This window comes from Neovison vison, chromosome X (genome assembly GCF_020171115.1).
Source record: "Neovison vison isolate M4711 chromosome X, ASM_NN_V1, whole genome shotgun sequence".
NCBI classification, from domain to species: Eukaryota; Metazoa; Chordata; class Mammalia; order Carnivora; family Mustelidae; genus Neogale; species Neogale vison.
In genome coordinates, this window is record NC_058105.1 from 82,110,030 (window position 1) to 82,233,961 (window position 123,932).

The following is a 123,932-nucleotide window of genomic DNA, read 5'->3' on the forward strand; positions in this document are numbered from 1 at the left end:
GGTCCTGATCTCAGGATCCTGGGATTGAGCCCCATGTTGGGCTCCATGCTCAGCGTGGAGTCTGCTTAAAGTTCTCTCTCTCCCTCTCCCCCTCCTGCTCGTGTCGTCTCTTTCTGTCTCTAAAATAAATAAATAAAATCTTTAAAATTTGTTAAAAAATAAAATCTGAAGTAAATATGCCAAAACATGAAGATATGATGAAACTGGGGATGTTTTATATTAACACCTGCCTTTCTGCACACTTGAAAAGAAGATAACAAAATAAATAAGTATCCAATATAAACATTTTAAAGCAAAATAAATAAAGCTGCCTGGCTGGCTCAGTTGGAAGTCTGCAACTCTTGATCTTGGGGTTGTGATTTCGAGCCACATGTTGGGTGTAGAGATTACTTAACAATAAAATCTTCAAAAAACTAAATAAAGAGAAATAAGTAAAAAGGGATTTTTATCATCTTGCCCTAGGTTCATTTTATTGTCCACTTTAGCATAGTGGCAGGAAAAGATAAATCTTGGAATTGACAGCCGCTTCAAATCCTTTACATAAGATAGAAATGTATAAATCAGTAACCCAATAAACTTAGGAAAATGTGTCTGTTTCCTCTACCTGATTTTGGGGACATCAGTGAGGACACTGTTTACATGCACTGTACCACATAACGAATGCTCAATTCTGTTGGGGAAAAAAAAAAAAGGAATAGGAAAGAGAGACCCAGAAAGAGCCTGAAAGGGGAGAGGGAAGGGGATGCAGGATGGGGCAAGAGAGGGGTTCAATCACCTGAATGAAGTCTTGCTAAAGTATCAGTGAGTACCCAGATCTATCACACTCTCCGTTGTTCAGTCCTCACTGCTGTTTCTCCATGGAGGGGTTGAACATGCCCATTGGACTATTGCTATCGACCCTGCAATAAGATAACATACATTCATTGTTCATGGCACTGTTTTGTTTTTTTGCTTTTTTAAGACAGCTGCTTAGATGCTTCAGCTTTTTCAATAACCTTACAGCTGGTCTGCTACCCTGGCAGCTACTATCTCAGTACCTGGCACTCAAGCCACAGCTTGCCAGTCTAGCACCTTCATTCTGTTTAGACAAAGGCGCCCTTCTGCGTAGACTGCCCCTCCTGCTGACAGTGTGGCCAGCTTGTGGTTATTAGAAAAAGGCACCCCTCTCTCCTGGCCGATGCAGCCCCGCACAGATGGGTGACCTGAGAAAAAGGTTCACTTTTAGATCCCTGTCCTCATTCCCTCAGCACAAGGTGTCCTGTACAGTAAATATTTGTGTGACCTCACTGGGTGGCCCTGGTGGCACATAAATACTAGTGACTTGGCCCCCAACTGTCTGTACCCAAGACCTCAGACTTCAACTGTCCAACTCTCCCAAGCCCTGCCCTGATTTGTTGCGTTCACTGTGTGTTACCTGTGCCCCAGGTCGTTTCACTTGATCTTCCCCCCAGGTTGCTTTCCTTCACAGACCTTTGCATATCTGGGTTCTCAGTTCACCATTATAGTAAATTCCTTCTCCAGGTCTCCCAGGTCTTCAATATCATCACTATCTGGAAGTCTTCTGTGCATGTATCAGTTCCATCTCCCTTGAGAACTGCAGAATCTCTCTGCACAAACCCTCCATTCAAACACTCCCCCTCCCCCAACCCCATACCAAAGGATTTGACCAAACTTTGGCTTGGCTTCTAGCAGCCTAAGGCTGCAAGCTGAGCTGGCCCAGCCCTCTTTTGAGTTCCTGTCTGAAAAAGCTTGGAACTGTCAAAAGAATTTACCATTTGTTCTAGCCAGAGCCTGATGGTGAGCCCGCGACCCCCCCTTCCTTAGAGCATTTGCTAAAAAGGGCTTTCAACTGTGAATTCTTCCTATTCCTTTGAGATGTATATGTATCTCCTACAACTCAGAAAGTGATTTCTTAAGGACCTGAGAGCCATTCCTTTGAAATGTAATCATAAGAACAGCTAGGGCCTCTATCTCCCAGTCTCTGTGGGAGGATAGCTCCTAACTTCACAGCAGGCCTAACTACGCAGCAGGCCTAACTGCTTTTCCAGTGACTAAACTTCTTACCGGCTTTTTGTCATTTTTTACCTCCTCCCTGACTCTACTTGAGCCCCTGCTCCCTCCTCTCTCATCCTCCCTTTAAAATACCCAGTCATGGGGCACTTGGGTGGCATAGTCAGTTGAGCGTCCAACTCTAGGTTTTGGCTCAGGCCATGATCTCGGGGTCCTGAGACAGAGCCCTGTGTAGGGCTCCCCGCTCAGCGGGGAGTCTGCTTTCCTTCTCCCTCTGTCCGTCCACCCCATCGCTCCCGCTCCGGCTCTGTCTTTGAAATAAATACATAAATCTTTAAAAAATGAAATAAAATACCCGGTCACTTCCACACAAATCGGAACGAAGCTCAGCTCTTTCCCCTACTAACAGTAATAACTGAATAAAATCTATCTATACTGCTTAAATATGCCCAATTTTGTTTACCTTCGACACCCTCCACCTTCAACCTCCCTCAGAGACTGGAGGACAGGGACCATGTCCGTTTTGGTCACTGCTGAATCCTCAGTGCCTGCAAGAACACCTGGCATGACAAACATTGGCTGAATGAACAAATAAATGTTTGTTAAAATGCATGTAGTAAAAATGCCCCAAGACAGAGAGATAGGAAAACTAGATTTTAGCCTCATCATTTGTCTTGGTTAACTCATTTGTTACCTGAGTCAAGTTGCTTCCTCAGCTTGATTCAACTACTATCTAGGTGACCTGGGCAGGATACAGAACCTCTCTGTCTCAGTTCCCTCCACTTCCTTCCTTCCAGAGTTGTTGGAAAGATTGAAATAACGTGGGAGAAACACAATAGTATGAAAACAGGTGCTCAGAAAATGAGTTCCAATCTTCACCTTCTATTGGGTTTCTCTTATGTGATCTCTTACCCAGAGCCATATAAGCTTGTGCTCCTAGGAGTGCAGACTCTGGAACCAGATTGCCTGACTGTGAGATCCTGCTTTGCACTTTACTAGCCACGTGACTTTGCAAAATGGCTTAACTTTCCAGGACTTAACTTTCTTCATCTGTAGACTGGGGATGATTGTAACGCCTACCTCATAGGGCTATTGTGAGGATTAACAGAGTAAATACACTCACAACAGAGCCTGACCCAGCATATACAAGTGTTAGATGGTATGATTGGGCCTCGGGATTTTCATTCATAAAAAACGTTAGGTTTTCAGGCCCCTGAAGCTTCTGTCACTTTGCACCTGCGGGTGGAGAAGCCAATGGCTCTTTTTTTCCCTTTTCCTACAAGTGTCTGGCATCACAGTAATTAATTTAGTCTCACACTGGGCTTCTGCGCACCTCCTTCAGGCTTCAGGCTTCACTTCCTGATTAGTGGTCTAAAGTCCCTCTTTAGACCAGGCTTCACTTCCTGATTAGTGGTCTAAAGTCCCTCTTTAGACCAGGCTTCACTTCCTGATTAGTGGTCTAAAGTCCCTCCTGGGCCCTTGCCAGGCCGGTCTGGCGTCTTCCTCAGGTCCAGTGGCAGATGAGGAAGCAGCGGTTCTTCCCAGGCCACAGAGGCGGCTCCATCGCGGGTCTTTCAACCCTGCCTCGCCCTCACGGAAGCCCCTTTTTGACTTAAGAGTCCGCCAGAATGTTGGGAGAAGACTGGGGGCGGGTGTAGAGCAGTTACTGTCCAAATTTATATTTTCTGTCGTGGGGGGAGGGGGGAATGACCTGGGGGCGATAAGACTTGATTGAGTCCCTTCTAGGGCCTGGAGGTGTAAGAACAGGAACGAGGGGGTTTCCTCCAGGCTTAACACACCCGCTCTCTTCAGTCCTCTGGTTTCCGGCCACCTCCAGGGGACTGCAAATTGCAATCCAGCGAAAAGAGCTCCCCCAGCCGCCCTTCTACCTCTGAGGACTCAGTGCCCTCCTAAACCGCCCTTGGCGGCCTCTCTTAGACTCTTCCACCGTCTGTGACTTGTAGCTGTCACACACCGCTTCGTCCAAATTCCCTAACAGCCGCCCCTATGGGCGGGGCTACTGTCCTACTCAATCGCCCCTACGGCTCCACAGGGGCCTCCCCCAACGCCACTGAGAACTTGACGAGAGCGGGATACACATGCGCGGACAGCACCCCTACCGAGTACAGCCCGACCCCTCCCAAGGCCCCGGCGGAAAGCTCATGCGCGAATGCCGGGCATCCCTCCAGCAGGCAAGGCACTTCGAGAGGGTGGCAGAACCGGTGCCTCTCCAAGCTCCCTGCCGCTCTCCTTCATCTCCCTGGGTCTTGTCTTCCCACACTAATTCAGGTCTATAGGATGGCCCTGTATTAGAGTCTTGGTGTGAATCCTTCCGTTTAGCTAGCAGTCCCTCTAATAAAATGAGTGACAAGGATAGTCAATCTAAGGTGACTTTGCTTAGAGAGGGTGCAGCCTATAGGTCCAATCTTTGGTCCCAGAGCGGGTGTCTTCCCCACCTGGAAGTTGCAGAAGTAAAAAAGGAATTTGCTGCCTGTCCAAGCCCCTTCACCGGAACTTTCAGTTTCTCTCAGGCCTTTTGAGGCCCTGAGCCACCTTTGGGCTTCCTGTGATGGCGGATCAGGGTTTCCCCACCGTGACCCACACTCACACCACTGGGACAGTCTCACATGGCACAAGTGGACTAAGAAGGCACAGCACTAAGGATAATCGTTACTACTCACTGACCGCATTTTATGGCACAGTATGCTCAGAGAAAGCGAATGAGTATTCCTATTCCCATTTCACAGAAGAGGAAAATGAGGCTGAGAGACAAAGATGACCAGTGCCCCACGTGTGCCCCCTTCAGTGGGTGCATGGGCAAGACATATTACAGACATTTCCTCTAAAGCCTCCCACCATGAATGGGCACCTCCACACAATGGGCCCCCCACTTCTGGGTGCTGCTGCACCCTCCATCTCCCCCACAGTTGTTTATTCTGTTCCAAGTCTTCATTAAACCCCACCCAGCGTGGAGGGGAGGAGATTATCAGAATCTTTCCCTAATCCACCAGATTTGGGGGCTGGGGGAATTGGAGAAACTAGTCAAACTGATGTAGGAAAGACGTTAGAGTTCGAAGCCTATAGCCAAGAAAGAATTCTTGAGACGTTTTTGATGCAAAAAGGTGGTTTTATTAAAGCATGGGGGAAAGGTCTCATGGGCAAAAATAGCTGCACTGGCATCATGAAGAGTGGCCCATTATATACTTTCAAGTTGGCAGGGGGTTTGGGATCATGTAAGTCTCTAAGGAATTTTGGCAGCAAGGTTTCCAGGATCTTGAAGGGTGGTAGCTATTGTTGGGAAATGGTCATTTATTACCGTCTAATAAAACCTTAATCATGGGGGCGCCTGGGTGGCTCAGTGGGTTAAGCCGCTGCCTTCGGCTCAGGTCATGATCTTGGGGTCTTGGGATCGAGTCCCGCATCGGGATCTCTGCTCTGCAGGGAGCCTGCTTCCTCCTCTCTCTCTGCCTACTTGTGATCTCTCTCTGTCAAAAAAAAAAAAAAAACAAAAACAAAAACAAAAAAAAAAAAACCTTAATCATGAAACCATTCAGATGTATATCAGTGGGCCATGTGCTTAGGGGATGATTGCCAACATGTATCTTGGCCAGGGACAGGTGTTAGAGATAAAAGAAGTTTCCAAAAGAATTTTTATTTATTAAAGCAGGCTTACAGGATCCTGGAGTGGGGGGAGGTCGTCTGGCTAGGATTGCCTCTTGCCCTTAGCAAAGAGTCAACATTGAGGCAGTTGAGTCCCTAGAAGAATGTCACTCTACCTGTTTCAGTGGGATGTAGGTAGTAAGGAAATTTTTTTTAAGATTTTATTTATTTATTTGACAGACAGAGATTATAAGTAAAGAGAGGGGGGGGGAAGCAGGCTCACTGCTGAGCAGAGAGCCCGATGCGGCACTCAATCCCAGGATCCTGAGATCATGACCCGAGCCGTAGGCAGAGGCTTTAACCCACTGAGCCACCCAGGCGCCCCGGTAGTAAGGAAATTTAATAATTTTTCTTCTGCTTTTGTTTCCCACATCAGAACTCCCAGCCTGGAGAGAGAGGTGGCCCAGAGAGGGCCAAGCCCTGCATGTGTGCCTCTGACCATGAAGAGGGTGGGGGGCTTTTGCGCTGCCTCCATTAGGAGGAGAGATATTGTGTCCTCCCTTGGAGGAGAAGAATGGTCCCATTCACAACTTCAGAGCTTCCATTCTCTGGCTCCCGCTCCCTGCCTCCTGGCTTTACTCTTTCTCTGGTGCCAGCTGACTCCTTGCTTCTAGCCTTCATTCTTACCTGCTTTCTTTTCTGCCTTTCCTTCAAGCTGTCCACATCCTCTTTGCTTCTTCCCTCACTTCCTCCCTTGCTCTTATCCTCTTTGCCTTCCTAGCACAGTATAGTCAGAATAGGAGTCTTCCTCCCACTCCTTTTCTCCCTCCAAAAGAACCCTATAATGGCTATAATGACTTCTCTAAGCCCACGGATGACTTCTGGGAGATAATGCTTCCAAAGCTGTGAAGGGAAGGTGGATATGAGTGGAACTGATACTCTGTACTGATTCTGTAAAAAATAATAAAAGGAAACCCCATTTAGAATGGAATTCATAAGCTGGCAGGGGGAACTCTCACCCCAGCACTAGTTATCAATTGCAGAACCAAAAGGAGGAAATATTTCACAAGTCCATCCTACTCTACTAACCCAGCAGAAGGAACAAAGCTTGCTTTCTACTGTACCAACAGCCCAGCCAATGAGAGACAGTGACAGCTCAGCAAATGAGAAGCCACTGTACTTCTCTCAGTTTACTCTAATAGGCTCTTAATTTATAACAGCTTCTCCCAACACTCTCCCCCAACCCAACTTTCCTCTATAAAAGAGAGTTCCTTTCTCATTTACTGGACTTACTTATGGTTTTGTCTTAGCTTGATTGTTTTAGATTGTAATTCTTGGCTATTCTTTAAGAAATCCATTTTTGCTGGTAAAATAACTGAGAGTTTTATTTGTTTAAAGATTTTATTTATTCTTATTTTAGAGAAAGAGAACAAGGAATGGGAGGGCCCCCAACAATTCCAAGGCTGGTGAGCAAATTGTTATCTATATGCACAGAGCCCATTGGGCTCACTGCTTTCTTGCAGATCCAGAGGTTTTGAAAGTAAGTTTTCTCCTGGTTTTCTAGCTGGATGCTTTGTGTCTGAGCTCTCCAGAATGTATTCAGGATCCATTTAAGGCCTTGTTGTTTGTTGTTTTTTAAAATCTCTACCAGTACTTGTTTGGCCTGGTGGAACTGTGCTGACCTTTAGTTTCAGTTCTGTTTTGAACCAGACTGCTGTTACTGTTGGAACTGGTGCCAGTATAAAATGTGTAGGACTTTGAACCAACTGTATTTTGGGATGGCACTGTTCTGGTTGTAACTGTGCTGGCCTTTGGTCCCATTCCTCTGGAACTGGGCCTTTCCTACTGGAATTGTGGTAACCTTTGGTCTGATCCTTCAGGAACCAGGCTGTACCTCTCAAAAGCATGCTGTTGAGGAATTGTCTCTTTGCTCTAGGGAAAAAACCTCTAAGTGATGGGATTTCAGTTATCAAAATACTTTGAGAGCACTCCTCCCTACTGGGACTCTGGCCAGTTTTATGTTTAAAAACTATGGGTCCTCCACATGCACATTCATGTCAGTGGACTGACTTAACCAAAGAAATTTAAAGCGTTAATGAACATAATCTTGAGCTTTTGATCTCCCCAAACTTGCTTACTCAATTAAATTGGAAAGCTGCAGTACCTAAAAAAAAATAACTTTTTTTAAAGGGCAAAAAGGAAAAGAAGCAGCTGAATGCCTATTTTAAGTGGTACCTGAGGCTTCCAGATGTTTTCAGGGTTCTAAGTTTGTCTCTGCAAAAGACTATTTCTAAATTAACTGAGGAAAACTATTGAAAGAAGCCAAAATGGCTTGCAAGGTCTCTTTTCCCCCTCCTCCGTTTTCTTTGATAGCTGTAGATACATGGTGGCCACCTTATGCTCAGGCCCTGCATCTGGCTCCATTTTCCTCTATTCTGTCTGCTGAACTTTCCTTTTCCTCTGAATCTTCCCCCTCTTCCCTCTTGTTCCTCTTTTGAGCCTACTGAAACCTGCCTTTTCAAGGTTAAGTCCTCTGAGGATCTAATCTACGTTGCCTGGATTAAGGCCAAATTGTGAGCCATAATTAAAGAGTTTCCTAAAGTGACTGAGGAAGAATTTAACATAGTTATTCAAACTTATCAACCTGGTTTGTCAGATTCCTATCAATAGTTCACATGTTTGTTGGTGAGGACCAAGCCAAACATTGGATGAAACTAGCCACAATGGATCATCTTGAAGGGGATTTAGAGAAACAAATACCGAACTTTTTTAAAAAAGATTTTTATTAATTTCTTTGACGGAGAGAGACACAGCGAGAGAGGGAATACAAGCAAGGGGAGTGGGAGAGGGAGAAGCAGGCTCCCCGGTGAGCAGGGAGCACAATGCAGGGCTCGATGCGGGGCTCAATCCCAGGACCCTGGGAGATACTTGACAACTGAGCCACCCAGGCGCCCCACAAACACCTAACTTTTGTCAAGATGCTAGAACACTCTTTGGAAATCTCCACCGGGAAATTTACACAGAGCAATTACAGTAACTTTTCCCAAGCCTGCTGATTGATTGGAACAAAATTCAGGCTTGTACGCAAAAGGTTGATGAAACTGTTCATGACTATTATAATCAACACCAAATTGTCTTTTAAGAATATTCTGGTCTGGGGACACCTGGGTGGCTCAGTTGGTTGAGCTGCTGCCTTTGGCTCAGGACATGATCCCAGGGTCCTGGGATCCAGTCCCACATTGGGCTCCTTGCTCAGCAGGGAGCCTGTTTCTCTCTCTGCCTCTGCCTGCTGCTCTGCCTGCTTGTGTTCTCCCTCTCTCTCTCTCTGACAAATAAATAAATAAAATCTTAAAAAAAAAAAAAGAGAATATTCTGGTCTGGGCATGTGGGAGGCTTAGTCAGTTAAGTGTCTGCCTTTGGCTCAGATCATGATCCCAGGGGCCTGGGATCAAATCCAGAGTCCAGCTCCCTGCTCCACCAGGAGTCTGCTTCTCCCTCTGCTCCTCCCCGTACTTGTTCTCTCTCTCACTCACTCTCTCAAATAAATAATTTTTTAAAAGAATATTCTGGTCTTCCTTTAGATGCTGAATTCATTGAGTGGCATTTAACTCTATGTTTATTAACAGGCTGAACTGGGATATTTCTCTTTTAGTTAAAAGGACCAGGACAGGGGCGCCTGGGTGGCTCAGTGGGTTGAGCCTCTGCCTTCCGCCCAGGTCATGATCTCAGGGCCCTGGATCCAGCCCCACATTGGGCTTTCTGCTCACCAGGGACCCTGTTTCTCGCTCTCTCTCTTTCTCTCTCTCTCTCTGCTTGCCTCTCTGACTACTTATGATCTCTGTCAAATAAATAAATAAAATCATTAAAAAAATAAAAGGACCAGGACAGAATGAGAAGCTGCCTCCTCCAGATTTAGTTAATATGGGAAACCAGCTTGCTTGCATCCTAGGTGAGTTACCTAAAAGAAAGACTGCTATGATTCTCAGTTTTCAACTCTGGCAAATGAGGGCCCCTAAACAAAACCAAAACCCTTCAAGTTTCTGCTATTATTGCAAAGATCTAAAACTTCAAGATAATGTTCTTATTAAAAAGAAAGATTGTTGCAACTTTAAGCGCTCCAGGCACCTTCTGTCCTCTAGTCAGTTTTTCCAATATCTTCCTAATCCCAGTGACTGGGGCTCTGAGGAACTACAAAGGCTCATCTCAATCTTCCCTCTTAATTGGCCTAGAGAAACCATTCTCCAGATTGGGACAGAATCTTTGTCCTTATTGACACCAGAGCTATACCCTCGGTGATTAATCCCACTGTTATAAAAGCAGCCTCTGTCTTGGAGTCCTAAAACAGTTCAAATAGTGGATATAGCTAATAAACTTTAACAAGTTCCTGTCTCTGAACCTATTCCCTTTTGTCTAGGCCCTTTGAGAGCTACTCATCTTTCCCCCCCTTCGTTACTCTGCCCCTATTCGTTTATTGGGCTGATATTTATTTTTATTTTATTTTATTTTGTTTTTTCAATGTTCCAAGATTCATTGTTTATGCACCGCACCCAGTGCTCCATGCAATATGTGCCCTCCTTAATACCCACCACCAGGCTCACCCATGCCCCCACCCCCTCCCTTCCAAAACCCTCAGTTTGTTTCTCAGAGTCCACAGTCTCTCATGGTTCGTCTCCCCCTCTGATTTCCTCCAACTCACTTCTCCTCTCCTTCTCCCAATGTCCTCCGTGTTATTCCTTAAGCTCCACAAGTAAGTGAAACCATATGCTAATTGACTTATTTCACTCAGCATAATGTCCTCCAGTCCTGTCCATGTTGATACAAAAGTTGGGAATTCCTTTTTTCTGATGGATAATATTCCATTGTATATATGGACCATAGCTTCTTTATCCATTCGTCTGTTGAAAGGCATCTTGGCTCTTTCCACATTTTGGCAACTGTGGCCATTGCTGTTGTGAACATTGGGGTACAAATGGCCCTTCTTTTCATTACAGCTGTATCTTTGGGGTAAATACCCAGTAGTGCAATTGCAGGGTCATAGGGAAGCTCTATTTTTAATTTCTTAAGGAATCTCCACACTGATTTCAAAAGTGGCTGCACCAACTTGCATTCCCTCTGACAGTGTAAGAGGGTTCCCCTATCTCCTCATCCTCTCCAACACTCATTGTTTACTGTCTTGTTAATTTTGGCCATTCTGACTGGTGTAAGGTGGTATCTCGATGTGGTTTTGATTTGAATCTCCCTGATGGCTAATGATGATGAACATTTTTTTATGTGTCTCTTAGCCATTTGTATGTCTTCTTTGGAGAACTATCTGTTCATGTCTTCGTGGGCTGATATTTCTTAGAAAAGTATCACACCAGAATTTCTCCCAAATGGGGGGAAATAATTCTAGAATTTGACAGTAGTAATCAAAATAGCCAACTTGTGGAATTAAATGATTGTTTGACATCTTTTATTTGTTCTATCTCTGATGCCACTATAGCTGAGCCCAGGGACATGGATCATTTGTTCCTATTGGATCACCCATCCATTTATGGGTGAAATTCTCAACTGATGTTGGCAGAATCCACACTGCATCTCCCATCAAGATTCAAATAAATCCCTCAAAACCTCATCCCATAATTTATGCCCTATAAATAAAGAAGCCCTTCAGAGCATCAAGCTCATAATAGAAGATTATAACTTTCAGGGTCTCATTATCCCCTGCGTAAAACCCAATGGCCAAGTATAGAAGTTTGTTCAGAAATTCTGAACAATAAATAATACTGTTGCCCCTCAGCACCTTGTTGTTCCTAACCCCCATATGCTGCTAACACCCATTCCCACTGAAAGCAAATTTTTCACTGTAAATGATCTACGTAGTGCATTTTTAGTATTCCAGATGAAAAGGATAGCCAATATCTTTTTGCTTTCACGCAGGAGGAATGGCAATACACCCTGACAGGTGTACAGCTCTCCCAGAATTTTACTTTTCACAAACCTTAAAAGCTCATTTGGATGATATAAAGTTTTCTGCAAGGTGTACCTTGTTATAATACATAGATGATTTGCCTCTCTGCTCCTTTAGTCAAATTTTTTAAAAAGATTTTATTTATTTATTTGGCAGAGAGAGACACAGCAAGAGAGGGAACACAAGCAGGGTGAGTGGGAAGGAAGAAGCAGGCTTCCTATTGAGCAAGGAGCCTGACGTGGGGCTCGATCCCAGGATCCTGGGATGATGACCCCAGGATCCTGGGATCATGACCAGAGCCAAAGGCAGATGCTTAATGACTAAGCCACCCAGGCACCCCACTCAAACCTCTTCACAGGAAATAGCATCCACCTTGGGCCCCACCAGAGCCACCACTGCTAGCAACATGTTTAAGGCCATTCAGGTCTGTGGGGCCAGCCAGTCTGAGTCTGCTCAACTTGAGTCTATGCATCATCTAAAAAAGACTCACCTCACACAACCACCATGAAGGTTAATGAGCTTTTGCTCTACTCCATTCCTGAAGGTCAAACTAAATATATGGGGGAGCCAAGGGCCCAATTTGATGAAAGCATCTCACATCTCCAAAATTATTGTGAGCCAAATGCAAGTTGGTGTCAGGAAATGTACTCACAAACTAAGCCCAAGATGCTGAGCTTGGTTCAATAGGGGTTAGACAGCTATGAATATCTCCAAAATGTACCTCCAGGACTTTTCCCTTCAAAACTTGGTGTTTTTGGGGCGCCTGGGTGGCTCAGTGGGTTGAGCCGCTGCCTTCGGCTCAGGTCATGATCTCAGGGTCCTGGGATCGAGTCCCGCATCGGGCTCTCTGCTCAGCGGGGAGCCTGCTTCCCTCTCTCTCTCTCTGCCTGTCTCTCCATCTACTTGTGATTTCTCTCTGTCAAATAAATAAATAAAATCTTAAAAAAAAAACTTGGTGTTTTGCTGGTTTTGCTGGCATTGTTGGACTTCTTTTGGCTAGAGGTTCAAAAATAAGGAAGCTGGTGTATCCACCTGGGTTCATGGGAGTAACTGCTTCTGTTTATTATCCACAACAAGCCATCATTTTGTCCAGGTCAGTAGCACGAGATTATATGCCTGGGGTTTACGAGGATACATAGTCGTACAAGATTTGTGGAAGGAGAACTTTCAAAAGCCAAGAAATGTGAAGAGTTCACCTGGAAATTAGTAGAATGCTCCATGCTCTGCCTATTTTTTTTTTACAGTAGGCTCCATGCCCAGCGTGGAGCTGAATGCAGGGCCTGAACTCACAACCCTGAGATCAAGATCTGAGCTGAAATCAAGAGTCAAATGCCTAACTGACAGACACCCAGGCGTCCCTGCTCTGCCCATTTTAATCAGTTAAAGGTAAATACTGGAAACTACATGCAGTAAACCAATATTTCTTTAGAAAAATGGCAGAGAAGTCAGAACTGAATATAGTAAATTGGCTTTCTTCTTCAGGAAAAACTATACGAGGCCTCTTTGTTATCTTGGGTGATGTCACACTACAGGTGGACTAATCAGTAATCCTTTCACCTACAGATAATGCCTTAGAACCCTGCCTTCTCCTGTTGCTATTTATGTACATAATTAAAATTCCAGGGTAAAAAAAAAAAAACAACTTTTGGCCTTAAAGGGACATAAAGTTGCCAAAGAAAAATCAGTTTGTTCAAGCTCAGGTTAAATAGGGCATCTGATCTCAGAATTACGGCTACATTTGGAACCAAGTGAAACCCCTCATGACTGCTTGACATGAACAGATTACCTTTTGACTCTCCATGACACTGCAGGAAACTTGTGACCAATACAGATTTTTCATGTTTTACTGATGCTTCTTACTTAAAAGATAAAAATTGTAAATATTGTGCTAGGTATGCTATTGCATATTTCATTTTCAAAGCCACTGAAATAGCACCTTTAACCTTTTGTTTACTTAAGCCCAATAGGCTGAATTATACGCCATCGCATGAGTTTGTTCCTTAGCCAAAGGTAAAACTGCAAACATTTATACAGGTATGCCTTTGGGGTAGCTCGTGACTATGGAATGTTATGGAAACAATGAGACTGCCTTGCCTCCAATGGGGGTAAACTTAAAAATGACTTCTATGCCCCAAATTTATTGTATTGCCATACTTTTTCTGGCAGCTTTAGCTCTGGCTAAGGTTTCTGGGCATTCCAGACTTGACTCTCTGGAAGCCAAAGTAAACCATTTCACTGACATTTCCTCCAAAATTGCTACTCTTGAGGAAACCAATAACCAAACCTCTGGTCTAAGGGGATCTTCTGCCATGTGATTTGGAAAAATTAACTAAGAGATAGCCAAGAATTTACCTCAGAGAGGAAAAAACAACATTAGATGTCTAATAATTGTTGGCTTGATAAAAAAGAGAGAGCTCTGGTTTGGGTCAAATAACAATACAGCCCTCCCAGAAATTCTAAAATTTCCACTGCATATGCATCAAACCATTGGTCTATTGAGGAAATGATGGCATTCATGAATCAGTTTTGGTGGGAAAGGTGAATAAGTCTGCAAAACTGCCTCTTTCACTTATCCCACCTGTCCAAAGTATAATTCAGGAAAAGTTGAGTCCTTTCCCTCAACTCCACATGCAAGATTGTATCCAGGAGGTGAAGGGGACATGTTGGTTGGTGACCTCCGGGAGAGGTGAATTCCTAGCGAGGAATGGTAGCACCTGCACAGTCTGTGGCTTGACGCCCAGCCCCTGTCGGTCCCCCATGGCCCCATGGAGCCCAGAGGCGGTGCTTAGTCTCTACCGGGCCCTGCTGCACCTGGTCCAGAGCTTTGCTACACTGATAAGACTCCTACCTGGTCTCCCTCCACCGTGAGCAACGGCAAGCTCTGGTGAGCGCAAAGGCAAGAAGGATGACAATAGCATCGGCACAGCCATTGATTTTGTGCTCTCCAATGCCTCGTTCGTGCTGAGGGTGGGTAGAGCAGCCATGTTGGGCATTAAGCGGATGTATGATAAGGCAATTAGTGCCCGTACCAGCCCCATCCAACCGCCTGAGCCATTCAGAGATAAGGAGCTGGGAAGAACGGAACTGTTTGGGCTCCTTCCCCCCACCAATTTGCTAAATAAGGACATGAAGACAGGCCTGAGCCTGTCCCTGCAGACCCTTCCCACAGACTCCTTGGCCTTTGACACGGATACATTCTGCCCACCCTGACCCAAGCCATTGGCCAGGAAGGGCCAGGAAGACTTGAAGAAGTCACTACTCCTCACGTCCCGGCAGGAGAAACTTCTTACTTACTACTGGAACTGGGCAGCTATCCCTGCTGGTGAGCAGGCTCAGGCCAAGCAAGCTTCTGTGGACTTATGTGCTGAGCTCTGGAGCTTCCTTTGGGCCATGATGCCTGACATGCCACTTCGGGACATGTACCTGAGTGGCAGCCTCTAGAGGATGACCTGCAGGGGTGACAGCTGACAACATCCAAATCATTGTGCCCCTCGTGCTGGAGTAGAACCCATGGTCATGTATTCCTGGTGAGGACACCATCATGAATGTCCCTGTCTTCTACCTGGTTCATCATGAGAACCCAGAGTATTTTCCTCATGGTAGCAGTTACTGGGACTGTGGTGTATTGGGGGCTACCTCTCCCCAAAGACAGTGGCAGACACATTTGAGAAGGTAGTGGCTGGCTCCATCAACTGGCCAGCCATAGGGTCCCTCTTGGATTGTGATCCGACCAGCACCACCCCCAGAAACCCTGACTTTGGAAGTGCAGTATGAACGCAACAAGCATCTTGTCATTGATTTCCTGCCATCAGGGACACTTGGCAACACCGTCTTCATAGCCAGACCACACCGGCTGGCACAGTATGACAACCTATGGTGGCCAAGCCTGTGGGCTTTGGACCAGGTCGACTTGGGCTGCCGATCTCAGTGCCTCAGGATCCTCAAGGCCATATGCAAGTCCACTCCGGCTCTGGGCCACCTCACTGCCAGCCAGCTCACCAACTTCATCCTCCACTTGGCCCAGGAGGAGGCTGACTGGTCTTCAGATATGCCGGACAACTGATTCTTACAGGCCCTGAGGGGTCTCATCAGCTACTTAGAGGCCGGAGTCCTCCCCATTGCCCTACACCCCAAGGTGAACTTACTTGCAGAGCCTACTTCTGAAGAAATAGATCAATTAGAAAATACTCTTTATTGCTCAATGTCAGAGCCAGAGGAGCTGCTGCAGACACAGGGCAGGTGAAGGCCAAAGTGGGTGTCACGTGGTCAGACCCTGGGTTCTCCGTTAGAAACACGTGCTTGCATAGTTGGTGCCTCACAGATTCTCTAGGTGCCTCCTATCTTGCTGGTGGTCATCGCCCCCGTCACTTCACCCTGATCAGAATGCCATCTCTTTGTCTCCTGCTTTCTCACCCGACCTTCTGTTTTTGTTACCGAATGCTGTGCTCCTACTCCTCCCCACCCTCTTGCTCCAGGCTAATTTTTCTGGAATGAACAGAGAAGGGAGAGAAGGTGGGAGCTGGTTGGTGTTTTGCATTGTGGCCCAGGTTTTCTGTCCCTGTCTGCCCTGCCCTTTGGCCCAATTCTTCTCAGTGTCTTCTCGGTCTTTTCCGCTTTTCAAGCCCCTTCTGTTTTGCGCTTTCCCCTGGAACATATCTGCCTAGTCATGATGTTGCCTTTTCTTTGAATGGAACTGAGGATTTCTGAATGCACGGTTCTGAGCTGAGTTCTGCAGAGTGAGTGCTCAGACAGTATTTAGAATTTCTGGGGGTAAAGCTGGCGGAAGAGCTGGCCTTGGACCCACATTCCTGGGGATGGAGCCCATCTCCCCCACCTCCTGACCAGCTCATATTCTTAGGTGCTGAGAAAGTGTCATGAGAATGCTGTTATTGACCCACACAGGAGTGAGGTTCATTATAAACTGGATGCAAAGTTGCTTGGAGATCATGTTCTTTAGTGGCCAGTGTGCACCGGTGGAGCCGGCGGTGGTGAAGAGGGCCTAGGGAGTGGTGTGTGTGCCTGAGGCTCTGCCTCACCCTTGGCTGGTCCAGACAAGCGCTGCAGTGTGAGCAGCTGGGGGAAGGCAAAGGAGGGAAGGGGGCTGTCGGGACACACCTGTGCCCCCTTCCTTGCCTTATTGCCAGTTAGGATGAGGCCTTCAAGGACACAGCCTTTGTGGTAGAGGTTGAAGGGTAAGGTTGACAGGGGCAAACACCAGCTGAAAAATCCAGTCACTGGTTAAGGCTTGGCGACCATGCGTTTTCCCCATGAGACCCTGCTGTGGTCCTGTTCCGTCCTGGAAAGGCAGGCATCTCTAACTTCAGAGTGGTCAGGGAACCCATTCTACTGGTCAGGTGCTTCAACAAGTGTGTGCTGTTTGCTTTCATTGTGCATTATCATCCCTGGCCTTCAGTTAGTCACATGAACTAGTGTCACTATTAAGACTCAATTGGCATGACCCTCCAAATACTTTGGCCAAAAGCACTGTTATTGGTACTTCAATTTGGTAACGGCCAAATTGCTTCTATTAAAAAATAGCTGTGCTTTAGGGGGCGCCTGGGTGGTTCAGTGGGTTAAAGCCCCTGCCTTCGGCTCAGGTCATGATCTCAGGGTCCTGGGATCGAGCCCCGCATCGGGCTCTCTGCTCAGCGGGGAGCCTGCTTCCTTCTCTCTCCCTGCCTGCCTCTCTGCCTGCTTGTGATATCTCTCTCTCTCTCTCTCTCTCTCTGTCAAATAAATAAATAAATAAATAAATAAATAAAAATAGCTGTGCTTTGGTAGAGCAATCTTTTTACAGTGCACTCTTGGGTGATGATAACCTTAAGCATCATACTTTGCAACCTGGAGATTTCATATGTTGGAAAAGACACCTCTGGAAAAACCCTTCAACCTAGCTGAAAAGGCCTTTATTGAGAACTGCAAACCAACCCTTATGATGCCACACTCCAGGGATCAGACACTTAGATTCATGTGATGCATCTGAAGAAAGGACTAAGCCCTAACCTGCACACCACCTGGTGACCTGAAAGTAAAGATTTCCTGGAATTGAAGGAGATGACATCTGATGAGACAGCTTTCCCAAGATGTCCAGATCACACCTGTAAACCTTTTTATCACTGTTGCTTTTCTCTTTTCTGTGGAAAGACAAAGCCCTTGTCTACATTTCCCAAGCCCTCATGGAAGGAGGAAACCTCTTCTTTCGATTATGGCCTTTCAGAAACAGCCTTGTTATGATCCCAGTACAAGTTAATTTTCGCTTGCTTTTTCTAAAGGGTTAGGGGGTTCAGAATTCACAAAAGTCTTTTCTTTCATCTGAACTATTCACTGACTTTGGATTCTTATCCAAATCATGGCCTCTGAATTTGCAAACTTATGGACTGTATTATCAATAACACTTTGGTTCCAAACAGTTCTTTGAGATAACAATATTGTTTTATTTTTATTTTTTTAATTAGAAAAGATTTTATTTATTTATTTATTTGAGAGGGAGAGAGAGAGCACGAGCAGGGGAGAGTGGCAGAAGGAGAAGCAGGCTTCCCACTGAGTAGGGATTCCCAACTCTAGGCTTGGGGCTTGGGCTCAATCCCAGGACCTGAGCTGAAGGCAGACGCTTAACTGACGGAGCCACCCAGGCGCCCCTAAGAATACTGCTCCCCCCCAACAATATTGTTTTAAAATGTCTTTGAAGTTTTGCTGTTTTGCAGAAAGTTAATCAGGTGTTACATCATGTTTGTTCTTTCACCATATCTCCCAAACACACTTTCAGTGTGCTCTTGCAGTATTCACTATTCTAATTTCATGGCCACTTTAACCAGAGACCTCCAGGAGGCATATATGACTTTGGGTTTGCCTTCATAAGGAGAAACTTTCTCCCCTAGGTTGGAATAAGTGCCAATAAATATTTCAGCTGGCTACTTTCAGACCTAGCCTCTTGATTTAGAACTGTCATACAGTAAAAAAATAAAAAAAAAAAGAACTGTCATACAGTCTGAGATTATGTTACTTCTGTTTTGTGTAATTATTTTAAATTTCGTATTTTGTTGCCTATCAAACTTAAAAGAAAAACTTGATGTACCCAATAAAGCTATCTGGTTCAACCTTTCAAGATGATTTCTAACACGTATCACCTTGAGAAGATATAGACTTTAGATGGGAAGTACCTAAGGTTTCTTCCTCCTAACCTTCTTGGTTGCTCAAATATGACTTTAAGTGATTTCCACCTGCTATGCATTTTCCCTCCAATGTAGGACATGACAGCCAGTAAAGGTACTTCCTAGAACTGAGGGACAAAACCACTAAATATAAAAAACCTGAGTATTGATCAATGATGCTTTCAAAGAAAGATCTTCATCAAAAGGGGGAAATAATAAAACTAATAAAAGAAAATCTCGGGCGCCTGGGTGGCTCAGTGGGTTAAAGCCTCGGCCTTCGGCTCAGGTCGTGGTCCCGGGGTCCTGGGATTGAGCCGGCATCGGGCTCTCTCCTTGGTGAGGAGCCTGCTTCCTCCTCTCTTTCTGCCTGTCTCTCTGCTTACTTGTGATTTCTGTCTGTCAAATAAATAAATAAAATCTTAAAAAAAGAAAATCTCATTTAGAATGGAATGAGGGGTTTGGGAGACTGGCAGGGGGAACTCTCATAACCCCACTAGTTACTCATTGCAGACTCAACAGGAGTGGATGGGCCTTGCATGTGGAAACTAATAGACTAACCCAACAGGGGGAGTGAAGATTTCTTCCTCCCTTGGCAACAGCCTAGCCAACAAGAGACCATCACAGCTTAGCCAGTGAGATGCCACTATACTTCAAACTCCCAGTTTACTCCAATGGACATTTAGTTTGTGTCATCTTCTCCAAACACCCCCCCCCTTCCTATATAAAAGAGATCCTCTCCTTTGTTCTCTGGACTTTCCTATAGTTTTGCCATAGTTTGCTTGTGCTAGATTGCAATTCTAAGCTATTACCAAATAACCTCCCCTCTTTTTTGCTGGAAAAGTAACCGGGTACTTTTATTTTTAAGGTTAACAATTCCACCAAATGATGCAAGGTTTATTGCTATGTCACACATTTGCGTTTATTCAGTTATCAAACACTGCTACCTGTTCTGCACCAGGCCCTGTATCTTGTACCAAGGATACAGAGATCAGAAGAGATCCCTGGGGCACCTGGGTAGCTCAGTCAGTAAAGCATCAGATTCTTGATTTCAGCTCAGGTCATGAGACTGAGCCCAGTGTCAGGCTCCACGCTCAGCAGGGAGTCTTCTTCTCTCTCTTTCCCCCCACTGACCCTCCCCCACTTGTGTGTGAGCTCTCTCTCTCTCTCTCTAATTATAAATAAATCTTTAAAAGAAGAGGAAGAGATCCCTGATCTCTCAGGAGGGTAAGTATTGATTCAGAGGTGGACATACAGAACTGTGGGAGCCTGATGAGGGCCATTTCACCAGTGGTATCCTGGGTGTTATCTGTGGGGTAGGGTTGCCAGATTTAGCAAATAAAAATACATAATACTCACTCATATATGAATTTCAGATAAAGAACAAATAATTTTGATATATAAGTATATCCCAAATATTGCACGGGAGATACTTATACTAAAAATTATTTGTTCATCTGAATTAAAATTTAATTACTGAGCACCCTGTATCTCATCTGGCAGCGCTACTGTGGGTGGGATCAATGAGGGAAACAAAGATTAGAGAAATGTAGCTTAAATTAAGTCTCCTTACATCTTACAACCCATTGATAGATACTTGAAACATACAGAGTGTGATCTTCCTCTTAATGCTCCTTGGCCTCCTTAATGCTTTAATGTTTCTGTTTTATTAAAGACTAAAATAACTATCTTTTTAAAATTTTACTTTATTTAAAATCAACTAATTAGCATATAGTGTGTTATTAGTTTCAGAGGTAGAGCTCAGTGAGTCATCAGTTGCAGATAACATGCAGTGCTCATTACATCACGTGCCTCCTTAATGCCCGTCACCCATTACCCTATCCCACCACCCACCTCCCCTTCAGCAAACCTCAATGTGTTTCCTAGAGTTAAGAGTCTCTTATGGTTTGTCTGCTTCTCTGATTTTGCCTTATTTTATTTTATCTCCTTTCCCCTATGATCTTCCATGTTGTTTCTTAATTTCCACATATGAGTGAAATCATATGATAATTGTCTTTCTCTGATTGACTTATTTGGCTTAGCATAATACCCTCCAGTTCCATCCACATTGTTGTAAATGGCAAGAGTTCTTTTTTATTATGGGGTGTGTGTGTGTGCGCATACCATGTCTTCTTTATCCATTCATGTGTCAATGAACATCTGGACTCTTTCCAGAATTTGGATATTGTGGACATTGCTGCTATAGACATTGGGGTGCAGGTGCCCCTCCTGATCACTATGTTTGTTACCTAGCAGTGCATTTACTGGGTCATAGGGTAGCTCTATTTTTAATTTTTTGAGGAACCTCCGTATGTTTTCCAGAGTGGCTCCGTATGTTTTCCAGAGTGGCTGTACCAGTTTGCATTCCCACCAACAGTGTAGGAGGGTTCCCCTTTCTCCACATTCTTGCCAACATTTGTTGTTTACTGTCTTGTTAATTTTGGCTCTTCTGACAGGTGTGAGGTGGTATATCATTGTGGTTTTGATTTGTATTTCCCTCATGCTGAGCGATGCTGAGCATTTTTTCATATGTCTGTTGGCCATTTGTATGTCTTCTAAAAGTAACCTTACCTTAACAGCAGCTAGCCCCTCAAGGTCCTGAAAGCCTTGCTTCCAAATTCCTTGGAGACCTATGCTATCCATAACCCCCACTAATTAAAAACTATATAATCAGTCACTCCTCACAATCCCAGTGCAGCTCTTTCTCCCCCACGCGTCCTGTCCCCATGCTATAATAAAATCATCTTTTTGCACCAAGAATGTCTCAAGAATTATTTCTTGGTCATTCGCTCACAAACCCAAAAGCATCCAAATTTCATCAGTATCAAGTAGTGCATTGCTTTTGGAAAGTATAGTGTTAGAGTGAAGTCAGGCAGCAAGCAGCAGACTATGGAGAGCACTGAAAGCAAGGGGGAACCACTGAAAGGGTTTAAAACAAGGATGATAACATAAGAAAATTTGAGTTTTAGAAAAAGTCTTTTTCTGGCTTTTTGAAAGATCCTTTTAAGTGGGATAATTGTGGGATCTGACCAGTTGAAATAATACAGACAAGAGACTTGGGGTGGTGATAATTGGAAGCTAGGAAAAAGGAGGAGCCAGATTCAAGAAGTATGTAGGAGTTAAATCAACAGGATCTGGCAATTGATTAGAAAGAACAAAGAGGGCATCAGACCCAAGATCCAGCTTGTGTGCCTGGGGAAACAATATTACTATCAACTGAGATAAAGAAGGTTTAAGGGGCAATGATTGAGTTTAGTTTAGGATATGTGTTGTAGATGCCAGAGGGACATCCGGTGTAGGGGGCCGGCATATGACTGGCTACCTCATTCTGAAGTTCAGTGGAGAAGGTGAGCTAGAGGTAGAGATTGGGAAGTCCTTAGCAGAGAGGCAGTATTAAAACTAAGATGGCTAAGCTCCCCAGAGACAGGGGGTGCAGAAGAAAAGGGGGTGCAGGGAGAAGACCAAAAGGAACAGTCAGGGAAGTAGAAAGAACCAGGAGAGTTAGGTGTCATGAAAACCAAGGAGGTGGGGGTTCTAGGAAGAGGAAATGATCAAACATGGCAAAATGCAGTCAGAAAGTTCTGATTATACCAAGACTAAACAATGGCTGTTCATTTGGGCAATGGTAAAGTCATGATGAACTTAGGCTGGAATCACACAAGTTCATTCAGACACAGTCGCATTTATTCAAATGGTAAACACTCAGCCAGCATGCATCCTCAGCACGCTCTCAGATGCTGGCCGCATTCTCATATTCCACACACGCCTTTAGAATTTAAACCATTCATTCAGATTGTGCCCCAACAAGCACACATTTGGATGCTTCCCGCCCTCATCATTTGGGGTCCTTTATTTTTGCCAATGCTACCTTAGAGTCAGCTGGATCCAGTGCAGCTCTGTTTTTGCAGGGGAAATGGCAGGCACCCTCAAGGGTTATATGGGTTATCTTGTGATTTTTATCTCCCAGGGGTGAAACCACCTTTGTTTTTCTCCCACCTCCTGGTAAGGTTAATACCCCCTGGGGATTGTGAGGTAATGCTGAATGTTGCTGGCTCTGGTGACATGCTCCTTTGCTCACTTCTCGCCTACATACACCCAAAGTGATGATTATCTGTTGTGTGCATAAGTTGGGTTTGCTCAGTTTTCTATTTTCTAATGATCTTGAGACAGAGGTGTGTACTATAAAGAGAGAAGATGCTCAATGGCACAAAAGCCCAAGCAAATGGGAGGGGCTGGGACCCAGAGCCCAGTGGGAATGGCAAGCCTTAAGCAGGACCTCTCTTCTCTGAGACTCAAGGAGAGGACAGTGTGGGTAGAGACAATATTGGAGGTGAAGACAGAGGAAGTGTTCACTTAATGGCCTCCATTTGCTCTAAACACAGGAGTTCTTAACCTGGGGTCCACAGCCCCTTCAGAGACTGTAGGGAGAATTCAAGCAGCCCACGGACTTGGATAGGGCGAAATTGCATCTTTACTTTCACTACCACCAACACGAGTGTGGTATGTCCTTCCAGGGGATGTGAGTAACAAACTATAGTAGTATTAGCAGTACCTGTGGCTTTGTTACCAGTGGAAATCAGATTTTCATAGCATATCAGTGTTGTTACAGATCTCTTGAAATAATGTCACTATTTTGAAATCATGGTAGCCATGAGATCTGTTGATAGGGCTTGGGATTTAATGTATAAATAAAGAAGCACATATGTTACTACATTACAGATGTGTTTCTTTTTATCTTGATAATTATATTTCTTTTGTAATCCTATTCTTATATTCTATCTCATGCATGTATTATTCTAGGAAGGGATTCCTTAGACTTTGCTGGACTGCCAGAGGTTTTCACAGCCTAAAAAAGGGCTAAGAGACACTACTCTGAGGAGTAACAATAGCTAACATTTACATAGATCTTGCTAAAGGCCAGGTGCTGTTCTGAGTACCCTTTTTTCTTTAGTTATTCACTCTTTTATTCCTAACAACTCTATAAGATAGGTGCTTTGATTATACCCATTTTATGGAAGAGGAGCCTGAGATGCAACAGTTAAGTAACTTACCCAAGGTCATTCACTAGTAAATGATGGAATTGAGATTCAAACCCAGGCCTTCTGGCTTCAGAGTCTGTCCTGAAAAGCCAAGAAATTGAATTAGTAAGATGTCAAGGGAAAAATGGGTGGAGGGTGCCATCAAGGGTGGTTAAAGATAGAGGGGGAAATGACAGAGGGTTTACACTGGCCAGAAGAAAAGTAGGAAGAGGTTGCTAGGTTGAAAGAAAATGGAAAGAGCCATTGAATAATAGAGTTCAAGGAGATAAAAGAAGTGGTGGAAGGGAGTAGAGCCAAAATTGACTGGAACATGTTCAGAGTGAGAGATGGTGGTGTGTAGATGCCAGGGAATTAGGGGAGTCATTCAGGGCATGGCAAGGTTAATAATGTTGCCTAGATAGAAGTGGTTAAAAATAAGAGGAGGTGAAGGCCCCTGGAGTTAAGCAGATGGAGGAATCATGAAGCTGGGCCCAAAATTCTCCCAAGATTGATTGATTGATTGATCGATTCATTCATTGGTATTGAGTGGCTAGTACATGCCAGGCAGTGCTCTGGGGATTGGGTAGCCAAGAGGTGAACCAATAGGACAAGACCCTGCTGCTATGGGGCTTACCTTCTATCAGGGAGAGAACTATACAACACACACAGGCACGCACAGACACACAAATAAGACAGGGTTAGACAAGGCTCAAAAGTCTTTAGGCACAATTCCATGACCCCAAAATTTCTGAAAAACATAAGGTTGTGTTTTCATACTTTGGAGCCCAAACCCATTAGGTGACAAAACCTGACCTGAAGTAATGCAAAGCTATCTATAGTCTTGATTAACCCTTAGTGTTAATGTTCATGCTTTTCACTCTAGAAATACTAATGTTTAATTATAAGTGATGCTCTAGATCTTTCTCAGTAGTTACGTATCATCGAGTATATGCAGTTATGTAATATAGAGTAGGTATTCCTTTGTAAAATTGAAAAAAAAAATCTGAATTCTAAAACACACCTGGCCCTGAGATTAGAAAAAAGATTACGGGCCGGTAAGTGCTATGCAGAGAATTCAGATATGCAATGTGTTGGCTCACAAATTGGCCCCTGTACATGAGAGCATGGAGAGACCAAAGATAGAGGCAGACTGTTCCAGATTTGTAGATGGCAGATTTAACAAGCAAGAGAATTTACATACAAGGCTTGTCTTGGACAGCTGAAAGATGAGTAGATCTCTGCACCCACCAACTGGAATCTTAAAATTCTATATAGAGGCTTTAGCTGGGTTTAGCCATGTGTTCAGTCCAGATGGTTTCAACAACATCTTACTCTCTCAAGGCTATGTCCCTGAAATGGCTCCGGCCGTGGGAACATTGGGCAGAGTATACATTCCGAAGACAGGGAAGGGGTGCAGAGATACCCATTGCAGGCTCCAGCTCTCAGGTCAGCCAGTGGTAACCTCCTCGATAAATTCCTCCAACACAACAGGGTAATAACTAGGTCTCTACACTTGAGTGGTCAGGGAGAGGAGGTGACATTTAAGCTTAGTTCTCTGATCAAAAGAAGAAGAAAAAGACAATCATGCGAACATCAGGGAGAGAGAATTCCAAGCAGAGGGAACAGCTAATGCAAAGATGAACATAAAGACGCCATGTGGTTGGAGTATATTGGGCCCAGTGAAGGGTGCTGTAAATTGCTGGGAAGATCTCATGTAGTCAGAAAGATTGTGAATCTTGTTCTAAACCCTTTGGGGAATATGGTATAGTGACCATGAGCATGATGGTTATCAACAACTAGGAGGCCAAGAGGGAAATCTTTCTGGCTGGGAAAGCATGTGGGGAGATACTTCAGAGAGAGGAAATGTAAAGCTGAATGGGGCTGAAAATGTAGACTAAGGTTTATGGCTTGAAGACCTTGGTTTGCGGAAGAGTATACAAGAAAGTCAGATTAGGTAGATTAGGCGGGCTCAAGATTCTAATTGAGATGCTGGCTGAAAGATATTCTAGGGTGACTAAAGACCTGGGTCTAACATAACAGTGTCTGGCAGAGGTCCACTCAGCAATGTGTGATTTGGGCTCTGGAATTTAAAATATGTTTGACACAGATAGAGGACAATAGAAGAGACTGAGCTGACGAAAGATGTTTTTGCTTCTCTGTTTATGCCTCTCTGGGCTTGTGCTTCTTAACAACGTCTGTCTCAGAGTGTATGTCTCCTAGCTTCTCTGTCTCTGTCTCTCTCTCTCTCTTTTAAAGATTTTATTTATTTATTTGACAGAGAAGTCACAAGTAGGCAGAGAGGCTGAGGCAGAGAGAGAAAGGGGGGAAAGCAGGCTCCCTGCTGAGCAGAGAACCAGGAGAGGGGCTCTATCCCAGGACCCTGAGATCATGACCTGAGCAGAAGGCATAGGCTTAACCCACTGAGCCACCCAGGCGCCCCAGCTTCTCTGTCTTTTAGTGGCGCTCCACACCCCCATCTCTGTGATCCTGCCTGGCGTCTCTGCTCCTTTCAATCTCTTCCTTAACATAGTTCCCTTTGACGAATACCCAACTTTTGTAGCAACATGGACGGGACTGGAAGAGATTATGCTGAGTGAAATAAGTCAAGCAGAGAGAGTCAATTATCATATGGTTTCATTTATTTGTGGAGCATAACAAATAGCATGGAGGACATGGGGAGATAGAGAGGAGAAGGGAGTTGGGGTAAATTGGAAGGGGAGGTGAACCATGAGAGACTATGGACTCTGAAAAACAATCTGAGGGTTTTGAAGGGGTAGGGGGTGGGAGGTCGGGGTACCAGGTGGTGGGTATTATAGAGGGCACGGCTTGCATGGAGCACTGGGTGCTCAAAAATAATGAATACTGTTATGCTGAAAATAAAAAATAAAATTTAAAAAAAACATAGTTCCCTTTGGTGGCTCTCAGAATCTCCATCTTTGGATATCTATGTCTGTCTATGTCTCAGAATCTTGTTCTCTGTGTCTGTACTGTAATTATCTTTTCCTCCAACTGAACTGTATCCTGCTGGAAAACATGAACCTTTTAGTATTCTCCTTGGTATCCCCAGTGACCCGCACACAGCCTGGAATATGACTCTCACATGTTTATGCTTGAATGAAGTCTTTTTCTGCGGATTAAGGAAAACTCTCAATCTCCTGTCCACCTACTCCCCCGCGGAGTTGGCCGCCTGCCCAGACAACAGCTAGAGGGTTAGGCGGAGTGTGTGGTTGGTACTGAGATTCTGCAATCCGGTTCTTTCTCCAGGTGAAATAACACGGGACACACCATGAGGAGGCCTCGCCCTCTCCGCTGGGGACGCTTGCAGCAGACGCCACGCCCCGAAGACTTGCTCCGCGGCCCGCCCCCTCGCCCTCCCCACCGCCCTCCTCCGCCTCAGCCAATCAGCGCCCGCCTGCCCGTCCCGCCCTCGGAGAGTTCGGAGCAAGATGGCTGCGGCATGTCGGGGAGTCAAGGTAGTGGGGTCTTCGCTCCTCCTGGCTGCTCCGCCATGCCAACTGGGACCACGCGGCCATGGATCTGGGGGGAAGAGCTCGGTGCCGGGCGAAAGGGTCACATTTATGTAGGCCTGGTAGTGCGGCGGTTGGGCTCGGGAGGTGAAGGTCAACTCTCCGCGGCACATGTGTGTGGGGTGACTGGGTGGGCTCTCTGGGGGTGAGACACCAGAGGCCCTGTCCTGAAGGAGAGGAAACACAACTGGGTCACACCGCCGTCGCCGAAGCCTGGAGAACACAGGAACTTCCGTCGCAGAAGCCTGGAGAACAGGCAGATGAAAGGGTGGGGGTGGTCTCACGGTGTACCGTTGACTGATCTTTCTTCACAGGGCCTGGTTGCTCTAATAACCGGAGGAGCCTCTGGTCTAGGTCTGGCCACAGCAGAGCGACTGGTGGGGCAAGGGGCCACTGCTGTGCTTGTAGACCTGCCCAACTCTGATGGGGAGGTCCAAGCCAATAAGTTAGGGAAGAGCTGCGCCTTTGCCCCAGCTGATGTAAGTGTGGGTATGAGGTCACCAAAACCGACCTGGGAACCCGTGGGGTCCTCCTTCCCTAAGGGTGCTATCTGTGTGGTTGATGGACCTATCTTCTTGTCCCTCTTGGCCTGAGCCATCCGTCCAGCACTGTGGGAGCACCTACAATAAGGAATGTACAAAGCCTGGATCCACAGCGGTGGGGATGGGAATTGGATATATCAGAATCTCCCGGAGGGGGTATGGATAGTTTGAAAATGCATATTGTGCCCTGTAATTTTATATTTACAAAGTTGAAAAACTTTTCAAAAAACAAACTACAGAAAGTAAAAACTGGATGAAATCACCTTAGCAGGTAGAGGTATAAAAAAGCTAGTTTATCATCATATCAATAATTCTTGAAACTGCTCTGGCCCACAGAAATCTCCAGGGGTATGTGAATTTATCAAAAGAGGGTATAGGTTTGAAAACAGTTTTGAGCACTATGGCACCTAACATTTTCGCTTTTGCCCCACTCTCATGTTTTCTTTTGGCCTCCTCCTTGCTTACACGAGTTACTCAGAGACTAGACCTGTTCTTCCCTTGCCCAGGTTTAGTGGTGTGTGTGTGTGCCGGGAGATGAATACCTTCTCCACCTCTCCCTTTGAAGGTGACCTCAGAGAAGGACGTGCAAGCAGCCCTGACTCTAGCAAAAGAAAAATTTGGCCGTGTGGATGTGGCAGTCAACTGTGCAGGCATTGCAGTGGCCATGAAGACATACAACTTAAAGAAGAATCAGGCCCATTCCTTGGAGGATTTCCAGCGAGTTCTTAATGTAAGGTCTCGAGGTTCCCCAGTGGTGTGAGTAAAAGGTATTTGGCTCTGAGTGCCTCCAAAGCTTTTAGGGGACAAGAGGTCCTACAGCATGTCTCTGCTGGTCTTTCAGGTGAATCTCCTAGGCACCTTCAATGTGATCCGCCTGGTGGCCAGTGAGATGAGCCAGAACGAACCAGACCAGGGAGGCCAACGTGGGGTCATCATCAACACTGCCAGCGTGGCTGCCTTTGAGGGCCAGGTGTGTGGGCAAGGGCAAGATTTGTGCCTCCTTGGTGACTTACTAGGGCCCTTCCATGTATGACTTCTACTCCTTCTCCAGGTTGGACAAGCTGCATACTCTGCTTCCAAGGGGGGCATAGTGGGCATGACCCTGCCCATTGCTCGGGATCTGGCTCCCATGGGCATCCGAGTGATGACCATTGCTCCAGGTAGAGGTTTTCCCTCCCTGCCACACCTGGGATTGGGTAGGATTTATGGGCAATTGAGAGGGGAGACTATATACTAGCTCAGGAGCAAGAGCCTTCCATTTCTGGGCATCGGGAAGTACCATAGGTAGAGCTGAGGTGAAGAAGGACCAGGTAAGTGTGAAAGGAAGGGTGGGCCTCTGACTCTGACTGTCTTGTCTAGGCCTGTTTGGCACCCCGCTGCTCACCACCCTCCCAGAAAAAGTACGCAACTTCTTAGCCAGCCAGGTGCCCTTCCCCAGTCGACTGGGTGATCCCGCTGAGTATGCTCATCTGGTACAAGCTATCATTGAGAACCCATTCATCAATGGAGAGGTCATCCGGCTGGATGGGGCCATTCGCATGCAGCCTTGAAGGGAGAGGGCAGAGAAAACACACGCTCTTCATTCCTTGCTTCCCTTGGAGTACTTTACAGCAACCTGGGAGGAAGTCCCACAGCCATCTTGTAACTGCCTAGCTATCACACCCCGTGCCTAATAAAGTCTCTGTTTCTCACATGGAGGGCATAACACTGTGTGCTGGGGAAACTGGCATGGAGAAGAAAGGTGAATGGGTGAAGACTGACAGGGTAAGATGCTCCAAGCCTGGGGTGGGGTGGGAAAGGCATTACCTCATACTTTTTGTGTCCCATGACAGCACATGGCCTTGATTTTAGTGAATAACTTTATTACCTAGGGTCAAAGGTGTAGGGATAGTGGGAGAAGGGGTTGGGGGAGGGGGCCTGCAGCATTCTCCTGACTCCCAGCCTTCATGAGCTTGATGAGGGAGAAGAGAGATGAGCATCTTGGGTTCAGCGGCTGCTGGTGTTGAACTGTAGGTGGTACTGGGCTGTAGGTTGATTGGTATAGATTATAGAATTCAGATAATTCTGCCTGTGAAAGAAGTACAGAGGCGTCAGAGGCATCAGCTGTTGAGCTCTCCCTCTCTCCCTAAGCCTTCCCATCCCTCCCTCAGCATTCATCCACATTGCCACTCCCTAGAACTCACTGGGCATTTTGCTCCTTAGCCAGCTGCTGATTGAAGGAGCCCAGCCCCCTTCGAAATTCAGCACAAAGTTCCCTCTCCTGCTCCTCTAGCTCCATTGCTGCCTGGGCCAGGTGCAAGGCCTGGCTCTCCCATTTGGCATCCAGTGCTTGGTCGGCTTGATCCTGTGCCTCCTTTTCACGGCGTTGCACCTCCTGGACTTTCCTGATGGCAGCTCTCTGCTCTGGAGTCATGCCCTTCCAACAATAGGGCAGGACCCGGTGGGGAGCCACAGGGTTCTGGGCAACCTGTGGGTTCTCGGTCAGTAGGTCACTGGTGATCTGGTTCTGGATCTCCATGAGGCTGGCCTCCTGTTCGTGCTGACGCTCACGGCGCTGCCGCTCAGCCAGTTCTGCTGCCTGGTGGGGCCCCAAATATGAGCATGAGGGTACCCAACTTCAGGGAACTCTCAAGTCACAGGGAAGGGGAAGACATTGCCCTACTCTCCTCCATCTCTGGGAGAAAAGGAATAGCTCTTGCCTGGCCTTTAAATGACCTGACTGGGGGAGGGGTGGAATGGACAGGGAACTTCTTGTCCTCTGGAAACGCTTAGATGGAGGGGCTGGGGAAGTGAGGGTGATGTTCTGCTCTGAGGTCATCCTGAGTCTGGATGTGGGGAAGAGCATCTTCTCCACTAAGAGGGTCCTTAGGTGAAAATTGATGTCCTCAGGTAGATGAGAGGGCTGGTGTTGATTCAAGAAAGGTGGTGTGGGGGCGCCTGGGTGGCTCAGTGGGTTAAAGCCTCTGCCTTCTGCTCAGGTCATGATCTCAGGGTCCTGGGATCGAGCCCTGCATCGGGCTCTCTGCTCAGCAGGGAGACTGCTTCCTCCCTCTGTCTCTGCCTGCCTCTCTGCCTACTTATGATCCTGTCTATCAAATAAGTAAATAAAAATCTTTTTTTTTTTTTTTTTAAAAGGAAAGGTGGTGTGGGCAAAGGCATGGCTAAGTTCCCCATGACTTTGTTCAAGGGGTTGGGGAAAGCCCGATATACCGAATGGCCCAGGCCATACCTGGGCTTTGTTGGCATTGGCCATAGCAGACATCATGGCCACGCGACAGGACTCCTCTAGCTTGGCCAGCTGGGCAGCCCGCATGTCCACGGCAAGGCGCAGTTGGTCATTAAGCATATCTACACAGAGAAATATGGCCAGGGCACTATACTTGCCTGCTCTATTCCTGGTTCACTCATTCAGCCATTTGTTCAACAAGCTTGGAGGATGTGTGTATGTGTATGCTTGGGAGGGGAATGTCTTAATTGTAGGGATGTGGAAGGAGTTACTCTTTGGGCTTAGGGATAGCCAGAGTAGCAGCATCAAGGATTTCTCAGGTGCCTAAGTGAAAGATGCAGGGAGATGGACCAAGCAAGATCGTACCACCGTGTGGGAAGGGCAATGACAGGTGTATACAGGCATTATGAGAGCTTTCAGTGGTGGGTGAGAGGAAGGCTTCCAGGAGGAGGTGATCCTTGAAATGGGCATTGCATATAGAAAGGAAGAGGAAAGGGCATGCCAAGCCATGTTTTCATCTAGCCACACCAGTGTCCTTGCTGTTTGTAGATCATGTCAAATACTCCTGCCTCAGGGATTTGTAATGAACACTATTCTTGGCTCCTGCTCTCGCTTCCCCCAGGTCTTGCTCAGATATTGCCACCTTGGTGAGGCCTTTGCTGTGTCTCCTACCTAAAATTGCAACCTTCCTGTTCCCAACATTTATACCCCTTACCTGCTTCATTTTTCTTCCTACCATCTGTCACCATCCAATATACTCTACATTTCACTGATGTTGTCTCTTGCCTTTCTCTCTCCTCACTAGGAATTAGCCTTGGTCCAGGGATTTTGTTTGTTTTATTCACTCCCATGCCCAGAACCTAGATCAGAGCCTGGCACATAGTAGGTGCTCAATAAATATTTGTCAAATGAACAAGGGAAACCAAGAAACAGTATGGTCTGTATCTGAAACTACAAATAGTCTGCTCTTGCTGGACGATAAAATGCAAGTGGCTAGGGAGCTCTGCAGGGACCAGACTAAGGGCCAGAAACTTGCCCCAAAGGTGGTGGGGGAACATGGAAGGATTTTAAGCAAGGGGGCAACACAATTAGATTTGTATATTAGAAAGCTCCTCCCAGGGACCAGTATAGAATGCAGTCAGGCTGGTGGGAGACAGTGGAGGTAGGGAAGGCATCTTGGAGGACTCAAAGCAAGCCCCATATATAGAAGGTTGCATTAGCAGTATGTGATGAGAGTAAAGAAGAGAGAGATTTGGATGCTTCCTAGGGTCCTGGCTCAGGTGGCTGGGTACACAGTGTTGCCACCACTGGAAATAGAAGATCCAGAATGAAGAGCAGGCTAGGAAGCATGGATGTATTGTTTAGGAAGGCTGAATTGAAGGTGGTCAGCAGGCAGAGGTGGTGACATAGCAGCTGAAACCAGAACGAGGGCCAAGGGCACCTGAGGTGAGTGTGCAGGGGAGGGAAAGCAGTGTGCCAGGGACCAAGTCTCAAGAAGAAGGGTGTAAAGGAAAAGCCCACAAAGGACAGACACGGAGGGAATGGTCAGAGAGCTAAGGGCAGAATGGACTAGTACTGAAGCCAAGGAAGAGAGAGGCTCAGGAAGGATGTGATCAGAGTCAAGTGTAGCAAGAAAGGTCCAGGCAAGGAGTAAAGACTAGGAAAAAAACCTCTTATACTGGATAACACAAAGAATAGTGTCAGTGAAGTTGGGTGGGGAGAAAGGAGATCTCCCAGGGGGTTGAGGTGTGACTGGAAAGGAAGAAAAGACAGCAAACAGAAGCAGATTTTTCAATAAGTACGCTGTAAAGGAAGACAGCTATCGCACAGCACCTAGAGGAGTCACGGGGTGCAAGGAGGCTTTAATTTTTTTAAAGAGGGGTTAGACATAAGCATGTTTACAGCAGACACAGAAGGGACCAGGGGAAGGGGAAATGTTGAAAACACAAGGCAGGGGACACCTGAGAGAGCACAGCCTGGGGGCGGGTGGAGGGAGTGGCAGGGATCATGGGGTCCGCACTGAGTGCGTTATTTGCTCACCCTTTCCCACATTCCATCCAGGCTTAGCATTCTGTTCCTTTGCAAACTGTTCTCCTGCCTCGGGCCTCCAGATCTCTCCCTGTATCCCAGACTGGCTATGTACCCCCGCCTCCTCCTGGCTATAACAGTCTTCTATCTTACCTCCTTGTCTCTGGTCTTCCCCTCTAATCCAGTCCCCACAACAGCTGGCAAAGTTTCGTGTCTAAAACACAAATCATGTGGCCCCAATGGACAACACCCTCTCCGTCCCACAGCTCCTACCTCACTCATTAGAAGCTAAAGTCTGCACCATGGCCTGGAAGGCCTACTGGATCTGGCCCCTTCACCTCTCTGACCTCATTTCCTATCACTCTTCCCCTCAGTTGGTCTACTTCAGCTACTCAGTGGGGAATGGCAGCCCTACTGCCATTCCCCAAACATTCCAGACACCCTCTCTCCCTCCTGTGGGACTTTGTACTAGCTACTTCTTCTACTTGGACAGTTCTTCTCTTGATTGTTCACATTGCTCACTCCCTTGTCTTTAGATCTGTATTCAAAGGTTACCTCAGTGAGGTTTTCCTTATTTAAAATGGCAATTGTGCATCCCTCTTCCAAAGTCCCCATGTACCCTGTTTCATGCTTTATTTTTCTTCTGAGCAACTATCTTAACCACCTTATACAGTTGACCCTTGAACAATGTGGGGCTTAGCCTACCAAATCTTAAAAAGAAGAAAAGGAAAAAAAAGAAAACCATAGGGGAGAGAAAATACGTTTATAGTATTACATTTATTTTTTAAAATCCACATATAAGTGGACCTGTGCAGTTCAAACTCATGTTGTTCAAGGGTTCACTGTGTATTTTACTATTTTACCTTGTTTATTGTCTGTCCCCAGGAGAGTGTGAACTCCACGACAGCAAGGATTTTTCTGTTTTGTTCACTGTGCCAGGCACAAAATAGGTAGCTAAATATAAACTGAATATCGAAATGGTCTTGTCACTCTGCTTAAAACCCTTAAATGGTTAACCACTGCCTATGCAATAAAGTCACAATTCCTTAGTTTGGTGTAGAAAACTCTTGCACGTCTTCTCTTCCTCCAAGCCCTCAACCCTAGGCTGCACGAACATGCATCCTAAACCCTTGGACCATTCACAGCCCCAGTTCTCTACCTCTTGCTTACCCCTCTGCCTAGAATGACTTTTTCTTGACCCTCTCCCTGACTTGGAAAAATTGTACCCAACTTTCCCAAATTGGTTTCTAACAGCTGACTTGTGCCACCCCCCTATCCTGCCTCCCTTTTCTTGTTAGAATTGACCACTCCCATACTGATGTTCCCTCCCTGTCCTATAAACTCTTCTGTCACAGTACCTGTCACAGCACCTACCAGTGTTAAAGCATAAATATTTTCTGATGAATGGCTTGTCCATATACCTTTCCTCTTTCTCTAAACTGATTTTCTAGAAGGGGTAATGGTTCCACGGGACCGTGGAGGGCAGGGTGCCTGTCTTGTTTACTTTGTTCTCTAATTGTTCATTCAACAATGATTTACTGAGCTCCTGACACTGTGGTAGGCACTGTATGAGGCAGCTGGGATACAGGAGTGGAAATGAGAGATGCGGTTTGCCTTTAATGAGCTGACATTTTGGAGAAAAGACAGACATCCCACAAATACTTCCCAAATCAGTGATATCTCTGATAAGCGGCAAACTGAACAAGATGCTGCAACGGGGATGACTTGCAAGGTGAGCAGTGCAAATAGATGAGATGATCCTTGCCCTCGAAGGGCTTACTCTAACAGAAGAGGAGGATGTGGTTGCACAGTGTCATGGTGATAGTAGCTCCTGTTACTGAGTACTGATGTTTGTGCTTTACATACAGTGTCTCATTTGATTCTCATATGAGCTCTGCGTGGCATGGATTATTATCCCCATCTTAAAGATGAGGAAGCTAAAGCACTGAGAAGAAAATTCATTTGCCTAAACCCAGTGGTAAGTGGCAGAGCGGATAGGTCTGTTTTCACTATGCTGCCTCCACATAATGGAGTTCCAGGCTGCCTGGGTACCAATGGCTACACTGTCGGTTACTGAAGGAGGTTGGGGAGTTTGGGGTCTGCTCAGTCTAACCTTTTGGCATCAGCTCTGTGGGGTAACTGGACCTCCCCACTCCCTGGGCCCTGATCCTGGCTGAGAAAAACTCCCTACCAGGCCTTAGGTCTCAGTGTGGAGGGCATAGCTACTTACCCGCGCACTTCTCATCATCCTGGACTTGCTGTTGCTCCTGCAGCTGCCTCTCCAGGCTGTATCTGAACTGCTCCTGCTGCATTTTCAGGCACATGGCCCTCTCCAGGTCCTCCCCAGCAAAGCACTGCAAGCTGGCTGGGCCACAGGGGGGCTCGCTGGGGCCAAGATAGGCTGGAAACTCCATCCAGAGTCGGCCAGGATCCCAAAGGTCAAATTCTTGCCGATTCTTAAGCTGCTGCTTTTGCTCCCGAAATTCCTGGACTTTCTTGTTCAGCCGACGTGTCCGTTCTGCCTCTTCCTTCTCTAGCATCTGGGCTACTAGATCATACTGTTCCTGGTAGGTACCTGGGGGTGGTAGGCAGGAACATGGAGAAGGCCCCGCCAGAGAGACCAAGCCCACTCAGCATGGCCTCTGCTCCCAAGGCCCATCTGGTTTGTCCCACCACATCCCAGGCCTCAGGCCCCACTCCAGGGCAGAACTGTCCTACCTCAGCCCACTCAGGCCCTTACACTATCCCTCTTGGCTTGCCCTTAGCTTTGAGATTTTACCATAAGCTGCTTCTTTGCTCTGCTCTGTTGCCTCTCGAAGCTTTCGCTCTTCCACTTGGCTGTTGAGGGCTTTGACATCCACCTGATCCCAAAGAAACAAGCTAAATCAGGGTAGGGGACCAACAGTGGGCCTTGAATACTTGAACACAAACTGCTCAGAACTTACCCGCTTCAGAATCCTCCTACAGATCCTCAGTACCTACTGGATAACGTTCTACCACCTGAACATGTTTTGTAAGCCCCTCACTGGTCTAGCCTCTGCCTCAGTCTCCAGCCTTATCTCAGTACCTTCTTCCTCTGCCCACCCTCAGAGCTCTGGGCTCAAAGTTTCCTGTGCATCTGACATTGTTTGGAACAAATAGCCTTTGCTCCAGCTGCTCCCTCCACTTGGAATTCTCTTTCTTCCTCTCTTAATCCAAACTCCTATTCATCCTTCACCACCACCTCAGGTCTCACCTTACTGATTCCTTAGGCAGGTACTACTCCCATAGAATCTAGGACCCACTGTTCACATTATATTGAGGTTTGCCTCTGTCAATGATCTCCTCCATCAGACTGTGAGCGCATTAAGGGCAGAGCCTGGGCCTTAGTCACCTTTGTGCCCTACTGCCCAACCCAGTTCTCTACCCAGAGTGGACCCTGAGGAAATGCTCGCCAACCGGATCTCAGTCACACCACACATCTCTCAGTCAACTACTTGTTTGTGTCAGGCACTGAGCCACCACCATATGTTAATATTCACTTTCACACTTCCTTTATTTAGCTTCATTTTACTGAGAAGGAGCCTGGAGCTCAGAGAAGATAGGTGACTCATTCAAAGGCCACAAATCTAGTAAACAGCAGACCTGGCCCTTGAACATAGGTATGAGGTCTTTTCCAGAATACCGAGCTGCATCTCCCCCCTCCGCCATCCACCTACCTGGCAATCTATTTTTTTCTTAAACTATCAATATTTTCTTTTATTTTGATTGTAATTCCTTTAAAACATTTCAAGATAGTGTAATAGGGAATGCAGTTTAGTGAAGAGTAAGTCCCTCCCATCTCAGATGCTCAGCCTAGTTAAGAGTTTCTTATGTGGCCTTCCAGACAGCATATAGGCATACACGATACCAAATATTCTTTAGACTTCTTTTGGTTTCATGTTACCTGTCTCTCGTAAACCAGGCCACTCAGCCCAGAGCTGACTGGCAGAGAGTCAGCTGTCACTGGCTTCTCTTCCCCACTCTTTGCCTGCATCCCCAGGCCCCTTCCTTCCCTCACCTGGGAGTGGATGCCTTCTCTCTGTCTCCTTCCTTTCCAGCTGGAGGGCCTGCTTAAATCAATGAGGGCTATAACAGACACTGCTACATTCCTCTCTGGGTGCAGGAGTGGGATGACTGCTGATCCTAAAAAAGCCCCCATTGCCTACTCACCCCCATGACTCGGGTCCGTACATTGAAGAATCGGCTCTGTCGCTCTTTTTCTCGATTTCTTCTAGCCTCGATGGCTGCCACCTCCTTGGGATCTGGGGACAGGTCTACCTTGTACATCTGGAGCAAGGGTGGGGTGGAATAGCCAATCAGTGCTGATCACCGTACTTGACTACACTCCCACTCCTATTCCTTTCTTCCTACAGCACCAGTAACACCAGTTATGGATTGCTACTGATTTTACTTCCTGATCTATCTCTGTCCTACATGTTTGCTGTCACCACCCTAATTCAGGCCTCACAATCAGGTGCCAGATACTATTTTCAGGAGCCTCAGTGGCTTCCCTTGCTCCAGTTTTACCCTCTCTACTCTTTTATCTGCACTACCAACGACAGTGATCTTTCTGAAAGCCAATCTGGCCATGGCACACCACAACTTAAAAACTTTAAAAGTGACAGGGCACCTGGCTGGCTCAGTCAGTGGAGCCTGCGACTCTCGATCTCACAGTTTTAAGTTCAAGCTCCATGTTGGGTGTAGAGATCACTCAAAAATAAAAAATCTTAAAAACAAAACCAAAAACCTTTAAAAGCAGCATTAGGGGTGTCTGGGTGGCTCAGTTGGTTAAGTGTCTGCCTTCAACTAAGGTCATGATCTCAGGGTCCTGGGATCCTGCCAGTGTCTGCTCCCTGCTCAGCAGGGAGTCTGCTTCTCCCTCTTCCTCCACCCTCCCAGCCCCTAATAAATACATAAAATCTTTAAAAAGTAAATAAAAGCTTTAAAGCAAATGGCTCCCCAGTGTTTATAATATAAAGTCTAACCCCTTTGGCCGATTTATGATCTACCCCTTGCTCATCTTTCCAAGTCTCAAGCTCATTTACAACTCCCCCCTGTTCATGTAATGCTCTGTTCGGTTTTCCCCATTCCAGTAGATGGCACCACTACTTCCCCTTTATTTGTCTTATTCTCTAATCACGTGAAAGGCTAGAGGGCTTACATTTGCCTGTGTTCTTTCACATTTTGGGAAAAGCCCACTTTTGGCAATGTGAGCCAGCCAAAACCACAGCCAAAAACACTTTTGCAAACATAAATCTGATCATGTCTCTCACCTGCTTAAAATCCTCCACTGGCTTCCCACTGCACTTAGAATCCGATCCAAACTCCTTACCATGGGTTTCGAGATCCGGCTCCTGCACACCCTTCCAATTCATCCTACATCACAGTCTCCCTCACTTACAGTCCTCCAGGCACACTGGCCTCCTATCAAGTCCTCCAACACAACAACTGTTCCCATCTCAGGGCCTTTGTACATGGTGTTTCTTTGTTCGGAATACCATTCCTCAACTCCTCCTATAGCTAGTTTCAGTCCTTTATCTTTTTTTTTTAAAGATTATTTATTTATTTCAGAGAGAGAGAGAGAGAGAGCATGAGAAGGGGAGGATCAGAGGGAGAAGCAGACTTCCCACCAAGTAGGGAGCCCGATGTGGACCTGATCCCGGGACTCCAGGACCATGACCCTAGCTGAAGGCAGTCGCTCAACCAACTGAGCCACCCAGGTGCCCACTATTTACTGTTTTTTAAAATTTAAATTCAATGAACATATAATGTATTATTGGTTTCAGAGGTAAAGGTCAGTGATTCGTCAGTCATATATAACCCTCAGTGCTCATTACATCTGGTGCCCTCTTTAATGTCCATCATTCAGTTACCGTACCCCCAACCCCCTGATCCTTTAAAAAAAAATTTGTGACTGAAATATTTGACGTATAGAGCAAAATATATATAACCCATATGCAAGTTAAGAAGCATGATAGGACACCCATGAACCAACTCCCCAACTTAAGAAATAGAACTTGATTGGGGCGCCTGGGTGGCTCAGTGGGTTACAGCCTTTGCCTTCGGCTCAGATCATGATCCCAGGGTCCTGGGATCCAGCCCCGCATGGGGCTCTCTGCTCAGCAGGGAGCCTGCTTCCCTTCCTCTCTCTGCCTGCCTCTCTGCCTACTTGTGATCTCTGTCAAATAAATAAATAAAATCTTAAAAAAAAATAGAACTTGATCAATATTATCAAGTGTCTTGTGTCTTTTCTCCTTCATCCTTACCCTAAGAGATAACCACTGTGTGAATGTTCACATTTGCTTAACTCATAGGCATTAATATACTATTTATGAACTGAGGGTTTACTGGGAGGGAGGGAGGTAGGGGGGTGGGGTAACTGGATGATGTAATGGGCACTGGGTATTATGTAAGACTGATGAATCACTGACATCTACCTCTGAAACCAATATTATATGTTAATTGAATTTAAATTAAAAAAATAAATAAATGTAAAAAAAAACAAAGAAAATATACTGTGTATGTATAGGACTCCCTGGACAATATTTTGAAACATTTTCTTGTTTTGGAACTTCATAATGTATTATGTAGTACGCATTTTTCTTCATCGTACTTTTTTTCGCATATGTTCATTCTATCATTTAGGAAATATTTATGGAGTGCCTACTGTTAGACACTCCTTTAAGCAGCTGGGAGACATCAAAGAATGAAACTGAAGAGAATCTGAGTCTTTGTGGAGATTACTTTTTAGCGGGGTCAGAGAGACAATAAACAGTACATTAGAGTTTGTAAGAAGATGGTAAGTGCTATGGGGAAAAATATAGAGCAGAATAAAGGGACTTGGAAGCACCAAGGAAATGGGGAAGGTTGCAATTTTCAATGTGGAAACCAGGGAAGGCATAATTGAAAAGGTAATATTGGGGCAAATACTTGAAGGTGAAGGAGTCACCCAGGCAAATATCCAGGAAGAGAACACTCCAGGCAGAGGAACAAGTACAAAGGCCTTAAGGTGGACACAAAAGGCACACATTCAGGGGAACAACAGGGAGGCAAGTGAGTGGAGGAAAGGTAGGTAGGAAAAGGTATTAAAGAGATAATAGGGGGGACAGAGCATGTAGGACTTTAAAGGCTGTGGCTTTTACTCTGAGAGTAATGGCAGCCACTGGAGGATTTTGAGCATGGGAATGATGGCTGCTATGTGAATAGACTGGTGTCCAATAGACTGGCTACTGTGTGAATAGACTGAGGGGACCAGAGGCAAGGCTAGAAGCAGGGAGACCAGACAGGAGGCTATTGCAGCTGTCCAGGCAAGAGATGATGGTGAATCATACCAGGTTAGTAGAAGCAGAGATCATGAGAAGTGGTCAGATTCTGGATATATTTTGAAGATAGAGCCAATAGGACTTCCTGAGGATCAGATGTGCAGTATGAAAACAGTATTAAGAATGATTTCAAAGATTTGAGCTGGGGCAATCAGAGGGATGGAGTTGCTATCAACTGAATAGTCTGTGTAGGGACAACAGTATGGGATGGGGTGGGGGGGAGGGTAGGATCAAGAGGTCAGTTTGGGAAGTGTTGAGTTGGAGAGGTCTATTACATAGCCACTGATAACAGACAGATGGTACAGTGAATTTTATTGTTAGTCCAAAAGATCTGCTGCTTCTCCCACCAGAAGGCTATACATCCGTATCTCATTGCCCTCAATCTTAGCCACGTGGTTGGTTTTGCCCTCTGCTGTGGGAGAATTGACATGTGACATTCCCAAACAGATCTAAGAGCCATGATATAATTGCCCTTCACCCCCTTTTACCTCTTCACTCTCTGCTATGAGACTGGCAGTGCCCAGCTAAGGGCTGCTCCTTCAGTCTTGGTTCTGGGATGATGACATAGAGCAGAGATGTAGCCAACCCACAACAGACAAGAAGCATGAGTGAGAATCCTTGTTTTTCTAAGCTGCTGAGATTTGGGGGTTGTCTGTAACCTGAGCATAATTTAGCTTATTTTGACTGATACAAAGGAATTTAAAGCTATAAAGCTGTAAGAGATCTGTAAGGGAGTAAGCATAGATGGTGGATAAGAATGCCCCAGGGAAGATGGGGAGAGGAGGAGGAGTCAGCACTGGAGACACAGGTGGAGTGTCGGTGAGGTGGGAGGAAACCCAGGAGTGTGGTGTCTGAGAAGCTTTTGGGAGAGAGCGAGCAACTGATGATATGTTAAAATGAGGATTGAGAACTGACAGGTTTAGTAATGGGAGGGATGCCAATGACCTTAACAGAAACATTTCTGGTGGGGTTGTGGGGATAAAAAGCTGACCGAAGTAAGCTCAAGAGAGACAAGGACTCTGCACAAACAACCCAGTTTTTTATTTTTTAACCGCAAAAGAGGGAGAAAGAGCCTGTATATTTAAAGAAATATATATACAGGTGGGAAAGTTTCTCTAGCAGATACCTAGGAGTGCAAGTGCTAATCACAGGGCATAAACGTACTTGACTTTACAAGATAATGTTGTTTTCCAAGGAGATTTTACCAATTTACACTTTCACCATAGTGTATAAAAACTCCAGTAGCTCCACATCCTCGGCAATACTTGGTATGGCAGATTTTAATTTTTGCCAATTGGTGAGTTTAAAATTATAATTACCAATTTTTATTGTAATTATCATTATTGCTAGTGAGATTGCACATGTGTGTTTTGACCATTTTTTATTACTCTTCTGTGAAGTGCTCATTGATACCTTTTGTTTATTTTTAAATCAAGTTGCTTGTCCTTTTCTTATTAATTTTAGGAGTTATGTATTTTACATACTAATCATTTCTTAGTTTAAATGTGGCAAAAAGGGGTACCTTGGTGGCTCAGTCTGTTAAGTCCCTGCCTTCAACTCAGGTTGTGATCCTAGGGGCCTGGGATTGAGCCCCAAGACGGGCTCTCTGCTCAGCACTGCTTCTCCCTTTTCCTCTCCCTCTGCCCCTCCCCGTGCCTGTGCTCTTGGGCACATGCTCCCGCACTCTCTCTCTGGCAAATAAATACATAAATAAATAAAATCTCAAAAAAAAGTGGTAAACACCTCCAATTTGTGAATTGTCTTTTCATTTCATTGTCTTTAAAATAATATTTATTTTTAAATATTTTACTTTTTTATTTGACAGGGAGAGAGACAGAACAAGCAGGGGGAGTGGAAAGCAGAGGGAGAGGGAGAAACATACTTCTGCTGAGCAAGGAGCCTAAATCAGGGCTCTGTCCCAGGACCCTGGGACCATAACCTGGGCTGAAGGCAGCCCCTTAACCAAGTGAGCCACCCAAGTGCCCCTATTTATTTAATTTTAAAGTAAGCTTTATGCCCAGTGTGGGGCCTGAACTCATGATTTTGAGATCAAGAGTCACATGCTCTACTGACTGAGCCAGCCAGGTGCCCCCTCACTTTATTATTATTTTATGGTAACAGTTGATACAGAAAAAGTATGGTTAATACTCATGTAAGTTATGAAGTAACTTACATGATATAACTTACTCATAAGTTATGAAGCACAACAAAATGAACACCTGTGAACCCTCTGCAGAAGCCAGAAAATAAAACATTATCAATACTCCAGAAGTTTTCTGTGTGCACCTACCCATTTTTTCACTTTCTTCATGCTGTAATTTGGATGAATTTAAATGTAGTCAAATTCAGTGATCCTTTCCTTTAAGCTTAGGAGTTTTCATTATTTAAGAAATCCCCTGAGGTCATATTCTACTGTATGTTGGAAAATGTCTAGAATTTGGCCTTTCTCATTTAAGTTTTTAATCCATTTAGAATTGCACTTTATATACAGTGTGAGAGGAAGGGATCCAATTTGATTTTTTTCCAAGTTCCATCTCATCTTTTTAAATGGAACACTAGTTCCTGTCAATTATAAGATTGCTGTCCCTTGGTCATTTTGTCCCCCTAGCCTGATTGTGACTGTTTTTCCCAGTTGAATTCATTTATGGTTCCTCTACTAGATACCATCAACCAAGCTTTCTTACATTCCTGGACTTCTCATTAGACTTTTAGACTCTCCCCAGTCTCCAAATGTCATTTTAAACCATTTTAAACCGTTTTAAACCTGGTTTCAGGAATGGCTGTGGCAACCACCAGATCCTTTCCACATCTAGGTCTAAGCACGAACTCCAGCCAACTCATTCCATTTGTCACCACAATATAAGGTCAGTGATGGTGAAGATGTGGTAGATATTTTAAGCTTCTTGGATTGCTAAGGCCATGACCTTGTAATGAGCAGGTAGTATAAGGAGATAGGGGGATAAAAGTATGAAGGAGAAGGATAGAAAATACGGAGAACAGAGAGGGGAAAGGGACTGCTGGGGCAGAGAGGGGGTGGGCAGGGGAGAGGCAGAAAAGGAAAGGGGAAGGAACCCAACAGGGTAGTAGTAGACAGGAATGGAGGACAGAGAGCAAGAGAAGGGGAAAGAGGAAAGCAAGGGAGGGGGCCAGAGTGGGATGGAGAGGAGGAAGTGGGGTGGGGATGAAGCATGAGGAAAGAGAAATAAAATGGTGAGAAAGGAAGGAGAATGGAGGTGGAGAGCAGTGGCTGAGGGACACTGACTGCCGGGGTTCACACAAAATACCTTGCTTAGCAACGATTGTCAATTTTGAAGCTCCTGGGTTGGATGGCTCAGGTCCAAGGCTATAGTTAGGCTACAGCAACAGTGTCTGAACTCTGCTTGGAGAAAAAGGAGGGAGGAAGGGGATAGAGGCTGTACCTATGGCCATAGCTTTCCCCAGCCCGTGACCCTGCCGCTCCAGAGTACCCTCAACTCCCTTCACACTCCATCCCCCTTTTCACCCCAGCCCCTTTCCCACCGCACCCCATCCCTACGCCCATTCCACTGCACTTCCAACCCTACTTTACCCTCAACTTGGTCTGAGCTCCCCTAACACCAAATCCTCCCGCCGGCCCCTCCTTCCCTTAGAGCCCTCGCTCCCGGGGGTCTTTCCAGTCCCCGACCCTGTTCTTGTTTGAACCTTGCAGCCGGCCAGGCTAAAGCCACAGCCAAGCTCCCACCTTCCTCTTGCCCTGGAGGGCATAACCCTGCTGTGACTTGTCTCAGCAAGCGTGGCCTCCAGTCCCGCCTGCTTCATCCGATCCCAAAAGGGGCAGCATCCTCCGTCGCTACCTCCTCTAAGGGTTGGTAGGCCGGGTCAGAGGTTTGCGTTGCCACGCAACAAGAAAGGGGGGCGGGACCCAAACTCCTGCTTTAAGCTCGTGCCCTGGCAACGGATCAACAAAACTTCCACGACACGCCCCAGGTTCCGCTCTCGCCGGAAGCCGGAAATCCCGTTAGGCCTGGATTTATTCTCGCGAGCTTTGTCGTAAGCCCGGCCTGCACTGCGGCGTTTCCCGCGCGGGCTACCCCAGTTCCCGGGCGTACGGCGCGGCCTTTTGTACCGCAGCCGGCGCCGTCGCCGTCATGGGTTTCCTGAAACTGATTGAGATCGAGAACTTTAAGTCGTACAAGGGTCGGCAGATTATCGGACCGTTTCAGAGGTTCACCGCCATCATTGGACCCAATGGCTCTGGTAAGATAAACCAGGCTGCGGCCCTGCGCGCGTCCCGGCCTGGACCCCCTAATCCGGTAGCAGAGTAGTACGGCCCAGCCCGTGCGACCTGAAATTTCGCGAACCCCCACAGGTTCCTTTCCCTCCGGAGCGGGTTCAGGACGAACCCGCTTTTCCCGCTCGGGTGCTCTGACTCGAACCTCTTCCCCAAGTGTCACTTGTCTGCTCTTTGCGCGGCCCCCGCCCCTGAGCGAGTGGTACGGGCCGAACTGTACGTTACCCCGCCCACTGCCCCCTCCCGCCAAAAGTGGCGCGTCCGGAGTTTGTCCGCCGGCCGCGGGCCGGGCAGTTCCCAGCCGGACCAGCTGGGTCTGGCTACTTCCCCTGCCTTGTTTGAACTCCCCGGAAAGTGTGGGACTGCTGATAGCCCTCCCAAGGCCTCCGGTCCCCAGCGGTATACTTTTCCCTCAGCTAAGCGCCCCCGCCCGCCTCGCATTGGTATGCTCCAATTCCTCCTTTTTTAACTTTTCTCCGGAGGCGGCACTTTTGAATTTCTGACCCAGCGCTCCCGTCTCCCGCGGTAGTGCTTGGGGTATCCACCCTCCACCTCCATCTTAGAGGTTGGGGGTGGTTCGAAATAACACCTTTGTTACCACTGAAACCATTTAAAGACCTCATTCGCTCGCTAAATATATTGAATGGTTACCGTTTTATAAGGAGTTGTTCAAAGTGCTGTGGAAACAGCGGAGAGTAGAGTAAGCCTTACTCTCAGGGGACTTGAATTCCAGAGGGAAAAGACAGTAATAAGGAGAAAGTAATACGGTTTTTGGCTGTGATAAATGCTATACAGGGAATTAGGTTGATGGGATGCAGTGACTTGGGTGAGGTCTTTAGAAAGAGCGGTCAGTAGATACTGTATTGTATATTTGAAAGTTGCTGAGAGAATAGATCTTAAAAGTTCTCATCACAAGGACAAAATTGTTTATGTGAGGTGATGGATGTTAACTTACTGTGGTAAACATTTCTTGGTATATGCAAATATGGGATCATTATATTGTATACCTGAAACTAATACAATGTTGTATGTCAGTTTTATCTCAACAAAACTGGGGGGTGGGGGAAGGGTGTCAGGATAGGTCAAATAACCTATTTCCTGTCTTAACTCTCCTAAATGATATGCTGTTGGAGCGCCTGGATGACTCAGTCGGTTAAGCAGCAGTTAAACTCTTGATGTCAGCTCTGGTCTTTATGTCAGTGTGGTCAGTTCAAGCCCCCTGTTGGGCTCCATGCTGGGCATGGAGCCTACTTTTTTTTTTTTTTTTTTTTTTTAGTAAATAATACACTATGTATTCTTCCCATCTACCCCCACAAGCAGTCTGTTTGGAATCCTGCTGTGTTCCCTTACCCCAGAGATGTTCTAGCTAAATCATTTCCTAGCATGAGAGGAGGGACTGCCCTTGCTGACATATCTCCAACTCATGAACCTTCTCCGGAATTTGGTGCTCTTTGTAGAGTTAGGTTTCTCAATAGCAGTACTGTTGATATTTCTAGAAAGATATTTCTTTGCTGTGGGGTTGGTCCTGTGTGTTGTAGGATGTTTAGCAGTATCCTTGGCTTTGGTAGCACCCTCGTCCCTCAGGTGACAACCAGAAGTGTCTCCAGACATTGCCAGTGTTTCCTGGGAGGTGGAGCAAATCACCCCTGCTTCCCCCAACCTCACTTGAGACGCTTGAGAACCGTTGACCTCCAGGGCTAATGCTTGGGGTTCCACTCCAGTTTAGGATTTTGTTGTGGTGGCCTCTGTGGAAAGAGCCAGAATACATCTCTTGGCATCCACTCCTCTCAGCATGGGTAGATTTATATACCCAGCTGTTCCAAAAAGACCCTTAGTCTGGACACCCCCCCCCCCGCCCCAGCTTCTTCAGTGCCCACCTCCACAGGCCATTTCTTGGGTACCTTCAGTGAATTACTTTTCTCTGGCTCACAGTAGACACTTGGTACATGTTAAAGTTTATTTTTTTCTGTCCTGTATTTATGGGATATATTTTTGTATTTTCATCACTGTTTTATGAGTGCCCCCCAAAGAAGAATTTCCTTAAAACATTTTATCAGTGTTCATCAGCTCATAAGGCACGTTAAAAAATGTTTACAGTATTGAATGATTGCTAGTAGGGAGGGCTTTGGTTGTGAGATGTTCTTACTATCCTGGAGAGCATGGGAAAAGCCCAGAGGTTGGGAGTGGATGCTTCAAAGTCTGACTCCTGGTCTGCTTGTTGTGTTAGTACTGTTCTGATAAGGGAGGCGAAGCTAAGAGTCCAGACCTGTGTTAGGATAGGACTGCCATTTATTGAGCACCACTCTGTGTCAGGTACTTTATTTACTGGAACCTTTTACATTTAAATTCTTGAAATGAGAATTTAATTATCTTGGCTTTATAGGTGGGAAGACTGAGGCACAAACAGTTACGATCACTTGCACACTGATTCTCAGAGCCAGGGTCAGAAACTGTGCCTGTCATACTTCAAAGCATGTGCTTCTGCCACTTCAATGGAGAACTGTGTGCCAAGCAATTTTTTTTTTCCAAGCAATTTTTTTTTTAATTTTATTTTAAAGGCTCTATCAGTCGTGTTTTTTTTTTTTTTTTTTTTTTTTTAGATTTTCCAGTTGAGGGAATGGAAGGTAGCTAAGAATTAGTGAAACTAAAAACCTTATCTATTGGACTAGAATCCGAGTTCTTTTTTTTTTTTTTTTAAGATTTTATTTGCTTATTTGAGAGAGAGAGTGGGGGCGGGGGAGTGGGGAGCAGAGGGAGAGGGACAAGCCGATTCCCCACTGAGCACAGACCCTGGCATGGGATTTGATCTCACCACCCCAAGATCACAACTTAAGCCTAAATCAAAAGTGGGACACTCAACCAAATGAGCCCAGGCGCCCCTAGAACGTGAGCTCTTTTTTTTTTTTTTTTTAAGATTTTATTTATTTATTTGAGAGAGAGAGAGAGAGAGAGAGAGAGAGGGCACAAGCAGGGAGGGGCCGGAGGTGGGGCAGAGGGAGAAGGAGAAGCAGATTCCCTGCCGAGTGCAAGCCCCATGTGGGTCTCAGTCCCAGGGCCCTGGGATCATGACCTGAGCTGAAGGCAGATGTGTAACCAACTGAGCCACCCAGGTGCCCCAGAACCGGAGCGCTCTCTCTATTTTTTTTTTTTAAGATTTTATTTATTTATTTGACAGAGATCACAAGTAGGCAGAGAGGCAAGCAGAGAGAAAGGAGGAAGCAGGCTCTCTGCTGAGCAGAGAACCCCATGCGGGGCTCTATCCCAGGCCCCTGAGATCATGACCTGAGCCGAAGGCAGAGACTTTAACCCACTGAGCCACCCAGGTGCCCCAGAACCCGAGCTCTTAATCACTGTCTTGTACTGCCTCTGTGGAAGGAGCCAGGCTGCCATTTGTATAGCTGGGTAGAAAGGTGTGGGAAATTAGGTCCTCAGTTCAAGAACATATAACATGTTAAGGGAGAATCTTGAGATAGAATTTATAGAGATTAGCTTGTTCCCCACCCCCCAGCCCCAGTCTGAATTTAAAAAATTTTTACCTGAGCCTAAAATGAAGACAGTAACAATTGTGACTCCACTATTGAGAAGATAACTGCTCTTTTTTTTTTTTTTTTTTTTTTAAGATTTTATTTGTCAGAGAGAGAGACAGCACAAGCAGCGGAAGCAGGCAGAGAGAGAAGTAGGTTCCCTGCTGAGTAAGGAGCCCAATGCGGTACTCCATCCCAGGACCCTGACCAGGATCCCAGGATCATGACCTGTGCTGAAGGCAGACCCTTAAGCAACTGAGCCACCCAGGTGTCCCAAAGATAGCCTCTCTTAATGTTAAAAATCCTATTTATATGAATAGCTGACACATGCACACAATATAGAATTAAAAAGAATCCCAAAAGATAGACAGTAAAAAGACTCCCTTCCCTGACTTGTACCAAAAAATCCCCAAATTTTCCATTTGGGAAGCAACCCCTGGTAACACTGTTTACATTTTCATGTATTTTTTTCCTATGTCTTTGCCTTTCCCCAAGTTTTTATTATGAAAATATTCAAACCTACATGTGTGTTTTTGTTTAATCATTTGAAAGTAAGTTGCAGACTTAATGACATTTCACTTCTAGGGACTCAGCATTTGACTCCTAAAATCATTGTTTTCCTGTGTCCCCACTAGACCATGATCACAACTGGGAAAACTAATTTCCTTGTTATCTAATTGTCTAGTTCATTTTCAAGCTTCCCTAATTGCTCCCCAAAATGTCTTTTATTGCTCCTGCTGTTGTTGTTGAAGGGAAACCAGAATCTAGTCAAAGTTTGTGCACTGCCTTTGCTTGTTTCTCAGTAATTGCTTTCTGGAGTGGCCCTCCAAACCTTTCTTTTTAGACATTGACTTTTTTTTTTTTTTAAGATTTATTTATTTATTTGAGAGAGAGAGAAAGAGCATATGTGCATGGGGGAGTGTAGGGGAGCCTGGGCAGAGGGAGAGAAGTGGATTCCCTGCTAAGTGGGAAGCCAAGCTGGGACATGGGGCTTGATCTCACAACCCTAAGTTCATGACCTGAGCTGAAATCAATAGTTGGATGCTTAACTGACTGAGCCACCCAGGCGCCCCTAAACATTGGCTTTTTGAAAGGGTCAGGCTAGTTGTCTTGGAGAGCATTCCAGATTCTCTGTCTTAGGATTTACTTATGGTGTCCTTTACTGTGTTCCTCTACCTGCTATATTTCCCATAAACCAGAAGGTAGATCTCGTGTTAAGTATCTTCACGTTGTTCAACTGATCCTAGCGTTTTCATCTTGCAAAATTGAAACTGTATTCAATAAATAGCAACTTCCCATTATTACCTTCCCTCAGCTCTTGGTTGGTTTTGTTTTGTTGTTTTTTACTTTTAAACTTGGTTGAGATTGACTATATTGACTTTTATATCTGCTTATTTCTTCTATTGTGGGCGTTTCCCCATGTCATTAAAAGTTGTAGAACAATCCATTGTGTGAATATGCTGTTTCCTTAGTTGGGGTTCTGGTTTTTAACTGTTCTAGGTAATAACTGCATAGCGACTGTTTTTCTAAGCTGTTGAACCAAGGCTTTGGTGGGGCAGAGCAGTGTTTCCTGACTTCCCCTCCTTTGCTTTACCCCCTACTCCCTTAGGTAAGTCAAATCTCATGGATGCGATCAGCTTTGTGTTGGGTGAGAAAACCAGCAACCTGCGAGTAAAGACGCTGAGGGACCTGATCCACGGAGCTCCTGTGGGCAAGCCAGCTGCCAACCGGGCCTTTGTCAGCATGGTCTACTCTGAGGAGGGTGCTGAGGATCGCACCTTTGCCCGTGTCATTGTTGGTGGGTGAGGCTGGCCAGAAGGCTCCCCTTGGGCGCTGGGAGGTGACTAGACTAGTTGGCTGGAACAGGAGGGAGGTCTGACTTTCAGCCAACTCATGCACTGTCTTGTAGGGGGTTCCTCTGAGTACAAGATCAACAACAAAGTGGTCCAGCTACATGAATACAGTGAGGAATTAGAGAAGTTGGGCATTCTCATCAAAGCTCGTAACTTCCTTGTCTTCCAGGTGAGCATTTTTAGGGGTTATTGGCTATCTGATGTTTGCTGAGCCTTGTCCCACTCTCATTGGGCTTGCTCCATCTTGAGCTTCATCTGTTCCCTGAACTAATGTAGCAGCTTCCTCACTGGGCTTACTGACTCCAGTCTGGCCCCTTCCAGTTCATCTCTTAGGCTCGGTTTATCTTATGAAGGCAGATCTGTTTCTTTCCTTTTTCTCATTAAAGCATTTCAATGATTTCTCATTGCCTTATGAGGTGGTTGTCAAATTGTAGTCTCTGGATCAGCATCAACTGGGGACATGTTAGAAATGCACATTTTCTGGTTCCATCCCAGACCTATGACGTAGATGCTATAGGGTGGGGCCCAGCAGTGGGTGTTTTGCCAAGCTTTGCAGGTTATTATGCATGCTGAAGTTGGAGAACCATTGCTTTAGCATAAACTCCAAACTCCTGTCATTTCAGGACACATTTTTTGGTTCTTGCCCACCTCACTAGCCCCTCATCTGCCAGTACTTTACCCTTCCAACCCTGTATTCCAGCCCAGTTAAACCATTATAGTTCCCACAATTCACCTGCTTTCTTTGGCCAGCAGGGCTTTGCATATTAATTGTCCTTTCCTTGAAATAACCTTCTCTCTTAACTTTTTTGGTTAGTTCTTCTCCGTCTTTCAAACTCAGCTTAGATGTCATCTTTGAGAAGCTTTTCTGGATAGACACCCCTACCAGTCTCCCACCCGCAAGCTTCTTTTAGTCCTTTTTCTGTGCTACTTCTGTTGCTGCACGTAACACACGGTGTTGTCTTTGCTTTTGTCCCTTTTGCTTCCTGTGCACCTCTAGAGGCAGGGAATATGTCCTTAAAGCCCAGTGTGAAATACGGGACCTAGTGCAGGGAGGGGGTCAGTGACCTTTTTCTAAATGATTGAGTGGAAATGGGCGGAGGGAACTGGGCCGAGTAGGCTCTAAGCGGGAAGAGTGTTTTAACCTTTACTAGGGTGCTGTGGAATCTATTGCCATGAAGAACCCCAAAGAGAGGACAGCTCTATTTGAAGAGATCAGTCGCTCTGGGGAGCTGGCTCAGGAATATGATAAGCGAAAGAAGGAAATGGTGAAGGCCGAAGAGGACACACAGTTTAATTACCATCGCAAAAAAAACATTGCGGCTGAACGCAAGGAGGCCAAACAGGAGAAAGAAGAGGTAGGTGGCCAGGCTGCCTGTGGTCTCTGAGGGGCCAGGGTGGAGCCAGTACCTCACTGCTCACCCTTGCTTCCATGCCCTTGTTCACACAGGCTGACCGCTACCAGCGCCTGAAGGATGAGGTGGTGCGAGCTCAGGTGCAGCTGCAGCTCTTTAAGCTCTATCACAACGAAGTGGAAATTGAGAAGCTCAATAAGGAACTGGCCTCTAAGAACAAGGAGATCGAGAAGGACAAGAAGCGAATGGACAAGGTAGAGGATGAGCTGAAGGAGAAGAAGAAGGAGCTGGGCAAAATGATGCGGGAGCAGCAACAGATTGAGAAGGAGATCAAGTAAGAGGCAGGCCTGGGCCTGCAACTTGTGGGAAACCAAGAGGCTGTGCTGTTTCTTAGGGCTCCTCTGAGCCTAGAGTCCAGTGCTCGCAGTAGTTTTTCTTCCTCTTGACTTGCTTTGGCCAGAACCAAGCACATTTCTTAACTTGCATTTTAGACAAATAGAGCATTTAAGTACTCAGACTCTGGGTAGATGAGTATTCCTAAAAGAGAGGACTTAAAAGGGGTGGTGACCTTGGCAAGTGAGAGGAAGCGATGGGAGGCCCAGCTACTAAAGTGGTTGGGAATGCCTTCCTGGAAGAGGAAATCTGGAGCTAGAAGTTTAAAGGTCAGGAATTTGAAAAGGTTAGATCAGATGGGGGCAACTAAATGGACACAGGGCATTCTTGGTAGTTGTTCCTGAAGGGCATGGCCTGACTAGAGTTGAGGCAGGAGTGGTAGCTTTACCTTATAGAGTGGCTGGAATGTCAGGCTGAAGCCATCAGTTGCAGGGAATAGTCAGAGTGCCCCTTTTCTGAGGATCTGGGCAGCATCAGGCCCTTGTTCTTTAGGCAGTTCCCCGAGGCTGGCTAGAGGCCTCAGGCCCCTCTTTGAGTAAAAAGCCTGGGAATCATCCCTTCTCCCACACTGCTAACTGATTTATTCCTCTCCCCTCTGGCAAAAGGGAGAAGGACTCAGAGCTGAACCAGAAGCGGCCTCAGTACATCAAAGCTAAGGAGAATACCTCCCACAAAATCAAGAAGCTGGAAGCAGCCAAGAAGTCCCTGCAGAATGCTCAGAAGCATTATAAGAAGCGTAAAGGTGACATGGATGAGCTGGAAAAGGAGATGCTGTCAGTAGAGAAAGCCCGGCAGGAGTTTGAGGAACGGATGGAAGAGGAGAGTCAGAGTCAGGGCAGAGACCTGACCTTGGAGGAGAATCAGGTAAGCTCTGGGAGGGTTGGGGCTGGGATGGCGGACTGCTCTGCTGACAGAGACTGATTCGGTTGGTTGTTCCTAACAAAGGTGAAGAAATACCACCGATTAAAAGAAGAAGCCAGCAAGAGAGCAGCTACCTTGGCCCAGGAGCTGGAGAAGTTCAATAGAGATCAGAAGGCTGACCAGGACCGGCTGGATCTGGAAGAGCGGAAGAAAGTAGAGACAGAGGTGGGCATGTGTTATAAGATGAGGGATAATGGGCCAGAGAAAAAGAAGTGATGGTAGTCTTAACAGTAATGACAATAGCTAACGACTAGTGAGCACTTACTGTGTGATAGGCACTATATTTTCGTGTATCCACTCATTTAATTCCTCATTTCCCAAATGAGGAAACAGTAGTGCAGGCCTGAAGTAATTTGCCTAAGGTCATATCATTATGAAGTAGCAGAACCAGGATATGAACCTGGGTAGTCTAGATCTAAAACTCACACTCTTTTTTTTTTTTTCCCCAAAGATTTTATTTATTTATTTGACAGACAGAGACCACAAGTAGGCAGAGAGGCAGGCAGAGAGAGGAGGAAGCAGGCTCTCTGCTGAGCAGAGAGCCCGATGTGGGGCTCGATCCCAGGACCCTGGGATCACGACCCGAGCCGAAGGCAGAGGCTTTAACCCACTGAGCCACCCAGGCGCCCCTAAAACTCACACTCTTAACCAAGTATACCTTGCTCACGGCCTTCCTAATAACAATAGTAGTGAAATAATAACAATTAATAGTTGTCATAGTACTGTAAGAAGAGCCTACAATGTTTCAGGCATTCTGCTAAGTACTTTCTTAGAAGATCTGAAAGAAAGTGATAGGCATTAATACTAATAGCTATACTGTGTTAAGCATCTAATGTGTGCTCTCTGAAGTGGAGGTCGTCTACATTTTACAGAGGAGAAAACAGGTGCAGAAAGGCCTGGAAAGCTTTACTTTGCCTTGATTTGAGCCTCCCTCATTGGTGAGGAAGATAGCCTGTACTAGGCAGAACATCAGAGTCTCAGGGCTCTTGGAGGCCCATCAATTAGCAGAGCCACACTGAACACTGTTGTGTGTCTCCTTTTTAGTAGGTTTCCCGCATTAGTAATAGATTGTCCTGAACCGTTGGGCTCTTGGATAAGTGGGCACATAGCTGGTATAAGCCAGGGCCCCTTGGTCTTGGAGTTAACTTGCTCAGCCCCTGGTCATGGTGAATATTTGTCTTTCTTCCAGGCAAAGATTAAGCAAAAGCTGAGGGAGATTGAAGAGAATCAGAAACGGATTGAGAAACTAGAGGAATACATCACCACTAGCAAGTATGTGGCTCTGCAGCCTTTCTTCTTACTTCCAGGCCTGTTCTTATGAATCATGTCCTGCCTCTCCCCAAGCAGGATCTCTGGAGTCCCTCTCAGCCAGAAGTATTTTCTCACCAGCTAGGGTGACCCCTGTGTTCCCTCACTTTATAGGCAGTCCCTAGAGGAGCAGAAGAAGTTAGAGGGGGAGCTGACAGAGGAGGTGGAAATGGCCAAGCGGCGTATTGATGAGATCAATAAAGAGCTGAACCAGGTGATGGAACAGCTGGGGGATGCTCGTATTGACCGACAGGAGAGCAGCCGCCAACAGCGAAAGGCAGAGATTATGGAAAGCATCAAGCGCCTGTACCCTGGCTCTGTGGTAAGCGTGGAAAGGGAACTCATTTCCTGAGCACTTACTCTCCCATTCACTGTCAGATAATTTTCACAGCAGCCCTGTGAGGACAAGGTTGCTAATCCCCTGTTTACAGCTTGGGGAACAGGCTCAGAGAGGTTAAGTGACTTGCCCAAAACAACACAGCTTATAAGTGGAAGAACTGCAGTTCAAACGCAGCTTGTTCTAACTCTTGACCTCATGTTCTTTTCATCACATGAATTGCATCTTCCTGAAAGTTTTGTCTTGCTGTGTCCACTCCTCTCTGGAAGGTGGGGAAACTGGGCAGGCCTTTCAAAGGGGGTGGGGGAGTTACAGGATAGGGATTAGTCTCCTAGGAAGTAACTGCAGGCTTCTATATAATCTTCCTTGGCATGTACCAACCCATTTATTTGCTTATAGGGACCTCCTAGGCTTTATCAGAGCTCTTGGCCTCTTGAGCCAAATACTGAGTTTCCACGTTCCCTGGATATTATCTTTCTATTGCTTTAATTCCATCCCTGGATTCAACTTAATTTGTAATGGTAAAAGTAAGGTTTAGAAAGATGCTTTTGGGGTTCAGGCATGACCAAAGTGATTGTTGCTTTTGGGGCCGGAGTAGGCTTTTTCTCCATAGCCCGGAAGCTGTGTTCCTCACACAGATTTTGGTCTGCCCTTTTCTGAGCTGAGAATTAGGGTTCTTGATCCAGTTCCCAAAAGCCTCATGCTTCAATTTTCTCTTCTGACTTTCCTCAGTATGGCCGCCTCATTGACCTCTGTCAACCCACACAAAAGAAGTATCAGATTGCTGTAACCAAAGTTTTGGGCAAGAACATGGATGCCATTATCGTGGACTCTGAGAAGACAGGCCGGGACTGTATTCAGTACATCAAGGAACAACGTGGGGAGCCTGAGACCTTCTTGCCTCTTGATTACCTGGAGGTGAGGCTGGTGGGGATGGGGTCAGGACAGTGTGAGAGGGCCCCTCTTCCTAGCGGTCCATGTTCTGCCACTTACTGAGCTGTTTCCCATAGGTGAAACCTACAGATGAGAAGCTCCGGGAACTGAAGGGGGCCAAGCTGGTGATTGATGTGATTCGTTATGAGCCACCCCACATCAAAAAGGCCCTGCAGTATGCTTGTGGCAATGCCCTCGTCTGTGACAATGTGGAGGATGCTCGCCGCATTGCCTTTGGAGGCCACCAGCGTCACAAGGTATGGATTCCCTTGTCCACAATGGAGCTGGAGAGTCTTTGTCCACATTAGCGTTGAAGATTCTCCTATTCATCTTTAACCCACTGAGCCACCCAGGCGCCCCAATCTCCTATTCATCTTCTCCCCTTCTTCTTTTCTCTTTTCCCTACTGTGCGTAGACAGTGGCACTGGATGGGACCCTGTTCCAGAAGTCAGGAGTGATCTCTGGTGGGGCCAGTGACTTGAAGGCCAAGGCTCGGCGCTGGGATGAGAAAGCAGTGGATAAATTAAAAGAGAAGAAGGAGCGGTTGACAGAAGAGCTGAAAGTAAATCAAAGGCTCACTGTCCCTAGGGGTTGGAGTCTTAAGGCCAGGCCGGCCATTCCCCTTCTTACCCCTACCCCTTCTCTCATCGACTTCAGGAGCAGATGAAGGCAAAGCGGAAAGAGGCAGAGCTACGTCAGGTGCAGTCTCAGGCCCACGGACTGCAGATGCGACTCAAGTACTCACAGAGTGACCTGGAACAGACCAAGACACGACATCTAGCCCTGAATCTACAGGTGGGGTCCGGCCTTCATCCCTGTCCTCCAAAGGCTACCCTCACATTCCTCACCAAAGTTTCTCTGGGGAGTGGGAACTTGTCCCATTTCCCTCCTCCCAGGCTGCTTCAGGGAACCAAGCATAGTAGTCAGCCAGCCAAGGATTCAGATCTTGACTCTGTATGATGGGAGGCAACTTACTTAATGTGTCAGTTGATACTGTTTTCATCTGTTTGCAAAATGGGAGTTAGAATTACCACCTGCTTCATACCATTCTTACAAAGATTGAAGGAATTCATACGTGTAAAGTACTTAGACTGATTCCTTGAACCCAGTAAGTGCTCAGTAAATATTAGATGCTATTATTAGCATCATTCATTCAACAGATATTTGAGCTCGTTCGAAAAGTGAACTGAAAGTAAGTACAGGCATTTCAGTCTCTGTGGGTGGGAGTTCTTCTAGGTGCATTAATGTGTTTGTTCATGGGGTGCTTCCCGAGACCAACCTGGAAGCATTATGTAAAATGTAGTATAAATATCCTTTTACCTTTTTCTAAAATCAAAAAGTCTGAATTCCAAGGGTTATAGATAAGGGAGTGTGGGCCTATAATTGACGATGTTTACTGTGTGCCCAGCACTGTGAATTGAAGCTGGCTGCCTGGGAGGCCAGGGAGGAAGCTGTGCGAAGGTTCATGTGGGAGATAATGGAACATTTACTGGGCAATTCTCAGCCAAGTTTTCTCAGCATGTGGAGAGCTGGCTCTTCCTCTCCAGGGCCCAGTGTGCTCAGTGTGGCTCTTTCCTTCAAGGAGCCTGGTCTCTTTTTTTTCCCCTCAACCCTGTTCCCTGCAGGAGAAGTCCAAACTGGAGAGTGAGCTAGCCAACTTTGGGCCTCGCATTAATGATATCAAGAGGATTATCCAGAGTCGTGAGAGGGAAATGAAAGACTTGAAGGAGAAGATGAACCAGGTTCGTAGGGGCTGAACCATGCCAGCATATGCAGTGGGGTAGGACGGGGCTGGCAGCAGCACTCTGACCCAAAGGACCTTTGCCCTCCCTCGCTTGTCCCCTCAGGTAGAGGATGAGGTGTTCGAAGAGTTTTGTCGGGAGATTGGTGTGCGCAACATCCGGGAGTTCGAGGAAGAGAAGGTGAAGCGGCAGAATGAAATTGCCAAGAAGCGGTAGGTGGAAGTATGGGTACCGGAGGACTCGGGGGTGCCCTTGAGCCTCCAGCCTGATGTTCTGGGAAGTCACATGGAATCATAAGACAGGGAGCAGCTCTTAGAACGATGGGTGTATACTGTAGGTTAGCTTTAAAGAACAGGGACATCAGGGAGGCAGTGTGTCATAGCCTCATGGTTAACAGTGCCAGCTTTATTTGTTTGTTTATTTATTTATTTAATTTACTGTGTCAGAGAGAGAGAATGTGCATGTACACAACCAGGAGGAGTCGCAGAAGGAGAAACAGGCTCCTCGATGAGCAAGGAGCCCGATCCCAGGACACTAGGATCATGATCTGAGCCATGGGCAGATGCTTTGCCGACTGAGCCACCCAGGCATCCCAAGAGTGCCAGCTTCAAATGTGGTTTACCTGGGTTAGAATCCCAGCTCCCCAACTTGTTATCTTGGGCAGTGAGTGACTCGACCTCTGTCTCTGAGCCCCAGTTTCTTTATCTGTCAAGTGGGTTAATACTGATGGTTAGCTCGTGGCATTATTTGGCAGATCAGATGAACCAGTCCTTCTAAAGCATTTAGCATAATACTTAGCACTTACTAAGAGTAGTAAATGTTAGCTTTTACTATTGTCATTTTCCTGATAGGCAATGGGGAGAGGTCAGAGAGGAATGAAGTTTAGTTGGAAGGATAGTAAGAACAAAACAACAGTTTATCTTCTCTTCCCCTCTTTATTTTATTCATTCATTGAGTTTGTTGCTGCGTTTGTTGTTTTTGGGGGTGGGGTGGGGTGGGTATGTATATGTGTGTGTGTGCACGCGCTTGTGTTTGTTTTCATTTACTTTTCCTGAGTACCTATGTTGTGCCTAGTTGTCCTGTGGTAGGTATTGGTGGGGAGATGAACATGACACACTCTCTTATTAAAGAGGTCACCTGGATCTTGAGCCTTAGTCTGCAGTTCATGTAGCCCATGGCCCATATAGTTAATACTTACTGCCTTTTTACCCCTAAGCCAGGCTCAAGGGATATAGAATGGAATCGGAGACTGTCCCTGTCCTCAGGGAGTTATGAAATAATTGGGGAGACAAACAAGTAGGTCAGCAATTTCAGAATAGTGTCCTTGATGGTGTATTTGAGGTACATAGGAAGTACAGAGGAAATGTTCAAAGAACTCCAAATCAAGAGGAAAAATAAAAACCAAGAGACCCAGTAGAGAAATGGACAGAGGATGTAGTTAGCACTTCACAGAAAGAGAAGCATGCATGGCTGATAACTACAAATTGATGTTCAGTCCTGTTTTTAATCAGAGAATTACAAATTAAAAGAGTCTAGCAGTATTTCATGAAAATAAATCTACTTAAGCTCTGTGACTTAGCAAAGCTACTCCTGGGTATATATCTCAGAGAGAGTCTGGCCATAGGGTTAGAAAGAGACATTCAGGCTTGTCTGTCTTGGCGTCATTTATGGTAATAGGATGTTGGTGGCAATGTGGACAGCCATCACTTGGGGAAAATATAAGTTAAATGTGATGAATATACGGACTATATACAATACTGTGTAGCAGTTCAAAGCAGGAACTGGATTTATAGGCAGTTACATGGGTAAATGTGTAACACTGCATTTGTGTAAATTTAAAAACAAGCATATTTTACAGGGATATGCATTCTTAAGGCTATATACATATGTGTGTATGTATATACATTTGTCATTTTGGAGTACATACTCAAAATAGGGAAGATAATGGGCGTGGAAATAAGGGCTTGAGCCACAGGAGAGAAGGGTCTTGCACAGAGAGTGAATCTTCATGTAATGAACTGTGGGATATAATTAACTGCATCCAAAGGGGAGAAAGCCCAGAAAAGTGTAATAGAAACGAAGAACCTGGGGCACCTGGGTGGTTCAGTGGGTTAAAGCCTCTGCCTTTGGCTCAGGTCATGATCTCACAGTCTTGGGATCAAGCCCCACATCGGGCTCTCTGCTCGGCAGGGAGCCTGCTTCCCCCTCTCTGTCTCTGCCTGCTTGTGATCTCTCTCTCTCTGTCAAATAAATAAATAAAATCTTTAAAAAAAAAAAAAAAAGGGAACGAAGAACCTGCTCACAACTGTCAGGAAAGCTTTTACAGAACAAGGAGTGATGATCTAGATGCCTGTAGAGTGAGTAGGACTTAGCCAGCTGGGCAGCCAACAGAAGGGAGTTCAGGCAGTGGGAATAGCATGCTCAGAGGTGTGAGAGAATGTGCCTTGCACTGGAAACTAAGTATGAATGTCCGGTGCATAAAAATGGGGTCAGGAGGAAGGCGGGGCTGGTGGACAGGTCAGCAGGGGCCAGATCACAAAGGGCTTTATGAGTCATGCTTAGGAGATTGGACTTAAAATTGCATAGCTCAGAATTAATAGAGTTAATTACATTCCATTTGGATTATAGTGACTAATGGGTTTAAGCTGCTAGCATGACATCTGGCAGCATCTGTCACACCATACTGGGGGAGTGGGGAGGCAGTTGGAAATTAGCCCTTCCTGGCCTGCTACTATCTGGATGCTGGTTACATACTCTTTGACTTTCTGAAGAGACGGGGAGCAGGGCAGTGGCAGGAATCTCATATTTTCTCCATGTTTGTTTGTTGTTGTTGTTTTTTTTTAACTACCCAAGCTCTGCTCCTTGAAGGTTCTGGAATACGGGTGTGTTGGGAGGTGGTAGTTGGAAAGAGTCAAAGCCCTTGAGCAAATATGAGCAGAATGCAGCCAGTATACCCGTCAGTAATGATAGTAACTAAAATTTATTAAGTACTTAGTGTGGTCTGGCATGTTTCTAAGGATTTGATGCATATTAATTCTTTAAAAATCTCTCGATAACTCCCAAGGTAAATACGAATAGTATTTCCATTTTACACGTGAGGAGATAGAGGTGTGGAGAGTATAACTAGCTTGCCTGAGATTACACTACTAGTAAATGGCAGGGTTTGGATGTCAGAACTCTTTTCCTACCACATTATATTGCAATGGTGCCATGGGAGAAGGAGCGTGGATTTTAGTGTTAGACCTGGCTTCCAGTCTCACATGTGCCCATTTACTAGCTGTGTGCCCTTGGGCAAGGTCTTTTACCTCTTGGCCCATGTTTCCTCATTTGTAAAATTGGAATAATAATGCTTACTTGTGGAGCTATTAGAGGATTAGAGGTAATTATGTAAAATACACAGAAACTTAATAAATAGGAATTACCAGGTGGGTTCAGGTGGACCTTTTTGTGCCTCCTAGGAACTTGGCAGAGCGCTGGAGTCTTCAGTTTATAAAGGGGGATTAGTGGAGTTTGGCTCGATCTCTCTGCCTTGCGCCATATCCACAAGGCTAGGCTGAGGGACTTCGTTCTCCAACTTCAGGGAACAGTTTTATGTGGCTGTGGAGGGATAAACTGAATGGTGACTGAAATTCAGTAGTTAACTGAATCCCTGGGTCTTGGATCTAGTTCTCCTTTCTCCCCACAGTTTGGAGTTTGAGAATCAGAAGACTCGCTTGGGCATCCAGTTGGATTTTGAAAAGAACCAACTGAAAGAGGACCAGGATAAAGTACACATGTGGGAGCAGACAGTGAAAAAGGATGAAAATGAGATAGAAAAGCTCAAGAAGGTAAGGAAGGAGAGCATAAAAAGACATACTAAAAACTGGGTGGAAAAATTGGAAGGGATATGATAGAGGGATAATATCCATAATTTATGAAGCCCCATTGAAATAAGGAAACATGAAGACCTAAATAGGAAAAAAAAATGGAGTAAGAGGCACAAACAGTTCAAGATGATTCAAATAGCCCATAAACACATACATTTAATTTAGCCTTACTGGAAGTCAAAGAAATGCAAATTAAAGCAACAATCTGATATAATTTGTTTCCTGTCACATCACCTGAGATTTAAAACACAAAACAAAAAACCAGATGATTAATACTGGCCATGGTGCACAAGACCAGCATTCTTGTGCCATATGGCACAATCCATCAGGAGTCTTCAGGATATATTTATCCCCTCTTAGTAAAACCTGAGGAAATCCAAAATGCTGGCACAGCTTCGTGCATGGAGGTTGATGTTTATTACAAACATTTATAGTTCCGTATTGGAAACTGTCCAGTGTCCTCTGGGAATTAGGAGTTTAGCAAATTATGCTACATTCATGTATGCATTTGTGAAGTTTAGTGGTCTTCAAATTTTAGTAATACACAGACCCTATTTAAAGACCTAAGATCTTCAGTGTTGGCCTAAAAAATCCTTGACATTAAAATACATACAAACATACATACTTAGAGCACTTCACCAAAAAGCCAGGACAAACTTACTAATTAATTTTTATAATTAACAACATTAATTTTAGTGCAACGGATGATGATATTTTGCTGAAACCGAGTCCCTTTCCACATTTTGCCTGTGCTGGTGACAGCCAAGGCTCAGTTTGAGTTGAGCTTGCTTGTGTCACTGGGTATTGTCTGACAACCCACTTTTCCCACATTCTTTCTCTTTAAATTACTGTGAAACCTTTGTTCTTCTTACAGCATCCTCTCCAGAGGTGATTTGATCCTCCTCACTTGGCTTAAACATATCATTTGACTTTTATGTCTGCCTGCGTTTGTTGTTTTTGGGGGTGGGGTGGGGTGGGTATGTATATGTGTGTGTGTGCACGCGCGTGTGTTTGTTTTCATTAAACCCTGATATTTTAAAGTAGTCCTTTGTGCTGTCACTGGAATCTTAAATGCAAATGTAGATCAGGCAGGAGTAAGTGGGCAGCTAGATGATCCAGAATACCATTTCTATGACTTTGACTTTTTATTTTGAAATCATTTGAAACTTAGCAGAAAGTGGCAAGACTCCTATCGAGAACTTCCACCTACCTGCCACTGAGATTCATCAATCACTAAAATGCCATATTTGCTTCTGCATTGTCTGTGTATGCATATTATTATTATGAGCCATTTGGGAGCAAGTGGCAGATCTATCCCCTTCAATGACTTTAAGATCAAAGTGAAAACCAAATATTCTTCCTTTAAAAAAATCAGATGTGCTAAGACTGCACTTCCCTTGACTGGCCATTCTTAATGCCACTCCCTTTCCTCTTCCTGGAGCTAATCCCATGTGGTGGGTATTCTTCCAGACCTTATAGGTATTTACTTAAATGTTTATACATTCATGTCAGTGTACTCATAGAAATACTTAGTGTTGTTTGTGTGGGTTTTTTTAACAATAATGTTATATTGCCTGTGACAGCAATTTTAACGTGGAAAAGATGCTCAAATATAACATTAAGTCAGAAAATACAGTTTTAATCACAGTCTAGTCTCAACTCTGTAGAGCTGTCTATATAAGTAGTATTAAGAAGAAATAGGCTAAAATGTTAATTGGTTGTCTCTGGCTGGTGAGATTACCAGTGATTTTTTTTTTTCTTCTGCTTGATACTGTTTCAATTCTTTGTACTTTTCTATATCAGGCAACTTGTATAATGGGGTGTCAGGGAGAGGGCAACCAAAATTGAAAAAAGATAGAGACACCTAAAGGGTGATGGTGGTATGTGAAAGCAGAGCTTCCTGAGGAGAGGCTCTGACAGGCCTTGGAGGCTCCTTCTGAGGGTGGGGGCAAGGGGAGAAGATCCTTAGAGGAGATGAGGAAAACGTTCACTTCTTATCCTGTTCCCCCTGCTGGGACCAGGAGGAACAAAGACACATGAAGATCATAGATGAGACCATGGCCCAGCTACAAGACCTGAAGAATCAGCACCTGGCCAAGAAGTCGGAGGTGAATGACAAGAATCATGAGATGGAGGAGATTCGTAAGAAACTGGGGGGCGCCAACAAGTGAGTGGGTTCAGGCCTGGGTTTGGGGGACCTAGGTAGAGCAGGCAGCCTGCTGGATTTGGATCTCACCTCTCTACCTGGACCTTTTAGGGAAATGACCCATTTACAGAAGGAGGTAACAGCCATTGAGACCAAGCTGGAGCAGAAACGCAGTGACCGCCACAACCTGCTGCAGGCTTGCAAGATGCAGGATATCAAGTTGCCACTGTCTAAGGGCACCATGGATGACATTAGTCAGGAGGAGGTGAGTATCAGATTAGGGCTGGTGATGGGAGTGGGCAAGAAACAGCATTAACCAGGGATGGGGGTGAAAGTAACCAGGGAGGGGAAGAGGGAGAGAAAAGGATGGTGGGCAGGGGTGATGAGGCAGGTTGAGGCTATGAAGGCAGGTAGGGGAAAGGTAGTAGCTTTGGTATGAAAGGGAAGTTGACTTGGGGGTAGTGCTGGATATTGGTAGGTGGTGAGGGGGGGAAGCCCAGAAAAGATGGAATCATTCTGTAACCTTAGGGACTTGAGCTAAAAGCTCCAGCAGATGTTGGATATTGCTACAAGTGGCAGTTGAGGGACATTAGCAAAGAGCAAAGGGAGATGGAAGCTGGGGGACCTGAGAGATGATGGCTGAGCTGCAGTGAGGGAGGTTGGCCAGGAGAGGGTTGGATAAGGGACATCAGCAATGAAGAGGTGACAAGGCTTAGTCACAGGAAAGAGAGGGACACTAGCCAATGGAGAAACCAAGGCATTTTTATGCATTGAAGGTGCAGATTGGTAGGAAGGGATGGGAACATTAACTGAGGGGAGGTTTGCATATATCTGGCTTAGACCTGGGTATGTATCTCAGCCCCACATGTCTTTCTCCCTCCCTCTTTCCAAACAGCATTTCAGTTTAATTCAGCAAAATATTTTGAACACCAGAAATGTGCCAGGCACCATGGTAACATGTGACATAATTACTCCTAATCCTAAACACAACTGTGCCAGGCAGGTAGTATCCCATGTTACAGTTGAGGGTTTATGTATTTAAATTAGGCTTCTGGTGTCAGGATCTGATGGCATGACTTGCCAAGGATCACAATTTTAGTGGTAGAGCCCAGTTTTGAACTGAGGTCTTTGTGTCTTCTGAACTGCTGTCCTGCCACAGGTGCTCTAGTAAGGTGCTTTGCAAAGACTTTGAAGGTTGGAAAGGGTCCCTTCCCCCCTCCCACCCTGTTAGAGGGGCATTCTGTGGCAAGTGTGCTCCATTGGACTCTCCCTCTCACCATTGCAGGGTAGCTCCCAGGGGGAGGATTCTGTGAGTGGTTCCCAGCGAACTTCCAGCATCTATGCACGAGAGGCCCTGATTGAGATTGACTACGGTGACCTGTGTGAAGATCTGAAGGTGAGGATCAGCCACGAGGGCAGCGACATCCTCCCAGCTATTCAAAGGGAGAGTCAGTCCACCCGAGTGCCCCGTGGTGACCATGGCTGGAAAGCAGGGCGGGCTGGCAAGGAAGGGAGGGACTTGTGGTTTAGGGTCTCCCCCACTATGCACACAAACACAGGTGCATCTTCCATCACCACCATCAGTTGCCCCCGTCCCTGCCTACTGCCAGTCTTTCCCTTCCACGCATGTACACATCTCAGCCCAGGTGCACACACAAAAGACCTTCACAGTGAGCAGATGGGCCTTGGGTACTCCTCGCTCTCTGTCCCAGGTGCTCCTCCCTTCTCACTTTTTGCATTCTCGCATCCGGGGTATCTTTTTCACCCTCTTGGCCTCAGCTGCCATGTGTGCTATGCTACGCAGGTACCTCAAACCCCAGCCTTCCGCAAATCTGCCCTTTGTCCTTGGTGCCAGCCACATATTCAAACCAGAAATCTGTGCCTTTTCCTTGACTCCCTCTCTCACTTGGCATATTCGTTGAATTACCAAGCCCTATCCATTATACCTCCTAAATAGCTGTTGAAATATCCATCTACTTTATTTGTTTCCTCTCTCTAGTACAGGCCATTTCACCTCTCACACAGCCTACTGCAGGAACCTCCTAAACATGTCCTGATGCTTTCCCATCCATCCTTAAAGCCGGGGGACTTGATTTTTTAAAGAAATCTTTATCATGGAAAATTTCAAACATACACAGAAATAGAATAATGAACCTTAGTACCCATCATACAGCTTCAACAATTAGCAACATATGGTATCTTGTTTTCTATATTCTTCCCTTTCACATTGGCATATTTTAAATCAAATTCTGGGTAACATTTCATTCATAATTACCTCCACATATATCTCTAGAAAGAAGGACATTTTAAAAAACATAACCATATGATACCAAAAAAACTTGAAGACTAACTGCAATATCACCTAATATTCAGTAAATGTTTAGATTTGCACAAATATCCCATAAATACCATTAAAAAAAAAAACATAGTCTGTGTATCTAAATCAGGATTCAAGGGAGGTTCATGTATTAAAGGTGGTTTCTTCTAGTCTGTACCATTTTCTTATATCATTTTTTTATACCTATTTATGGAAGAAACTGGGTCATTGGTCATGTATAATTTTCTACATTCTGAATTTGGCTTGATTATGTCCTATGATGTTATTTAACGTGTTCGTCCATTCCCTGTATTTCCTGTGAACTGGTACTTAAATCTAGGGTGTGATTGGATTTGGTTCATTTTTTTGTTTGTTCTTGGCAGGAGTACATAAGTAGTGCTGTCTACTTGTGAACTTTCTTTTGCGTTGCATAAGTTGACATTGAATATCATTTCATGATCTTTGTACTAAGTTTGGTCAGTGTTCAACATTACCTGTGAAATATTCTTGTCAAAAACTCAAGTAAGGATCTGATTAAGCTTTTATAGCCACCAATTATATGAAACACCAGTGCCAGAGGAACGTGTTAAATTAAAACACAGGGATGCATGTAGTTAGCTAAATCCAAACGGTGGGAAACTATGGGCCTGGTCTCTTCCATGGATAAATGAGAGGAAAGAAATTAAACAGAGGGAAAATTTTTATTGACTGTAAGAGCCAAATGAATCAACTGGAATATGTGGCGTTTCTGTGAATACATTGCAAAGAGGAAGGGGAATTTATCCATTAAATGAGACTTAAGAGATAGATCAGCCAGTTGCGATGTGTGTACCTTATTTGAAATGTGCTTTGAAAAACTTGTGAAGTTTTGTTTTGTTTTTTTTACAAAACAATCAGGATAATTTGAACACTGACCAAAGAATTTATGATGTTCAGAAATTGCTGTTAATATTTTTAGGGGAGATGATGGTATTGTGGCTTTGTTTTTTAAGTATTATCTTTTATAACAGTGGTTCTCGGTGGTGCATGGGTTTTGCTTCCCCAGGGGACATTTGGTAATGTCTGTAGACACTTGCAACATCCACTTGTCATAATCGGTTAACTGACAGTGTCTCGTAGGTAGATTGAAGGGATGCTGCTAAACATCTTATAGTGCACAAAGGACAGCCCTCACAACAATGAGTCATCTGGTCCAAAGTGTCAGTAGTGCTGAGATTCAGAAACCATTTTAGAGATACATACTGAAGTATTTGTGGATGACGTAGTAGTATGTCTGAGATTTGCTTTAGGATAATTGAAGATAGAAAGGAATGGAGTATAGATGGCAGAGTATTGGCCATGAGTTGATAATTTTTGAAGCTGGGTAATACGTATATACATGGGGGGGTATTGTATTCTCTGCTTTTTTGTGTCTGTTGAAAATTTACATAATATAAAGTTAAGAGAAAAATTATCAATGATCAGGTTCAGGTGTTGTTAGCCCGTCGGTTTTTTTAAAAAAATATTTTATTTATTTATTTGACAGATAGAGATCACAAGTAGGTAGAGAGGTAGGCAGAGAGAGAGGAGGAAGCAGGCTCCCTGCTGAGCAGAGGGCCCAATGCGGGGCTCCATCCTAGGACCCTGAGATCATGACCTGAGCCGAAGGCAGAGGCCCAACCCACTGAGCCAGCCAGGTGCCTCTAGCCCGTCAATTTTTATGAAGTTCCCTGTCAGCTTTTTTACAGGCTGGTTTTAGCAGTTGTTCTTTTTTTTTTTTTTCTTTCTTTGAGAGCATGAATGTGTGAGCTGAGTTGGGGGGTGGGTGGGAACGGTCAGCAGGACAGGGAGAGAAGAGAATCCCAAGAAGACTCCTCATTGAGCACAGAGCCCCATGTCGGGCTTGATCTTAGGACCCTGAGATCATGACCTGAGCCGAAATCAAGAGTCAGACACTTAACTGTCTGAGCCACACAGGCACCCCAGTTTTAACAGCTCTTAATCACGTTGCCTAGCTCTATCAGGGGTTGCAAAATGTTAATTTTCTAATTCTTCCATTCCTTCTCCATTTGTTTATTGGAATTCTAAAAAGAATTTTCCCATATCAACTATTCGTTTCTTTTGAAATACAGCCAGTACAGAAAAAATAGGATAAATGCTTCATTCTTTTCCTTTATTTACCAGCTTTCAGAATGAATCAATTGCTTTGTAACCTTTAAAGGTAAAACCTTTAAAACCAGTAAGGTTTTAATTTGTATTACTGGTTTTAATTTGTATTTATTGTAAACTTAACTGTTTAAATGTATTTTGGTAACTCTGTCAGAGTCATTTTTCTTCTTGATGTTCATATTGTCCCATCCTTGTCCAGTAGGAGCCACTTCAGGTTGATTTTTTTTGTTGTTCTTATTTTTAGATTTTTATTATGGAAAATGTCACATGCAAAAGTAAAATAGCACAATGCTATCTTGTGTAGCCATCACCAGTTTCAACAGTTATCATCTCATGGCCAAACTTGTTTTATGTGCACCCCATCCACTTCCTCCTCTCTCCCCACCCCTGTATTTAAAAATACAGTCGACCCTTGAATAGCATGGGTTTGAACTGTATAGGTCCACTTATACATAGATTTCCTTTGGCAAATATAGCACAGTACTAATAAATGGATTTTCTTAATAACATTTTCTTTTCTCTAGCTTACTTTACAGTGTGTGTTAGTCACTGTTTATGTTACTGGTAAGGCTTCCAGTCAACAGGAGGCTATTAGTAATTGAGTTTTGGGGGAGTCATAAGTTAATATGTAAGTAGATTTTTGAATGTGTGGGGGGCTGGTTCCCCAACCCCTTGTTCAAGGGTTAGCTACAAATTCTGGACATCATGCCATTTCACTTGTAAATATTTCAGCATGTATCTCTAAAAGAGATAATTTTGAAAATTACTTAGAATCTTTATCATACCGAAAACCCAATTAATTCCTTTATATTAGAGCTATATATTATAAAATAATTTCTTATTAGTATTATAATTAGTATTCACATTTCCCTGATTGTCATGCACACACACAGTTTGCTTGCTTGAATTGGGAGTCAAATAAGATGACAGATATAGATAGATAGATGATTGATACAGAGATTGGTTGATATGTCTCTTTTTTTAAACATTTGTAAAATTTTAATTAACATATAATGTATTATTGGTTTCAGAGGTACAGGCCTGTGATTCATCAGTCTTATATAATACCGAGTGCTTATTACATCACGTGCCCTCCTTAATGTCCGTCACCTAGTTACCCCATCCCTCTTCTCTCCTCCCCTCCAGCCACCCTCAGTTTGTTTCTTAAGATTTTTTTTCTAAGTATTTTATTTATTCATTTGAGAGTGAGAGAGAGCGCGCAAGCAGAGGGAACAGCAGGCAGAGGGAGAAGCAGGCTCTGTGCTGAGCAGAGAGCCCGACGTGGGGCTCGATCCCAGGACCCTGGTATCATGACCTGACCCAAAGGCAGACACGTAACTGACTGAGCCACCCAGGTGCCCCTGTTTCTTATGAAGAGTCTCTTACAGTTTGTCTCCCTGTTTTTTTTTACTTTTTCCTCTCTTCTAGGAACCTCTACCTTGTTTCTTAAATTACACATGCCAGAGAGATATATAATTGTCATTCTCTGATTGACTTATTTCGCTTAGCATAATACCATCTAGTTCTGTCCACGTCATTGCAAGTGGCAAGATTACACTTTTGATGGCTGTGTAATATTCCGTGTCACGCCACCTTCTCTTTATCCTTTCATCTGTTGATGGATAGACATCTGTGTTCTTTCCGTAGTTTTTCTAGCTATTGTGGACATTACTGCTATTAACAACATTGGGGTGCACGTGCCCCTTCCAATCACTACTTTTGTATCTTTGGGGTAAATACCCAGTAGTGCAGTTGCTGGGTTGTAGGATAGCTCTATAGTCAACTTTTTTGAGGAGCCTCCATACAGTTTTTCAGAGTGGCTGCACCAACCTGCATTCCCACCAACAGTGTAGGAGGGTTCCCTTTTCTCCATATCCTCGTAATATCTGTTGTTTTCCAACTTCTTAATTTTAGCCATTCTGACTGGTGTGAGGTAGTTGGTTGATATGTCCTTTAAGTCTCATTTAATGAATGGTAATCCCCCTTGTCTGTGCCATTGCTTTCAATGGTTTCAGTTACCATGGTCAACCACAGTCTGGAAGCAGATGATCCTCCTTCTGACCTATTTCAGAAGGTCAGTAAACTACCTGGTGCTATGTCACAGTGACTGTGTCATTCAGCTTACTTCCATCTCCTCATGTAGGCATTTTTTTATCATCTCACATTTTCCTAAGAAGGGTGATTACAGTACAGTAAGAGTTTGAGTGTGAGTCCATTCGTGTAACTTTTATTACAGTATATTGTTATAATTGTTCTGTTGCATTATTGCTGTTAATTTTTTACAGTGCCTAATCTGTAAATTAAGCTTTATTGTAGGTATGTATGTATAGGAAAAAACATAGTATATAGGCTTTGGCACTGTTCATGGTTTTAGACATCTACGGGGGGGGTCTTAGAATGTACCCCGTGGATAAGGGGGACTACTGTATAAGATGCCCCTCCATCAGTTTTTATTTTTCTTTGCAGTATTTTTTGTTTTTAAAGAAATTGGCTCATTTCTCCTGAAGGATTTTCCACATTCTGTACTTTGTTGAGTGTATCCTATGATTTTTTTTTAAAGATTATTTATTTATTTAAGAGAGAGTGTGCATGCACTTGAGCAGGAGAGAGGCAGACTCCGCGCTGAGTGCAGAGCCCGATATGGGGCTTGATCCCATGACCCTGAGTTCGTGACCTGAGCTGAAACTAAGAGTCAGACACTCAGCCGAACCACCCAGGTGCCCCTGTATCCTATGATTTGTTTTTTTTTTTTTTTTAAAGATTTTATTTATTTATTTGACAGAGAGAAATCACAAGTAGACAGAGAGGCAGGCAGAGAGAGAGAGAGAGGGAAGCAGGCTCCCTGTCGAGCAGAGAGCCCGATGCGGGACTCGATCCCAGGACCCTGAGATCATGACCTGAGCCGAAGGCAGCGGCTTAACCCACTGAGCCACCCAGGCGTCCCTATGATTTGTTTTGATGTTCTCCAAGAACAAAGCACAAAAGTAGTTCTGGTATCCCCTGTAGTTCCTATAAATGGGTAGTTAGATCAGTGCTGTTAAATAGAGATATAATATAATCCACATGTCCTATTTTTAAAAGTAAAATTTATTTCAATGCTGTATTTTTGCTTAACCCAGTATATCCAGAAATTATTTCAGTGTAAAACATAAAAATTATTGATGGGCGATTTGACAGTCTCTCTGTACTAAGTCTAAGAAACTTAGAAACAGATACTAAGAAAATACAGTATCTGTTTATGCTTCTAGCATATCTCAATTTGGATGCTGTATTTTCCTCAGATATATTTGATCTGTAATTAGCTATCTTACACTTGATCTTAGCCAAGAAGTGGTATGTATTTAGCTATCTTAAACTTTACAATAGAAAAAAAGAACCACATACCCTAGTTTGTTACAGATATACTTAAAAGTTTTCTAGAAACTAAGTTGAATATCAGTTTTTAAATCAGTCAACAATCATTAAAGTCAGTAGTCACATGTGGGCTTATGGCTACCGTATTAGACAGCTCAGATCTAGAGGTTTGATTAGATTCAAGTTTGGGGGTTTGTTTTGGTCAAGACTGCCTCCTAAGTGACATTGTTAACACCTATCAGGAAGTTGGTGATGTCTGGTTATGGTTCTTTTTGTATGATTTGCAGTTGTGGTTATTGCCTCAATTGATTAATTTGTCTGTGGTTGCAAAATGGTGATCTTCTTACTTTATTTTTATTAACTGGAATACTCTGAAGAGAGATTTCCTCTTATTAGTCATTAGGTTACCCTGGGGTACAGTTTATATAGGAAAGGTGGATATATATGCACTTGATTCTCTTATTTTACTAGCTTATAAAATAATGAGCTAGTTTTCTGACATTGTCAAGATCTGTTCATTGAGTTGTTTGTTTTTTAAGATTTTATTTATTTATTTGAGAGAGAGTGAGAGAGATTCCAAGTAGTCAGAGAGGCAGGCAGAGGGGGAGGGGAAGCAGGCTCCTTGCTGAGCAGAGAGCCTGATGCGGGGCTCAATCCCAGGACCCCAAGATCATTACCTGAGCCAAAGACAGAGGCTTAACCCACTGAGCCACCCAGGCGCCCCTGTTCACTGAATTGTTTTTGTGTCATTTTGAACTTAATGGATTTAAACATGTGAGATGTATTGTACTCTGTTGTGATTGTTATTCTTGTTGATCAAGTTGCATCTTAGGCCGGTGGGAACCATTGGCTTCTGAATCATTTTGACACAACTCTTACAGGCTTTTATGTCTTCACTGCTTTCTGGTATGTCCAGGCTCATCCTTAAGATCTGGCATTAGCCATTTCTCTCTGGGAAGTTCTGACTTCTTGTAGTGGGAAATGCTGTTTAGCAACTACCATCTGAACACCAGAGTGCTCATGACTGCTGGGTTGCTCAGTTTTTCTAGAATGTTTCAGTAGACTGGGCTACAAGATGCATTTTTTATTTTGGAGGAAAAATGTGAGTTTATGTTGATACTTCAAGTGAAATTGTAATTTTCACAGTTTAACATCCTTGATTTTATGGTTGAGTCTCCCCAATTATTCTTGCTAAAAATCTTGGTTCCTAGCAACATTAACATAATTAACATATTTTACTTTATCCTATTCTGTATATAATAGTTTGAAAATCACAATGAGGTATTATTAGTAACAACTTATGTATGAATGCTGTTGAAGATTTCCTTGAGGTCCTTTTTGCCGTTACGCAAATAGCTTATTGGGCATATATGACCAGCCATGTTCTTATATATATATATATTTTTTTTAAAGATTTTATTTTTTTATTTGACAGACAGAGATCACAAGTAGGCAGAGAGGCAATCAGAGAGAGAGGAGGAAGCAGGCTCCCCACTGAGCAGAGAGCCCGATGCGGGGCTCCATCCCAGGACCTGAGCCAAGGATCATGACCTGAGCCGAAGGCAGAGGCTTGAACTCACTGAGCCACCCAGGCGCCCCCATGTTCCTATGTTTTAAAGTAATTTGAAAGAATTCTCTGAGTGTTTAACCAGCTTAATATATTGTCATGTTTCTTTGTTTAGTTTTGCATTTTTAAGGGGGTTGCTCATTTTTGCATTTTGACCTCTTTTTCCAAATTTATTTTGAAAATTTTCAAACCTACAGAAAAATTAAAAGTACAGTGCAGTGAACACCCATATACCTTTCACTGTAGATTCACCAATGAACATTTTTCCGATTTTTTTCTCTCTCCATCTCTCTTGATTCCCTCCTTCCACACTACACTTTTGTTTTTGCTGAACCATTTGAAGGAAGTTACAGACTTCAACTCTAAATATTTCAGCATGCTAAGAACAAGGGCTTCTGCTCCATAACTGTAATTCCATATTACACCTAAGAAAATTAATAATAATTTCATATCTAATATACTGCCCATATTCACATTTCCCCAGTTGTTCCAGAAGTGTTTTTTTTTTTTAAAGATTTTATTTATTTATTTGACAGAGAGAGATCACAAGCAGGCTGAGAGGCAAGCAGAGAGAGAGGAGGAAGCAGGCTCCCTGCTGAGCAGAGAGCCCCATGTGGGGCTCCATCCCAGGACCCTGAGATCATGACCTGAGCCGAAGGCAGCGGCTTAACCCACTGAGCCACCCAGGCGCCCCCAGAAGTGTTTTTTATAATTGTTTGTTTTAAGCTATGATCCAGTCAAGGTTTATGTATTGCTTTTGGGTGTTCTATCTTTTTAGTTTCTTTTAATGTGGAGCAGTCCCCTCACATTCTTTCATGACACTAATCTTTCGAAGAGTCTATGTGTTGTCTTGAAAGGCTGTGTTATGGATATGTTTGTTTCCTTTCATTATTTTTTTTTTAATTTTTTAAAGATTTTATTTATTTATGACAGTGAGAGATCACAGGTAGGCAGAGGGACAGGCAGGGTTGGGGGGTTAGGGAGCAGGCTCTCTGCTGAGCAGAGAGCTTGGATGCAGGGCTCTATCCCAGGATCCTGAGATCATGACCTGAGCCGAAGGCAGAGCCTTAACCCACTGAGCCACCCAGGCGCCTGTGTTTCCTTTCATTATTGTTTAATTTGTTCCACCTATCCTTGTGTTTCTTATAAATTGGAAATTTGATCTAGTCTGGAGACTTGATGGATTTGGGTTAAGTAATTTTTTGGCCAGAATATTTCATTGGTGATGCTGTGTACTCTATATTGCATCATGCCAGGAGATACGTAATGTGAGGATGTCCCACTATTCATGATGTTAAGCTTGATCCTCTGTTAAGGTATCGATTGCCAGATTTCATACCTTTGTAAGTAGTAAGTAATCTTTAGGGGGATTCTCTGGTATCGTGTGAATATCTTGTTCCCAACAGTTTTTTGGCCCTGTGGTTTTCACATTTTGATTTAATTTTTTTCATAATTCTGCAAAATTTTCATATGGTCTAAAGCTGAAAGTATAATACAAGGTACATAAAGAGAAGTTTCACTTTCCTTCTTGTCCCCTTTGCCTCCCTTCTGCTATCTGTAATCATTTTAATTAGTTTTTGGATTATCCTTTTTTTGTTGTATTTTAAAAATACAATTATATTTGTATGTAAATACACTCATATTCCTTCTCTTAGATAAAAAGCAGTAGTCTGTTGTGTACCTTGCATATTTGCATATTTTAATTATAACCTATGCGAGAGACTACTTAACAGTATATAGAGCTCTATAGGAGGGCTTTTCTAAAATATATGTATTTATGTATACATTTGTGTGTATTCATGTCCTTCCTGTGCTTGAAGTCATTCAGTGGTACCTCACCTCCCTTTAGATAAAGTCGAGACCTCTTACAAGACTTAAAAGGCCCTTTATCATCAGGCTTCTGCATGTCTCCAGCCTTGCCTAAGTGTGCACATGCACACTCACAGTTGCTATTATTGTTGTACTGAATTGCCCTTTTTTTGGCTTTTGAAATTTATTAAAACTGATTACTTTTTTGAATTGCTTTGATTTCCTTGAATGAACCATGAGCATATCTTTGATTTTGCATGTGATGCTCCTGTCTGCATAGGCTATTCTTTCTCTCTGTCCTCACTTTCATCCTGTTGGCCTGAGCTTAAGCATACTCCTGGAGGCCTTCCCTAGTCCCAGAGTCTGAGTTAGGTGCCCTTATGTGCTGACCCTACACCATCTGTTTATCATTGTTTTGGTATTCACTGTGCAGTGTTCTGATTGTTTACGTATATGCCTTCTTCTGTTAGTCCATGAGCTCTGTAAGCACAGGAACCATGGCTCACAGGATATGAGGGCCCCAGTGCCTGGCATTTGGAAGGCATTCAGTAAATATTTATTGACTTAAAGTGGCAGAAAGGCACAAGCCCAGACATGCATTGCAATATCCATAAGACCTAAAACCAAACTCAAATGGAATTTGCTCAGATGTGGTGATCTGAGCAGAAAGCGTGAGTTGCCTTATTCATTGTGGAGCTGTAGGTGGAGTCCATACCAGCCTGTGTGGGAGCCTCTAGGTCACCCTGGGATGGTGCTGGCTCATGGCCTGGGCTGAGAGCCAGAAAGGGGCACCACCAGCTGCTCCTCCTGAGAGACAGAGAGGTTGACGGCCTGGGGGAAGGGCTAGAGATGAGAAAGTGGCATCAGCCTGTAATTTCCAGGGATGGTGGGAATGGTTGCTGTAGGTAGGACCTTGTGGGAAGAGATGTGCTAGGGAAGAAGAACCTGCCTTCAGCATGGAGCAAGTGCTCAGGTCCTGCTTAGTGGAGCATCTCTCGTGGGGGCCTAAGCTCAGGGACCTGGCCCCTCTTGATGTCATTGGGCCTGGGGTTTACAGGATGCCCAGGCTGAGGAGGAGATCAAACAGGAGATGAATACACTGCAGCAGAAGCTGAATGAGCAGCAAAGTGTACTCCAGCGTATTGCTGCCCCCAACATGAAAGCCATGGAGAAGCTAGAAAGTGTCCGAGACAAGTTCCAGGAGACCTCAGATGGTAAGATTTTTTTTTTTACCCCTTTTACTTTTACTGTCTAAGGTGAAGACAGAAGGCTGAAGTTACAGCAAGGGCCTGTTACACATCACAGCAGCTCCCATTTTTATTTGCTTTCTGGAAACTCCCAAGAGTCCTAAACAGTAGGGGTTAGTTACCACACCTGTCTTACAGAGCAGAAAACTGCTGAGGTTCAGAGAGGGTCATTGGCCTACCCAAGGTCACACAGCTGGTTGCTGGTTGAGCCCAGGGTAGAATTCATGTTTGTGTGGCTCCGGGCCCACGTTTCTTCCTTTGTGCTGTGTGGCCGGCCCAATGGTTACAAGTGATTGTGGGGCCATTTTCCTGGGGTCCTTCCCAAATATTCCTCTCCCTTTGGGATGTCCCTGCTCTGTGAATTGTCATTTACAGGTCATTCTTGCCAGGGCGTGGTCCTCAGCCTTGGCAGAGCCTGGGCACTGAGGCGTCACCTGTCTTTCCCTTGTGGCAGAGTTTGAGGCAGCCCGAAAGCGAGCCAAGAAAGCCAAGCAGGCATTCGAACAGATCAAGAAGGAGCGCTTTGACCGCTTTAATGCTTGTTTTGAATCTGTGGCCACCAACATCGATGAGATCTATAAGGCCCTATCCCGCAACAGCAGTGCCCAGGTAGGCTGGAGTCCCTTACCCAGCTAGCCCCCACCATCACGTTGCCATTCCCTTTATGCCTCCTGTCCCTGTCCTCATCTAGACCAGACCCAGATTCTGACCCATCTGCCTTCTCCCTAGGCATTCCTGGGCCCCGAGAACCCCGAGGAGCCCTACCTGGATGGCATCAACTATAACTGTGTGGCTCCTGGCAAACGCTTCCGGCCTATGGACAACTTGTCAGGGGGGGAGAAAACAGTGGCGGCTCTGGCTTTGCTCTTTGCCATCCACAGGTAAGGCTGCTCTTCCCAGGGCAGTTGACGGAGAGACTGAACTGAGGCCACCAGAGGCTCTGGGGCCTAAGGACATGCAGAGATCTGCAGAGGTGAAGATGTTCTGGTGGAATCTGGATTGCGTCCCTGTTTCCCTACCTACTACAGCACATCTGGCCTTGGTTTCCTGGACCTGTCTTTCCCATCCACCCTCATCTACTCAGCATGCCCTCACTGGCCCCCGCATGTATTCAGTCCCACCACCAGGCTTTTGCTTACATGGTTGCTGGCTAATTAGCCCTTTCTATGCAAATCTAGCTTGACCATCACCATGCCTTCACATCTCATTTTCCTCCTCCTGTTCCTCTAGGAAGCCTGCTTTGACCAACTGTGGCATACCCTGACCTCCCCCTCCTGAATACCAGTAATACTTGAATCTGACCCCCACAACTTAATACTTGATTGTACAGCATCATTCAGTGAGCATTTCTTGAGGGCTGCTCTGTGCCAGACTCTTGGGGGATTAGGGACACAGATGTGTCAGACATGGTCTCTGTCCTTGAGGAGCTCATGGTCTAATGAAAGCCAGATGTGTAAACAGTGAGCTAAGTGTTGTAACCGGGTGAGTGTGTATGTTGTGGATGCACAGAGGAGGGACACCAACCCAGCGTGGGGGAGGGTGTGGGTGGCCAGGAAAGGCTTTCGAGGGCAGGTAACACTTGAGCAGGAAATGCAAAGGATGAGTGGAAGTTAGCCGAAGACACCAGGAGGTGTTCTAGGCAGCTGGGTGCCTCATGTGCCAAGAGGCAGGAAGCCACAACAGCATGGTGCAGGTGGGTGGGGTAGACCTCCAGGTAGCTTGGACAGAGTGGTCAGAGCCTAGGACAGCTCTATCTCCCCAGCCGGTCTGGAAGCTCTGGAGAGAACCATGTCTTCTGGTTCTGTAGAATCCTGGAGCACAAGGTTGGTTGCACAAGAGGGTTCAGTTGGTAAACTGGCCTTCTGGGGCTCAGGCAACATTAAGACCTGGGTTTTTTAGTCTCTGAAGAAGTGGAGGGTGATGCTGGCCTGTGAGATGGGCCCTGGGGCTATCCTGCCTCACCCCTGCCCCCATCAGTGTCAGCTCACCTACTGGTTCCCTCCCAGCTACAAGCCAGCCCCCTTCTTCGTCCTGGATGAGATCGATGCTGCCCTGGATAACACCAACATTGGCAAGGTGGGTGCAAGGAAAGTGGGGCCCGGGAGGGAGGCCCCTAGGTTGGGGCTGGGTTTCAGGGAGCAACTCCTGAGTGTGCTCTAGCCGTTCCTGCTGCCTGCTCTCTGTGCCCGGGAGGCTGGGCCCAGGGCCATCCATCCACGCCGTGCTATTCAGTGGCCTCTCAGGCTCTCTTCCCCCTACCCTCCACCCCTTACCCCACCCTCTTCCTCTGGTTCTGACTGGAAAACACAAGGGAGTGTTAGGGTTTCAGCCCTGCTAAGTGCCTGGCGGCCCCTCCCACAGGTGGCAAATTACATCAAGGAGCAGTCGACTTGCAACTTCCAGGCCATCGTCATCTCTCTCAAGGAGGAGTTCTACACCAAGGCTGAGAGCCTCATTGGAGTCTACCCCGAGGTAGGGCGGGCCTGGCTCAGGAGCCAGCCCCACTCCCTGCCTGACTCCCCAGGGCAGGAAGGGAAGGCTGCAGTGGAGGTCCATGGGGGCGGGGGAGCATAGGGACTCAGGACCTTAACAGCCATCTGGGCTTGTTGGAGCCCTGCCCTAGAGGCTTAGCCGGCCCAGCTGGGCAGGGCTATTGCGTCTGGGGACAGGTGGAAAGGCCAGGCAGAGGAGCCAGACAGCAAAGAAAAGGAGGAGAATGCAGAGGTAGGCAGGGAGAAAAGGCACATGGGACCGAGCACATCCTCACACCCAGAGAGAACCATTGCCTGGGCTTTGGGCAGGTATGTAGGGAGGAGGGTTTGAGGCCCCCGGTCCTGGGGCGCCAGACCCCCCCCCCTTAATTCTCTCCTTACAATTTCATTTTTCTTTTTCTCCCTCCTCCTTCAGCAAGGGGACTGTGTGATCAGCAAAGTCCTGACCTTCGACCTCACCAAGTACCCAGATGCCAACCCCAACCCCAATGAGCAGTAGCAGTAGTTCTGCCCTCCTGCCCTGTCTGGATCCCTAAGCTGCCCCTCTCCCAATCTCTGGATATTTGGCTCCCAACCTCCCCCTACCTCCCGTCCCTGTTTGGTATAGTCATGGGATTTAGGCATTGCTGTCAAGCACGAAGAGGAACAGAGGTGATATTAGGTCTGGAGCAAAAATTCCTGAGCTTCAGGGAGCATCCTGGCCTTTGGAAGGAGGTGCTGAGCTGAACTGAGCTGAACAGGGCCATCTGTCCATCCCTTATCTTCCCCTCTCCCAGACCTCCCTCCTCCTCCTTCCTCCCATCACCCATAATCATGGGTTGGGCCCCTTGCATCTTGCTTGTGTGTGGGTATGTATGTGTGTATATATGTGTCCGCATGTGTGCATATGGGCGTGCTTGCAAAATAATAAAAGATATTGGAGATCCATTTTAGAAGGAGCCTAGGCTGAATTTGATTCCAAGAGAGCTTAGTATGACAGCACCCCAGAGCTGGGCAAAGGTATTCAGGACCTCATAGGAATCAGTCACATGAAATTGCCCTCATTCACTCATTTGTGTTTTTGTTCATTTGTGTATTCATCAGACATATATTGAGCACCTTCTATTTGACAGGCTCTATTCTAGAAATACAGAGCTAAATCAGATATGGTCTCTACCCTCCTACCAAGGAGATGCAGTGGGTTCATGGTTTCTCGTGGTCAGCTGAATCATATTTATAGGTACTTTGAGTTTGAGAAGAGGATGATCACCTCCAGGCTTCCTGGAGAAGGTCACATTTGAGCTGAACCTTGACAATTGGTAGGATTTGGTTGGGCACTAGAAGTGGAACCTGGGCTCTGGGGACAGACATTTGTGGGTTCTAGTCCTTTTTTTAAAAATCACTAGTTTGATGTTGGGCAAGTCATTTGACCTTTCTGTGCCTCAGTTTCCTCATCTGTAAAATGGGGCAAACAATATTACCTACCTCATAGGATTTAATGATGTCAAGCTCCTCACTGGGGGCCTTATCCCTGCTTGGAGCCCACTAGGTGCCAACCCCTCAGAATATAAGCCTTCTCATACCTGGACCCCTGAGGGCTCTGATCCCAGTTGTTGGGGATGGAAAGAATCTCCAGATCTGGGAGATGCTAAATGCCTTGGTTACTGAGAAAGTTCCAGGGCACTGATGGGGTTTACCCGGTAAGTGAAGGGCTTAAGGAAGCCTATAGCTTCAATCATGTATGGTAACCAGGTGCCTAGGCCCCAACCCGGGTCATGAGGAAGTCGGGGAGAGGTAGCCTGGGCCACATCCCGGCCGAATGTGTGTGAAGTTCCTTCTGGGAACTAACCTGTGTCAGCTGCAGGGACCGTGCAGAGGCAGCAGAGCCTGCTGCCATGAGGTCAGCCTATGCTCGTTCTCATACACTGTCAGACCATCACCTTGTCCTGATTGTATACCACATTCTTGTTTCTTCAAAGTTAAATTTGTTCTGATTACTCAAGTGACTCATGAATCCATTCTCTAAGACGTCAGATTTGTAAGTAGAGCTAGCCTTGTTTGACTACCATTGCCCGTCCCCTTCTAAACTGCTGTTATGTTTGTTGTACATCCATCTAGACAGTTTTAAGACTTTGACATATATGAGCTCATTGAAAATATTGTGTATTTAATACAAATGGTATATTGAGTCGTTCTGCAATTTGCTTTCCTTGTTTAACAGTTTTTGAGATCTATGCATGTTTTTGCTAAATGTAGATTCAGTTCATCCTTTGTAATTGCCGTGTGGAGTGCCATCATATGACTCTATCACATCGTACCCATTTCTTTTGTGATAGCTAGTTAAGACTGTTTTCTCTTTTTGCTATTACAGAATACAACACAGGAACATTTGTGTGTGTGTGTGTGTGTGCGCGCGCGTGTGTATGAGTTTATCTAGGGTTGCTTCCTAGAAGTTGAATTGCAGAGTCATAGACTATTTATATTTTTGTTTTAAATAGAGGCTTCCAAATTGCCCTCCTGTACTATTTACTCAATCTTTTTCTTGAGGTTGTCTTAGGTGTAACATTGTTATCTACTTCAGTTTCATCCTAAGTAGTGATATCCATGAAACCATGGGTTTGATATGCTAATTATGTATTTTTCTAATACATATTGAAAGGCATAACTCAAAATAAATTTGTCTTTGTTCAACCAAAGAAGTCACATACCACCAGTGGTACATGTGCTGTAGTTTGGGAAATGCTGGCATATCTGAAAGCACAATTTGGGAGTCGCCCTGGTTCAAATCCTAGCTGTAGAAACTTGAGCTCATTACTTCACCTCCCTGGATCTCAGTTTCCTCACATAGAAAAGGACTTAATCTGTGCCCTATTTGCAGCAATGTAGGGAAGATGAAGTGTGCTGGAAGGAATTTGGCTGATACCTAGATCATCCCAGGCCTTTCAGGGTAGCAATTGCTATTTGCCTCACTTTACAGATGAGGAAACTGAGGCCTAGGAAGTTGAAGTGACCCAGCTACCAGGTAACAGTAAGAATTTGAACCCAGGCCCCCCCCAATTCAGTCTTGTGCTTTCTCCACTACAAGGGTGGTTTTCAACCTTGGCTGTGCACCAGAATCACTTGTGAAGATTTTTCTTTTTTCTTTTTTAAAAATCAAAGCAATATATACACCAGGTAGGAAGTAAAATAGTACAGAAGGGCTTACAATGCAAAGCAGCTGTTCCCTGCTGCACCCCCACATCCAAAGGGTGTGGAGCTCCTTGCTTTGGTCCCACCCCTGGAAATCTAATTCAGTAGGTGTGGATAATAATCTGGATACCTAATTCTTACCTCACATGGTAGAAAGGATTAGATGAGATGCCTTGGACTAAAGCCTGGCCCACAGGGGCATAAGTGCTGCAGAGCACTTAGGTCCTAAGGATCAGAGAGGTGAAAGGCTTTGTCCTAGAACCCAGTGGGTCATTGGTAGAATCTAGACGTCAACTAGGAGAGATCTCTGCTTGCCCAGTGCTTTCCCACTGTGCCGCCTGCTTTCTGTCATCACAAAGAAGCATGTGCTCAGTGAAGGCTGTGCTCAGGTGAGAGCTTATGGCACAGTGTGTTTCCAGGAGTAAGCTGGATCCAAATAGAATCCCTAGGACTTGTTGGAGGATGCTAGGTTGACTCCTTTATAGCCTGGACCCAGTAGCCTTGGTCTGGGGAGTTGAAGAGTGCTCCATGACCGTGTTTACCTTTAACTGGGCACTTCACTCTGGGAATCACTGTGTTGCCCACCAGGGACATAAACATGAGTCAAATCTTTACCCCACCTTTGAGGAGCTCACTAGTTAGGGGAGGCAATTCCTAGAACAGCCGTTAACCATGCAGTCTCATAGCCCTCTGATAGGAGTGTGGAAAAGGAAGGGCCTGTAGCTTATACAGAGGTTCAGGGAAGGCATCCTCTAGTCTAGGAGGTGATGCCTGAGCTGAGTCTTGAGAGCCTGGTAGGAATTACCTAGTTGAAGTGGAAGGGATTTTCAGGGAGTGGGGACAGTATGCATAAAAATCTGAAGACGAGAAACAGCAAAAACAGTTGAGAAGTACTGAAACAAGATTTAACAGAGTTCAGATTTCTCTCATGAGACAGTGTGGTTCCCAAACTGGCTATGCACCAGAACCACGTGGAGCACTCTGGGCTCCATCCTCAAAAAGTTTGATTTCTGTAACTGGGGTGATGCCTCAGGATCTTGAGTGCTTAGAAAAATGAGCACATGACTGTAGGGTATAGCCAGCTTTGGGAACTGTAGCCAGAAGGCAGTGTGGGAGCCATGGAATGGTTTTAAGCAGGCGAGATGCTGGGTCAGATGCGAATTTAATAAACTTCTTTCTGGTCAGCCACTAGAAATGGATTAGGTTAAATGTGCATACTATATGCTCCCGCACCTGTAGTTTCCCCGTTGGCTCAATTTCTCACTGTGTGTTTGCTTGTTTTGTCTCTGAGTAATCAGAAAGCACCACAGGGATGGGCCTGGGGTTATCTTGCTACTGGCATATCCCCAGCAAAAAGCACAGTGCCTGACCCAAAACAGGCACCCAATAAATAGTTTTTGAGTGAATGACAATGTGAATGAATGCATTTGTGATGGAGAATGGAGACAGGGAGATCAGCTAGAAAGCTGTTGAAAAGCCCAGGAGCCCTACTCAAGGGCAAGGGCAGTGGGAATGGATTGGAGGCAATAAAAGTGTGAGCCAGACTTGATGACTGAGGATCACTGGATGTGGAGGGTGACTGAGAGGATAGAATGAGTGCCCATCAGTAGCCTAGATTCCTACCCTATTCCAGTCATTCTCTTTCCTCATCCATCTAAGTCAGAATCTCCTTCCAGCTTAAGCCACTGGAATTCTTCCCTCAAGTTAGTTAAAAGTTTCTGTGTGTTGTGTGGTCCCCTCCCTCCCCCTCTCCCCCAAGCCATTGATTCATTCATCCAGTTCAATAAATCTTGGCTAAGCACCTCCTGTATGCAGTGAGGCTCTTCCAAGCCAGGACTCTGACTCCCTCTTTCCTACCTCAAGAGATGTTTTTGAGGGCTTCCCCAGGTAAGACTCCCATTCCTTAGACAGTAACCTAAAGTGAGATGCCCAGATGTCAGACCTGTAAGGGAACTTACAGACTTTGTCCAACCCCCTCCTGAGGCCCTGGGAGGGGAAGGAACTTGCCCAAGGTCCCATTACTAGAAAGTTTCAGAGCCAAAAGTGGAACCTAAGTTCCCTTTCCACATCACCACTAGAGCCTTGATCTCTCCCTTCACAGATAGGACAGGCAGAGGTGGCCAGGGAGAAGGTGGGACTTAGGTTGGCCTTGAAGGTTGGTGTACTGAACAGGCCAAACAAGAAGCTTGCCAATTACACTGCCCCCTTCTGGAAACCGTCAGCAAACCTGCCATGCCCACAGTCCCTTCTAAGGGGTTTCTTAAGCATGAGTTGCCATGCTCTGTACCATGTGACCTCACAGTCCTGGCCACAAATGGTTTGGGATAGTATCTGACTCAAGGACAGCCAATCTCTAGGCCATAGCCTATTAGGTGGACGGGTGTAAGAACTCCACCTCATAGGGATGGCCTGTATCAAATGGCCTCCAGGGAGGCTAAATGTGAGGCATTCAGAAGTGAACTATTAATTAGCATTTAGCAAGACAGAAGTGGTGATGGATGAGGGGTGCCAGAAGCTGAACAGCAAAAGCATGGAGAAAGCTGCAGGGACCATGAAACATTTATATCATGAGAACATGGGGCCACAAGGTAGCAGAAGCCATGAAGCAGCAAGACAACATTGGGCCAAAAGGACACAGAAGCCATGAAGCAATAGGAGCCACAATGTAGCAGGAGCCATGAGGAACAGAAACCATGAGACAAAACCCTGAATGTGAGATCCATGAAGCAGCAGAAGGCTTGAATGACAAGATCCAGGAGGCAGCAGAAGCAATGAGACTTTCAGAGCCATAAGGTAGCAAGGCAACAGGAATCGAAGAGGCTGCAGGAATGACCAGGCAAACAGAAGCTTCAACACAAGAGAAGCCCTGGATGAACTGGAACCGAAGCCCTGGAAGCCAGGAAGCTGCAGGAGCCAGGAGGCCAAGAAGCAATGAGGCCCCCGAAGGCCAAGCACTAGCAAGGAGGGTAGCAGGAAAAAAAGAAAAGAAAGAAAGGTAGTCTAAGTAGCAGTAGGAGGAGTACAAATACAGCCAGAAAGAAGTTGAGTCACCATTTTGGGAAGCACTAGAGAAGGGAGCAACAGATGCCTGCAGCTGAGGGGGTGACAAGATAAGCCAGGCTCTAGAGCTGCTTTGGATCGTGAACCATTTTCGAGTTTCTGTTCCTCCATGAGGCTGCCTGTGTAGCTGTTTTTGTCTTCCTTATTTCCCTATGAATGCTTCAATAAATCTCCATCACTAACCTGAGTGTGTCTGTTCTTGTAATCTAAAAGAAGTTAACACTGGTGTGCACTGTAGATGGGTGGAAAGCAGGGCAGAAGGTCTTCCACATGGGTTTGAAACCAGACACAGGTGGGAAGTCATTCTTTCACATCCTCACTGGCACAGGCACTTCTCATTCATTTACGTACTGGCTTCTTTTTCTCATTTGTTCAGCCACTTGTTCATCTGTTCACCTATTAGTGGTATTTTCACATATTCTGCACTCAGGTATTGATGTAAGTATTCACTCATTTGTTGGCTCCTTTGTTCTTTCTCGGATCCACTTTGTCATCACTTTTGCACCCATTTTGTCAGCAAGCACACATTGAGTTCCTTCATTATGTCAGGCCTTGTGCTAGGTTCTGGGGATGAGATATACTCCCCAGAGTCTAGGAATTCACAGTTGAATTGGGGGCGCAGGTGAGTGCACCAAAGGTGAGAGATTATAGAGCAGAAGTCTAGATGAGGCAGGGTGAGAATATAGGACCATTCCTCTTTGGGATGGGGTAGGATGGAGGGAGTACTCAGGCAAGCCTTTATAGAGAAGGGGTGCTTGAACTGAATCTTGAAGGAAGAGTTGGTATTTACCATGTAGAAAGGGTAGCTGTAGAATATTCCAAGCAGAAGAGCTGCCTAAGTAAAGTTCTATGAAGAGTGTGGAAGTGCATGGATTTTGGGAGGAAGTGGTAAAAACCAGGCAGTCAAGCTTAGCTTTGACCCTGTGGGCAATGGGAAGCAGTAGAAGGGTTTGACGGAGTGTAGCTGTAGAAGGGGAGTGGCGGAATCAGATTGGTATTTTAGGAAGATCACTCTGGTAGCCAGTGTGAAAGATGGATGCAAGCATGAGATACTGACCCAAGTAATATACTTGGGAGAGAGAACATCTAAGTGTTATAATTATGGGCACAATTGAAGACTTGGGAGTCCCTGAGGAGCGAGGAAAAAGTTCTACCAGGGGACCAAGGAAGACTTTGGAGATAGAATTTGAGCTGAGCCTTGAAAAAGAAGTAGAGAGGATCTCAACTTGCAGACATAAGGAGTAAGCGCTCTCCAGGCCTGGGAGATGAAAACAAGCCAGGGGGTGGGTGTAAATGGGCTGACTGCAGGCTAACAAAGCTTGCAGTTTGACTGCAGAAGAGCTGCACAGACGGGAGAGGCAGGAAGGGAGACTGCAAGTTTGCTGAAGTTTTTTTCTATTCTGCCGCCATTAGGTCTGCAGGAACAAGGGAATTTGGAGGAAGTAGTGGGCAGGAGTGTCCTTTTTCTGTGTTTTTAAAAATTAAATACGTGTTCATTTTAAAATAGAAGTAATGCAGGCACATTATTTAGAAGACATCAATAAATAAGTTACAAAAAGATATGAAAAGTGAGTTCCACAGCCCCACTCCCACTCTACCACCTTTCGTTATTAGCAACCACTTTTATTTAGTTATTCTGATTGTGACCTCCATTTCTAAGTATTGTGTTATGTGAGCATTTGTCTTTTATCAATTTCAGACATTAATCCATTGGTGCCCTGCTATGACAAATGATTTAGATTACACCAAGTTCAATTCTTGTCTTACCCGCTTTTCATATAATTTAGTTTCTGTACTACTTTTCTGAATTTAAATAGCACCTTTATTTCATTTTCCATGACTTAGAGACAATATTTCTTAACAACCAGAATTTTGTTAGATAAGAATGTCTTTTCTTTTTACACCTTCCACTGTCAACCTCCCTAACTTCTGTCATCTGGTCTTTTATATTGTCAAAGTTGATAACGTTGAATTCTGTAATCATGATTAAGATTTTTGGTATGCGTGTTGTCTGTAGCTTGATAATTTGATTTGGAAAGTTGAAAAGCGGTAAGTGATTATATTAATATAACTGTAAATATTGTTCACTGACGAAGCCATTTAATGTACTTTTTATAATTTTTCCTTGTAGTTTTTCATTTTTCCCTCAAGTTTCTAATTCTCTTTTTATCTTTCTCTGTTTTTACTTTATCATATATTCTAATTTTTTCTAAATTATTCTAATTTCTTCTCAAAAATCTCTATTACATTAAATATTTCATCAAGCGTACTTCCCCCCCCCCCAGGACATCTTCCTGGAGCCCTCTTATACTCTTCCTCAAATCTGAACTAGCTGCTCTCTAGGTCTGATGCATGGGCTGTCATTTTGGAACCTTCCTTCTCTGCTTTGCTTGTTCATATCCACTATTTGTTCTCAGGGTTTGTTTGTTTTTCTCATTATTTTGATGGAGCGCATCCTCAAGTAACTTTCTCAGAAAAGTCTGTTGGAGTTAGATTTCCTGTCTTTGCATGTTTGAAAAGATCTTTATTCCATCCTTATATTCGGCTATAAAGCTTGAGGTTCAACATCATTTTCCCGCAGAACTTTGAAGGCATTGCTCAACTTTCTTCTAGCATCAAATTTTGATGATAAACAGTCTGAGCCTCATGGCTTTATAGGTAACTTTCCCCGCACCTTTTTTTTTTTTTTTCCTCCTTCCAGGATCTCAATGATACAAATGTTAGATCTTTTGTTGTAGTTTCACTGGTCCCTAAGGTTCTGTTCACTATTTTTTCTAGTCTTTTTGTTTTTCAGTTTGGGTGATTTCTATTGTTCTCCAAGTTCACTGATTCTTTACTCTGTTTTCTCCATTTTGGTGTTAGCTCAATCCTTTGAGGTTTTTGTTTTGGTTATTGTAGTTTTCACTTTAAAAATTTCCATTTGATTCTTCTTTTTATCTTTTTTCTTTACTGATAGTTTCTATTTTTAAATTTGCTTTAAGCATGTTCCTAATTGTATATTGAGGCATTTTTATGATGCCTCCCTTGTCAGATAATTTTTAACACCTCATATCAGTGTTGGAGTCTGTTGAGTGTCTTCTCATTTCAGGTTGAGATTTTCTTGGTTCTTGGTATGATGAGTAATTTTCTGCTGAAACCTGGGCATTTTGTTTCAGCTTGCCTCCTCAGACACTGTTCCAGCAGTGAAAGAGGGGACACTGCCTCATTACTGCCAGGTGGGCATGGAAGTCTAGTTTCTGTTGACAACCGAGAAGGAGGGTTTCTTCGTTCTTGGGTGGGGAAATGGGAGTTGCAGCTCCCTACTCAAACTTCTCTGATAACCACCCCAGTAGGAAGGGAGAGGGGTGACTTTTTACAGCCAGTGAGGGTAGAAGTCTAAGCTCCACACTTGCCATTTGCTGATGGAACCACAGTGTTTTCTGTTGTGTTGTGCTGGAGTCGAGTTATCTCATTGCCACTTTCTCTAGCACCAGGTCTGGGGTGTGTTGAGTCAAAAAGCAAACCAAGGGAATTCACGACCATGTCACTTCTGTGCTGCGAGGGTCTCTAGCATGTTTGTCTTCTCTTCACTTCTCAGAGCCTTCTTAGGTTTATATACAATGCCTCAGGATTTTAGCTGTAGTTGGGGAGAGAAACAGGGAAAAGTACTTCTCTGCCCACCTACCCACCCCCACTTTAGTTATTTTTTAAAAATTATATTCTTGGTGTTCTGAAATTTTATAATTTTGTGTTTAGGTTTGGTGATTTGTCATTTGTAGTGTTGGGTCACTGGTTAGGTCCCTTCATTTTGAAGTTCTTTAACTCTGGGGAATTCTCTTTTTTATTGAATACATTCCTGCCTTCCAGTTTCTTTGTTCTCTCTGGGAACTCCTGAATTGATCTTTTGTAGTTTTTATCTGTTCTCTCCCTCAATCTCGTTTTCCCTGACTCCCTCCCTTCCCTCTCTTCCTTTCGGGAATAGATTGAACTTTTATCTTTCAACTATTCTATCACATTTCTTTTTGACAATCACATTTTAAAATTTCCAAATATCCATTCATGTTCCTTTTCCTTTCTTACAGCATCCAGTTCTTGTTTAGTGGATGCACTAGTATCTTGACTCTCTGGGTACAGTAGAGGTATTTTTATATATATATTTTTTTTCTTTTTTAAAAAAATGTTTTTCCTTTGTGGTTCATTTTACCCTGTTTGCTTATTTTGGTCTCTCTTAATTTGTGGCCGTTTCTCAAATGCCTGGTAATCCATGGTTGTATACTCATACTTAGGAATTTAGCAACAAATACCTGATTGGAAGTTCTGTGTATGGGGGACAGTGCTAGGTGACTGGTGGCTTCCCTTTAGGATGATTGGAGGAGAACTGACTGCTATGCTGCAGAGTCCCCAAATGCCAGAATGCAAAGATCTTTTCTCTGAGGTTCAGTTTTGTTAGTTCAGAACCCTCTGGGTTTTGTCTAATGGGTAGACACCTGGCTGCTGTGAATTGTACACAAGGGGTGGGTTAATGATTTGGTATACAGCCTTCCAATTAATCTCCCTGTTTTCAGCCAATATCTCACTCCCACTTTATATCATACCTGGCATTGTTAAGACCCAAGACATTCCAGGCTTCTGCAGAGAAAGATCAACTCCTTCCTCGGTGGCATCATCTCCATGCATACTCCAGGCTATGGCTTCCTCCACCATGCTCCATCAGTTACCATTCCTCCATTACTTTCTATCTTCCAGAAATGTGTTGAAATCTCTCTTTTGCTGATGGACCTGCTCTCATTCTCTTCATCATTGTGTTTTTATACCTTTTTTTTTAAATTCCTTTACTATCATTTTAACAAGGTCTCAGGTGGGAGTGGAGATAAAACACATGGTAAGTCTGCCATCTTGACCTGGGAATCTACTGGTCGATAACGGTTTGTTTTTAATTTTTCTGGTAATTATCTTAATATCTCTAAATAATATGCAGATTTTTCTATTTATCAACTTATTTATCACTTTTAGACATTATCTGTTGACTTCCTGCTATTTAAATCACCCAGCTACCCTCCTCCCATGCACCCAGTATAGCTCTATTATTAATTATATAGCCTCTATTCCTTACCTTGGTACCTTTAAATAATGGACTTATACTCCTTTCAGTCTCTCAACTTCTGTCATTTATACTTTTATGTTAATAAGATTAATAGCATTTACATTCTGGTCTATAACCATAATTAAGTCATCCATACTTAGCTGACAGATCACTCTAAAAGTTTAAAGTCAATAAAGTGTTGATGTTATTATAATTATGTAAATGTTGTTCCCTGCCGCTTCAATTAGTGTACTAGGATTACATTTCTTTTCTTATGCATTTTTTTCTGGTAGTTTCTAATTGCCTTTCTTTTTTCCTTGCATTGTCTGACTTTATCTCCTTCTTAAGTTGTTCCAAATTCTCAAGGAAAGTATAAAATCATTTGAATCCCCTTTTTTCCCAGATACCTTCCTCCTGGAGCCCTCCGTCTTCCTGCTCCAATTTGGACTGATTGCTCTGTAGGCCTGCAGCACAACTGTCATCCTGGGACGTCCCTTCATTACTCTTCTGGGCTGGACCCAATCTTTCCTGGACCCCATATCTTCCTCTTTCTTAGTTTACTCCTTTGTAGTGGACTTTGTGGTTATTTTCCAACATCCATTCCTCTCCTCCCCCACTGTGTGACAACTATACAATTTGAGTGGGGTCGACCCCACTGCCAGCTCTAGGTATAGTCCTTGATTGGTATAAACCAATCTGAGTATCACGCCCCCTTGCTACAGTGATGATTGGTTCAGGGATGATCCAGTCACACTGAAATTTAGGACTTTTGTTCAGTTTTTGAGGGAAGAGGTGGCCTATCTTCCCTTGGATATGAACAAAGAAGCATGTAGCAAAGAAGCATGCAGAAGGCCTACCTGAGGATGGAGCTGACAAATGAAGAAGGCAAAAGAATCACAGAGAAATGGAACCATATTCCTGATCATACCATGCCTGAAGTCTGCCCTGCCTACGAACTTCTCAGTTAAGTGAGCTAATAAATTACGTTTGTTACTTAAGCCGGCTTGAGTTGAGTTTTATATTGTTTGCACCTGAAAGCGTTCTTACACTTTTTGCTGTCTCCTTTTGGAGAGGGAATGAATGTGTTTTTGGTTATATGAGGCACTAAGTTAGGTGGAAGCATTTTTGTAGAGTAACATTGGGAAGAAGGGTGTATGTGGATGTTCGGCAAACGAAAGAGTGAACTCTAGTGGCTGCCTGGCATCTAAATCCTCATCCTGTTTGGTAGAGCCCCACTCCCATGAGTCTTGGTGAGAGGCAGGGCTCCACTTCCTACAGTGGAAACTGAAGGAGGTCAGAAACTTCCTTTCTCTGCCCACCGGGCACAAGGGTTTAATATACTCTGTTCATGGCCTTGAATCTAGAGTCAGCAGTACAAGGGAGACAGGAATATACGAAATTAACATATGGGTGATAGATTAGGAGGATATTTGCAATGTGCAAAAGTGGCAAAAGATTAATAACTAGAAAAGAAGATAGTAAACCTAATAGGAAAATAGGCAAATGATACAAAGAGTAACTAACAGAAGGAGAATCTTGAATTTTCACAAGGGGAAAATTGAATATATGAAGACATTTTCAACTCTGCTAGTAATTAGAAAAATGAAAATTGAAATAACAAATCACTACAAGAATACCAACATGCAGAAAGTCAGATATTATCAATTACTGGTGAAGATGTGAAGAAAAGGAAAATCGTGGGTGGGAGTGTGAACTGATAAAGGTATTCCAGAGATTAATTTGGCAGTACTTCCTGAGGTTCAGTCTGTGCAGATCCTACAACATAGCAACTTCACTCCTGAATGTATATTCCAGAGAAATATATTCCTGGGGAATTTTCACACAGTTCCTTAAGGAAATATAATTGAGGTTTGTTCTAGCGTTGTTTGTGTTTAGTGAGGAATTGGAAGCAATCTAGGTGTCCATCACCAAGGGACCAGATAAGTGAACTGTGGTATATTTATAGGGTGGAAAATACAAATAAAAAGAAAGGAGCTAAATTTACTGTAGCCGCACAGATAGGTCTCCAAAGCCCAGTGTTGAGTGAAAAGTTAAAAACAGCACGAGATTGACAGCATAACACCATTTAGGTAATTGTCAAACAACATTGTCTATTTTAATGGGTGTGCACATATCTAAATATTTGGAAGATGGATTGGAAGTGTATATACGTGAAATACACTCAAGTTGCTCACTCTGGTGGGCAGTAGAATGGGAGCAGAGATGGGAACTGAAAGCGGAAAATAATAATTCAATGAAATAAAGCAAAAGAGGGGCCTTGAATGAACTGAGGAAAATAATGTGCCATGGATTGAAGAGCATGAGTAAGACAATGCCGAAGTTGACCACAAATAAATGGGACCAGACAGGAGGATAGCTAGAGTTCATCTGTAGTGGTGTGTGGTGGTAGGATGACCTCCAGGTGTTGTAGCAGTGGGGGTAGCAGCATTCTAACCTGGCTGTTCCCACAGTGTGCCTTAGCTATGGCTTCCATGTCTCCACGCTTCTGTGAACTACATGATAACCTTGTAATAAGTCCCTTTTCTGCTTAAGTTAACTAGAGTCAGTTTCTGTTTCTGGCCTCCAAGAATCCTGACTGAGATGTCATGCATTTCGTTGGAGAACATCTTCAAGTAACTTCCTAAGAAAGGTAAAATTTGGGGTCTTTGCATGTCTGAAAATGTAGCATTATTTTATCTTCATATGTGGGTGACAGTTTGGCTTTAGAATTCTATGTTCAAAATATTTTATCTTGTGCATTTTGGAGGTACTGCATTTAGCGTGTAGTGCTGCTGATTAGAAGTTGTGTGCTAGGGGCGCCTGGGTGGCTCAGTGGGTTAAGCCTCTGCCTTCGGCTCGGGTCATGATCCCAGAGTCCTGGGATCGAGCCACACATCGGGCTCTCTGCTCAGCAGGGAGCCTGCTTCCCTTCCTCTCTCTGCCTGCCTCCCTGCCTGCTTGTGATCGCTGTCTGTCAAATAAATTAAAAAAAAAAAACAAACTTAAAAAAAAAAAAAGTTGTGTGCTAATATTCTCATTCCTTTCTTGGTGACCTGTTTTCCTCACCTCTGGAAGCTTACTGTTTTCTCCCATCATGTGTTTTGAAATATCATAGTGATGAGCACAGGAGTGTGTTTTTCCCCCATCTGTTTTGCTGGGCACCTGGTCGTTGGACTTTTCCAATCTGAAGACTCAAGTTCCTCTCCTCTGAGAAATCGCGCTGTTTGCTTTCTTTCTTAATTTTCTTTCCTTTATTTTTTCTGTTCTCTCATTCTGGGCCTCTTAGTAGTTGAGTGTTGAATCTCCTGAATGATGGTCTTTGTCTTTTTATTTTCTCTCATAGTTTCCATGTCTTTTTTGTTTGTTTGTTTTGGTTTTGTTTTGTTTTGTTTTATTTTGTTTTAATTCTGCAACCTGGGACATTTTCTTGAAGTTATCTTCTATTGTACTTTTTTCTTTTGGAAGTCATTTTAAATTTCTAAGCTCTCTTTCTTATTCTCCAAAGGTGTCTTTTTCATAGCATCCTTTTTTTTAATGGGTGCAGTATCTTCTGTGTATGTGTGCTTAATAGAGCTTAACTGGAGTCTTGGAAATTACATGATTATTACCAAGCCAGGAAGGAAAATTGTAAATCGATATCAAATACTAACCTCTCCAAGAGAATGGCACCCATGCCCCTCTGAATGGGGCTGCCTACTGGCTCTCTCTCTTCTTAGCCCCCAGCACTGATACCATGTGTGGGCAAGATGATCATCCAGCAACTGTATGGTTTTGGCCATGGGCTCAGATCTCCAGCTCTCACCTTGTCACCAGAAAAAGGAAGTCATTGTTCTGTTCCCTACTCCCAGGCAGTCACAACAGTCAGCAGCACATCTCAAAGAGTGGATTGTTTTTGACATTAAAGAATAAGTATGGCGGAAGTGACAGTCCTGTCTAGTTCTGTTTTTATAGTCTTTCCTTCAACAGGAGCCAACAGCACTCCAAGCTGGCATCTCTCTTGATGTGGTCCCTACTAAGTTATCATCTGTGAACAAAGGCCTGGGCAAAAATATGCACACACATCTCTGGGAACAAATAATTTTCAGGGACAGTCCAGTCCAAATCCATGTTTGGGACAAAAAATGAACTCAGTGGAAGCATAATGCTGTTAAAGGACACCCAAACCACGTCACTGCTCAGAACATTCAACATTTGAATCAGAGTGGATAACATGTGCTGAATGCTTACTCTGTACCTGGCACTTGAATTACCTTCATTTCATGAAGAAGGAAAATGAGGTTCCCAGGTGTTGCTCACCCGGGATCACAGAACTAATAAATGGCAGACAGGAAATTGCACCAGGACTATCTAATCACAGTCACCCCATGTAAGCGCTACATGATGCTGTACTGGTTTCCACCAGTCATGTTATGGTTAATGGTGATAGCACAATTCTCTGTAAGATCAGGGCGCAGATACCTGAGATACCTTAGTCTAAGTAACAAACTCATTCTGGTAAGTTTGCTTCCAGGGCGAATTGATGTCCTTTCCTCTGGAGACAGAAAACTGCTATGAGCTTTTGGTTTTTTCTGTTTTCTTTCTTCCTTTCTTTCTTTTTTTAATATGTTTCTTTCAGAGAAACCCTAACACTTTATTTCTAAATTTTATTTTTTCATCAAAGTAATGCTTGCATATGTTTAAAAAAATATGGTAGTGCTGAAGAGCTTACAAGAAAACCCAGCAATACCCTGTCCCCTCCCACTGCAAGCCCCTGCTTCCTAAAGGCAACTACGTAGAATGATCTTTCCAGTCTTTGGCTGTTTCTTCTGGCATTTACCACTCCCAGCCCTCTTCCCCTTTGTCATCTCCTTGTCAGGGTGAACAGCCAGATACTTTCTTAAGCTTCCTTGCAGCTAGAGATGGTTATGTGTCCCAGTTATGGCCATGAGAGGTTTGCTGGGAAGGGGGGGCGCTTCTGAAAAGGCTTTTGCTTTCTGAGACATGCAGAGCTGACACTGTCCCTTTCCTCCTCTCTTCCTTGATTAGAGTCGTGCTGCCTAGAGCTGTGACAGCAATCTTGTGACAGAGAGGGGATGAATATGAGGGTGAAGATGCAACATATGAAGGAGGAAAAAGTTAGAACCTGGTTCCCTGATGGCATCATTGAGCAGCTGAACCCATGCCACACTGATGTTAATAATAAATTAACTTACTGAAAAATAAATAAATGAATGAATAAATAAAGCCATATGTGTTCAAGGCACTGTCATTTTGGTTTTGTGTTGCTTGTAGCTGGAAGGATTTTTACTGAAGGACCACCATGTTTCTATATAATATATCTATACTATTTCTTTTTTTTAATTGAAGTATAGTTGACATGCAATTTTTTTTGACATGCAATATTATATGACTACTGTTTCTTAACTTAGCAATCTGAGACATTATCTCAACATCTCCTTATAGTAGAAGAGGATTTTATGCCCCTACATGCACATACCCCTGTATCCACCCCCCTCCTTCACTCTTCCAATATGTTTATATCCCAGTTTCTAGTAAATCAGTAGTTGCCACAGAGCCAAGAAATGTACTTTAATGACCTGGCTTTATTTTGCCTTTTTTTGTGTGTTCCTGAGCTTAATAATTGCTTGGTATTTTTTTTTTCACTTGAGATGGGCACACCCTTAGTTTTTCGCCTTTGCTTGATCAGTTTGTTCATAACGCTATTAGCATATTTTTCAGATGTTCCAACCTGCCAGCCTATTGAATTAAGAAGAAACCAATAGAAAGTTGGTTGGTTGGGAGACTGTATAAGACATAGAGGTTGGTCAAGGCCACTACTAGGCTTTCCTTTAAGATGACTGGGTAGGGACCTGCATATTCTGCTGGAGGGCTCCTACGTCCGGAAGGTGGAGGCTGTGCTCTGCAACTGTTTGATTTCTTTAAGAAACCCTCTGTATTTTGTAAGTGCAGATGCTTGGCTCTTCTGATTTTTGCCGACAAACATGGGAAAGGGCAGAGGGAGAGTGGGGGAGTCAACCGTTCCAACACATACGTTCAATTCTCCCCCTGTCAGGGACTCTACATTTCATGCCTGCCATCAGGATAGCTCTCCTGTGCCAGAGTCTCACCAGGATTTTGCAGGGTAGACCAGGGCTCTCTGCAGGTCCCCCTTTCACATGTGGACTGTGCCTCTACCCTTCCTGGCCCTGCTTTCTCAGTTACCACTACTCCATTCCCTTTCTGCTTGCCAGAAAGTTGAAATCTCACCCCCATCAATGGGACCTTCTCCAGGTTTTTTGTTTTTTTTTGAAGATGTGGGTTTGTACACGATTCTTTTACTCTTATTTTATAGGGCCTCAAGAATTAGAGGAGACAGACGTATTCCACCTTCTTGAATGAAAGTTAGAATCTGAATTTTTAGCTGCCCCAGATTATCTGGATATACCTCAAGTGTGTAGACCAACATTTGTGAACCACTGGCGGTGGAAAAAGCCTGGGTTTGGGAATCTGATGCATTTGAGTTTGAATTGACTCTCTGACCTCCTTACTCAAGTCACATTCTTGGGCCTCAATTTGTTCCTCTACAAAAATGGGAATAATAATGCCTATCTGAGAGAGTTCTGGGAAGATTTCTTAGCTACTGTGTGTAAAGCATCCAATACAGGCCTTGGCAGACTGTAGGTGTTCAAAATAGGAGTGATGTCTCTTTAAAGTGGGAAATGTGATTGGAAAGATTTGAATTAGGTTTTAGGAGAGCCTCAAATACCAGGACTTATTTTTGTGACGCTGAGGAGCCCTAGCAGTCTTGTGATCAGGGAAGTCACTTGAACCCAAAGAATATGTCAGATTGTTCCCTCAGCCTGGTGTGGGGAGGGAGCTAGAAGCCCTTGGACCAGCAGCTCTTGGGTTAAAATCTTCGTCTGCATCTGAGTTATTTGTAACCCGTTGTCATGGCAACAAGTTTGGCAAGAGAGCCAGTGCTGCGAGCTCCTGACAGTAGGGAGGGGAGGGCAGTGGGAGAAGTCGGAAGATTTGGAAGGGGGGTCGTCTGTGACCAGCGCCTCACTTTCCTCTGATCTGTCTGAAGCATTCTGCTGAAGATGAGGGTGAACGTCCTCCAGGGAGAATCACTGGACATTGGAGGGTCTCCTACTCAATCTCCTGATATTCCAGATGTGAAAAAAGACCCAGAGAGTTCCAGCAGCTGGCTCAATGCCACACCGTAAGTCTGGGATGGAAACAGGATTCAACCTTTTTAAAAAAGGACTCAGGGTCATGGAACTAAAGCATAACACACCTGGAGAGGACCTTTGGAAACATTTCATCCACCTTTCCACCAACACACACATGCTTTCACTGTTGTTCATATGGGAAACCTGGGACCCAGAGTGGGTTAGAAATGACTCAGGGTCGCACAGCAACTTGGGCGCTGACTTGATATCAGAACCCAGAGGCCTCAGGCCTCTTAGGCCTGGATACTTCTTGAGGAAGTGGCTCTCTTGGGTTCATGATTCAGAGAGGCTCTTCAGTGCTGACTGCCAAGATACAGCCTCCCAGGGTAAGATTCATTTGACTGCCTTGGCCTTTGACCCTCTCAAAGCCAACATGCATGTGTTGAGATCACACTTCCCCTTCCTGCACACCTTCTTATGCAGGTATGCAGTGTGGCCACTGCCAATGGCAATGCTGTTGCACAAATGGCAGCCCAGTCTCAGCCCTCCCTGGACCAAACCCAGCTGCCACACACCTCCCCCTCCAAATCTCCCACAGGGCTAGGCACTTCCTGAACATTCTTTTATGTGATTCATTCCTCACAATTATTCTCTGTCTCCTGAGTTAGCATGTGGACATCTAGCCATATTTCTTTTCTTCTCTTTTCTTTCTCTTTCTTTCACTCTTTCTTTCTCTCTTTCTTTCCTTCATGCCCAAAGTGGGGCTTGAACTCATGACCCTGAGATTAAGCATCCCATGCTCTACTGACTGAGCCAGATAGGCAGCCCCAGCAGATGGAAATCGAAAGAACCAGAGGAAGATAAAACGACTGGCCCAAGGTCACATGGTGAGTCTTAGCCCGAATCCCTCCTTGTCCAAAAAGGTGTTTCTGCCTTTCTATCCCATACTAACTTCTCAGTCCTCAGACTTCCTCTTGCTATTATCTTTGCCTTTATTATCCCCTTGGCACTTGCACAATACATTTCCCCTGTGTCCTCTGCCTATGTGCATCCCAAACCCCCTTTTCTCATCACAGCCAATCCTTCACCAAGTCCAGCTGATTCTCCTTTCTGTCTCTCAAACCCACCTTTTCTCATCTTCAGCCACTGCCTTGCTTCAGCCTCAATATCCCTCATATGAGTGACCCCAAGTCTATTTCCTGGCTTCCTGCTTCCAGACTGGCCATCTTCAACCTACTATTTTGCACACCAGCAGTGAGAGAGCAGTGATGCAGAAACCAACACATTGCTTTCTTCCTTTACATCCTACCAGTCCAAGTAGCATTAAATTTCTAGCTCCTTGTTTGGCACTTAAGGCCGTCCAGAGTTCTGACCCCCCACCAAACCTCTCCAATCTCATCTTTTGCCACATTTAGCCTCACATGCTCTGCTCTGACCACTGAACTAATGACAAGTGGTTACTACAAGGTACCGGGCTTTCTCTTGTCTAGGTGTCTTTCCATGGAAGGCCTTTACACTGAATTCCCAAACCGGATGAACTCCCAAATGTCACTTCTTCCGAGAACCCTACCTTGATTCCCAAGTGGAATTGGATCCCATCTTCTGGGCTCTCACAGTCCCCAGAACCTCCCCCTCTCCACCCTGTCTGCCCCCATGTGTTCTCCTAGCAGTTCAGAAGTTCCCTGAAGGCAGGAACTCTGTCTCCAGCAAAGCCCAGCACCTGGCTCCCTAGGGAGTGTCAGTGACTATTCATTGCATGCATTCAGGTGCATGAATGGTCAGATGAGGAATGGAAATTGGGTTTAGCCCTGTGGTTGCACACTCTTGCCTCAGAGGGCCTGCGAGATGTCACTAGTTCCTGGCAGGTTCCTCTGAGTTCCAAGGCATGGTTTCTCTGGGAGAGGGCGTGGAGTTGGTCAGATGTTTCAGAGTGAGGCCAAACCAGCCAAGTCCTGAGCCTGAAGGTGAGGCATGTTGGAAGAGAAGAGGTGCGATCTGAGATAGAAAGTGAGGGTGGCCATTGAGGTAGGTGTTTTATTTTCCCTCTTCCTTGCAGGTAAGGAAACTGAGACACATGGAGTCTCAGGTGACTGGCCAAAGCCACACAGGTAAATATGGTCATGCTGGGACTCCAACTCTGTTCAGCTCCAAGTCATTTTTCACCTTGTCCCCGTTCTCCCATGATTCACTTTGGAAAACAGGTTTGTACTAGTTAACGGTGGAGTTGTGCCTCCAACCTGGGTCTTAGAGAAACAATTGGCAAGGCAGAAAAGAAGGAAGAAGTCATATCCTAAACACCTGCTGTGACCTTAAGCTATGGGGACATCTAGAGGAGTGGGGGGATGGGGTGAAAAATGGAGCTCGAACATTTCTTGAGCTTGTTATCTGCTTGGGTCTCTCTGTACATAACCTCTTAACACTTGAAGTAGCTCCTTTATGTGGAAATTATTAAGATCATGATTCACCTCTGGAAAACTGAGGCTCCTGGAGAGGAAGTGACTTACATAAGTTTAGCCACCTAATAAGCAGCAAGCGCAGGACTTGCATAGGTATGTCAGGCTCCACAATGAAAGGGGACGAGCAAGGCTCCAAAGTAAATTAGATCATGGTTTTGCAAGGGACTGGGACAAGAGTGGCCAGGTTGAGAGCAGCCTGAAGACAGGAGGGACTGGTGGGGACGGTACTTTGAAAAGGAAGGGTAGAGTTTGGCTCTGGAAGGCCCAGAGCTAGAATTCAAAGCCCAGACTGGACACTTTCTGTTAAAAAGTAATAACAAATATATAGTATATGAATGTCACACATAAATATTATATTCTCTCTATATTATATATTATGTAATTAGTGTAATAATATATAATTATATAGAGAGAATATCTATATATTATGTATAAATATATTCTCTTTATAGAGCGAGAACACTATAATATATATCTATATATTATTTATGTATATACTAAAACATGTTTCTATTTCATATATATTAAAGAGAAAGTTTTCTGATGCTAGAAGTAAAATTCACTAAATACACCGAAGTGTTGTTTTGAGGGGGGAATGGGAGTGAGCGTGGGGCATAGGATTCTAGAGAATAAATAAATAAAGTGAACAAAGAAAGGAATCAAGAGGAGACAGGAAGGAGTCAATGATGATAATGAGCCTGGTCTGAGGCCATGAGGAACCTCAGCCACGAACAAGAAGTCCCCAAACAGCAAAGTAATTGCCCCTCCTTCCAAAAGTAATACATGTTCATTGATGAAAATTTTGAGGGGAAAAAAACACCCTACTGCCCAAACACAATCAATGTTAGCATCTCAGTGTATTTGGGCTTTATTCTTGTCCTTAAAAACCTATTTGAGATCATGCTCTAGGTTCAGATATATACTGCCCTTTTCACGTAAACATTTTCCCATTAAAATTGTTCATAAAAATTATTTAAATAGAGCAAAATATCCTATTGAGTGGAGATGCTTATGGAATTCCTTTCTGCATGGGTTTGGCATTCCTTTTGTTACTTTGCTTTCTTTCTTTCGAATTGTACAAGGCTGGGTTTTAGGTTTGATTTCCTCTGTGTCTTATTTTGGGAGGTAGCAGATCATTGTTTGAGAGAAGTTGGGAAAAGCAGGGTAGGCTTGTTGGAAGCAGTAGTATTTGAGGGAAACTTTGGACATGCACAGGATAAAACTTTGAAATGATACAAGAAGATATTTGGTGAAAAATATGTCTCTTTCTCACAGCTCACCTTTGTTCTCCCATCTTCTACTGGGGATAAACTGGTAACACTTTTTTTTTTAAAAAGATTTTATTTATTTATTTGACAGAGAGAGATCACAAGTAGGCAGAGAGGCAGGCAGAGAGAGAGAGGAGGAAGCAGGCTCCCTGCTGAGCAGAGAGCCCGATGCGGGACTCGATCCCAGGACCCTGAGATCATGACCTGAGCCGAAGGCAGCGGCTTAACCCACTGAGCCACCCAGGCGCCCCGGTAACACTTTTTTGAATGTCTTTTGTGTGTGGATATTCTAAGCCTATACAAGTGTGTGTAGCTGTATTTTTATTTTTCTAACAGCTGTATTGAGATCTAATTCACCCACTTAGAGTGTGTAATTCAATGGCTTATAGTGTATTCACAGAGTTATGCAATCATCACTGCAGTAAATTTTAGAACATTTTTATTATGCCCCAAAGAAATCCTGTACTCCTTTGCTGTCACTCCAAAGCCCCCATCTCCCCATTCTGTCTCTATAGATCTGCCTATTCTGGATGCTTCGTATAAATGGAATCATGATATGCAGCCTTCTACAAATGACTTCTTTCACTTCTTAGCATGTTTTAAGGTTGTAGTGTGTATCAATACTTCATTGTGCTTTTTATATATAAACTTTATTTTTTAATATTTTTTATTAAAAAAAATTTTTTAATAACCTCTATCTCCAACGTGGGGCTCGAACTCACAACCCTGAGATCAAGAGTAGCAAGCTATACTGACTGAACCAGCCAGGGGCCCCTAAACTTTATTTTATTTATTTATTTATTTTTAGCTGCTTTAGGTTTAAATGAAAATTGGGTGGTAAGTACAGAGTTTTTCCATATACTCCCCGACCAAACCCAGTTTTCCTATTATTAACACTGTGCATTAGTATGGTGCCTTTATTACAACTGATAATCTAATAATGATAAAAATTATTTTTCTTCTTTTCAGCTTTATTGAGATATGATTGACTTCTACATTAACTAAAGTCTATAGTTTACATCGGGGTTCACTCTGTGTTGTATATTCTATGGGTTTTGACAAGTGTATAATGGCATGTATCTGCCATAACAATATCATATAGAGCAATTTCACTACCCTAAAAATCCTCTGTGCTCTGTTTATTCAGCCCTCCCTCCCTTGACCCCTGGTAACCACTAATCTTTTTACTATCTCCATAGTTTTGCCTTTTCCAGAATGTCATATAGTTGGAATCATAAAATGTATATAGTCTTTTCCCATTAGCTTCCTTCACTTAAGTAAGATGCATTTAAGGTCCTTCTGTGTCTTTTCATGGCTTGATAGCTCACTTCTTTTTATCATCGAGTAGTATTTCATTATCTGGATGTACCACAGTTTATTCACTCATATACCAAAGGACATTTTGGTTGCTTAAAAGTTTTGGCAAATGTGAATAAAGCTGCTATAAACATTCATGTGCAGGTTTAGGCGCAGACATAAGTTTTCAACTCATTTGGGTATATACCAAGAAGCATGATTTTGGGACTGTATTGTAAGAGTATACAAGTAAGAGACTGCCAAACTGTTTTCCAAAATGGCTGTACCATTTTGCTTTCCCACCAGCAATGAATGAGAATTCCTGTTGCTCCACCTCTTTGTTAGCATTTGGTGTTGTCAGTGTTTTGGATTTTAGCCCTTCTCATAAACATGTGATGGTATCTCAATGTTGTTTTAAGCTGCATTTTTCTAATGACGTAGACTTGGAACATCTTTTCATAGGTCTACTTGCCATCTACATCTCTTCTTTGGTGAGGTATCTTCTGGAGTCTTTTGCCCTTTTTTAAATTGGACTGCCTATTTTCTTATTTTGGGGTTTTAAGAGTTCTTTATATATTCTGGACACCAATCTTTTATCAGATATGTGTTTTGCAAATACTTTTAACCATTCTGTGGCTTTTCTTTTTGTCTTCTTAATAGTGTCTTCTGCCAATAACAAAATCCAATCTATTGATTTGTTGATTTTTTTTCTTTTCTTTTTTTTTTTAAAGATTTTATTTATTTACTTGACAGACAGAGATCACAGGTAGGCAGAGAGTCAGGCAGAGAGTCAGGCAGAGAGAGGAGGAAGCAGGCTCCCTGTTGAGCAGAGAGCCTGATGCGGGACTCAATCCCAGGACCCTGGGATCATGACTTGAGCCGAAGGCAGAGGCTTTAACCCACTGAGCCACCGAGGCACCCCAATTGTTGATTATTTTTTCTTTCATGGATTGTGTTTTGGTGTTATATTTAGTCATTGCCAAACTCAGGGTCATCTAGATTTTCCCCAAGTTGTCTTCTGGGAATTTTATAGTTTTGTGTTTTACACTTAAGTCTGTGCTCCAATTTGAGCTAGTTTTGGTGAATAGTGTAAGATCTGTGTCTAGATTAATGTTCTTTATATGTCAATGTCCAGTTATTTCAGCACTATTTGTTGAAAAGACTATCTTTTCTCCATTGACTTGCCTTTGTTCCTTTGTGAAAAGATCAGTTGACTGTTTGTGTGGGTAAATTTCTGGACTCTCTGTTCTGTTCCATTGATCTATTTGTCCATTCTTTTGCCAATAGTACACCACCTTGATTACCACAACTAGGAGTAAGTCTTGCAATTAGGTAGTGTCAGTCTTCAGACTTTTTTTTTCCTCCTCCAATATCATGTTTGCTATTCTGCACACTTTTGCATTTACAGATAAACTTCACAATCAGTTTGTTGATAGTCACAAAATAACTTGGCGGGATTTTTTTTTAATTGGGATTGCATTGAATCTAGAGATCAAGTTGGTCTTTGAGTGCTTTTAACCAAACTCTAAGTTAATGCTGGTTTCCAATCACAGGGCATTCTCATATTTGGGTATTACTTTCCAATGGGTCGCTTCTGGTGCCTCCCTCCCCCTTTTGTTTATCTTCCGATATCAGTGCTACGTTCCCACTCCACTTTACCTTTCCACTCGTGTCATCTGCCCCCATAGAGATCCAGAAGTGTATAATCCTACATCTCGGGCTGATTTCATGTGTTCAGAGTAATCTGGTAGATAATCAGCTCATTTTAGGAGACCAGCTTGAAACAGCGTTTCCTACTTCTCCGCCATCTTGCCCCCTTCCTTCTAGAGATCAAATTGGGAAGAACTGACATCTTGATGATATTGAGTTTTCCATCCGTGTATATGCTCCATTTATCTTCTCTGATTTATCAGTTTTATAGTTTATATAGATCCTATACATATTTTGATAGATTTATACGTATGTATTTCATTTTTTTGGTGCTAATACAAGTAGTATTGTGGTTTGGGGGGCATCTATTTATTTATTTTAAAGATTTTTATGTATTTAATTTTTTTTTCATTTTTTAATTATGCTGTGTTAGTCACCATACAGTTTTGTGTTTTTTATTTAAAATCCCAATAGCTCATTGCTGTATATAGGCAAGCAATTGTCTTTTATATGTTAACCTTGTATTCTTCAACCTTGTGATAATTGTTCATTAGTTCCAGCAGGTTTTTGGTGGGTTATTTGGGATTTTCTATGTAAACAATTATGCCATCTGTGAACAAAGACAGTTTTATTTCTTCCTTCCCAATCTGTATACCTTTAATTTCCTTCTCTTGTGTTACTTCATTAATAAGAATAAGAATAAGAGTGATAAGACCAGATATCCTTGCCCTGTTCCCGATCTTAGTGGGAAAGCATTTCTTCTTACCATTAGGTATGACGCTAGCTCTAGTTTTTTTTGTAGATGTTCTTTAACTGTGTTTTTTTAACTGGGAATTTTTCTCTTATATTTTTATTTGGACAATTTAAGATTAACAGAAAAGTTCCTAAAATAGCACAAAGAACTGCTGTATACTTTTCACCCAGATTCCTCAAATGTTAACGTTTTACCACATTTGTTTATCCTACTCTATTTCTCTGTCTCATATATATATTTCTATATTTCATATATATAATTTCTATATTTTGTATATATATATTTCTTTTTTCTCTTGAACTAATTAAGAGTCAGTTGCAGACATGATGCCATTTTATGCATAAATAATCCAATATGTATTTCTTTTTTTAAGATTTTATTTATTTATTTGAAAGAAAGGGAGTGAGAGAGCATGAGCAGGGAGAGGGGCAGAGGGAGAGGGAGAAGCAGACTCCCACTGAGCAGGGAGCCCAACGTGGGGCTCAGTCTGGGACCCTGGGATCATGACTTGAGCCGAAGGCAGATGCTTAACTGACTGAGCCACCCAGTTGCCCCTTAATGTGTATTTCTTAAAACAAAGAATTATCTTACATGATCACAAAGTAATTATCAGTCAGGAAATTCACAGTGATACAATACTATTATAAATATAATTTACAGAACTTACTTAGAACTGACCAGTATCCTCAAAAATGTTCTTTATAGCAAAAGAAAACTCTTAATCATGTGCATTCAGTCATCATACCTCTTTAGTCCCCTTTGATAGGCAAGAGTTCTTTGGTCTTTTTTTGTGTCTTCTGACACTGACATTTTTAAGATTTTTTTATTTTTTAAAAGATTTTTAAATTATTTATTAGAGAGAGAGAGAGAGAGATATCACAGGTAGGCAGAGAGGCGGTGGGTGGGGGAAGCAGGCTCCCTGCTGAGCAGACAGTCTGATGTGGGCTTGATCCCAGAATCCTGGGATCATGACCTGAGCCAAAGCCAGAGGCTTTAACCCACTGAGCCACCCAGGCGCCCCCATTTTTAAAAAAGATTTTATTTACTTATCAGACAGAGAGAAAGCACAAGCAGGGGGAGCAGCAGGCAGAGGGAAAGGGAGAAGCAGGCTCCCTGTGGAACAAGGAACAGGATGTGGGGATCCATCCCAGGACCCTGGAATCATGACCTGAGCCTAAGGCAGATGCTTAACAGTATGAGCCACCCAGACGCCCCACTGACATTTTTGAAGAGTGCAGGCTATTTTTAGACTGTATCTTAATTTGGGTTTGTCTGATATATTTCCTTATGATGAAATTCATGCTATGCATTTTGGTAGGAATATCACAGAAGTAATGCTGTGCATCATATCAGAAGGCACATAATGACTATTTGTGTTTCTCCAGTATAAAGTTACTATTTTGGGGCGCCTGGGTGGCTCAGTGGGTTAAGCCTCTGCCTTCGGCTCAGGTCATGATCTCAGGGTCCTGGGATCGAGGCCCGCATCAGGCTCTCTGCTCAGCAGGGAGCCTGCTTCCTCCTCTCTCTCTGCCTGCCTCTCTGCCTGCTTGTGATCTCTCTCTGTCAAATAAATAAATAAAATCTTTAAAAAATTTTTTAAAAAATAAAGTTACTATTTTTCCCTTTGTAATTAATGAGTATTTTGTGGAGAGCTATACTGAGATTATGTAAATATCCTGTTTTCCTCAAACTTTCACCCACGATTCTTAAGGTTGTTGATGGTGATTTTCTTTTTCTTTCTTTTTTAAAAAATATTTTGTTTATTTATTTGATGGAGAGAGAAAGGGAATACAAGCAGGGGGAATGGGAGAGGGAGAAGCAGACTCCCTGCTAAGCTGGGAACCCGATGGGAACTTGATCCCAGGACCCTGAGATCATGACCTGAGCTGAAGGCCAAGGCTTAACCAAGTGCCCCTGAATGGTGATTTTCAAAGGCCTTCATTCTTTTGACATGGATTAGTTGACTTTCCCCTATATGGGAGAGCTTTCCCTTCTTCTACATGTATTTGTTTATATCTCCATGAACTCATTGTTATCTATTGTATTCAATGGGTTATAACATATTAATATCATATTAGTATCATTCTTTATTATGATATTCAAAATGCCCCAGATTTGGCCAGCAGGAGGCCCTCCAAGCTGGCTTCTTTGTTTTCTGACACTACAAGATGCCCAAGGGCCATCTTGTGCTTTCTCTTCCCCAGCCCTGGAATCAGCAATTTTTCAAGAGTCCTAGTTCTTTTTAGTTGAGAATGGCATTTAGGAACCAAATTTGGGCACTAGGTATTATAGCTACACTTTTGGAATTTTGTTTTTCTATTTTGGGGGAAAAGAAAGCAGAAGCCACACCACTGAAAACCAAATGCTCTTTGTTGGAAGTGTTGGGAAGTGGACACTGTCTGCCTATAGAAGTTGTTGGGTATTGGTGTTTTTTTTTAAGATTTTATTTATTTATTTTACACACAGAAAGAAATCACAAGTAGGCAGAGAGGCAGGCAGAGAGGGTTGGGGGTAGCAGGCTCCCCACTGAACAGAGAGCCCAACATGGGGCCCAATCCCAGGACCCTGAAATCATGACCTGAACCGAAGGCAGAGGCTTAACCCACTGAGCCACCCAGGTGCCCTGGTATTGGTGTTTTTTGAAAGAATGTGTTGTAGTACCACAGAGATTCATGGGAAGGAGTAAAACCAAAGATGAGTAGCAATGAGACTGGCCTGGAAGAGTTGAAAGAATAACAGCCAATAACGTCTATTTGGTGAGATCTTGCTGTGTACCAGAAAGTGGGTTAGGAGCTTTACAAACATTATCTCTGCTCCCCTGCAGTAATTATGGAAGTTGTGGTGAAGTTGACTGACTGGCTAGTAATAACTGAGCCATGATAAGAACACAGAGAGGGAGGAAGAAGGGGGGAGATGCTATTAAAGAGAAAAAAAAAACAGCTTATCTCTGTGCTTTGGAGAAGGAAGTCTGGTGTAATAGGCTAAGAATTTGAAGACTGAGACTCTAATCTCAGCTCTGCCACTCCTTGTAAGATCTGAGGTGGCCCTGTAGCCTCTTTGAACCTTAGTTTCATTGTTTGGCCACCTCACAGGATTGTTATGAGAATCAAATGAAATTATGGCTCCAAAGTAGACTCGTAAACCCTGAAGCATTACACACATGGAAATGGTTGTTATTTACCTGGACTAATGAGCCTGGAGTCTCTTCTTCCACCAGAGACCACAATTCTCTTGGAAATGCAGTTGATCTAAGTTATAGGAGAACCTTGAAGACCCATGTTCCTTCTTATCCCCGTGCTCCAGGGGACTTCTAGGACAGTCCCTTGGCAAATTGTGACTCTTGGTATTCACATCCTTGTGCAATCCCTTCCTTGAGTGTGGGCTGACATAGGGACTTACTTCTAATTGATAGAATGTGGCCAAGGTGATGGAATGTCACTTAGGGATTTGGCCACATAGGACTGTGACTACCATCTTGCTATTGGACTCTCTTTCTTGTTGGCTTTGATGAAGCAAGTTGCTCTGTTGGGGAGGTCCATGTGCCAAGGAAGTGAAGGCCAACATCTAGCCAGGAACTGAGTCTCTCAGTCTAGCAGTCCTTGAGGAACTGAAAATCTGCCAGCAATCAGGTGATCTTAGAAGAGCATTCTTCCACTGTCAGGCTTTCTGATGAGACCCCACCCATGGCAGACATCTTGACTGTAGCTTTGTGAAAGACCCCGAAACAGAGAACTCAGCAGAGAACGTGGGCCCAACTAAGTCCACAGAAACTATGAGATGAATAAATTGTTGTTTTTTTAAGCCACCAAGTTTATAGTTATCCATTACTTAGTAATAGGTAACTAATTATAGTAACCATCATTTATATAAGCTGCTCTAATCATCTATTCTCTCCTGTATTTCATACAACTCTGTGTTTTCCCTCTCTTTAGCCAAACTTGAAATGCCTCTCTTCCTCCAAAACCTTTCTACTGTACCCTCTGGGAACTTGTAGGTTAAGAATTATGTGAATAAACAGAGAGACATATTTAGTTCCTGCATGGGCATACTCAGTATTATAAAGATGTGAATTTCCTTCAAGTTAGCTTATAAATCTAATGCAACCAAAATCATTTTTCATTCACATTACAGTCCTAAATTATATACAGTTCTAAATTATACAGTAAACATCCAGAAATAACCAGGGAAATTCTGAAAAAGAAGAGTAATGACTACCAATCAGTGTTACCACTTATTGAAACACATTGTAAGGCTACAGCAATTAAAACACACTGGTACTGATTCAAACTAACAATTCAATCAATGGGACACAACAGAAAGCTCAGGAAAGGGGCGCCTGGGTGGCTCAGTGGGTTAAGCCTCTGCCTTCAGCTCAGGTCATGATCCCAGGGTCCTGGGATCGAGCCCCGCATGGGCTCTCTGCTCAGCGGGGAGCCTGCTTCCTCCTCTCTCTCTGCCTGCCTCTCTTCCTACTCGTGATCTCTGTCAAATAAATAAATAAAATATTTTTTTAAAAAAAAGAAAGCTCAGGAAAAAGTCATTTGGTCTACGGAGAATTTAGTATGTTAAAAGATAATATTTTAATTCATTGGTGAAAAGATAGATTATGCAATAGATGGTTTTGGGATAACTAGCTTAAACTGTGATAACTGTGATTTGACAAAAATAAAGTTAGATCTCTGTTTCATTGCTTACACCAAAATAAGTTTCAGATGTATTAAAAATATAAATATTTAGCCCTCTTTCCTGGCAATACATTATTCATAACCACACAAAAAGACTGAAAACAACCCAAATGCCCATTAACAGGTAAATGGATAAACAAAATGGTGGCACAGCCATACAATGGAATATTTGCCAACACTAAAAATTAATGAACTAAAACGCACCTTGACTTGGAGAAATTATCCTGGATTATTTGGGGGGATCAATGTAATCACAAGGGAGGGAGGAGAGCCAGGGTCAGAGAAGATGCGACATAAGATACAGAGATCACAAAGAGAGATTTGAAGATGCCTCAGTACTGGCTTTGAAGATGAAGAAGAGGCCATGAGCCAAGGAATCCAAGAATAAAAGTGTAAAAGCTGGGGAAAAAAACAAGGAAATAATTCTTTCTTGTCTCCAGAAAAACAAACAAACCACAGTTTTTTATTTTAGTCCCAAAAGGATCATTTCAGACTTCTGGTCTCCAGAACTGCAAGATAATAAATTTGCACTGTTTTAAGCCAATAAGTTTGTGGTATTTTGTTACAGCAGCAATAGGAAGTCTGATGTATATAGTTTAAAAAATCAAAACTATATAAATAGGTGTACACTGATATGCAGTGTTCGCACCCTGTCCTGTCTACTTGTTTACCCTTAAAAACTTTAGGTAACTAGTTTTATTAATTTCTTGTTCATTCATCCAATGTTCCTTTATGCCAGTATGAGTAAATGTGAATATTTATCCCTATTTCATCCTTTCTTACACAAACAGTATACTTACACAAAAGTATACTATATATACTTTTATGTCTTTCACTTTTTTCCCCAAGTAACAACATAAGGCTAGGTAAATTTAACTGCATACTAATGTACTCTTCAATTTAGTGAGTGACACTGTACATAAAGTCAAACAACACCCTTGGGAAAACATTTGCATGTACTCCACAGTAAAAATAAAAAGCTGATTGTCCACTGATAGGGAATTACTCAAGTAAATTATATTGCATTCATACAATGGAATACTATGCAATCATTCAAATACATGTAAAGTCAAGGAAGAAATTAGAATTGGGTGATGGTCAAAAATAACTTTAGCCTTACATTGATACTTTAAAATTTTTTAAAGGATCATTTACTCCTATATTACTTGCATAATTAAAAATTATTAAAACTAAAAATGGGGGGAACTAACAAGAAAGTATAGATCTATATAAGTTAGAACAATGTCAAATATATAGTGTTAATCAAAGAAGTCACTTGCAAAATAGTAACTATAGTATTATCCTATTTTTGATAGAACATTACTATTGGAAAGATATATAAAGACTATATAACAAACTTAAGTTATCTCAAGGGTGTGAGATTATGAGGGATTTTAGGCTTTCTACATTAAATGTTTATGTAATGTTCAAATTTTAAAACATGTATCACTTTCATAACCAGAAAAAAGATCTATCTCTATATATTTAAATGTTCTAAACACCTATATCCTTTATTAGTCATGGTTCTAGATTGTAAATAATATATTGCATCACTGGTGACTTTGGTTAACTGTAGCAGAAAATGAAATTACTGGCCTGTGTGTCCAAGTCATTTACTGTTTGTTGGATAACCATGTGCCTCGCCATATTTCCCAGCCGTCTCAGAGTTAGATGAGGCCATGTGAAGAGTTCTGGCCAATAGCGCATTGAAGAACTGATGCTCAATCCTTCTGCTCTCTGTTCTGCTATGGCAACCATGGAGGCCTCAAGTTCTAGATGAGACAGCCACAAGATGTCAGCTGTATCCCTGAGTTCCCATTTGGAAAGGAGCTGTCTTGAAAAGCCACTGAACTTGCTATAGATTTTGCATGAGCAAAAAATAAACTTGTATGTGTTGTTATTGAGATTTGGGATTCATTTATTATCAAAACATAAACCATCCCATCCTGACAGAAAATGGTGTCACATATTTCATGGGGTCCATAAGAGGCCTGGAGAACCAGATGAGGTCAGGAACCAAAGGTGGTATGACATGACACAGCAAAGATTTTATTGTAGGAATGGTCTGATAGCATGATGCTGTTGCCTCCATTGCCAACTAATACTTACCACTACAGCTGGACCCTGTTGTCCCTTGATACCATTGCTGTACTATTAGATTTTTGACTTTGCAGTAGCTGGTTGAAAAATCATTAAATGACTGCACACTTTTGCATCGCTCCTTCAACATTCAAGATTCCAGGCAGGATCATGTGATTTGCCATCCTGAGGTCACATGCCCATGCACTAGCCATGATGGGATGGGGAGAAGAAATACGTGCGCCCCTCCTTGGTTTCAGTAGTGCATGGTAGCACCCTGCTTCCAAACCTATCATGTGATTCCTCCCAAATAGTAAGAGTGTTTGAATGTTAAGCACCCAAAATACTTATGTTCACTCCAGTCTTCATATCCTTCACTAACACATATTTCACCTCCTGACTTAAGTGAATCTTGCCTCTCTCCCCTGAAAAGTGGAAATCTGCCCAATCTGCTGTAATAGCCAATAATATCCTAAGTCATATGCCTTATTGTCCTTCTATCACAGCCCCAAATCCAGATAAATACAACTCTCCACCCTCTCTATATTAATCCTATGCTCATATAATTGCTTAAATGGAAGCCAATAAAAAGTCATGGTCCCCGACCTCTACTGCACCCTGGGAATCCTGTTTCCCTGCTCTTGTCTCCAAGGCTCCATAGCAGCTTTGCCAAATCTCCATTTCCTTAGCCCTCCTCTTCCCCACTCACTTCACTTCCTACTAAACTTAAAATAGAATATCCCAGGCAGCAATGCTCTCAACTTTTTGCCACAAACTACCCGCAAACTCATGAGTATCCACATCTGACCAGTCCTTGCTCTTTCCTTTCTGTCATAGGGAAGAGATGCCCTTTTGCAGGCTGACTAATCCTTCTGCTGATGTTCTGTGCCCCATGCCCCACTATTTCCTCAGGAACCTTGATCTATCAGTTTTCTCTCTCCCTCCTGTATCTTCAGTCCCTCCCTCTTTACTGAGTCAGCCGTTAAACAGGTTCAAGTTTCTTGCATCTTAAAGAAAGGTTGTCTTATTTACAATAACATCAAAAGTAATAACGTTCTTAGGAATAAATTTAACCAAGGATATGCAAGAGTTGTACACTAAAAACTAAAAAAATTACAGAATGAAATTAAATAGGAACTAAATAAATGGAAAGATCCCATACTCGTGGATTGTAAGATTTAACCTTGTTAAGATGGAGATACCACCCAAGCCATTTACCAAAAAATGCAATCCCTATCAACATCCTAATGATCCTAATATAGCATTGCATGCCAACTATGCTTCAAAAATAATCCTAATGATCTTTTTTGCAGAAAAGGAAAAGTTAAACCTATCATTGATATGGAATTGCAAGGGACCCCACATAGACAATTTTGAAAAAAGAAAAGAAAGTTGGAAGACTCACACTTCTCAGCTTCAAAACTTACTACAAAGCCACAGTAATCAAACAATGTGGTACTGGCATAATGATAGACATATAGATCTGTGGAATAAAACTTGGTGTCCAAAATAAGCTGAAACATCTATGGTCAATTGATTTTCAATAAAGATACCAAGATCATTCAATGGGGGAAAGAATAGCTTTTTAAGTGATGGTGCTGGGATGAGCAGATAGCCACATGCAAAAAGAATAAAGTTGAGCACTTTTCTTTACATGATACACAAAAATAAACTCAAATGGATCAAAGACTTAAATGTAAGAGTTAAAATAATAGAGTAAATCTTTTAGAAGAAAACTAGGTGTAAATCTTCATGACCTTGGATTTGGCAATGGATTCTTATATATGACACCAAAAGCACAGGCAATGAAAGAAAACAGATACATTGGACTTCATCAAAATTAAAAGGAAAAACTTTTTTTGGCCTTTTTAAATTTTTTTATTTTTTATTTTTTTATTAACATATAATGTATTATTAGCCCCAGGGTACAGGTCTGTGAGTCGTCAGGTTTACACACTTCACAACACTCACCATAGCACATACACTCCCCAACGTTCATAACCCTACCACCCTCTCCCCTACTCCCCTCCCCCTGGCAACCCTCAGTTTGTTTTGTGAGATTAAGAGTCTCTTATGGTTTGTCTCCCTCCTGATCCCATCTTGTTTCATTTATTCTTTTCCTACCCCCCAACCCCCCAACGTTGAATCTCCACTTCTTCATAATAGGGAGATCATATGATAGTTGTCTTTCTCCAATTGATTTATTTCATTAAGCATAATAACCTCTAGTTCCATCCATGTTGTTGCAAATGGCAAGATTTAATTTCTTTTGATGGCTGCATAGTATTCCATTGTACATATATACCACATCTTCTTTATCCATTCATCTGTTGATGGACATCTAGGTTCGTTCCATAGTTTCCATAGTGCCCCTTCAGATCACTACATTTGTATCTTTAGGGTAAATACCCAGTAGTACAATTGCTGGGTCATAGGGTAGCTCTATTTTCAACTTTTTGAGGAGCCTCCATACTGTTTTCCAGAGTGGTTGCACTAGCTTGCCTTCCCACCAACATTGTAGGAGGGTTTCCTAAAAGGAAAAACTTTTTGTGTATAAAAGGACACCATCAAGATAATGGAAAGAAAGCCTATAGAATAAAGAAAAAACATTTGTCAGTCATACCTCTGATAAGGGACTTGTATCTAGAATATACCAAGAATTTGTATAACTCAGTAACAAAAAGGCAATCAACGAAATTGAAAATGGGCAAAGTGGGGTACCTAAGTGACACAGTTAGTTAAGCAACCAACTCTTTGTTTTGGTTCAGGTTGTGATCTTAGGGCCCTGAGATTGAACCCTTCATGAGGCTCTGTGTTCAGTGTGGAGTCTGCTTGAGATTCTCTCTCCCTCTGCCCCTCCTGCTCATGCTCTCTCTCTCTCTCTCTCAAATAAATAAATAAATCTTAAAAGGAAAGAAAATAGACAAAGAAGTTGAATAGAAATTTCTCCAAAGAAAATATATAAATAACCATGAAGCACATGAAAAAAATGCTCAATATTATTCACCATCAGGGAAATGCAAACAAGTGAGATAATACTTCACATCCACTAGAATAACTGTAACTTAAAAAATGGAAAATAAGTATTGGCAAGGATATGAAAAAGTTGGAACCTTTGTATATTGCTCATGGGAATGTAATGTGGTATTGTGTAATGTGGAAATAAGTTTGGGATTTTCCCAAAAGATAAGTATAGATTTGCCATATGATCCACTCTTAGGTATATACTCAGAAGAACTGAAAATGAGTATTCAAACAAATGCTTGTACATGAATGTTTATAATAACACTATTCACAATAGGCAAAAGGTATAAACAAGCCAAGTGTTCATTACCTGATGAATGGATAAGCAAAATGGTGGTGTGTCCATATTATGGAATATTATTTAGCCATTAAAAGAAGCAAAGTACTGATACATGCTACAACGTGGATGAATCTTGAAGAAATGATGCTAAGTGAAAGAAGCCACACATGATAGACCACATATTGTATAATCCCACTTACATGAAATGTCCAGAAAAGGTAAATTCATACAGGCAGAAAGCACATTGTTTGTTTCCTGGGGCTGGGAAAAGAGGAAGAATGGGAAATGACTGGTTAATGGGTACAGGATTTCATGTGGAGGTGTTGAAATGTTTTGTAAAGGTAAAAGTGATGGTTGCACAACACTATATATTTACTAAATGCCACAGATTGTATACTTTAAAATAGCTACTTTTATGTTTTGTGAACTTTACCTCAAAAAAGTCACTGCCTCCATTTCTTCAAATGTTAAACATAAATTTACCATGTGACCCAGCAGTTCCACTGTTAGGTATCTACCTAAGAGAAATGAAAATGTGTCTGCATAGAAAATTGTACTTGAATGTTCATAGCAGCATTATTTATAATAGCTAAAAGGTAGAAACAGTCCAAATGTTCACCAAGTGGTAAATGTGTAAACAAAATGTGATATATCCATATATGTTTGTCAATAAAAAGCAAGAGTGTTGATACATGCCATACCATCTAAGAACCTCAAAAGCATTTTGCTCAATGAGAGAAGCCAGACACACAGACACACACACACACATACACACACAACCCACATATTATAAGCCCGAGTATAGGAAATTTCCAAAAATTACAAGTCTATAGAAACAGAAACTAGATTATTGGTTGCTGGGGGCAAGAGCTGAGAATGGGGAGTGACTACAAATGGGCATGAGGGATCTTTCTGGGGAGGTGGAAATGTTCTAAAAGTGGATTGTTATGGTATATGTACAATACTATAAATATGCTACAACTAATTAAACTGTATATGTAAAGCAGGGAAATTTTATGCTATTTAATTATATCTCAATAAAACTGTTTTTATTTTTCAAAAGAACAATAACACAGAACATGCAATCCATCAACAGCAGAATACACATTCTTCTCAAGTGCACATGGAATATTTTCCTGGATGCATCATGTGTTAGGTCACAAAAAAAGTCTTAATAAATTTAAGAAGATTAAAATTATATCAAGCATCTATTCCAAACACAAAGATATGAAACTAAAAATCAATTATAAGAAGGAAACTGGAAAATTCACAGTTATGTGGAGATTAAACAACATGCTACTGAATATCCAACAGGTCAAAGAAGAAATCAAAAGAGAAAAAATATTTTTGAGACAATGAAAATGGAAATACAACATACCAAAATTTATGGGATACAGCAAAATCAGTTTTAACAAGCAAGTTCATAGCAATAAACACCTACATTAAGAAAAAAGAAAGATCTCTGGGATGGCTGGGTGGCTCAGTCAGTTAAGCCACTGCCTTAGGCTCAGGCCATGATCCCAGGATCCTGGGATTGAGTCCCACATCGGGCTCCTTGCTCCACAGGGAACCTGCTTCTCTCTCTGCCTCTGCCTGCCGCTCTGCTTGCTTGTGCATGTTCTTTCCCTCTCTCTTTCTCTCTCTGAAAAATAAATAAATAAATAAAATCTTGAAAAAAAAAAGAGATCTCAAATAAACAACCTAACTTTACACCGAAAGGAACCAGAAAAAGAAAAACAAGCCAAGCCCAAGGTTAGTAGAAGGAAGGAAATAACAAAGATCAGAGTGAAATAAATGAAATAGAGATGAAAAAGACAATAGGAAAGATTTTTTAAAAAGCTTTGAAAATGTAGACAAACCTTTAGCTAGACTTAACATAGAGAATGAGAGGGAGAGAGAGAACTCAAATAAATGAAACTAGAAATGAAGGAGGAGTCATTACAACTGAAACCAAACAAATACAAAGGATCATAACAGACTGTGAATAATTTTATGCCAACAAATTGGACAACCTAAAAAGAATGGATAAATTCCTAGAAACATACAACCTATCAAGACTGAATCATGAAGAGATAGAAAATCTGAACAGACCAATTACCAGTAATGAGATTAACTTAGCAATCAAGAACCTCCAATAGGGGCGCCTGGGTGGCTCAGTGGGTTAAGGTCTCTGCCTTCAGCTCAGGTCATGATCCCGGGGTCCTGGGATTGAGCCCCTCATCGGGCTCTCTGCTCAGCAGGAGCCTGCTTCCTCTTCTCTCTCTCTGCCTGTCTCTCTGCCCACTTGTGATCTGTCTGTCAAATAAATAAATAAAATCTTAAAAAAAAAAAAAAGAACCTCCAGTAAAGAAAAGCCCAGGACCAGATGGCTTCCCAGGTGAATTCTATCAAACATTTATAGAAAAATAAATACCAATTTTTCTCAAATTTTCAAAAAAATAGGAGAAGGAAACACTTTCAATCTCATTTTATGAGGCCGGCATTACCCCAATAACAAAACCAGATAAGAAGACTACAAGAAAAAAATTACAGGCCAATGTCCGATCCTGAATTCGAAAATACATTAAAAGAATCATGCCCATGATCGAGTGGAATATATTCTGGGGATGCAAGGATGGTTCAACATCCACTGACCAAACAATGTGATTCACCACATTAACAAAATGAAGTATAAAAATCATACGATTTTCCTAATGGATACAGAAAAAAACATTTGACAAAATTAAACAAACTGGGTATAGAGGGAAGATACTTCAACATAATAAAGGCCATATATGACAAGCTTACAGCCAATACCCCACTCAGTGGTGAGAACCTGAAAATTTTTCCTCTAAGATCAGGAGTAAGACAAGGATGCCTACTCTTGCCACTCTTGTTCAACATAGTACTGCAAGTCCTAGCCAGGGAAATTAGGTAAGAAAGAGAAATAAAAGACAGCCATATCAGAAAGGAAAAAGTAAAACTGTTTCTATTTGTAGATGATATAATATTATATATATAAAACCCTAAGGATTCACAAAAAAACTGCTGGAAAGAAACAATTAATTCAGCATATTTGCAGAGTACAAAATCAATCTTAAAAAATAAGTTGCAGGGGCGCCTGGGTGGCTCCGTGGGTTAAAGCCTCTGCCTTTGGCTCAGGTCATGATCCCAGGGTCCTGGGATTGAGCCCCGCATAGGGTTCTCTGCTCAGCAGGGAGCTTGCTTCCTCCTCTCTCTCTCTCTCTCTGCCTGCCTCTCTGCCTACTTGTGATCTCTGTCTGTCAAATAAATAAATAAAATCTTTAAAAAAATAAGTTGCAAAAAAAAATAAGATGTTTTCTATATATAAGATATAAATGCTGACAGTGAACTATTAGAAAGAGAAATTAAGAAAACAATCCTGGGGGTGCCTGGGTGGCTCCGAGGTTAAGCATCTGCCTTGGACCCACGTCATCATCCTGGGGTGCTGGGATTGAGTCCTGCATCGGGCTCCCTTCTCGGTGAGAAACCTGCTTCTCCTTCTTCCACTCCCCCTGTTTGTGTTCCCTCTCCCGCTGTCTCTCTCTGTCAAATAAGTGGGTAAAATCTTAAAAAGAAAAGAAAAAACAATCCATTTACAATGGCATTGAAAGGAGTAAGATACTTAGGAATAAATTTAACCAAGGTGGTGAAAGATCTGTACACTGACAACTATAATACATTGATGAAAGAAGACACAGATAATTGGAAAGATATTCTATGCTTATGGGTTGAAAGAATTACTGTTTTTAAACTGTTTGTACTACCCAAAGCAATCCACAGATTCAGTGAAATCCTTATCAAAATTCCAATGGCATTTTTTCACAGAAATAGAACAAACAATCCTAAAATTTGTTGGAACCATGAAAGATCCTGAATAGCCAAAGCAATCTTGAGAAAGAACAAAGCTGGAAGCATCATATTTCCTGATTTTGATCTATATTACAAAACTATAGTCATCTAAGCAGTATGCTCTCAAATCCTAAAAGTTCTCGTCACAAGGAAAAAAAACCATAACTATATGAGGGATAGATGTTAGCTAAACTTATGTTAACTAAACTTAATCATTTTGCAATATATGTATGTCAAGCCACTATTCTATACACCTTAAACTTATGCAGTGCTGCATATCAATTATATCTCAATAAAACTGGAAAAAAAAACCAGTATGACATTGGCATGAAAAGAGACACATTGATCAGTGGAAAGAATAGAGAGCCCAGAAGTAAACCCATGCATATACAGTCAATTAACTTACAACAAAGGAGCCAGGCATACACTTGGGGAAAGGATAATCTCCTCAATAAATGGTACTGGGAAAACTGGACAGACACATGCGAAATAATGAACTGGACCTCCATCTTACAACATACCCCCAAATCAGCTCAAAATAGATTAAAGCCATGAATATAAGACCTGAAATTGTAGTAGAAAACATACAGGGTAAGCTCCTTGACAGTAGTCTCAGCAATGATTTTTCGGATTTGACACCAAAAACAAAGGCAGCAAAAGAAAAAATGAATATAAGTATAACTACATCAAACTAAAAAGCATCTGCACAGCAAAGGAAAGTCGTTATTCTGTACACCTTTTTGAAATGCAAAGGCAACCTATGGAATGGGTGAAGATATTTGAAAATCATATATCTAATAAGGGTTAATATTCATAATATATAAAGAACTCATACAATTCAATAGCAAAAAACCCCAGTAAGATTAAAAATGGGCAGAGGAACTGAATAGACATTTTTCCAAAGAAGATACACAAATGACCAACAGGTACATGAAAGGTGCTCAACATCACTAATCATCAGGGAAATGCACCTCAAAATCACAATATCGCTTCACGCTTGTTAGAATGGCTATTATTAAAAAGACAAAAGATAAGTGTTGGCAAAGACATGGAGAAAAGGGAACTCTTGTGCACTGTTGGTGGGAATGCAAATTGGTGCAGCCACTATGGAAAACAGCATGCAGGTTCCTCAAAAAATAAAAACTTGGGGCGCCTGGGTGGCTCAGTGGGTTAAGCCTCTGCCTTCGGCTCAGGTCATGATTCCAGGGTCCTGGAATCGAGCCCCGCATCGGGCTCCCTGCTCATCGGGGAGCCTGCTTCCTCCTCTCTCTCTGTCGCCTGCCTTCCTTGCCTGCTTGTGATCTCTGTCTGTCAAATAAATAAATAAAATCTTTTAAAAAAATAAATAAAAATAAAAACTTGAACTACCATATGATCCAGCAATCCCACTTCTGGTTATATATCCAAAGGAAATAAAAACAGAGCTTCAAAGAGATATCTGCATTCACATGTTCATTACAGCATTATTCACAATAGCTAAGATATGGAAAGAACCTAACGGTATATGTGATATGCATCCATTATATATTATTATATTATATTATATTATATTATATTATATTATACTATACATTCAGATATATACTCAGGCTATTATTCAGCTGCACCAAAGAAGGAAATCCTGCCATTTGCAACAACATGAATGGACCTAGAGGACATTATGCTAAATGAAATAAGTCAGACAGAGAAAAATAAATATTACACTGTACCATGCAATGTGTGGAATCTAAAAGGGAAAGAACAATCAAACCCAGAGAAACAGACAGGAGAAAAGTGGTTGCCAAGGGCAGGGGAGTGGGAAAGATGGGGAGAGGTTGGTAAAAGGGTAAGAACTTTCAGCTATAAGAAAAGTAAGTCTGAGGATCTAATGTATAACATGGTGATTAGAGTTGACAACACTGTACTGTATAATTGAAATTAGTTAAGAAATTAGAACTTAAGTGTTCTCACCAAAAGTAATAAATAAATTAAATTAAATTAACAACAACAACAACTCAGTTTCTCTAGCTCCTACCCTACTTCTCTGCATGGGCAAAAAACTTGAAAATGTTTGTACTCGTGTACATATTTCCTCACCTCCTGTTCACTTTTTTCCTCTTTTAATCTTTTATTCCTCCAATCTCCCCTTAACCCATTGCATTTTGCCTTCCACTCCTTCCTCTTAACCGATTGTAAGTTGCCATCCACCACCATCACTCCCTGTTCTCTGCAAGATTTACCTTGCTGGTAAATCTAGTGGATGGTTTTCAGACTGTTTCATGTACTATTTGTAATGTTGACCTGTTCCCTCCATTTGGAAGATAATTTGCCCTTGGTTTCTGTGACACCCCATTCTTCTTCTATTCTTTACTCTTTGGCTACTACTTCTTGTTCCCTTTTGTGGGCCCCTTTCCATCTTCCTTTCCTCAAATGTTGGTGTCTGATAGGGTTATGTCCAAGACCCTTTTCTTTCCTCAGTCTGCACAACCATGGTGGGTGATCTCATTCATTCCTAAGGCCCTAATAACCATCTACATGCTGATGGCTCCCAATTCTCCAGCTCCTGACTACATTTCTTTCCTGAACTCCAGATCCATAAATCAAAATGTCTCCTGAATATCTCTCCTTGGATATCCCCCAGACACCAAAATCGAATTCAGTATTTTCTCTCTGAAACCTGTCCTTATTTGGTTGTTCTCTGTCTCAGTGATTTGTTCCACTATCCTCCCAGTCATGTCAGCCATAAATCTAGGCTTCTTCTTTGACTCACTCTGTTAACTATCACATGCAATCCATTCACTAATAGTGCTGATTTTCACCTCCTAAATATTCTCTTTTATTTAAAGAGTTTATTTATTTATTTGATAGACAGAGATCACAAGTAGGCAGAGAAACAGGCAGGAGAGAGAAAGGGAAGCAGGCTCCCTGCCCAGCAAAGAGCCCAATGTGGGGCTCAATCCCAGGACCCTGGGACCATGACCTGAGCCGAAGGCAGAGGCTTTAACCCACTGAGCCACCCAGGCATCCCCTGAATATTCTCTTATTCAGAGATTCTACACAGAGGTTCATAGGCTCTGGAAGGTTTTAGAAAATACACGAACATGCTGAGTTGTAAGCAAAACTTGATATGATTATGTATATTAACATTTTTCTGGAAGACTGTGCAGACCATAGCTTTCATCACACTCTCATAGAGGTCTGTGCTTGACAGAAAGTGAAGCATTGGAGCCCCTGGGTGGCTCAGTTGGTTGAGTGTCTCCCTTGTGCTCAGATCATGATCCCAGGGTCCTGGAATGGAGCTCCGCATCAGGCTCCCTGCTCAGCAAGAAGTCTGCTTCTTCCTCTCCCTCTGTCCCTGCTCATGTGCTCGCTCTCTCTCTCTCTCCCTCAATAAATAAAATCTTTATTTTAAAAAAAAGAAAGTTAAGCATATTGCTCTAACTCCATCCACTTCTCTTCATCCACACCTCCACTCGAACTAGATGCAGTCACTACGGAGGGTTATTTCTCTATATAATAGTCTCTTTGTTCTCAAAGCGCTGCAAATAAGGAGGGGATCTTGCTGAGGAAATGGGCTGAGGCTAGTAGGGCTGGAGGCATCTATTCCTAGAGGCTCCCATGTGCTACTGTGGGCTGCTCCTCTCCCCACTTTCTGCCAACAGATCATTTATTCTTTCCCTTTTTCTTCCCTCCCCATCTCTCTTTCTTCATCTTCTCCCAAAACTCTATTCCCCATTCTCTTTCCCTTCTTCAGCTCCTTCCTCATGCCTCATTAACACATAATTATAGGGTAATCAGATCTTTGATACACATAGCTTGAAGCCTCTTAAAACCAAGACTAGAGGCAGCTTCACCCTATTCATTGGTTCCCATTTGCAGAGAACCCCCAGCAACCCCTCCAAAGAAGAGGAAAGGAAACTGAGCTTGAGGTATGATGTCTGTAAGTAGCGAGACACCAGCCCCAAGTACAGCTGTAGTAGCTTAGGAGAAATATGTGGTCAGGCCAAGGAATCATGGACCTTATAATTTTTTATTAAAACTTAAAGTTTGGGGGCACCTGGGTGGCTCAGTGGGTTGGGCCTCTGTCTTTGGCTCAGGTCATGATCTCAGGGTCCTGGGATCAAGTCCTGCATCAGGCTCTCTGCTCGGTGGGGAGCCTGCTTCATCCTTTCTCTCTCTCTCTGCTTGCCTCTCTGCCTACTTGTGATCTCTCTCTGTCAGATAAATAAATTAAATCTTTAAAAAATAAAACTTAAAGTTTGGAAGATAATTTTAAAAAGATCTAACCTGATCTTCCTCTCATCTCATGCAGATGGTCCTTCTTGATACCCTACTTTTCTTCATTCTGTACCTCCATCAACAAGTTTTTGGGCTCCATTTTTATATATATTTCATTTTTTCCATTGACCTAAGTGTGTATTCTTTCTTTTAATACCACTACCTTATGTACTGTAGTTTTATAGTATTGTAGCTATCTTGAAATCAGTAGTGTGAATCGTCCAACTTTGTTCTTCAGTATCATTTTGGTTATGGTAGGTCTTTGGCTTTTCCATATAAACTTGAGAATCACTTTGTTTATATCTACAAAATAGTTTGATTGCATTTTAACTGAAATTATTCTATAGATCAAGTTGGGAAGAACTGACATATTTGACAACATTGAGTCTTCCTATCCATGAACATGGAATATCTCTCCATTTATTTAGATCTTCTTTGTTGTTGTTGTTTTTTATTTGTGTTTTGTAGCTTTTCACATTCAGATCCTGTACATATTTTGGTATTTTGTTATATTTATACCTAAGCACTTCATTGTTTGGCAGCTGCAGTAAGTAGTACCATTTTCTTAAAAATTCCTATTCTAGGGCACCTGGGTGGCTCAGTCATTAAGTGTCTGCCTTCAGCTCAGGTCAGGATCCCAGGGTCCTGGGATTGAGGCCCACATTGGCTCCCTGCTCAGCGGGAGGCCTGCTTCTCCCTCTCGTACTCCCCCTGCTTGTGTTCCCTCTCTCTCTGTGTCTCTGTCAAATAAATAAAATCTTTTAAAAATAAATAAATAAGTAAATAAATAAAAATTCCTATTCTAATTTTTCATTGCTGGAATATAAGAAAGCAATTGATTTTTGCATATTGAGGTTGTGTCTGCAACCTTGCTATATAGGTTCTCATTAGTTCAGAAGGTTGTGTGTGTGTGTGTGTGTGTGTGTGTGTAGATTGTTTGGGGTTTTCTACAATGCTACACATTTTGATAAACTGTATTTTCATTTTCATTTAATTCAAAATATTTTAAAATTTCTCTTGAGACTTCTTCTTTGACACATGCATTATTTTTTTTTCTCTTTTTTTCCATTTTATTTTATTTTATTTCTTTTCAGTGTTCCAGCATTCATTGTTTATGCACCACACCCAGTGCTCCATGTAATACATGCCCTCCATAATACCCACCACCAGGGTCACCCAACCCCCCCACTCCCCTCCCCTCCCAAACCCTCAGTTTGTTTCTCAAAGTCCACAGTCTCATGCATTATTTAGAAATGTGCTGTCTAATTTCTAAACATTTGGGGATTTTCCAGCTATTATCTATTACAGATTTCTAGTTTAGTTCCATTGTGGTCTGAGAGCATACTTCGTGTGATTTCTATTTTTTTCAATTTGTTAATATATGTTTTATGGCCCAGAATATGGTCTATCTTGTTGAGCGTTCACTGCAGACTTGAGAAGAATGTGCACTCTGCTGTTGGATGGAGTAATCTATAAATGTCAATGAGATCAAGTTGATCGATAATGATGTTCAGGTAAAAATATATCCCAAATCTGTCCACTTAACTTTCTCTACCATCACTATCCTAGCGTAAGCTATTATGGGACCTGTACCTCCTAACTGGTTTCATAACTAGCCTACTAACTTTTCTGTTTCCAATTTTGTCCTCCTTATAATCCATTCTCCTCACATCACATAGAATGATTATAGATCATATCACTCCCAGCTCAAAGTCTCCATTGGCTTTTTATTGTACCTACAATAAAATCTAAACACTTTCCCATGGTTGGCATGGCCATGCACAGTCTTTTTTAATTTATTTTTAAATTTAGGTATAATTAACATACAGTGTTTTGTTAGTTTCAGGTGTACAATATAATGATCCAACAATTCTATACAAGACTCATGTATAGGGCTCATCATGATAAGTGTACTCAAT

At 43.4% G+C, this 123,932-nt stretch overlaps 3 protein-coding genes and 2 pseudogenes across 8 annotated transcripts; 4 read left to right on the top strand and 1 right to left on the bottom strand.

Annotated features, from left to right (window-relative positions):
* Positions 1-4,017: 4,017 nt before the first annotated feature.
* Positions 4,018-12,767, top strand: LOC122896628 (annotated as a pseudogene).
* A 1,421-nt stretch (positions 12,768-14,188) lies between these two features.
* On the top strand, positions 14,189-15,803 carry LOC122896629 (annotated as a pseudogene).
* An 11,325-nt stretch (positions 15,804-27,128) lies between these two features.
* Positions 27,129-29,488, top strand: HSD17B10 (hydroxysteroid 17-beta dehydrogenase 10). 2 transcript variants are annotated; one of them, XM_044234293.1, is made up of 6 exons: positions 27,129-27,199; positions 27,568-27,732; positions 28,361-28,525; positions 28,637-28,765; positions 28,847-28,955; positions 29,155-29,488. In XM_044234293.1, exons 1-6 carry the CDS (start codon positions 27,173-27,175, stop codon positions 29,343-29,345), a joined length of 786 nt encoding a protein of 261 aa, XP_044090228.1. In that variant the 5' UTR covers positions 27,129-27,172; the 3' UTR covers positions 29,346-29,488. The 2 variants fall into 2 exon arrangements, with proteins under 2 accessions (XP_044090228.1, XP_044090229.1); XM_044234294.1 differs by lacking the exon at positions 27,568-27,732 and having other exon boundaries at positions 27,133-27,199.
* A 148-nt stretch (positions 29,489-29,636) lies between these two features.
* RIBC1 (RIB43A domain with coiled-coils 1) lies at positions 29,637-44,350 on the bottom strand. Of its 4 annotated transcripts, none has more exons than XM_044235413.1 (8): positions 44,226-44,350; positions 43,677-43,768; positions 37,241-37,357; positions 35,829-35,910; positions 35,280-35,624; positions 31,025-31,143; positions 29,979-30,373; positions 29,637-29,863 (listed from the first exon to the last, which is right to left on the bottom strand). In XM_044235413.1, the coding sequence occupies exons 3-8, from the start codon at positions 37,355-37,357 to the stop codon at positions 29,782-29,784; spliced, it is 1,140 nt and encodes a 379-aa protein (XP_044091348.1). In that variant the 5' UTR covers positions 43,677-43,768; positions 44,226-44,350; the 3' UTR covers positions 29,637-29,781. The 4 variants fall into 4 exon arrangements, with proteins under 4 accessions (XP_044091348.1, XP_044091347.1, XP_044091349.1 ...); XM_044235412.1 differs by having other exon boundaries at positions 44,114-44,350; XM_044235414.1 differs by lacking the exons at positions 43,677-43,768; positions 44,226-44,350 and adding an exon at positions 38,056-38,583.
* Positions 44,351-44,439: 89 nt separating this feature from the next.
* Positions 44,440-94,503, top strand: SMC1A (structural maintenance of chromosomes 1A). 2 transcript variants are annotated; one of them, XM_044235170.1, is made up of 25 exons: positions 44,440-44,628; positions 49,796-49,984; positions 50,096-50,208; positions 51,191-51,394; positions 51,487-51,725; positions 52,390-52,648; positions 52,730-52,870; positions 53,895-53,977; positions 54,128-54,335; positions 55,083-55,268; positions 55,361-55,540; positions 55,699-55,845; positions 55,941-56,078; positions 56,909-57,025; positions 57,131-57,237; positions 60,711-60,852; positions 62,913-63,058; positions 63,149-63,302; positions 64,323-64,433; positions 75,290-75,446; positions 75,934-76,088; positions 76,209-76,360; positions 77,486-77,555; positions 77,841-77,951; positions 78,387-84,381. In XM_044235170.1, the coding sequence occupies exons 1-25, from the start codon at positions 44,520-44,522 to the stop codon at positions 78,468-78,470; spliced, it is 3,702 nt and encodes a 1,233-aa protein (XP_044091105.1). In that variant the 5' UTR covers positions 44,440-44,519; the 3' UTR covers positions 78,471-84,381. The 2 variants fall into 2 exon arrangements, 1 of the variants encoding a protein (XP_044091105.1); XR_006382456.1 differs by lacking the exons at positions 77,486-77,555; positions 77,841-77,951; positions 78,387-84,381 and adding exons at positions 89,665-91,911; positions 94,287-94,503.
* The last annotated feature ends 29,429 nt before the right edge of the window (positions 94,504-123,932 follow it).

Coding starts and splice junctions, on each gene's coding strand:
- HSD17B10 (XM_044234293.1), top strand. CDS start 27,173: ATGGCTGCGGCATGTCGGGGAGTCAAG. Junction 27,200..27,567: donor CGGCATGTCGGGGAGTCAAG/GTAGTGGGGTCT, acceptor CTTTCTTCACAG/GGCCTGGTTGCTCTAATAAC. Junction 28,766..28,846: donor TGGCTGCCTTTGAGGGCCAG/GTGTGTGGGCAA, acceptor CTCCTTCTCCAG/GTTGGACAAGCTGCATACTC.
- RIBC1 (XM_044235413.1), bottom strand. CDS start 37,357: ATGTACAAGGTAGACCTGTCCCCAGATCCCAAGGAGGTGGCAGCCATC. Junction 35,625..35,828: donor GAGCAAAGAAGCAGCTTATG/GTAAAATCTCAA, acceptor TACCACCCCCAG/GTACCTACCAGGAACAGTAT. Junction 31,144..35,279: donor GGATGATGAGAAGTGCGCGG/GTAAGTAGCTAT, acceptor TTCTCTGTGTAG/ATATGCTTAATGACCAACTG.
- SMC1A (XM_044235170.1), top strand. CDS start 44,520: ATGGGTTTCCTGAAACTGATTGAGATCGAGAACTTTAAGTCGTACAAG. Junction 63,059..63,148: donor AAACTGGGGGGCGCCAACAA/GTGAGTGGGTTC, acceptor TGGACCTTTTAG/GGAAATGACCCATTTACAGA. Junction 64,434..75,289: donor ACCTGTGTGAAGATCTGAAG/GTGAGGATCAGC, acceptor TGGGGTTTACAG/GATGCCCAGGCTGAGGAGGA.